The following is a 144,179-nucleotide window of genomic DNA, read 5'->3' on the forward strand; positions in this document are numbered from 1 at the left end:
GATTTCATTTTTTTCCAAAAATTCTAATGAGGACTGGTTTTCAAATGCTTTCCTGGAATCTGAAAAACCTCACATTTCATTTTTAAGTCACTGAAACGGCGTGCAGAAAAAGCCTGAAAGTAGGTCACATTTGACATGTTTCTAGAAAAGCATAATCTTGTGTATCTGAGAGGCAATATCAGAATAAACCCCTTGGTGAATTCCCAAAGAAAAGAAAACAAAGCTGCTTGTAACTGTTACAGTAAAGAATCTGAGAGCTGTCTGGCCTGTGTTGAAGGTAAAAGCTTGAACTGAAATACAGAGTACAGTGTTACATATTTGAGTGAAAGTTAGCAAGAAATCTGCTAAAGGAAAGCTTAAATTGTTAAAACTGGAATCCCAAAGATGGATTTGACATATAAGTACATATGACATGAGAGTGTATTACAACACGTACAGCAGAATTTGAGATGGTCAGAGTCTTGGTAAATAATGAATTTTCATCTCATGCCTTTGCACAGAAAAAGTAATAGCTTTCTCAGTCAACTGTGCACATAAACAAGAATGAGACCACGATGGCTAGAGCGAGTTTAATCAGAAATATATTAGATTGGAGGATAAAAAACAAACAAACCAAAAACTGAGATATGGACTCAAGATTCATATCTCACATGTCCATGAGATAAATAAGGTGACACTATTTAATAACTTTCATACATTTTGATGCATTAATGCTTATAAGATCACTTGTTATTTTAAATCACATTATACATATGAATGTAATATTCAGAACTTTATATATATGCTATAGTTCAGATGTTTGGGTTCAGTAAAAGTTTTTTTTTTTTCTAAATAAAATATTAACAATAAATTAATACCTTTATTCACCAAGGGCGTATTAAATTGGGGACAGCATTTATGATTTTACAAAATATTTATATACAGTATATCTCAGATTCCAGAAATATATGAAGCAGCATAACTGTTTACATCATTGGTAATAATAATAATTAAAAATGATTTCTGAAGGATCATGTGACACTGAAAACTGAAGAAATGGCTGCTGAAAATTCAGCTTTGCCATCACAGAAAAAATAGCATTTTAAAATATATTAAAATAGAAAAGAGAAAGCATTAGAGAAGACTGATCCCAAACCTTTGGACGATAGTATGCAGTATATATGTAAATATTGTTTATGACTTCATTTATGAAAGTTATTATAAAGTGTTACCAAAAAATACATTGTAACAGGCAGTTTAGTCATAATAAATCAAAAATACAGAAATATTCAGATTGTGTTTCTCAAGAGCATGGCTATGCCAGTTTACATAGGGCTGTTGTGATTGATTAGACGCCCTTCACGGTCTTGACAATTTGTTGAAGGGCGAAAACTGATTCCTGTCTTAGACATTAAGATAAACAACTCATATTTACAGACTCCCTGTGATTTCCATCTTCTGAATTTAGCGAGAATGTTTTTCCCCCTTCACAGTAGAGTCACAGATATATCGTGACAGACAATGCGAAGGTCCTACAGCTCTCCATGACAACAGCATAAATTGCACTTTTTTTATTCTAGTTTTTTTTTTTTTTTTATGTAGCGCTGTAAAAGTTGCTCCCCATATATTGAGCGATCCATCTTATCTTGACAGAAAACTGATCGTTTTTTTATGTTGATGCATATACGCAATTTTCACAGACATTTCCACACATTCCAGTTTTATATAAAAAGCAGTAATAAATGCTCTGTGTTGTCAAAGGCTGTAATTCTGTGGCTGTTTGTGTTGACAAATGCTACAACCCAAGTAACTTAATCAAGAACACTTAAGCAGTACATGTACACTTATTAAATGCTGAGTGGAAATAATTGCCTCTAGATGTAGAGATACTAAATGAATTCATGTATTACAGTTATGCCTCGTCACATCATCATATGTCTAATAGAAAAGCAGGGAAATGTTGTGGAAAACAAAGCTATTGAACCAGGTGATGGAAATGGTACTCTGTATTTGCACATAGATAACATGTAATGCACTCCTCATATAATACTTCAATTAAAAACTGACATTTACATATTAGAGGTCACTGTAATTGAAATCTGAATTTAGTATAGAGGAAAAAGAAAGAGAAAAAATCATTTTCTTTTTTTTTTCTTAAAGAGAGAGACATACAGCCAGGTGTGCTTTGATATCAGAACAGAGACTTCACTTCATAAGGCAATTGTTTTGTGTTGAAGTGTGTTTTTTTTGGTCTTTGCACTTTCAAAAAAAGTACAAATATGGGCATTTATCAGTGTATATATCCAAGAAGCAATGTGAAGCTTTTCACGCCTTGAATGAGATGAGCAGTATTTACAAAGCGGCCCACAAACCTGTTCAAAACAATATTGTAAGTATGTACTGTAACTTTAAGGTTGCCTTCTCAAAAGAGATTTCAGTGAGCATAAACAGTGAAAAAACTGTAAAGAAATTTTGCCATTCAATTTGCTTTCATGTTTACCTTTTGGTTTAGCCATATCTCTGAATACAAAGGAATTTCTATCCAACATTCTGGCAATTCAGTTCCACATTAAATACAGATATACAGATCTCACAATACAGGATTTGCGACTCCAGATAAAATAGAAAAACATGGATTTGAATCTTTGCTGATTGTTTTAACCATTGGACCACTGTGCTCCGATACTTTACGTCGGAATAGATTTCTTATTATCGATTCTCCGTATTCGTCTTGAACAATGACATCACCAAGAATAACTACAACTTCAGCACATACGTGCTATGAAATCGTAGCTATATATTCTCACTTGAAATGTTCTTTTTCACGGATCATGTAGATAGTCCACTTAGGTAAAATCCCCATTGGAACCCTTACTCAAAGACACTAAGTAGGTTTGACTGTAGGCTAGATCTAGCAAGGTTTTCCCAGCAAGGGAATATTCTGGGAACTTGCGGTTTCCAAGTGGTATGCTTCTGTATCAGTCACAATCGGAAATTCTGCTTCTTACAATTACTGCCCAAAGGAAGGGGATTCAAAGACAATCTCATCCACAAACATTTACACGCACCCTGACAATATATTTCTTTTCCCTTTCTCTCTCATCCCATTTACAAATACATTCTCACAGGCAGGCAAAAATGAGCGACGAGGCTCATTTGAGCTAGCTGCACAGCTGGCTGAGTTCTGGCTCGGTGGAGTTGGGGAGCTTGGCGTTGAAACTTTGGAGCGCCTCCCGTATGCGCGCCACCTCGCTCGACGAAAGCTTGAGCCGGTGCCTCAGCAGGCAGGAGAAGAGGTCCAGCGGCTGGGCTCCCGGCGGGGAGAGCCGGTTAATGCGGTCCCTCATCTCCAGAAGCATCAGAAAGGCCGCATCCTGCGAGCCCTGCGTGTACGGGTAGTCCAACTGCAGGATGAGGTCTTTTATCCCCTCCGGATCGAAGTGCATGCTGTAGCCAAAGACCTTCAGGCTGTTGATTTTCATGTAGCCCAGGTTGGCCGAGTGGTCATCCAGGTCTAGCGGCTCATAAGCGTCTCGTTGACGGTGGGGTCGTCTGTGAGTATGCGACTGCGCAGGTAAATGTGCACCGTTTCGAAGAAGGACTTCCACTTGCTGCCAAGAGCGAGGGTCCAGTTATAGCACTGGAGTGAGGCGTCCAATTTAGTTCTTTCCCAGTCTGGGAAGTCCTGCTGGTTGACAGGCATAAACCAGCTCTCTCGGAGTGGCTGCCCCCGAAGGGGTTGACATAGATTGCAGGCACGGGTTCCAGCGTGCTGTTCTTGGTGGAACAGATCTGGAAAGAGATCCCCATCAGCATGTGGATGAGGTTGGACTTGTTCTTGTTGCTCTTGAGGGTGAGCAGCATGCGCTTTCTCCACGCCGGGTTGAACCAGCTGCCTAGACGCACGTCGTTGCTGATGTAGATGGCATGGACCTCCATGCGGCTGTCGAGCCTTTGGAGGAGGTAACGCATTTCTGCGTCTGGCATGTCAAAGTCAAAGTTGACGTAGTGGTCCAAAGAGTTGGCAATGTTGGGGCGACAGAATCCCATATGGAGGATGCTGCCTGGGAGGCATGTGCCACAGCGGGTGATGTTGTCTGGGGCGCAGGACGAGCAGAGGGTCCCCTCACCCACCTTGCATGGCACGTTGCCCTGGCAGACTGTGCGCTGCTCTGCGGCGCAGATGCAGCCCTGCATTTCCTCTGAGAAGGTGCCGTACACACCATGCTCGCTGCAGTACAACAGGGACTGGGCTTTGTTGAGCCAAAAACCCAGAGTCCTGCAAGAAAGAAGGTGATAATTACAGACAAGATTAGTTCCTGAAAAAATGACAGGCTTGGCTTTACTAAATGAAGATGAAATCGAAAGAAACCTGGGCTTCGACGACATGAAAAATTGTTCACTAACATGTTAAAATTGTTCAGTCAAGACTTGACATCGGCCTTATTTTTGCTGTGCTAAATGAGGCATTCATTTCCTCTTGCTGATTGATACGAATATTAATCGAGTGCTGATGGCCCGTTCTTTGACAAATGCAAATTGTTCTTAACCAGTAGAGGAAGTGAGTCTTAAAAGCCTTTGGGGATGCGTGTGAGGAGACACGGTGCATTCTTTTTATTCTCTTTCATCCAATTTAGCGAGAGACAAGTCACTTAAATAAATGCTCCAACTCCATGGGCTCTCCATTATCTTCCTACTCACTTCACAACTATTGACGCATACTTAATGCCATGCATACATAAATAAAATGTCTTGCATCGCATGCCCTTTCTGCTGGCTGCCTCCCCTATGGGATTTCATTTCATCAGGCATCCTTTTGTCCTGGACTCTTGAGTTTAATAATAATCTTATAAATCCACTAATGTAACATGTACTTCTTTTTCATGAGAGCCTTTGATGTCAAGATGCCATTCAGGGAGTTAAATAAACCACTAAGCAGTTCTTACACATTAATGTTGACTCTGAGAGATGCATCTTGGTTCAGCTTGGTTCAATAATTAAGTACTGCTTGTCTCTTATGTGAATCTTCTATTTTGCTAAGAAAATCCTCTGAAATCTGTCATCTTTTACAAATGTTTTGCTTGATTGCCATTCAAAGCAAACTGAACAGAACAAGAAGAACTGCATTTCAGGATTTACTTATTGTAACAGAGGATCTCAAATTTGGCCAGATGTTAGTGATGAAATATGTCAACTTTTTTGATATCATCTTGTTTGCATAGCTGGCTGTTTGTAATAAAATTAACTCTAGAATTTATAACTGTATTATGACTTATTTACAGAGTGTCTATTTACACTAAGTGCAAGTAGCCTGCCTTGTTGGCAGAGGCTATTTACACTAACTCCACCCACCAATATTTGGTTAGGCTAGACAGCAATACAAAAGATGGCTGTCAAACAACACCTCAAGTGGCATAGGTGGTAAAGCACACTGTAGTGACATTTTAACACGATTGACCCAAATTCGAATCTGCCGTTTGCCAAACTCGTTCTCTTTTCACATCACAAAGCATATCGGAAAGACATTTATTTTCAATCAGATGAAGAAAAAAAAAAAAAGGTGGAAAATAAAGTACCTCCACAGGTGTTTATTGGTTAGGGTTAGGGGTATGTTTATTCAGGGCTTTATTTTCCCAATAAGGCGGCATTTATTTAAAAAGTTAATAATTTACACTCAATGTGTTATTACTACATACTGTTTTATAATGTACTACAATACTAAAGTGCAAATATCTGCCAGTTGTAGTAAGTAGTATAAGAAGTATCTAACTAATATTTCTGCTATGTTTACATAGTGTAAATAGAATCTATCGCCATTTGCACAGTGTAAATAGCATATCACTAAGAAAATGCTGCTATTTTCAATTAGTGTAAATAAACTCTATTGCTATTTTCACTTAGTGTAAATGGTATCTGTCGCTATTTGCCCTTAGTGTCAATAGCTTCTATCTCTATTTGCACTATCAGCATCTATCGCTAAGAAAATGTTCTATTTTCACTTAGTGTAAATAGCATTTATTGCTAAGAAAATATGCTATTTTCACTTAGTTTAACTAGCATTTATCGCTATTTGTACTTATGCTAAAAAAGTATTTAGTGCACTTAGTGCAAATAGCAGCTGCCTATGATTTATTAAAAAAAAACAAAAACTATGAATGCCTGACCACAGTTGTTTTCTTCAAAGAAGATTCATCCTGTTTTTCATCTTCATTTCAGTATATTGCCATCATTTAAGAATTTCTTGAAACAGACTTTTGTGAAAGTCTTCAAGCTGAAGGGCGCTAACTACAACCTGTCACTCTCTTGGAGCTCTTGATTACAGTGTGCACACACTGACCACTCTTCAGAACCTTTCACTCTATACGGGCACCACAAATCTGAGGCCGCGTTTATATTACATGGTTCTAGTGACCCAATTCTGATTTTTTTCCCTCCCATGTGGCACACAGAATATGACCCACAAGCATGTAAACAGGAAAAAAAAAAAACAGATGGATTCTGATACATGCATTTGTGTCTGCCATGTAAATGGACAAATGGGAAATTCCTGTCAATGAAGTCAACTCAAGTAAACGCTTTTACAGGTCAGAACCTTGGGTTGTGTAAATGCAGATATTGGGTCACTTTTGAAGGAAGATGTAAACTTGTCAAAAAAAACAGGGTTTAGTCAAAAAATTGGAATTGGCAGTGTAAATGTGGCCTAAATATTCAGTCTCTTGAATATTCTTCATCCTCATTTCTCATCTCTCTTCTCAGATATCTGGAAACTTTTTGTTTATAGAATCAAAAACCGAAACCAAGGAAGAAACTCAAATTTGAAGCATCATGAGAGTAAGTAAATGATAAGGTGAAGTTTTTGGATGATTTGTACATTTAATCGAAACTTTCTAAAACTCTCATTGTACATGCTAATCTGCATGTTTGCAATGAAAAAAACCCCAAAAAGATTATATGGCCTCGTACCTTTCTCTAGGCAGGCTGATCTTTGGCTGTGTAGGACAGCGCTTGCTGAGAGCGAAGAGTTTGCGCACAATCTTGATGGCTTTTCCCAGCACCACTTTAGTGCTCGCCTCCAGCAGACCATAACGTCTCTGCAGGACCAGATCTGACGTCCAGAACTTTAAGATGGCAGAGGTGTTTAAAAAATGATCCGTTGGCAATTTCTTGAGAAAGGCCTTGAACTCATCTGGAAAACAGAAGGAGAGTGAGAAAAGTTATTATGGTTATTATTGCTGTGAAACCTTGGAGAAGGTGAATGAATTATATTGAGCCGTTATGAGCTTCAAATCTACTGAGATGAGAGAGCAGGAGATGGTTCATGATATGAATGTGTGAGTTATTGAGCGACTCGGTATGGGTGTTGTAGGAAAAAAACAGCAGAGGCAATAACGTTAATCACATGACATGAGTACGTGTTACCTAACTATATAGCTGCAACATAAAGTGAGGTTTTATTAAAACTTTAGCAATCATTGTGCACTGCTGATTGATCACTGCTTGAAATAGAGACAAGCTGATTTGTCCTCAGCACAGACAGGTTCGTTGAAAAACTCATATTTCGAACAGAATTTCCCAACAACTTCTGTTGTAAAATGTTGTACAAGCTAGACACAGTGACACATTAGAGGAATTATCAAATACGAGTTTTCTAGAAATGCATCTGGGCTACTTAAAAAGACATTAGCATCTCTCAGAAACTGAGAGAGATGAAGACATTTGCGCAACGCTGAGGAGACGAGCACCAATTCCCCATTGTAAGGCCTTGGAGAAAAAGCTCCATTGGTGTCACAGGGCATTACAATGTGCAATGATCCTGTGAGCACTGAGCCCAGAGGCTCCCACACACAAGACTAAATCACAGAGATAACATTAGCATTGGCTCAGACTGTCAGTTAAGCTCAGTTTTAGCTCAGACTCCCTCTTTCTTCTTCTCTTCCCCTGTCATTTTGTCTAAGCATGTGTCTCTGTTTAGCTTTGACAGCAGAAGAAAAGCCTGCAGTGACCAGTGTCACAACAAAATTGTATTACAATTATCAGGGAGGTCTGGCAGTGCATAATCATGTTATTTGCTATTGTGATGTTGGATATATAAAACTAATAATGATAAATGAGTGCATGTTGAACTGACATAATGTAAACATTACCACTACACACATTAATTAAAAAAAATGTACAGAAATACACGGCATATGCATTTTTAGTTATTCAGTGAAAAATATACATTTCTTCCCCCACAGAGTAAAAAAAAATAAAAAGGTAATTGCGAATTTTCTCACATTTATGAGTTTACATCTCACAGTTCTTATCTATCTATCTATCTATCTATCTATCTATCTATCTGTCTATCTATGTGACTCTCCGTCACAAAGGGATGCCAAAACATTCAAAAGCAGCAGGGCTACTTTTACTAAAATGGCTATAGCTATAACTCACAAAAGAGTATGTAAGAGCTGAATCTGAGGTCACATGGAAAAAGTCACGGAGCTTGGCCACTTGGTGGGCAAACATAAAAACTGCCATCATTTAGGTGGTTACAGGCTTGCTAATATGTAATGTCTTTTTTCATATGTGCTTAAATGCGTTAAAGCGCTTGAACCCCAGTGATCGCTGCTTGCAGGTATAGTTAGGGGTTCAAGCACTTAGCGCTGAAACCCTATTGTAATTGTTAGAATGGATCAACAATCTCCACTTAAAACTGATCGTGCAGACCAAACCGTAAGTCGTAGAGACTTGAAACATGGAGGGATGGAGGTACTCACACCGTCTACAGCTTGACCAAGGCTTGCCCCAGTCGGCCTGATGGGGGCGCCACAGTGATCACAGCATCGGACAAAATGCACGCCTTAGATTTGATCGTAAACCGGCGAAATTAGCTATTTCACTTTTTTTTTTGAAAAACCTACTTTTGCGAACTAGTCCTAGGTTTTTCACCCAATCAGAACCAAACCAGTGCAGAAAGATTCTCTGGAAAAAGAATATGAATAATTATTAAAAAAAAAGTTGAACTTTCGACTCAACGTCGCAAAGGGGCGCAAAAAAGGGGCAGGGCCACTTTTAGGAAAAGGCCTACAAGTCCTGAATGGAATGAGATATCTTCGCCAAACTTAGAACACTTATGTAAGAGCTCAAGCTGAGGTCACAGGAAAAAACGTGGAACTTGGCCACTTGGTGCTGCTATTAGAGGAAAAAAAACTTACAAAATGGCTATAACTGTGCAACCATTTGTCCTATCAACATGAAAATCGATGTGCATGGTCTTGGTCCAAAGTGCCACAAGCGTCAATAAAGACATTTGCATATCTCAAAAAGAAAAACATGGCCGCCATAGGCCGATGAATTTTGACCACCTATTTCACACCGTTAATGGAGGCTGATCGGGACGAAACTCAGTGGGCCTGTTTGACTCATGGCCCTAAAGGTCTGTGAGAAATTGAACATCATTCCGAACAACTTTGCCTCTGGAACCACTGCTGTCAATCAAACCATTAGTTAAATGATTGAGAAAAGAGAAAAAAAAAATACTTTTGTGAACTAGTCCTTGGTTTTTCTCTCAATCTGGAAAAAAAAAAAAACACTGCAGTACAATTCTTTGGACTCTCTAGGTCAATTATTATCAAAAAAGGTTGAAATTTACCCTTTGGGAAGCTATAATAGGGTTGTTTAGAAAAGAGGCCTGTCCAAATTTACCTAAAAACCTATAAAGCCTAAACGAAAACTCAAAACTTCACCAAGCTTGGTGAGCACATGCAAGCAAACAAGCATGCACAGTTTTAAGGAAATTGGACCACAGATTAAACACCTTAAAAAATGTTATATTTCTATGGCAAATTACCTTTATTTGCCAAAAATTCTGTTTTAAATCATTGATGGTTACAGGCTTGCTAAATAAGACGTAATGCTTTTTTTTAAATGTAATTAAATGCGTTAAAGGGCCTTTTACACATGATTAAAAGGTTAAAGAGCTTGCAACTATATTTTTATTGTTATTTATTATATTACTATTTTACATTTTTTTTATTTTAACATGTCCGACTCTCTAACCATTAGACCACAACTGCTGGTATTGGTGGTAATCGTGGTAAAAAACATAATATAACATTATTTTGTTCATTAGGGGTGTAGTGATATACCGTTATTGGCGATAACCATGATATTTCAAAATGAAAAGCACACAGCGCTAAAGTCTCACGTGTAATTTATGTTTCATTCATACTGGACACCAGAGGGCACCCTCGTACAGAAAGTTGACAAGGAAGGCATAGGAGTAATAAAACAAATGACTTTCCAGGAAGTAAGAGACTAATAACAACTACTCTTCCTTAATAAATACATAAATAAATAAATAAATATTACTATAATTTTACATATAAACAAATTCCTTCAGGTATTCAGTTTGGTCATTTGTGCTGTTTTATGTACCAGAAAAAAAAATATTTCTGGGGCTCTTATAATGCTTTAAAAAGCAAGAAGGTCTTGCAATCCTTGACTAAATGAGCTCAGTAACATTTCATTTTACACTTATTGTATATTCAGATGATTCTTACATCTGAACAGATGCTTTATCAGTCCATGAATCAGATCTACAGCACATTTACTTTCATTACGTGACAACAAAAGGCATTTTAATATGTACAAGTCTATTCCAAACATAAACCTACAGGGGCTGAGATCAGGGTTGTGGTATGCTAATGTAACCCAATAAAACCATAGCAGTTCATTCTGTACCCGATCATAACCTGCCGTCCTTTTCCCACATACCAGCATAAAATGTAGCCATATGCAGCAGAGCTTTTATGAGATTGTCGCACTCCTCATCTCTCTTTCTCACTCTACCTTCCTTCTTTTGCCTTCTGCTGTTTACAGTCGAATCTTTTCTATCTTTTCCTCATCTTTTTATCTCCTTGCCCACATTCTGCTCGAGATCTCATTATTCACAGCACATTTACAATTTGAACTTTTCTCCCCTTTTATGCTTTATTCTGGCATTTATGACTACATGTTCTAATTTATGGACTATTTAGCCCTTCCTAAAAATGTCAAATGGAATGATGAGGTTATTTTCCTCAAAACACATTCTCATTTTGTACATTAGTACTTTAAATTTCTATGAACAAGGAGAGATGGGAAATTACTGCTGTCTATGCACGTTCAAGAACATAATGGCATTCATGCTCAATATACCGTGCAGTCCAAAAGTCAGAGACCATGTTAACAATATGGGATTTAAGTCAAATTCAAGCCTAAAAGATTTTGAATTTTGAACATTTTTAAACAAATAAATGTTATGTTTGAAATATTAAGAATTATTTCGTTAAATTATCAAATAACTACATTCGTTACATTGTGTGACCTTCTTTGTTCGTGTAAACTTTTCCATTCAACTCAACACTTCAAATGTATTTGAATAGAAATTTCCCTCTATTACAGTTGTATATACATAGTGAGTTCACTCTTACCATAAAACAACAAATCCCCCTTTTTGGGATCATTGTAAAAGAGGAGAACACTGATATTTACACTGTGCCATACAGTTATTTCTCATATTGCATCCTGTGTTGCATCTTCACATGGTATGGACTTTGAAAACTACAAAGACAGCTGGAGGAAAAGGAATCAATAATGTCTGCTGATGTAACTATAGACTCTCAACTACAAAACTATCACAGAGTATCACTGAGACTGGCTATATCCAGTCAAGATAAGAAAGACTTAATTTTACACTATGCCAGAGATAACAAACAAATGAATAAATACACAAATGAACGAACTAGGGCTGTCACTAACGATTATTTTGGAAATTGAGTAATCAGTCGATTATTCTGACAAATAATCGAGTAGTCTCTAAGATGCAAGTTACCTAAACGCATGTAAATAATTAAAGCGCATATACTATGGCTGCATTTACACTCGTGAACCATTGAAAACGGTGACTTATGAAAATGCTACAGACCCCGTTTTAGTTCGAAAACTACGGGGTTGCGTTTCAGTGTAAACGGATCAAAACGGAGACTTTTGAAAATGATGGCATGGCTGCCCACATTCTCTCTGCGTATCCTTGACAACCGTGTAAAAAATAACGTCATGGTTATTGTCGTACCCATAGATATGTGTAACTAGATGCAGCATTCAACCGCTCCAAGCATGTAGACGCGTCCTCCGTCTAAATAATAGGGTATCTACCTATACATATCTATGGTTGTACCTGCATGTATGGTCATGTGACATGCGTTTTCGGTTGTGTAGTGTAGACGGAGATCATTTCTGAAATGAACAGAAAACGCTAGTGTGGACGAGGATCGTTTTCATTTTAAAACGCCGTTTTAAAATGAAAACGCACTAGTGTAAACAAGGCCTAGACCTGCATTGCATATATTTATTTGACTGAATCGTAGCGTTTGTAAATTCACAATAGCATTATGCTTCATTGTGATTTTTAAATGGGTGTAATATATCATGCAGCTGTGGAAAGCGGTTTAACAATGCATTTCATGGATTCTCATTCGTGGAATGTGTCACTTCTGGTATTTTGCAGGTTAGTCAACATGGTCAAATTGCAGTCAAGGAATTTTAAAAATCGAGTACACTGTAAAAAATAAAAAACACAACTTGTTGAGTCAGCTTAAAATAATTTGTTACCCTGCTGCCTTAAAATTTTAAGTTCAGTTAACTAAAATAAGTTTAGTCAACTTGAAATGTTAAGTTGTACTAAGTAACAGCTTAGATATTTGTGTTTGCTAAACTTAACAGATGTGTAAGTAACCCAGCTGCCTTAAAATTTTAAGTTGATTCAACTCAAATATCTAAGCTGTCACTTAGTATAATTTAACATTTAAAGTTGAATAAACTTAAAATTTTAAGGTAGCCAGGTTACAAATTATTTTAAGTTGACTCAACAAATTGTTTTTTACAGTGTACTCAAACTGAATCGAGGAATCATGAACAGAGAAAGTCTATTATTAGTTGTCAAAAAGGGAAGTCAGTATATGGATCAAATAAGGTTTTTAGCCACAAGTCCAGATATTTGCTAATTACAATGGCCCATTTTCCATGGCATATTTTACATGCTTTTTCATACCTGCATACTGTTTTATGCATTTATTTTGAGGTTTAATTGCATGTTTCATTGTGACAACTTGCCCCATTTGACCAAAGGTGAAATTAGCAGATTTTTTTCTTTGACAGCCATATGATTACTTGAAAAGAAAGCTGTTTTCCCTCTAGTTAAAATACACAAACCCCATGCAATTATTTGTGTTCTCATTTATTTCAGATATTCTGTTTCAAAGTGCCTGTTAGACTGCAGCTAAATGTGTTCATTCTGTGCATAAAGCTGCAGTGATCTGGCTTTTTTTGTGCATTAGACAGCTGTCTAACCGAGCCAAGCGTCCCTGCAGGTACGGCCTGATTTAGTTTGTAATTATAAGCAAACCATCAGTGCGATGCAAACTATTCACAAGTAGAGGAACTTTTGATATCAGGCTGAAAGCAGATGCAGGCGATGTTGCTGAAATTACCTATTATAACACAGCCTTATATTTTTTTCATCAGATGCAAATGGGCTCAAATTCATTATACCTGTAATGAACTGTTTTGCATCTAAATAGCAAGAAACACAACTATCAGCCCCAAACTCCACAGAAGTTCCATTTAATGCAAAATAAAAAACAAGATGTGTGGAGTTTTTTTCTTTTCAACTAGTTTACAGTCTTTTGAAATATTCAGACTGTTTGAAATTAAATTAAATTGTTAATCAGGACGGTGAAGATAAAAAAGATCAAGGATGTACCTTATGCCCTTCAGCTTTATTATTGTTGTGATTTTTTTTTTTCTCTCTGAGAAAGCAGGACACCTGTAAAATATATTCAAATGAGCGCATTTCCCTCTTCATGGGAGGAAGCGGTCGTGTTATCTTTACTGGACACCCTGCAGAACACAGTGCTGCCTGGCCTCTATACCTCTTTTATATCTCCAAGTGGAATATGATTTTAAAGCCGGTGAAAATTTGGTTGCTCCCAGAGGACAGGGCATAATTCACAGATTGATCAAAGCACAGGTATCGGCGGGGTGGCTGAATTACGGCTCGTCTGGAGAAGCTGACTGGTGACAGGGTCCTGATTAGACATTTCTCGCAGTGTTAGAATGAAATGAAGGATATTCGCTCTGTTAATCAGTCAACCGGGCACATTTTTTCCCTGAACATTAATGCAGAATTGAGTTTTCCCTGTAATTGTGTGAGAAGACATTTGTGGCATGAACAAGACGCCGTTTCAAGTCTGTGGAAGGAACTGAGGTAGTGAAATAAACCTGGCAATGAGACAATGACAGATTTTTATGGACTCACCGACTTAACACATCTCCAGTGACAACCACGTACGTATGTGTTGTTACATTTCCAGGCGTCGACCCAAGCCTTTGAATCATCCTTCTTTATTACTGACAAACAAAAGTTTGTCTGTTATAAATATACAATGCTAATCTCGTCAACAAAATTACTGCACAATTTTTTCTTTCAAACCAGTTAAATGCAAACCCCGCCCTGCTGAAATGCTAAATAACAGAAGAAAATCTTCAGTAAAGAAAAAAAAATTGTCAACAATGAAGAACAACATAAAAATAAGGCGTCAGGATGACAGTTAATTAATTTTTAAATAAAAAATATGGTTAACAAATACATGACGAGAAAAAAAAAAAAAGATTACTAAGAGTAAAATTAAAATACAATTTTGTATTATTATTATTAGTAGTAGTAGTAATAGTAATAGTAGTAGTATTTAAGTCGTTTGTAATGTTATTTCAGAAGTTCAGGTTTTCACAACACTTTTCATTTATTAGTATGATGACGTTTTAGTGCCATGTTAAAAAAAAAAAAATCTAAAATTACGAGATTAAAGTCATAATATTTTGAAAATAAAGTCAAAATAACGAGAATAAAGTTGAAATATTACGAATAAAGTCTCAAAATATATATATAAAAAAGATGATAAATGTTGGCCATCTTCTTGAAATTTTTTCTGCCAAATTCTCAAAACATTTTGACATTATTTCTGAAATATTTAAACATTATTCTCATAGTATTTCAAATTTATTCTCGTAATATTTCGACTTTATTCTTGAAATATTTTTACTTTATTCTTATAGTATTTTGACTTTATTCTCGTAGTATTTCGACTTTATTCTTGTAATATTTCAACTAAATTTTTGTAATTTCAACTTTATTCTTGAAATATTATGATTTCAATCTCGTAATCTTAGATTTTTTTAAAATGTTTAACATGGCAATAAATGGCATCGTATATTAGGGCCCTATGAAATCGGTTTTATATTTTTCCAAATTCCATTTTTTTCCACTGTAGTTTTTCTGGATTCTGTTTTAATTTTTCTAAACTCTGTTTTATTGGTTAATAAAATGTCATTAATCAAAAAGCATGTCTTATTAATTTAAAACATAAAACTTACACAGTTTAACAGCAATTTATTAAAAACTTAACAAAAAAAATCACTTTTGTATGGCCCTATGAAATGTCTTTTTTCTGTCAAATCTAGTTATTTAAATATTTTTGCCAAATTCAGTGTTTTCCATGAATTTTTTGGATTCTATTTTAATGGTTTCATTAAATTATATTAATCAAAAGCATTTCTAAATAATTGATTTTATAAAAACGTTTTTGTGTGTACATTTGTCTGGTAAATAAATTCTGGAAAAAAATTTTTATGCTAAATATTCCTTAAAAATAATGTTTTAATAATAATGTCATTAGTAATCTATGTAATATTAATGTCATTACATTACATAATAGATTTGTCACAATTTCTTCAACTTAAACCGAACTTTTATTTTGACAGGTTGTTGTCAAGACTAAAGTTTCTCTGTTTATACGATATGACAGTCATTTTGACTCTCAGAGTAGTTCTAGAGATTGTTTATGTATGTATATATTGAGGCGTATATATTGAGGCTAAAAACAGTATACGAAACCATGTATCCGCGGTTGTTTTTGGTTTAATTTAGCACTTTCTGAGTAACCAAAATGTTATATACTAAAACTAGATGCAATTTTAGTCAGACTAAAATTGACTAAAAGATAAAACCTGCTTCAAAAGATGAAACTGTGACTCAAACTGTGAAAAAAATAACTCTGTATATTGATAACAATTTGCCACTGTGTGCGCATTCAACATAAAAACCCCCAAGAAGAAATGTTTTCATGCAGCAAAGAATAGAAATGCAATCCAACATCTTTCTTTAAATGCCAAACAAGAAACGCCCGGCCTGGAACGCCATCATAATGCATAGCTGGTAACCTGTTGAAAGAGTCTGTATCTTTTAGAATAAGAATGAACCGTCGCAGGAGCTTGTCTCTGATAAAATACTGTTTCCTCCATTCCCGCTGTCATCGGAGCTCCAAAGCAGTCACTGAAATATACTCCTCGCTCTCTTTTGCTGTTGCTGGAACCCTGAGCCATAAATATAGGGCCTTTAGCCTCTTTGTCTTGGTGGTGTGCACTGCGATCGCTGCTTATGGTACTCTGGTGGGTGCTTTCAGCAAGGCCAAGCGGTGTTGTTGAGGTCTCAGCCTCCAAAAACTCATAAAGGAGATCAATCCTAACTAAGACAGTAATTTTTGCCTATCAAAGTCTGGAGAGGAGCATAAAACACTTGAAATGCTCGCTCGTAAGTTGTAAAATATTGGCAGCGGGCATTGTGGCGCGACATATCGTAAATTTATAATTATGTCCGTAGTTGCAAAGTACCCTTACAAGAGATTGGAAGAAGAAAAACACATTTACTCTGGGTTCCAAAGAAGAGTACACCATTCCACGAAACATACTAGCATGTTTTTTTTATAGTTGGGTTTTAAACGATTTATTTGCCTTGCTATCAAAAGCGACACAGATTTCTAAAAGCGTACATAACCATATTGCAGCCTGAGTATTTTTGGTTTAAGTAAAATGATGTTCATTTTAATCCCCCCCATGCTTCTAAGTTAGCAGAAATTATAGTGCTGCTTGTTTTTCTTAATAGGCCATTACCATGTAGCATATCAGGCCACCATGTCATTACGAGTTTGAGGTGCACTGAGGCCTGGTCTGAACTTAAATGGGCCAGCAGGATGAATGAAACCCTTAAAACCTAAAACAGGCATCGGTGGGTGGCCACAGCATATGCATCAAAACCGAATGGACTGTGCTGTCATACAAGCCACTGCCTGCATCATTAAAGCATGAGAAATTACAATGTGTGACTTCCTCGAGATGAACACTTGTGAGTTTAGAAAGTAAAGTTAAGTGGTGTTTTTTTTTTCTTTCCCTAGGCTGGAGGATAAGGTTGTTGGTAGTGTAGTTTGCATGATTCTGTTTAGTTGTAAATTATTGAGGCTCAGCAGGGATCTGGCTATACTTGGCATCCTCTATGAATTTGGTAATAAGAAATAACATTATTTGGAGCTTTCCTGCAGCACGGCTGGAAGACAAGTAAATAATCTCATTCCATTTTCCGAGTTCTTAAACAAACTGTACTGTGTTTTCTGCATTCATAAATCCTAACCATTGAACCCTGCTCCCATATTATTGTAAGAGAAATTAACAAGCAAATATTTTTCTTTAATAATAAGCTTAAACAGTAAATATATGTTGATTCAATAACTACTAGCAAATGTTTGAACCCAAATTAGCTATCCCCCTACTGAGAGCTTAATGTTCAGTATATGCTATTCAGCTGTGCACAGCATATGAAAAGGATATAACATTGGACCTCAAACACATAAAGACATTTTAGATTGTATTTATTTCAATGAATTGTCAGTGAAAGGCTGTGCTTTATAAAATAAAATTGTATATTAAGTATATGTAATTGTAAATTATATAATTTGTATTATTTAGATGTATTTTAATGTTTATTTAAAGGGAACCCCGGGTATTAAGAGTTGTATGGCTTAATATAATGTAAATGATGTCTCTTTGTGAAATATGTAGTAGAAATACTTGATTATTAGTAGTGTTGTTATCTGAAACTTGAAACCTTTTTTCTTGTTTATTGATAGTTGTTCATGAGTTCCTTGTTTGTCCTGAGCAGTAAACTGCCCGTGTTCTTCAGAAAAATCCTTCAGGTCCCACAAATTCTTTGGTTTTTCAGCATTTTATTGTGTATTTGAACTCTTTCCAACAATGACTGTATGATTTTGAGATCCATCTTTTCACACTGAGGACAACTGAGGGACCCATATGCAACTATTACAGAAGATTCAAACGCTCACTGATGCTCCAGAGGAAAAAACAAAACAAAAAAAAAAACGATGCTTTAAAAGCCAGGGGGTGAAAACTTTTTGAATTTGAAGATCAGGGTAAATCCAACTTATTCTGTCTTCTGAGGAACATGTAAGTATCTTCTGTAGCTTCTAAAGGGCAGTACTAACTGAAAAAAAAAAAAGATATTTACGCAAAATAAGAAAAATGTACACATCCTCATTCTGTTCAAAAGTTTTCACCCCCTGGCTCTAAATGCATAATTTTCCCTTCTGAAGCATCAGCGAGCGTTTGAACCTTCTTTAATAGCTGAATATGAGTCCCTCAGTTGTCCTCAGTGTGAAAAGATAGATCTCAAAATCATACAGTCATTGTTGGAAAGGGTTCAAACAGACAGAAATGCTGAAAAAACAAAGAATTTGTGGGACCTGAAGGATTTTTTGGAAGAACAGCAGACAGTTTAACTGTTCAGGACAAACAAGGGACTCATGAACAACTATCACTGATGAAAAAAAAAAAAAAAAACAGCTGTGGATCATTCAGGAGTATTCACAGTATTAAAAATCAAGTGTATGTAAACTTTTGAACAGGGTCATTTTTATAAATTCAGCTATTATTTTTTCTTGTAGACTATATGTAAACGTCTTTTATGTGAAATATCTTATTCAGGTCAGCACTAAATAAAAAATAACATGCATTTTGTATGATCCCTCTTATTTTGGTAGAATAATTAACATTTTGCAGATTCTGCAAGGTGTATGTAAACTTTTGACTTGAACTGTATGTTATACTAAGCCATACAAGTCTTACTACTCAGGGTTCCCTTTATGTTTTATTGCTAGACAATTACAAAATCACACAAATCAGCATTTTAAACTGGTTTCATCTTGTCCTAAAGATGGTCAAAATTTAGTCTAAGTAAGATTTCTGAACCTTAAAAAATCCCTAACTGACATTTTGTTTAAAAATTAATAAATAAATAAATAATAATAATAATAATAATAAATAAATAAATAAATAAGAATGTTTGGTATTCCAGCCCAATTTTGTTAATTACTAACTGTTTGTACTATATTCTTGTTTGTATTTTTTTAAAAAAGGCCTTATTGTGCATTATTGCTGCTCAAAAATAAAACGCTAAGAAGAGATGGAAAAAAAAGACAGGTTCTGAAGAAACCAAGGTCTCCTTTAGCTGTATGTGAGCAAAGCAGGTCTCACTCAGTCTTCCATCATTCACAGAGAGTTATAAACTCTCTCTCCGCTCTTAATACGCCTCTGAACTCCATTATAAAATATTATTCTCAGCTTTCATTCAAGGTCAGTAGGATTAAAAAAAACAAAAGCTTTAGGTGGTCTGCAACTTATTTGAAGTAACCGTTTGAAGTTTTCCTCACGCAGAGAGATGAATTAAAATGGGAAGAGCCGCTATTTTCAAATAACTTATCACCTGAGGAGAGTGATTCAAAGTCAGTGCCATATATTAAAAGAGATAACGTTGCACAAATATACAATTTAACTATATTGGAGATCACCAAATGTCTGTTGGTTTTCAGATGGAAGGCATATATGCTTGTTATTTTCCCGATTAGGCTTTAGCTGCCTGTATTTTTTATTTTTTACCTGGTGCTTTTTGAAGTTCAGGGCTGAATGCAGGTCTACATTGTATAAGACCTCACATGTCCCGCCCACATTAGGGTTCTGACAGCAGGGGTTACATCACATGTTTGAGAGAAAGCAGTTTAGTGACCCCGATGCTTTCCAGGAACAGCACTCTGATGGATCTACTCAGTCAGATGGCATCTTCATACAAGAAAATCCTCGCTTTCACTGTTTGTCTACAGTTTTTCTGACAAATAATTACTGAGATATGAACTGTCACACAGGATTTAGAACTGGAAAACAAAACTGTGTGCATGGCTCATTATGAGCTAAATATGCATGTTTTGGATTTACATATTGTTAGCATGTGTAATTTTTCATACATGAGCCACATTTTGATTGTAGAGAGACACTAGAAATAATGCAAACATGTCCAGATGGCTTTATGAATTGAACAGGTGTGTGGTTAAATTTTGCTTCCGTTTCATACGCAAAACAATGAATTGAAGCACATAAACAACAGAACCCAATTAGAGTCATTATGTTGTGTTTATATCTCTGAGAAAGGAAAATATATTATGGCTTTTGCATTTTCTTTCTTTCTTTCTTTCTTTTTTTTTTTTTTTAGGGCCCATGAGGTTATGATGTGGTTGCTAGTCTTTGAGTCAAGCATTTGATGTCAAAGACATAACTTATTTGCTCTGCTTTGTTGCACTGCTATTGCAGCTGAATGAACGCTGTCAAACTGTTTCTTCTACTTACTGAAACAATTAAGATCAAAAGAGAAAAGAAGACAAAAGAAAAGGGAAAAATGTTGGCATGATGACCCCCTGACAAACAACATGAAATAATGAATGTATCGTAGGAGGAGGTATGATTGCCACCCAATAATACATACTAAGCATGCTTTTTGACATTTTAAAAACCATGTATAATAATAAAAATAATAATAATTTTATTATTATTTTATTTATTTGTAATATAAACTGACATTAACTACAGTAAAAAATATAATAATTTAATATAATAATTTAATATAATGATTTAACTTTATTATTATTATTATTATTATTATTATTATTATTATTATTTTAATGTAGTTAATATTTGGCCAGAAATAATATAAAATATTATAATAATATGCATAATAATAATAGTAATCATCATCATCATAATAACCAATCATCTTATTTTGATGTAGTTAACACTAGTAATATCATAAAATATTATAATAATAATTATATATTATATATTTAATATATATTTTAATCTATATTTTAATCTGTATGAAAATATTTGAATAGTAATAATAATAACAAAAATAATAGTGAATCATGATATTTTGATGTAGTTAACACCAGTAATGTTATAAAATATGATAGTAATACATATAATACATATAATTATTAATAATTATTCAATTTGACAATACGTCGTCACTTTCATTATATTTATTTTAATCTATGTAACCATATTTACATAAATAATAATAATAATAATAATAATAACCAATCATTTTTTAATGTAGTTAACACCAGTAATATAAAATATAATAATACTTAAGAGGATAAATAATTATTATATTTATTTTAATCTATATAACAATATTTGCATAAAATAATAATAATAATAATAACCAATCATATTTTGATGTCGTTAACACCAGTAATATTATAAAATATTATAATAATACTTATAATTATAGATAATTATTACATTTATTTAATCTATATAACCATATTTGCATAATAATAATAATAATAGTAATAACCAATTATCAAATTTTGATGTAGTTAACACCAGTAATATTATAAAATATTATACTAATCCACAGAATACAATAAAATGCAATAAAATAAAATAAAATAAAATAAAATACAATAAGAATAATTAAAGAATATCAGCTAGATTTATTATTTCAACCTACAAAACCATTTCTGGAGAAAACATACATTAAGTTGAATAGACTTTTGACATCAAATCTCGCAGCGACTGAGATGCAGCTCTTATATGACAACCTCGTGACAACTAGCCCATCCTCCACTATATTTAACTCCTGCCATTGCTATGTCACACTGAATTGCATCTCTCATTTATAGCAGTCAGTGATGGCAGTGAATGGACTGCTTAGAGTCCCTGGGAAAGTGATGTACGTCTGCTTAAACTCATCATCATGATCATCATCACAGTGCGGATATGACTTCTAATTGTCTGTCTTGCTTTTCTTCCTTTGTGAGATCTGAGGAACCAAATGACCTTGAATTCCCGGCACCGCTAGCTACACGTGTGAATGCTAATATTAGTAGTTTTTATTGATCCAGGCAAATATATAATTCAACAGAGCTGTATAGAGCAGGGGAATACCACCACTGCTCTCTTCTATACCGTTGTACCAGCAATTACATGAAATATCTCAAAGCCAGTATAGAGCTTGTGGCAAACCATAAATCTTAGCAATCACAGTGAGAGGAGTGAGGATACTTTTCAGGGTTTTCTTCTGAAGAATACATTTGTAGCCTTTAGCAACTTAAATAGTGTTGGCCTACCTTTCTCTTTTTTTGCTTGCTTGCGTTTTTTTTAGACTTTATGAAGTAAATCTACTCTTTTTTTCTTTTTTCTTTAAACACTTGCGTGTTACCCTGTTATGCTTCTTTTGTGTTTTAGGTCACATGTGGAACTTAGTTTAGTCACATTAAAGACAATCTGACATGCAGTAAGCGGTTCAACTCTGCCCTAATCTCACTGTTCCACATGTCATTGCGCCAAGGTGACACCATACTGTCATACTGCGACGTTCACATATCCTACTTTTATTTTTCAGGGTTGACATTCGTATTTTGCAAGCTCCTCTAAAAAGGTAGAAAAACATCCTTTGTGTGGGAGTTTGAGTATTTGCTTGTCAATGAAAACCTCTCCAGACTGGATGCTTTACACAAAGACTAGCGTCACATGAGAAGTATGCTGAAAATAGCAGACAGCCACTATTTATTTTCTGCCTGACCAGATTTATTGTATTTACTGGGTTCAGAGTGACTCGTGATCACCCTATATCCGCTGGTTTTGGTTGCTGTCACAATTGTTGGATATTGGAAAGGCCAATATCTGACCCATACAATTACAGTTTTATTGGGTTCACAGATATCGCCTAGAGGACCACAAACTCTGCTGAAGGATGCATATAGTGATCCACAGCAGTATTAGAGGCTCTTTCTCACTGATAACACACAGCAGGGTCGGAAATGAATCAGGCTCTTGAGGCAAAAACTTGTTGAAATTCAAAATGTTGAGGCTGTTTTTTGTATCGTCTGTATATTCTATTTTATGGCCAAGTTATGCATATTATCACATAACTATGCATATTATGACACACACACACACACACACACACACACACACACACACACACACACACACACACACACACACACACACACACACATTTTAATTAATAGGAGCAGTTATAATATGCAGTTAACAGAAAAGGGCACAATTGATTTTATATAATTAGAAAAACTAAAGGTCTTCATAAAGGTTAAAAATCAGTGGTCTGATAAATGGATGATAATTATTATTTTTTTTAATATTATAACACAGTATGACTTAAATATTTTTTACAGTACATAATAATAATATAATATAATATATATTATATTTATTTTAATATATCTATAACCATATTTGCATAATAATAATTATTATTGTTATTTTATTATAATGTACAGAAAAAAAAGAATAAATAAATAATAATAAATAATTTAAGTCATATAGTGTTAGCACATTTTAAAAAAATGTTGATTTTAAACGATTAGGGTCAGTTTTATAAACTGAACCGAAAAGGGCACAATTGATTTTATATAATTAGAAAACCATGTCATAAAGGTTAAAAATATGCTGTGGTCCAATAAATAAATGCTAATCGTGAGTTATATTTTTTGTATAAAAATAAAACAGAAATAACTGCAAATAATAATTTGAAGTGCAATGCGTAAATTTAGGCATCACAATATGTAAAATTAATTATATATTAACCAATTATATATTAACTTCAGTTCCACTCATCATATTTTGATGCAGTTAACATTATTATACGTTATTATACATTATACATAATTATTATACATTGTAATCTATAAAAAACATATTTGCATAATAATAATAATAATATTAATAACTATTATTATTATTATTATTATTATTATTATTATAGTGTACAATAAGACAAAAAGTGTAACAGTCATATAGTTTTAGCAAAAAAAATTATTAAGAGCAGTTCTATATAATTAAAAAAATCATAAAGGTTAAAAAATATGCTGTGGTTATATATATTAATAATGATTATATTTATTTTAATCTATATAACCATATTTGCATTAATAATAGTAATAATAATAATAATAATAACCAATCATATTTTGATGTAGTTAACACCAGTATTAGTATAAAATATTATAATAATACTTATAAATATTAATAAGTATTATATTTATTTTAATCTATATAACCATATTTGCATAATAATAATAATAATAATAATGTGTATGTATTATGTACAGTAAGGAAAAATAATTTAACAGTCATATAGTGTTATTAAATTATATCTGAGGATGAACTTTAACTGAGTGATAATTGACAAAGATAAGACAAATATGCATACATTTAATATTTAATATTTTCAGAAATATCCAATAATGGACTGAATAAGACTCTCTAATATTGTCTGATAATCAATATTGGACTGATATATAGTACTGTGCATCCCTCTTTACTGCTAATTTTAAACGGCTGTCAGACAGACTTTAACCCTTTCATACTTTACCATAATGAAAAAGTTCATTTAGATGGAGCGATGCCAGAGCTTGATTGTAAAGCCTCCTTTCCACAGAACAAAAGAAATGTGAACATGATAAGTAGCTGTTGACTGAGTATCTCTGACATGCAGGAAAGCCTATACTTCTCACCCACCATTAACCACTCAATCTTTTCCCACTACTGCTGGAGTGCCTTTTGATTTTGATGAATTTATGTAACATGCATCAAGGCCTATCCTCCAGTGATGAATGAAGTTATTGATTGTGCCTCTCCGATGACTGTCTCAACCAGCTTTATGCTAATTAGAGCAATTAATTTGGACATGACTGATTCTTACAACACAGCTAGTTGTTAGCTTTGCAGGGTTGAAATGCTTTCAAAACAGCTGCACATGCTTTTGAAATATAATTAGCATGAGATTTGAATATGGGAAGCTATCACAGGTGCAATATGTGCTATTATGAGAACATTTAGACTTGTCATCATAATTTTCACACTGGTACGACTGTAATACCAGTGGTTGGACGCTATGGCCTAGCGAAGGGGTCCTCAACTCTGGACCTCAAGATCCTCTTTCCTGCAGAGTTTAGTTTTGTGTTTAATCCAGGTTGGAGCTAATCCCTACAGGAAAGTGGATCTTGAGGTCCAGAGTTGAGGACCCCAGGTTTAGCGTATGGTCTTATGTTCACTGCACAATAGCCTACTCTCTCTCTCTCTCTCTCTCTCTCTCTCTCTCTCTCTCTCTCTCTCTCTCTCTCTCTATATATATATGTAGGACCACGTGGACGGAATCGCAGGAATCCAGTCATAAAAATAGAATTTACTCTATAACGCAGAATGTCACACAATTTGCCAAATTTGGGTTGAATAAATCAAATAAATCAAAATAAATAAATCAAAAGTCAGTACACTTGAATCAAATTTGCGATATGGACTAGTGTCTATGAATATTAAGCCGCAAAATACTATTTAAATACAAATCCTGCATATTCTGTGTGTTTCTGTGTGAATAAATGGCGCAAAGTTTAGTTTACTACAGACATACTGAAGCATGTGTGATGCTTACAATGTTTTCAGCCTCTGCCGCCTCCTTTTATCTCTAGAACTGCTGAGTCACTTCATGAGCATTTTACTGTTTCTTTTGAGAAAAACTATTGTCATATCATACAGTATACAAACATACAGGCCTTTACAGCTTATTAGGCTAAAATTAGGTTAGGTTTAACTTGAAGAAACTGTGACAAAAATATATTACTTAATGTAATGATAGTACTGCTACTATCAATAAAATTATTATTAAAACATTTATTTTTTTATGAAATTTACCAGAATTACTTTTACCAGAAAAAAAAAAATGTAAATACACGGTATTTCAGAAAAATAAATAAATAAAATAAATAAGTAAATAAATAAATAATTTTCAAACAATAAAATGAGTCACTTATAAAGGTGCTTTTGATTACTAAAATGTAATGAAACCATTAAAATGGAATTTCAGAAAATTAATGGAAGACACAATTTGGTAAAATAAAACTGATTTTTGTTAAACTTTTTTTATTTTTATTGTGCAAGCTTTATGATTTCAATTAATGAGACATACTTTCTGATTTTTTTTTTTTTCATTTAAAATGAAAAAAAATATATATATATATACAAAATAAAATAAAATAAAATAAAAATAAAAAATAAAATGGAACTGGGGAAAAAAAAAAATCTAACTACATCAAATTTCATAGGGTCCTGTATATTCAGCTTGATACCTTTAGTTCACTGTATTAATGCTCTTCAAATTTGAGAGCAAACTCAAGTTGTTCCAGTTGTCAAATAAAAGCTACCGTCTTCTGTTGCAAAAAAAATGTATTCCGTATGAATGGCCTCTTATGCTACCTGTGAACTTTTGCACTTTGCAGTCATGTCTTTTGCAGAGTCTTGCGAATGTCGTTCTAAAAATACAGCGCTGAGGTTAAAAAAGATCAACTTTTAAAAGCGTGTTTTCCATTCTACTGCTTTGACTGTACACTTTTTAAATGTCAGTACAGAACTTCTGGCTTTAAATGCACAAGTTTAGAAAATGTTTAATTGTTGCAAACTTTATGTAGATGACTATATGTTAATGATATTCTGTTTGCTATGCTAATGATACAGGAACTGTTTCCCTCTTTTTTCCAAAATAAAATTCACATTTTGTACTGAGTATAGTCTAATATCCTTGGTACATATTGAAATCTTGCAGCAAACTTAAAACTTTCTCTTTTTTATGTGTGGGTGCTATTTTTAATACAGACAATTTAGTCACAATGAAATTACTACAACGTTATGGATGAGAAAATATGATCTGCTACTTTATCAGAAAAATCATTGTCTCTCTGTATTAAGATATTGCAGGACACAGTGCTTATGGATCCTAGAAGAGCAGATGTTTAGAGCAGAATATTGGATTTCTTCAAAGATAAGATTCATTTCTGTCCTCCATTTATTTCGAGATAATCCAATCTACGACAGCAGTCCTCCTGGTCACAATCTTTGTATCAGTTCCACGGTCTGTTGTCTAAACTGTGTGGTGAATAGTGCCACAGAATAGTAATGTCTTTTTATAGCTGTGTGTGAGCATGTGGGAGTGTGGTCTCTCCAAATGACATTATTTAGAGGTGCTCAGTGGGTGATCTCAGCAAGAAATGTGACCTGAATTGAAGCCCATCTCACCCTACTCGAATTACCCCATGTGGATTTGATCCTTTTCCCTTTACACGAGCACATAGATCAGGCCGCGTACAAGATGAACTGCCATTGTCTCTCACATTTGTCAGGAGAAGGAGAGCCGGGAAGTGCTCGGACTACCTACAAGCCTAAGTGGCAGGCAGTCAGAAAGTGACACTTCTAATACCGTCGCTGATGACAATGACAGTATTTTTTCTCAGAGCCGAAAACTCATTTTGCACACGCCGCACCGCACAAATCTATCCTCATTTTGCCTGGGCCACCTGCCAGATTTAATGACAGCTGCTTATCAAGGCAGAAAATATATGCAGTTGTGCAGAACAAGGTTTCTCAGCAGTCACTCCGAGTGTCACTATGTGATAAAGCTTCTTCGTAGTAGTTTGTACCTGTTTGTTTATCTAAATGCGAGTAGGTTTGTTTACTATATTTCAAGTGTAAAGCTACCAGCACATTCGTTTCATTACTGTAATGGATTAGGTTTTTTTCATAAGCACACAAGGGCCTGAAATCTTGACTGTCTTGACATTTCTATGTTGATTTGGTTTGTTTCTTTTATTGCTACACATTCTTTCTCACTGTTTATAAATGACAAAATTAAGTCATATTTTAGCTGTATTTCACATGTTATGATGCTAACATTACAAATAATTATTAAAGTCAGCATGAAATAAAAATGCACCCTATTTTCTAAATGCATATTATTCATTTGTGTATTTTATTAATTTATTTTTTTGGGCCTTTAATGGACAGGAAAGTACTGGGTGGAGAGAGGGGAGTAGAATCACCAAAGGACCTCGAGACAGGATTCGAACTCGGGTTACCGCAAGCACAGTTGTGCTATATGTTGGTGCGCTAACCACAAGGCTGTTGGCGCCGACATTAATTTATCTTTTTGACATCAAAATGAAAACTCAAATTTACACCACAATACAGAAAAAAACTAAGATTTGACACTACATTCATGTAAAATGTAATGATAATAGTACTACTACTACTAATAAAATTATTATAAAAATATTATTTTTTAAGGAATATTTACCAGAAAAATTATTTATCTGTAATTATTTATCAGAAAAATGTAAATACACGGTATTTCTGAAAAAAAAAAAAAAAAAAAAATAATAAAATAAAATAAAATAAAATAAAATAAAATACAATAAAATAAAATAAAAATATTAATACATTTAGACCATTAAATAGCATTTATACTATTAAAATGAAATCCAGAAAATTAATGGCAAACACAGAATTTGGTAAAAAAAAAATAAAAAAAATAAATAAATAAATAAATTGAATGAATTTGACAAAATAAATAAATAAACAAACAAACAAACAAACAAATTAATTAATTAATCATAATAAAACATATTTCATAGGACTTTTAAAATAAACTTCTTTTTTTTTTAATTGTGTAAGCTGCATATCAATTAATTAGACTAGTTTTTCTTTCTATTTTAGCCACAATACAGAAAAAAAAAATTGACACTGCATCTGTTCCATTGCAACTTTAAATGTCCATTAAAATAAACCTAAAAATAAAATGTAAAATACAAACTGATACCGATTTCACTGATACTAATATAACACTGCCACAGTTATTTGTACTTTACTTTTCATTAGATTTTAATTTTAAAATTTTAATTTTCACTTTAATTTTAATATAAATATTTAGAAGTTGGAGAAATTATGAAACAACTAGCTAAATGAAACTTTGGCTTGACTTTAGCTTTTGTATAGTAGCTTTATATAAAATACTAAAAATAATACAACATAATAATACAACTAACTAACTAGCTAAATGAATAAATGTGTATGAAAGAAAAATGAACTGGTTTAAGCCTACTAGCTAAAATAAATAAATAAATAAATAAATAAATAAATACCTGCTTCCGTAGGAAATATGTATGAATAAAAATGCACTGGGAGAAGTGTTATGGAAAAGAGAGGAAAAAACAAAGCCCTTGTTGGTTCTGTAATAGCACCAGTTTGTACAGTACATGAAAAAAAAAAATAGTTCTTTGAGTAGCTTCAAAAGGTTTTCCTATGGTATTAGGCTGTCAAACCCTGAGTGTGTGTGTGAGTGTGCTTACGGTGTGTAAGTGTGAGTGGGTGTCGAGATGTTGTCAATGTGTTACGGAGCTGTCCTACACGACCAGGAACTGACTGCACACCCACAGAGGCCTTTGGAAACATCTGCAGCGTCCAACATTGGACCTTGCTGAAGATGATGTCCCTAAGCCAGGGCCTATCTGTCAGTCTGGGCCCAGTGGGAACCACAGTGAGATGGAAGGTCAGGAGAGCTCCTGACAGGAGCTTCAAATAATGCCTTTCTCTAGAAATCATCTGCCTGACTGTGCTCTGCACTGTCCATCCTCTTCCCTTGCTCAACAACAACTTCCTGACAGCAACTTCCTGGAGTTTCTAGAAAGCCTTTGCAAAAGTTTCTGGACTTTTCTGAGATGCACAAGAGCGACTGTTCCCTAAAGCCTCTCGTTGAGTGTCTGTGCTATAAGGGGGAACAAGGAAAAGTGTCTGTGTGTGTGACAAATAGTGATGTGTTAGTTAAACTGTGCAGCCCTGAGCAGTGCAAAAAATTCATGGTGAATGTGAATAGGGAATAGTAAATGTATGAATGTAATCACAGAAGAATTCTAAGCATTAGGAATATCACATGACAAGTGTGTTATCTATGGAAGCTTATAATTGCAACTTTTTATCTCACAGTTCTGACATTTTCACAATTCTGAGTTCATATTTCATAATTCTGAGTTATAGCTTGTAATTCTGATGTTTTTCTCTTAATTATGAGTTTACAACTCACAATTTTTTCCACCACAGAATAAAAAAAGTGACTTTTTTTTTTTGCACAATTCAGACTTCTGAGTTCTTGTCTCATAATTCTGCGTTTATAGCTTGCAATTCTGATATTTTTCTCTGAATTCTGAGTTTACATCTCACAAATTTTTTCCACCACAGAATAAAAAAGGGTAAATGTGACTTTTTGTCTCACAATTCTAAGTTCATATCTCATAAGACTTTTTTCTCTGAATTCCGTGTTTAGATCTTGCTATTTTTTTTCCCACCACAGAATAAAAAAAAAAAAGATAAATGTGACTTTTTATCTCACAATTTAGACTTTCTTTTATTGCATTTCTGAGTTCATATCTCATAATTTTGAGTTTATAACTTGCAAGTCTGAATTTTTCCTCTGAATTCTGAGTTTACATCTTGCATTTTTTTTCCACCACAGAATATAAAATAAAAAAGGTAATTGCAACTTTTTATCTCACAATTCAGACTTCTCTTTTTTTTTTTACGAAATTTTGAGTTCATATGTCATAATTATGAGCTTATTGCTTGCAATTCTTACATTTTCCTCTGAATTCTGAGTTTAAATCTTGCATTTTTTTCCCACCACATAAGCAAGTTATTAGTGAGAGTTGGTCTCTAAACTAAAGTGTTATCAGTAGTGTTAATGATCCTCTGTAATTTTCGTTTTTGCACTGTTGTAACATTGTAAAGTAAATACATTGTTTTGAGACACCTGTTTACTGTTTAATTTGTTCTGAGACGCCTGTTTACTGTTTCATTACACTATTGTAGAAAAAAATAGATTTATTTTTATTTAAAATATTTAAATACAAATTAAAAACATCTATAGAATACAAAAATATGGTTTATTTTATGAACTTACAACTATATTTTGTAAACTGAAAAAAAATGAGTTGCCAATTGAAAAAATTGAGTTGCCATTACTTAAGAGTTCAAGTTGGAAACATGTAAAGTCTAATAGAACAAACAAGAATAAGATAATTTCAAAATACGTAAAAGTCTGATGCAAATAGTTGCCTCAGTTTTACTGAGTAAAATGGGAACAGCATTTTTTACAGTGCAGAATAAAAAATAATAATAGAAAACTTTTTATCTCACAATTCTCACAATTGTTTTCCCATGGTGGAACCAAACTTTCATATTAACCATATATTCGTGATAAAAGTTTTTTAACCCCATTGACGAGTATAAATCAAAACCTAATGCAAAAACTAGTGTCAGAAAGCTTTCCAGCTCAGAAAAAGTAGATGTGCGTAGTAGCATTTCATAATAAATAAATAAATATTATTTTTCCAAAATGGTTAGAAGCTCTATTTGCATGGATTTTGCAAGTCAGATTTTTTTTTAGGTAAAAAATGTAAACATTGAAGTAACATTTTGATGATAAAAATAATCAACCTGCTGTTCTGCTAAAAAAAAAAAAAAAAATGGCTTGACATCTTAAACATCCCATTAGAATCTGAACTGTTAAACGTACTTAGTTAATGGCAACAGCAAAACATAAGGGAAGGACATGCTATGCATAATTCATTTTCTAAATCCGCCGCAATTATTCCCCGAAGCAACATGCAAATATTAAATAAGGAACTGGCATTTTCGGCGTTTGCGACTCTGCGATAGGTCGACCTATGCTGAGTTGTTTATTGGCTTCTTTAGCAAAAGTGAAGCACTTGTGGGATTTGGTGGGGAGAAGTATCATGTTTATGACAGTAGTACAGTTTTGTATAATCCCTTCTTAGACTAACCAGCGCTGTTGCTGGGCGAATCCATTCGTTCTGCTAGCTGATTTAACCCGAAGTGAATGGACTCCTAAAATCTTGCACATGCCGGAGAACTCGGCACACGCCGTTCTTTAATCCTAAAAACAGCATCGACCACATGTGCCATGCTAATCTACCTTTGATTTACTCAGTTTATGAGGTAATGGGAAGCATGGTGAAGTCATTTACAACCTGAATGAAGTTAATCAAATGCCAAATGGGAGATGTGTTTATTAAGTGTGCTACATTTGACATGTAATACATAGTCATTAATCAAACAGTTTGAAGCAAATTTTCATTTTCTCTTAAGGAAGGCCTTGTAGGAAATGTACGAAGCCTGTTTAAATGTCGAGTCTTTGTGAGATCGAAGGACGTATCAGAATATGTGTGCTGAGTGTAATCCTCTTTATACAACCCTTAGTGGATGGTAAGTGGGTGCCATTTATTGAACCAAAAATCAATTCACTAAAAAAACACCTTCATTTGTTGTTTATTGCTATCTGTCACATTCAAACCGCAAAAGCACCTTATCTTAGTACAGATGCTGGGAGCTTTAGCAACTAATTGAGCTCATAAATGGACAAAACACTAGTGAAAATTTCTATTGGCAGACCCTGATGAGAATCAATATGTTGCCAGGTTGATGGTTGGTGGTACATGTATTAAATAACACTGTGGAACTTCAAGCCAGTTTCTAATTAGCATAATGGAAGAGTTCAGCTAATCAAGCTGTGAAGGATGAGGAACACAGGAGGTTCATACTGCCAGACCTCTTGACTCTTAAATACTGAATTTGCTGTTGTAAACATGGTCAGTCATGGAAGGTTTAACCTGTTGCTCCAATTAAAATGCTTATGTGAATGCCTAATGTGTGTGTATATATATTTATAAAATCCAGATCAGACAACAACAAGTCCCATCCTACATTTGAGATGTTTCACTCAAATACACCTCACAACAGAGAAGAATCTTGCATGCCGACTTGAAACTGAAGTATTATCTAATATCGCTTTGATCTGAGTGGATTTGACTCCCAAAGGACAAGTGAAATCCACTCTCAAGCTCCGATTCACTTCACTGGCTCTTGTCTGATTTGCTACAAACTGCTCATTCATGATTCTCTCTCCATCCTGCAAACATTGTGTACTTCTCACATATGCCCCAAATTATAAATCAGATTTTACATTTAAATAGCGCAATTTCATTAACCGATATAATGTTAATATACCACCTATTGAAGTACTGAAGTCTGTTTTGTATCTTTGTAATACACTGATAACCACCAAAAGCAGGTGGTGATGAGAAAGTCACATGACAAACCAAAGCCTATCACAAGCAGTTTTTAAATGCTAACATATATAGAAGGTGCACACTGTCATTCACACAAACACTAAACACCATCATGGTAACACACAAATACTGAAATAACGCAATAAATATTCATTTAACAACATTAGATGTAACATACAACCCTAATGCACAAAACTGATAAGAAAAAACTAAGAAGAAGCACAGTTATTTCAACAAAAAAACAAAAAAACATCAAATTTGAAATGTGATGCAGGGAATTCTGTGAATGTCAATTTACGGTTATTCACTGTAAATTATACAGTCTTTTTCCCTTCCAAAAACAGTATACTAGTGCAATGTCCAATACGTATATAGTAGGGGAAATAATTAAACATTTAAGTTTCCTACTGTAGCATTTTTACAGTGTTTTACTGTTAAATTAATGGTACTTTTTACAGTGTAGTTTCCATGTGACGTCACAACCTTTAAGGAACGCCCACATGGAGGGCAAAGCAAGGCTTTCCTCCAATGGCCACCAGTTATTTTTATGAGGTCTGCATTAAGTAGTAATGTATGAAGACAGTATTAATGCATACTTTGTATAAGCAAGCAAATAAACCCAGAATATGAATGCAATGCAAAATTTCACATGAAATGTTTTCCCATAGAAAACCATTATGAAGAAAACACTTTGCGTTCATATTTCAGGCTCATCTGCTTGATTGTATAAAGTTTGCTTAATAAGGTGTGTGCTGAATTTGATCTGTTAATATTACTGTTTTAAGTGTTTTCACATTAAATGTTTTAAAATGTTCCTTTTTTTAGTGATTGAAATATGCAGCGAGTTCTTTATATAGATTGCAAATGGCCAAAACTTGCATTTTGTTTATATATATTCGTTTTAATCTTTTCAGAGGTGATCTAAATAGTTGTGGACTGGAAACGAATAGAAAATTAAAAGGCTTGTGCTGCAGTTATATAGATGTTTTGCCCACCAGGTCTTTGAGCCAGTCATGTGACCGAAAACTTTGAATTGCACCTCATAAAAATGTGCAAGTCAAAATTTTTTTAACGTTTTCAAAGACATTTCTTCTGCTCACCAAGCCTCCGTTTATTTGATCAAAAGTACAGCAAAAACAGCTAAAATTTTGAAATATTTTTACTATTTAAAATAGCTGCTTTGTATTTATTAAATATTTTAAAATGTAATTTATCCCTGTGATTTCAAAGCTGAATTTTTTTGCATTATTACTCCATGATCCTTCAGAAATCATTCTAATATTCTGATTTGCTGAGCTGAGCAGAATTTTTCCGGGCATCTTTTATTAATAGAAAGTACAGAACAGCATTATCAGAAATAGAAATCTTTTGTAACATTAGAAATGTCTTTATCATCACATTTGATCAATTTAAAGCATCCTTCCTAAATAAAAGTATTCAAGTATTAAAAAAATAATAATAATAATTATGCTGAATCCAAGCTTTTGAATGGTATAGTGTATAATGTTACAAAAGCTTTTTGTTTCAGATAAATTCAGATAAATATTTGGATCTTTCTATTCATCAAATCAGCTATTTTAAATAGTAAAAATATTTCACAATATTACTGCTTTTGCTGCATTTATGATCAAATAAATGCAGGCTTGGTGAGCAGAAGAGAAAAACAAAAAAAATCTTATTGTTCAAAAACTTTTGACTGGTAGTGTAAGTGATTAGTGTTAAGCATACAAAGCAAAATGTACACTTGACTTTCTTCAGAACATGATTGAAAATACCACTGAAGCATAGAAATACAGAAAAACAGCTGTGCGTATGGCTATTTGATTCTGGAAAAAAAAAGTCTAAGTCATGGGCTAATCAATATTTGGCTGTCGGATGCTGTTCGACATGCAGAAAAGAGAATGATAATGACAGCAAACCTCATTAACTTCACTAAGTGAAGATAATAGAAAGATAATAATCAGTCATATGCATTCACACACAGCTTTATTTGAATTTTTACCTTTACAATGTCATAATGCAACAACAGCTGCATGCGATCTGAAATAACTTCTTATCATCATCAGTAAATGACCAAGAGGTGAATTAATGGATGCTTCTCAGACGGAAGGACGAATCCATGTAATGCTACACATCTAGGCTACCATGTCATAAAGCTCTGTTGAAGGATGCCTCCATTTGAAGTATTCTTAAGTAGGCAGTCTTCGTTTTGTCTCAGACTCTTTTGAAGGATGCATCAGGTGTCCTTCAATCACACATTCCAGTTTACAAAAATGAATTTGCTGAAAATGAATCAGCACTCAGCTTGTTCAATTTTATTACGTTATGCAAGACAAAATAGATTTTTGAGGTGAAAGCATCATGTTTTTGTTGTAATTGAATCACATAATGATAAACTGTGAGTAATGTTAACCACTGGGAGAACACAGACGGATGACATTAACTGTAATGCATTAATAAAAAAGTCAGTAAATATAAAAACATAAAATATAAAGTATTCTTCAAATTTTTATCTAAATAGTTTTTTCGTTCCGTGACTGCGGGGGTGGAAACTTTTATTATGTAATCATGCACGCTTACTAAACCATCTCATGCAAGCGTCCATTGCTGAGAAAGACTCTAACCTTGAAGCCTCGGAAGGACGAGACTAGGAAAGTGGCATCCTCAGAATGTGTCCTTCCGTTTGAGAAGCACCCAATGATTAGCTCTATTGAACTTAAAAGGCTATCAATAGGAGTTGATTCCCTTTGATGGAGTCAATTCCATCCTTTGAAATCGATTCTCGATTCCTAACGTGTCAGAATGGATTCTTTTTGAACGTAACATGCATCATAAATGAGCAGTTCCACTATAAATGCTCGTCAGCGTAATTTTATGAAATGTGCACCCGAATTATGATTATTTCTCAAAAGTATGTGACGGAAAAATGATAATCCACGTATACACATATAATTATAAATTAAAAGCCTTACTGGAACACTTGACGTGACATGTTTACCAGAGCAAAGGTTTCATTTAGCATGTTTTGATGTGTACGCCAGACTCAAATTGATATATTATATTATCTTAAAACAGTGGTCAGATATTGAAACGGAAGTCTTATAGCCTTGATTTAATGTGTTATTATTTATGACAGTAAAGTTTGCAGTTTATGTTCAAACCGACCTCGGGTCATGAGTGGGGATTATTCTGCACCAACAGGGGCGGTGCTACAGTAATTTCGGAAGTATCAGTTGAGGAAAGGTCATTGCGTGGTACTTTCGAACAAAGTTGAACTAAGTGCACTGAGGCGCATATTGTGAGGGAAGATGAGTTCGCATCCCTGAAGTATCTCTGTTTGTCTTGGTGTGTAGGTGTGATTGTGTTTATCTGCCCTTTTTGAGATGCACAGTGTAGGAGGCTATAAGGCCAAAGGAGGTTATTGTTTTGTTTTGCTTTTTTAGTACTGTTTTGCTTTTTATACCATGTCATTGATTATGTTTTTCCTCATTGAATATGAATGCATATGTATTGTACATTACCAGTCAAAAGTTTGTGAACAGTAAGATTTTTAATGCTTTTTAAAGAAATATCTTCTGCTTACCAAGCCTGCATTAATTTGATTAATGTACAGCATGAACAGTCAAATTTTGTAATATTTTCACTATTTAAAATAACAGTTTTCTATTTGAATATATATATTTTAAAATGTTTTTTTTCCTGTGACCAAAGCACAATTTTCAGCATCATCCAGTCTTCAGTGTCACATGATCCTTCAGAAATCCTTCAAAATGCATTACAAATCTTATTGTTTTTAATAACATAGATATGTGACTGACACATATCTATATACACATAGAAATTTATGTATTACCAATAGTAGATCATATACAATGAGTTTAATAAATCATATACAAAGTATCCTGACACTTAAATCACACTTAAAATGCATTTTATATATATATATATATATATATATATATATTAAAAGTGGCATTTGCTTTTGAGAAATATATATATTGTGGTATAAAAAATGCTTTTTATCTTTTTATCTCACAATTCTGACATTTTTTTTCTTACAATTCTGAGTCTATATCTAACAATTTAGACTTACTTTTCATGCAATTTACGAGATGTTAACTAGTTTATATCTGGGATAAAAAGTATGAATTTTAAGATATAAACATGCAGTTGCAAATAGAAATCACAATTATAATAATAATAATTATTATTATTATTTTATTTTTTTTACATTTTGAATTGTGAGATGTAAAGTCAGGAATAAGTTCAAATTCAGAAATAAAAAGTCTTTTTTTTAATATTTTTGTTCAGTGGTGGATAAAAGCTTTCATAGCTTTCAGCCAAACCATGTGGTTTTTTTTTTCCCCCTTCCTCTATGAATTTAATAAAGATTTTAAAAAGGACTCATATTTAGAGCACAGACCTTTAAAAGAAAGAAAGAAAGAAAGAAAGTATGAATTTAATAAACATTTTAAAATGGACTTATTTAGAGAGCAGACCTTTAAAAGAAAGAAAGAAAGAAAGAAAGAAAGAATGAATTTAATAAACATTTTAAAAATGACTTATTTAGAGTGCAGACCTTTAAAAGAAAGAAAGAAAGTATGAATTTAATAAACATTTTAAAAAAGGACTTATTTAGAGTGCAGACCTTTAAAAGAAAGAAAGAAAGAAAAGAAAAAGAAAGAGTCACAATAATGTGACGTTAATAAAAAAATAATTTTATTAAAGTAACAGCAAAAACAAATTTCTTAGTTTTGAGAAAAGTTCTAGCATAACTTGTTTGTAGATACCTCATGGTTCGATATTTTGTAATCAGGGTATAATGCAATTCATACATTTTAAGTATGATTTAAGTGTCTACATTTTTAGAGGCGTAACTTGTTTTTAGATACCATATGGTTCAATAATTTGTTATCCAGTACATTTGAAATTCATACATTTTAAGTATGATTCATTTTAAGTACTTTTTTAGAGGTGCTATATGTACAAATTTGATATCATGGCACCTGCTTAATGCTTTTGTTTTGGTGCATTTCCCCCATAGATATTTTTAATATTGTTTATCAGAATCCTGCATGAAATCAGTTCTCCATTCTAAATCTGAACGAATGTTCTCTCTCTGCTGTCTGGCCTCTTGACAAAAGGGGCAGGTTCCTGTGAGGCTGCATAAATAAAACCCTTACGCTATAGCTATGCTATGGTCAAAGAGCCCTTTTCCCAAGCCCAGCACTTCACCTGCTGAAAGGAGATATGCGTTCTTATGAGTGCAGCGCCACAGTTAAAGGGATTTGAGCTGCTTTCATTAATGCTCCATCACTGAGCAGGAGAAGCTTTTAGAGCCAGCTAGGGTTTATCTCCCTGATTGAATCATTCTTTGAATGTGGAAACGCTCAGCTAGGAGAAAAACCTGAGGTGCCATCTTTCCAGGCTTCTTTCTCTTCAGCCTTCTTTACCTTGGGTTTTCTCCCCTTTCAAACACACCCCAACATTTTTCAGTCCAAAGATTTTATCAATCTGGTTTTTGCAATAACAGCAATAAAACAGACATTTTTCCTTCTCTCTCGTCGGTTTAGGTTTCTACTCCAAGGTACAATGGATCACAGTCAGTGAACTTTAAAGAACTCAGAATTAAACCCCAAACGTGGCTCCCATTTATCAAAGCAGCCTACATTTGTTATTGACTTGTAGGCCCTTGCAGGCATTTTCTGGGTTTTCAGAAACAAATTGACCAATAACACAAACTAGAAACACATTTCACAGTTTTTGAAAGATGTCTGTTATATTGACCAAAGCTGTTGTTTTTTAATATAGTACAGCAATATTGTAAAATATTATTACAATTTTATTTTTTAAATGTAATTTATCCCATAAGAGCAAAGCTGAATATTCAGCAGCCATTAATCATGATCCTCTAGAAATCATCGTCATATGGGTCATTCTATAATTAGGGGTAGATTTAGAATTTGACAATGTGAAGAAAGAAGTTTTTCTTTTTCCCAAAAACCCAAACATGACCTTACATAGCTGCTTTGAAACAATCTATATTGTATAAAGTGCTATATAAATAAAGGTGATCTGTAGGAATATGTGCGTAAAATACCATCTATGTTTGCTTTACCTTTACTGGGTAACACAGTTGACAGGTAACTTAGTTGACATTTTTAGTGCTTTGGGTCTATACTCAACATGGAAGCCTAGAACTATGGAGCATATGGTATGTTTAGAAATATATTTTCATAAACAAAAGTTTTGGTTAAATTGTCTTGAAAAAAATTGCAGCAATAATGCTTGTGTAACACTGTTGACAGTCAACTAATCCACTCTTAGTTTAACCAAAATAAGGGGAAAGAGAGAGAACTTTTTAGGTCTTTTTTTAAAAAAAAAAAGACCTAAAACTTTAGAATTATGTATTTTACATATATAAAATACATTTAAATTACATTTCAACCAGTTGAGTTGAATAAATGGCTTTAAGTGGTGAATGCATGGCTAAATAATAATAAAAATGGATTTTAGTATCCAATTCTGCTGTTTATTTGTTTTTAATGAAACCCACTGACTGCTTTTCTGATTGTTCCTTTAATGAATACTTTTTATGAATATTAACAGTGGCTTTTTAATATATTTACTCTGTAGGGGTTGTTGTTATTTTTTTCTTGGACTTAACATTTAACAGATGCTTTTCATCCAAAGCGCCATACAGTATACTAATTGCACAGACAATCCCTAAGGTGCACCTTGGGGTTAAGTGCTTTGCCTATGGACACAATGGTAATAGAGTGGGATTGTTTTCTCATTAACGCTCCCATTTCCTCGGACACCTGGGATTGTACCTCCAGCCCTTGTGTTTGCAGTACAGATCCTTAACCATTACGCCGCTGCCCATTTCTACTGCGTTATCAATGTAAGTGTAATTAAAAGCACTTTGCTGGAACTGTGGCGCAGCGGTTGCGCATCAAAGTTAAGTCTGTGCTTTTTCAGTTCCGATGTGCTTTTCATAGTATGTTTATGCACAAAGTGCATGTGTTTACACTGAAGTGAACTCCGAAACCCTGCAATAAAGAGATGCTGGGGGAATATGACAGTATATCAATCATTTGTCACCATCGGGATACACCAGTGAGATTCACCTGTCATTTTCTAAACTGGAGAAGTTTCCCATTCAATCCAGTGTGTGTGGAAAGGAGTCATAACTCTAGAGATTATACAGCAGATTTTAACACTCCTAGCCATCGGATTAACCTACCTGAGTCCATAAACTCATTGTTGAGGTTGACCCACGACTCTTTGCTCTTGCGCAGACTCTCCTCCATGGCTTTGATGTCTGCGAAGGGGCAGTTACAATCAGGAAACTTCGCGGAGCAGCGGCACCAGCAGTCATTGTTGCGGCACAGTAGCTCGCCCTCTGAATTACACGCCACGTAACTGAGGGCCGCCTCCACAAAACGATTCCGCAGGAACTCAGGAAGCACATCCTGTAGACCTGCGCGTGTGGGAAGAGAGAGAAAAATCTGTTTACTGTCATGTTAGACTCTGTGAACTAAACTGAAATTTGATTCCAAGACCAGATAAGAGTTTTTTGTAAGCTACATGGCACTGTTTTTCTGCTGCGAGGTTGGTAAACAAGTTTAGAACGGCGTTTTGAAAGTTTCATATGTTTGGGCAACATCTCAAATCACCAATAGGTCTGGCGTTCCCGTACAGATTCTTGAAAAAAATCAATTCCTGAGTCATATGACACCATTATGAACCCACCCATCATCTGTCCTCTGGCTATTCTCTCCTCTCTCCGCACTGTCTGTCTCTCTACCCACTTAACTCTCAGAGTATTATGTTTTCTATTTTAAGTCTCCATTTAGAACAGTAGAATATGCAGTGGGTGAGGTGGGTCTCTGAAATGACAAGGAAAAATGGGCTTTTTTTAAATTTGCAGTAGTTCTATTCAATTCTATTTTTCACTTTATTTTTCTCTCTTAAACTACTTGACACAAGCTGATTGGTTCATGTTGCATACGCTGCCAATGAGCTTGCTGCTTTATTTTTAAATGGCTGGTTGGCATTCACTACACTGTAAAAAATAAAAAGTTGAGTCAGCTTAAAATAATTTGTTATCCTGCTGCCTTAAAATTTTAAGTTTAGTCAACTTGAAATGTTAAGTTGTATTAAGTAACAACTTAGATATTTGTGTTTGCTAAACTTAACAGATGGGTAAGTAACCCAGCTGCCTTAAAATTTTAAGTTGATTCAACTCAAATATCTAAGTTGTCAGTATAATTTAACATTTCAAGATGAATAAACGTTTTTTGAGTTGACTGAACTTAAAATTTTAAGGCAGCCAGGTTACAAACTATTTTAAGTTGACTCAACAAATAGCGCGCTTACAGAGTTCATATGAAACCCTTCACCTTCCCCAGCTCTACCTGTACCTGTTACAGGTTATTATATATGCTATTTGTGCAGGATTTTTTGACAGAGGTCATTTGTGGTAATGTTTTGCTGTTTTCAATGTTTTTTGGGACAATTTAGGCCCCATTATACTGATATACGATCCCTGCAGCTGTCAGGTATCTGAACATCATTGTGGACCAAGTGCACCCGTTCATGGCAACTGTGTTCCCTGCCGGTGAAGGCCATTACCAACAGGATAATAATGCGCCATGCCACATTACCAGAGTTGTCAAGGAATAGTTTGAGGAACTTGATGGTGAATAATGCCCCGCAATGGAACTGGAGAACCTGCTGTTGACATTATGGTACCAGATAGCCCTAGAGACCTATCACCACCTTGTTGAATCAATACCTTGACGTGTGGCTGTTGTTTTGTGGGCCAAAGGAGGTCCTACAGGTTATTACATAGGTGGCTGTAATGTAATGGCTCATCGGTGTATAATACATCCCCCTTTCAGAATCTGCAAAATGTAAATTATTTTACCAAAACAAGAGGATTCATACAAAATGCATGTTATTGTTTATTTAGTACTGACCTGAATCAGATATTTCACGCAAAAGATGTTTACATGTAGTCCACAAGAGAAAATAATAGTTAAATTTATAAAAATGACCCAGTTCAAAAGTTTACATACACTTGATTCTTAATACTGTGTTGTTACCTGAATGATCCACAGCTGTGTTTTTTGTTTAGTTATAGTTGTTGTCCCTTGTTTGTCCTGAACAATTAAACTGCCTGTAGGTCTCACAAATTCTTTGGTTTCCCAGCATGTTGTGTGTATTTGAACCCTTTCCAACAATGACTGTATGGTTTTGAGAGACATCTTTTCACACTGAGGACAACTGAGGGACTCAGTTCAAACACTCACTGATGTTCCAGAAGGAAACTTAACTTATTTTGTCTTCTGGGAAACATGTAACTATCTTCTGTAGTCTCTGAAGGGCAGTACTAAATGAAAAAATATGATATTTAGACAAAATAAGAAGTTTTCACCCTCTGGCTCTTAATACATTGTTTTTCCTTCTGAAGCATCAGTGAACGTTTGAACCTTCTGAAATAGTTGCATATGAGTCCCTCAGTTGTCCTCAGTGTGAAAAGATGGATCTCAACATCATACAGTCATTATTGGAAAGGGTTCAATACAATACAATACAATAAAATGCTGAAAAACCAAAGAATTTGTCGGACCTGAAGGATTTTTCTGAAGAACAGCAGGCAGTTTAACTGTTCAGGATGAACAAGGGACTCATGAACAACTATCACTAACCAAAACAAAAAAACAACAACAACAACAACACACTGCTGTGGATCATTCAGGTAACAACGCAGTATTAAGAATCAAGGGGACCTTTGAACAGGGTCATTTTTATAAATTCAACTATTATTTTCTCTTGTGGTCTATTATGTGAAATATCTTATTCAGGTCAGTACTAAAACAATAACTTACTTAGGTAAAATAATAAACATTTTTTAGATTATGAAAGGGAGATGTAAACTGTGTGTGTGTATAGCTTTTATGTATTACAACTAACTTATTGTCTAACATTAACCTGAACCACTGGTCGACAAGATCTGTTATTAAGGTCATAGGTACATGGAGGTGCATCTAATACCTGACTCACTCACAAATCATAATTTCAAAGTACAATCTGCAGTGTAATTTTAAATGCATTTTAATTAAGACCTCACTTTAAGTGGTAAACCTCATGCATAGACTGGTTGTGAACATGATACAGTATGTGGGCATTATCACATTCAGGGTTTTTCCTTTATTTTTACCTGTTTGAAAACCTTTCAAATCCTCTGCTTCCCCAGACTGTCAAAACAGCACTGCAATAAAGACATATTACTATTGTTTCACAGCCCTGATTTGGCTCAGCAATACAGGACGGGCTGAGTTGGGAAACAGACAGCATTTAAAGTGGGTCAGAGAGGCAGGCAGCCTGACTGCTCTAACGGCATCAGTGATGGGAGTCCTATTTGGGACGGTGAGGTCTGCTATGTCAGCGCTGTAATGGGGTAATGGGATGAATAAAGACCAACAATCTCCGTGGCAAGGTCATTCGGCCGTAAACCTCTGTCATGAACTGCAGGCACGCTGCAGACAGGGAATCAATGTGGCTACTGCGGAATTCTCCTGCCTGATTAGATATTTTGATAGCAGGCAATGGGAGAATTGACATTTGCCCGGGAAACAAATTATTGATTATTTAAGCAATTGGAATAAAGCAGTAACAAGATGAAATAGTTGTAAACAGGGTAAAAAATAATGTATATATGCTTTTTTTCACCTTTTTTAATAATTATATCTAATGTACCATGCAAAAGATTGGTAAGATTGTTTTTAACACTCTAGTGCGCACCAAGGCTGCATTTATGTGATTAAAATACTGTAAAAGAATAATAAATAAATACTTTGAAATACTATTACAATTTAAAACAGCTATTTTCCATTTTAATGTAAAAATATAATTTCGGGGATGGCAAAGCTTAATTTTCAGCAGCCATTACTCCAGTCTTTAGTGTCACATGATGCTAATATGATTTTAATATGCTGATTTGGTGAAACATTTCTTATTACTATCATCAGTGATGAAACCTGTTTTGCTGCATAATAATTTTGTGGAAACGTGATACTTTTTTTTCAAGAATTATTTCATGAACAGTAATTTTTACAATTTGTTTTTCTAAAAATGTAACATACATTTTCATTACATACATTTTACATACATTTTTGATATCAATTCTTGTCTAAGGCATTCATTTATTTATTTTTTGCCACACTTGCCAATGGCAAGTCATGTTTTTTATTTTTTTAATGAATCCATATTTTGCATTTTTCTTTTTTTTTTTAATATAATTATATCTACCTTATATAATGTACCATGCAAAAATTTGGTAAGATTTTTCAATGTTTTTGTAAAAAAAAAAAAAAAAAAACACTCTAGTGCTCACCAAGGCTGCATTTATATCATTAAAATACTGTAAAAACAGAAATACTTTGAAATATTATTACCATTTAAAATAGCTATTTTTCATTTTAATATAAAAATTAGGGCTGGCAAACGATTAATCGTAATTAATCGCATACAAATTAAAAGTTTGACTTTGCCTAATATATGTGCGTGTACTGTAATTATTATTTTTATATAAATACAAGCACATTCATGTACATATTTAAGAAATATTTACAGGTATATGTATTTAATATATTATTTATAGAATTTATATTATATATAAATAAAAAAAATATTCAGTACATAACATGTTTCTCTTTAATATATACATTAATTTGTGTGTATTTATATAAACATAATAATTATATGCAGTTGGAGAGCAAAACCCCTCTAGATGTGATCTCCTGAGGCCTCCTCATCAATACTCACCTATGAACTACTTATGAAAGCATTCAGTGCTGAAAACATGAATCCAACAGCCTTTCCACCACGTAAGTGAAAGATTCAGATTTCACAGCCCAGCTGTGGGTGCTGAACACCTGCTAATTATATTATCTGAGAAAACGCTCTTCACAGCTTTACCAGGTCTGACATCCTTCAAGAAAGAATCAATGTCGTTTGCCTTCATATTCAGCCTTTTTGAATTCCCTTCGCAGTGTGAATATTTATGATGTGTTCTTGAGTATTTATTCGTCGGATTGTGAAAAACAAGAGACGTAATTAGATGCAGTCTTCGTCTTAAGCTTTGGCTTCTGCTGGGTAGAGAGCCAACAGTGTGGGGAGCCTCACAAAAGAGACTGACTTGGATGGCTTTCATACCGGAGACAGCTAAATAGCTGCTCTTGTGCCCCCTCCTCCACAGTCTCTCTCCTTTTAAAACGAATGAGAGGAACGTGAATTTTTCCTGTGGATTATTTCAGTCCTCTATGGTATTGACGACTTGATGTCCTAATTTCAAAAGGTCTGCATTGTGCTCTCTAAAAGGACATGGCGCTTTGAAAAATATCCAGGGAAGCCCCAAGAAGTGAATGAAAGAATGCAGAAAGTGAACCCATACAAACATGCACAAATATAGGCCAAACGCCTCTCGCTCCAGCCGTTCCCCCACTACATTTCCTTCCCCCAAGTACTCAGCAAAAGATAAGCTTTGGTGCCGAACCCTATGGCTAGCTCATTAAAGTAGTTACACGAATCTGGGCAGCAGGAAACTTGCTTCAGGAGACGGCAGTATTAAGTGGGTTGACAATTTAAATGTCAATGTCAAGAAGGCAGTGGAAATTGGCGCGGGCCACGTGTATAATTAGCAATGGCTACAGGCTTAAAACCTTCCTTTTTGCTCCTTTCAGTTCTGTTTCTTTCTCTCCTCTTTTTGTGTCTCCGACCACCTCTGACTTGTGGTGACACTGCTGTCACGAGAGTGTGAGGTAAATTAATGCAACTCTAAAAGCCAGTCTTCTGATAACTCTCCACTTGCTTGTCGAAAATGTGAAGACAGTATGAGTACTAGCAAGTGACGTGTTTCTGCAAACTGCTGTAGCCAGACGTTTTGATTGGTCCTCACTGCAACTTATTCTGGCCGGGAACCACCAACAGGAAGTTTGATTGACATATAAATATACCTTTAGGGTTTAAGGTAACACTTTACAATAAGGTTCCATTTGTTAACATGAGCAAACTAGATTAGTTAACATGAAATAACAATCAAAACTAATTCTAAAGCATTTATTAATCTTGCTTAAAGTTAATTTCAACATTATATATTATTAAAATCAATATTGTAACGTTTTATATTATTAAACGGACCTGAGCTAACATGGACTAACAATGGACAACTGTCACGTGTACACAAAAAAATTTCAGTCTGGTTCTCATTAAATACGTGACCCTGGACCACAAAACCAGTCTTAAGTAGCACGGGTATATTTGCAGCAATAGCCAACAATACATTGTATGGGTCAAAATGATCATTTTTTCTTTTATGCCAAAAATCAAGTATTAAGTGAAGATCATGTTCCAGGAAGACATTTTATACATTTTCTACCATAAATATTATATAAGAGTCATTTTTTTTGATTAGTAATATGCATTGCTAAGAACTTCATTTGGACAACTTTAAAGGTGATTTTCTCAGTATTTTTTTTTTTTTTTTTTTTTTGCACCCTCAGATTCCAGATTTTCAAATAGTTCAAATACTCGACCAAATATTGTCCTATTCTAACAAGCATACATCAATGGAAAGCTTATTTATGTATATTTATTTATGTATAAATCCCAATTAAAAAAAAAAAAAAAACCTTATGACTGGTTTTGTGGTCCAGTGTCACATATAAAAATAAAATGATTAATAATACTAAAAACAGTATTATTGCACTTAATTTAGTTATTATAAAGTTTGATAATATTATTTTTTAAAAAAGAGTATTAAATTAAAATACAATTATTTTTTCAGTACACTTTTTTTTTTTTTTTTTTTTTTTTTTTAATGAATTTTCAACATTTTTAAACCTAAAACCAGCAAGATTTTATTTTAGTGGTTTAAGCACTACTGAGTGAAGTGCATCAGAGAATGAAATATTGCGTTTTGCACTGAAACAGGCAGAGCATAACAGATTTATGCATTCAGTTTGAATGGAAATATTATATAGTATTACAGTTAGTCAATCTAAAATGGTAATTTTGCATTATCAGCCATGTTGGTGTGGAAATGAGCGGTCTGAACTAATGCGCACCCTTGACATTTGTATTTTTCTTAACTAATGTTTACAAAGATAATTGTTTAATAATAATAACAACAATAATTGTATTTATCATACCTCATTGTTATTTAGTGTTAGTTAATGCATTAACAAATGTTAATGAATTGGACCTTACTGTAAAGTGTTACTTGGTTTGCTTTGCTTTTGTGTATCGTTTAAATTATCCAATATCGTTAAGATTATCAAAAATAGATTATGGCACAATAGTGGTCTAGTATGTAAGAAGAAAAAATAAAAATAATAATAATAATGTGCATTGGTTATCTCTGTAAGCAGTTTGTGTATACTGTATGAACTTTAAGATGAGAATTTCTGTCAGTGTCAAACTAATTAGTGGTTATCGCACCAAAATAACTCCAAAAACAAGGCATAATTAGATTTTTGCTTGTGGATATGTAGTTCTCCTAAGTGATGAACAAACCACTGAAATCTTATTGGCAATTTTTCTCCCTTTAAAAAAAAAAAAATATTAATTTATTAGAATTATTATTTAATTATTATTCATTTATTATGATTAATATTATGTTATGTTAATGTTACTTTATGTTTTGTATGCTTTATTTTACATTTTTCATTTTATTTATTCAGTTCATTCTGAATTAGGATTCATGAAAATAATAAAGAATTTACTGATTCTGTACGTGTCTGCAGTCATTTTCCTCACTGCACTGGAGGTTTAGCATTTATGTGACTTGAAACAGCCTTAGTTAAATATATCTACCCACCCTTAAAAAACAGCAACAAAAATACATCACCAGTGCAGTTGATACAAGTAAGACCAAGCATAGGTGCAATGTTGTTCTTCTGAAGACCACATCAGTTGTCATACCTTTTAGGTGGATTTTATTTTCTGGGCTGTGCACTAAGACGGAGCTGACGGAATCCAGGCTGTCGTAGTTGCTGCATCCAAGAGGCCCCGTTCTGGTCTCCGTTACCTAGGAAACAAGGAGATATTTTAATGCCTTATTATCGTTGAAATCATGCACCTGTTTGTTCCTCTTCAGAAGCGGTAGAGTGCTGAGCATATGCCGTTGTCTAAAACAAACCAGCACGCCTGTGCAATAAGCCAGAGTCAATATCTAAATGTCACCAAAGCCCATTTCAGCATGTCAGAGCTCTCCAAAAATGCTCACTTTGCAGAGCGCCATCGAAATAGTAAATTGACTCCACTGTTAGGTTCCAATGCATTATTAATTTCAAATCTAGAGAGCGGTGAGCTGTGTGCAGTGGCGTAGTTTTGCTAACAGACCGTAGTGTTAAATGTAAGGAGACTTTTATGATTCTAAAATAATGTGTGTATGACCTGACATTTCAGCTGGGACTTGGGATACTGGAGTGATGTTCCAGGACTTTTTTTTTTCATTGAGTGGCTGTATTTGTTAAACAAAATAGATGGACCTAATAGGGATTCGTTCCATTAGTGTGTCTTGACAAATCAATAATCAATTAATTAATGAGTTGAAACACTTGTAAATTGGTGGAAAATACATTAAGCACTAGGTAGTGTCAACAATTAACAAATCAATGGCTATCAAAAAGAATAGGGCTGTCGCGAATCGTCGATTCTGTTTGAGTATTCGATTTTAAAAAAATCCTCAATTTCATTTCGCCCGCATTGACTAACCGGCAAAATACCGGAAATGGCGCATTTCACGGACGAGAATATATGAAAGACATTACTGTTTTCCAAGGCTGCGTGATATATTAAACCCATTTACAAATCATAACTGTGAATTCACAAACGCTATGATTCAGTTAAATAAATGTGTTTTATTATTTTGATGCTTGTAGGTTATGTACGTGCATCTCACAGCGGCTCCATTTACAGTAAATGCCGTTCCACACGAACAGTTATCATTTACATGTATGGAGTCTCAAACTCCATCTTGCATGTTGTGAGTTTGGGTTTATAATAGCGTTCATCTGGAAACGCGTACGCCATTTCATCAGATTTGTAAGGTAAATAATTTATAAACCTACGCAAGCTCAAAAGAATACGTCAATATCATTCTCACCATTCTCATGCAAACTGTTCATCGTAATTTCTAAATAAAAGCTCAAACCCTTAAACGTTCACACGTTTTGATGTCCTCATATTTAACAGAGATTAGAGTGTCTATCATATTCAAGAGATTAGAGTATCTAGAGCATTTCTGTCACAAAGAAATGTACAAATATTAAAGATTAAGTGGACTTTTGAATTAAATGTTGTTGAGTCAATATTAAACAAGGATTAGATCCATAGACTGTAAAAAAAAAATGGACGTAGTGTCCGTGACGTCACCCGTAGGTTTCTGAAGAGCATTTTTGAAGCTCTTAGTGGGCGGGAGTCGGTCGTCGCCATCTTGGAAACGCGTCACTGCACGTCACTCCCGGATAATCGAAAATCAAATAGGCGGGACGTGGGTGGAGCTGGTTGCTGAAACCACGCCCGCCTAGTGCGACGGTGGTGACAGCAGCGGCAATCCACCTGTCACTCAAGTGTCCACGCCCTAAATTATGCAGAACTTTAAGGCTTAATATAATTTAAACGGATGAGTTCTAAAAAAAATTCACCCCCTTCACAGTTGCCATGAAGGGCAAAATTAGCTATATATACACCAAAAGGGATTGACTCCCTTTTGCAGCCAGTCTCTCGGCCAGTTGATGAATTGCAGTTTTAGTCACTTCCGTGTTGGCTTCGAGACCGGGAGGTTGCTGCTTGATTAGATCGTGCAGTTATGTGCAAAAACAATCGTCTATTGTTTATAATACATTATGCATTTTAACATTTTTCTCAATAAAACCATATAATTTCTTCCTTTTAATACTTTATTTGACTTAAAAAATATTGCGTTATCGCTATTATATATGTATTTTAAGTCATTTTTAAGTGGAAATGAAGCAGTCATGATTGTTATATATATATATATATATATATATTTTTTTTTTTTTTTTTTTTAATTAAAGTGGAAATCATGTAAACTTAACTGACTGCTTTACTTTCACTTTAAAGGCTATTGTTCACATGCTCCTGTTTTTATTACCACAAAAAAAAAAAAAAATAATAATAGGGCCTTATGAAGTCCAATTTTTCAGTTTAAATTTCTCTATACTCTGTTTAAAATTATTTAATGGTTAAAATAAATTTATCAGAACATGTGGCTATTGACATTCAGAATATGCTGGCTTTCTCAGACTTTTGTTTTTATTCTTTTTTTTTTTTCCATTTTTATTAGGTTTGTTTACATTTTTACTCTTTTAGGTTTACATTTTGTCAATATATTTAAATAATTTAGACACGCACAAACACATAATGTATACTGTATATACTGTACATGCATTAATCTCTCTCTCTCTCTCTCTCTCTCTCTCTCTCTCTCTCTCTCTCATCTATTAATCTTTTTTGTTAATTTTTCCCTGGTGGTACATGACTGTGATAATGTTTGATTTAGCGAATGAGTTTGACTAGAGTAATTTTAACTCACTAATCACTTCAACACTGTCTTCAACGTGTTTGTTCCAGTCAATTCGTTGAAAAGAAGCTGTTCAACAGAGCTACTTGTTCACAAACCCCTGACAGCTCACAAAAGCAGTGAATGTTGCAAAATGTCACAACAGCATATTCATGATTTCAAATTATGTGAAGAAAGCGTTTGCTGTTACCTTGTTAAATTATAATTTACTGCTCTTCACAAATTTCTGCAAAGCTTTCCGAATTGTGCATAATACAAAGCATGAAACATTGACGCCAATTAATATTTGTGAGCGTAACAAGATATTATATCATAAGCTAAGCTATTTAACACTGAATGTGATCTTTATTATTTTTGGTGTGTACTTTAGACACTTTATGACTAGATGTCTTTTGTCAATAAAAAGCTAGTTGGAAATGCATTGGTAGTGCATTTATTTTTTATTAGTAGCTTTTTTTTTTCAAATTCTGCAGAATTAATTCTGTTTACGAGGTATCAAGGTATTCCATAGCTGTGTGTTCCGAAGACGTCCTTTATAGCTGATAACTCTAAAAAATGCTCTTAAAAATAAAAAGCATGTATTTCCTGCATTTAAAAAATGTTGTCCATGTTTAAAGCCTGTAAAATGCTACACCTGAAACATCTTGCAGATATTTCATCAGCACAAACCAGCTTTTTTTTTTCTATCAAATTTTGCCCCACTGCTTTTGGACGCTTGGTGCTGCCTGCATTTTGACAGCAGTTGTCATAAAATTTCTGATTTTACACATCATTGTCAGGTCTTTGTCTCAAAATGAAATGCTGTAGCTAATCCAACACTAATCCAACAGAAAAATGCAAAGGATTTGGGACCATGTCCTCATAACGCCATAATCATTAGTTTGGATAGCCTATTTCATTTCTCTGTTTCCCCTCAAATGAGTTACTTCTCTTGAGTATCTTGAGTTTTTTTTTCCCTGTTGGATTTTAAATATTCTTCATTTGATGTTATGATGATGAAACATGGAGATTACATGAAGTCTGTATGATGTGAGGGTTTTAGAGAGAGAGCATCTGCATTTATCATAATATGTGCACATACATCCACTTTATCATTAATTTATGAACAACTATCTCTTTTCTGAAGTGTCGCACACATGTCCTCCTCCGCACCCCGTCCCACTGCAGCATCTCATTAGATCACTTGTCATTTATGATTGCTTACTGCAGCTCAATTGCTCTGATCCCAATAGGACTCCAGGCTGTTTACCTCACGCATAAAACCAGACACTAATCCGTATAACAGTCTTCACAAAACCCGCATTCTTCATGAGGAAATCATTCCAGTGATTTTCTGAAGCATGAACAGCTCGTATCGTTGCAGTGATAGCAGTACTGAGCCTACAGTAACATATACATAGAGAGAAAACTACGCTCTAAAATAAATGGATTTTATTAGTTATAGTTTAATTTAATTTGATGTTAAAGTATGTTCTCTAATGTCACTACTGTATTTTTATGGACATGTTTTGGAGTCAAGGTCATTGCACATGGAGTCCAAAATTTTCGTCCGAAATGTTCACATGTTAAAAAATTAATACGAACTCACGTTGTGTCAATCACATTTACACTGCCTCCAAAACTTTCATCTGTCATAAAAAGGTTTGGATCAGGTTCGATTTTCTGCATTTTCGCATCCATAGCAAGCATTTTGATAGTAAAGGATGACAAATACAAAAAAAAAAAAGCGCATACGAAAATTTCAGACTCAAAATCGCGGCATCTTTCAGCAAGTGAAACGCAAGGTCGCGGTCTGAGGTTTGCAGTTACCCCAGCCCTTCACTGGCTCAGATTTCAGCGACACACCGATGTGAATTAGCGCTTTTTCGGTAAAAAGCAATTACAGAGAACTGTTGAATACACTAAAATTAAAATGTTACTTTTAAATTTTACATTTTTTATGTCTAAAATGCTTGTCTAAATGAGTTTAAATGTATGTAATATTGTAAACTATACTGTATTCACCCAAATAAATTCAATTTGCTTAATAATTATTAGTAATTAGTAACTAGTAAATAGTAATAGTAATTCTGTGTTTGTTATAAGTTCTAGTCCATTTTAAGCCAGCAATATAATAATTTTTAAACAATGGTTGACTTAAATAAAATAACCCAGCATGTTTGGTAAAAACAGTTAATCCAACCAGCTGGGTCAAAATAACCCAGCATGTGGTCATATATATATGTACACACACTGTTTTACTGTATGTAGGTTACAAGTGTGAATGAATAAACAAGTAGAAGTTCCGTGCTAAGCGTCTTGTTTACCTGTCACCCTGCTGTTTTTCCTCCCCAATTGTGTGTGTGTTTTATCAGCGGTGCTTAATATTGACATCCATTTAAGGAATGGTATCATACCTGACAAAATAACCGGATAACACTGAAATCCCACATTTTCCACCCTGCCTCCTCAGAGAGTGTCATGTTTTGTTGTTGATCTTATATTTACCGGAGCTGTGTTTCCACAGCTTCCTCTGCATGCTTTTCTTAAGGGCATAACAAAGGAAATGAATGCCTGCGGTACAGTACTCTCCTCTCCATTTCTGTAACATCTCACATCATCCACAGGCCTCGAAAACTCCCACAGACCACAGAGTGTAGCCCATTCTTTGTCAATTGAGATGCTAGAGGATTGCATATCAAGTTGACTCATTTGTCAAAAATGCCTCTGCCTCCGCTGTGGAAGGCACAGTTGGCTAAAGACTGCAGATGCGCTCTGAAAGCAGTTTAGGAGTTCATGACATGTGACAGGATTTTAAGTGCAGATTCTGAGCTTCATTGAATTTGACAGCTGATGTTGATTATATGGCACTGTCAGGTCGCTTGACCAGTGCCAGCTATCTGGTGGCAGCTCTTGACAGAAATGGTGCAGGGTTCTGAGCTCCCACTCTTAAATACTGGTGCTCATTTACATTCTGCACTCAGACAGGGAAAAAAATTATATAGGATCATACAAAAGGCATTTTTTTTATTCAGTACTGACCTGAAAAAGATATTTCACATAAAAGTAATTTACTTGTAGTCCACAAGAGAAAATAATAGGTGAATTTATAAAAATGGACCTGTTCAAAAGTACATACGTTTGATTCTTAATACTTATTAAGAATCAAACGTAACGTTGTTACCTGAATGATCTACAGCTGTGTTTTTTTGTGTATGTGTGTATATTTGAACCCTTTCCAACAATGGCTGTATGATTTTGAGATCCATCTTTTCACAATGAAGACAACTGAAAGACTCATATGCAACTATTACACAAGGTTCAAACATTCACTGATGCTTCAGAAGGAAAAACAATGTATTAAGAGAATTTGAAGATCAGGCTAAATTTAACTTATTTTGTCTTCTGTGGAACATGTAAGTATATGCTGTAGCTTCTGAAGGGCAGTACTAAATGAAAAAAAAATTGATATTTAGGCAAAATATTAAAAATGTACACATCCTCATTCCGTTCAAAAGTTTACACTCCTGGCTCTTAATGCATCGTTTTTCCTTCTGAAGCATCAGTGAGCATTTGAGCCTTCTGTAATAGTTGCATATGAGTCCCTCAGTTGCCCTCAGTGTGAAAAAATGGATCTTAAAATCAGGGTTCAAATACACAAAAATGCTGAAAAACCAAAGAATACAGTAAGAGTCAGTTGTTTAGTAAACTGGTCATATTATGTTATTGATTCACTAAAAAATATGTAAATAAAGAAAAAGCTAGCTCAATAAGAGTCATTTGTTTGGTAATTATAGTAATCTGGTTGTGCCATATGTTTTTCATTTACTAAAAAAGAACTAGTTCGTAAGAGTCATTTGCTTGGCAGTCGTAGTAAACTGGCAATCCTGTTGCAGTGAAAATAATTAACCAGCTCATAAGAGTCATTTGTTTAGGAATGCTAATAAAATAATCACATTACATGTTTTTGATTTACAGTAATATGAGTCATTTGTTTGGTAATTGTAGTAAACTGATCATGCTGTTTTTTTAAAGAATGACTTAAACTAATTTGTTTAACAATCATACAAACTGGTTACACTCAATGTTTTTGATTCACTAAAAAAAAATCGACTCGTAAGAGTCTTTTGTGCACTGGACATTCTTTGATTTTGATACACTAAAAACATTTTTTTTTTTGGAATCAGACTGGTTGCACTGCACTCTTAAAAATAAAGGTGTTTCACGATGCCATAGTAGAACCATTTTTGTCTAAATAGTCCCATAAAGAACCTTAAACATCTGAAGAACCTTTCTTCTTAAGATTATAAAAAAAGTAAGGAAGAGATGGTTCTTTAAAGAACCTTTGACTGAATGGTTCTTTGTGGAACCAAAAATGGTTCTTCTATGGCATCGCTTGAAGAACCTTTTAAAGCACCTTTTTTTAAAAGTGTGTGCTAGTGCATAATAGTCTGTTTTTTATTGTTTGGATTACACTGGTCTTGATGTGTGTTTTGTGCCGTAGATTTGATGTTTATTGTTGCGGTGTTGCTGAATAGTAGTACAGGAAATACTGTAGTGTAGAAATACTGGAAGTATTTTAGCATTGGCACATAGAAGAACACACATTTTAACAAAAAATTGCCACTTCTGCATGGTACATTTTTACATAAAAAAATGGTAAAACTTTACCCCCTGGTTTTACAGACGAGGCTTAAGTCTGAGCTGTTTCAATTGAAAGAAACTTCCACTGGTTGATCTTAAAGCAAGTCTTTGTTTTGTCTTAAGATGCACACCAGTAATGTTTTTCTCTAAGGCATGTTTATAAAAATTATTTATTCTAAGCCCAGGCCTTCGTATATTTTGCATTGCTTCATTCTGTGTAATGTTATAGTGCTGTGTTTGATTGTCACTCAAATACCCTTTGGACAAGTGAGACGTCCTTAGGTGTTTAAAAAAAGTGTCACCTTTAATGACATGTACCTAGTCTTTTAACATGGTCTTTACAATTATATGCGTCTCATGTACTCGGCCGTAGCTTTGGCGGTAACTCTGAGATCCGTGTCCTACACAGAGGTGACTGTTAATAGTATGTCATTATGACAAATGGTTATATTACAGAGAGGGGCGGGAGTCCTTCATGTCTAGTTGTAGATCTAGACTGAATGGTAAACTTTATGAAATGGCGATATTGAATCTCCAAAGCAGTGTAAATGTTACCGTTAAGCCAACAGCCAACCTTGTCGATCCGTGAAGACCAGCTAATCTCGAGACTGTTTGTTCTCGCAAAATCTGATCACTGCTAAACCCGCCTTGGGATCTCAGGCTATTTTTGGCCTTAAGTGGTATCTGATTACACAAAGCCAAAGTGATGTCCCCTCGAAGCTGCTTCCTGGTGTGCTTTAGCTCTTCGTTTTTGAGCGGAGGGTGTAATTGATCATCCTTTATGGCATTATTGATGAGCCCGCTATAACCCACTTCTGCTGTGGTGCCCAATTCATCAGGCTGATTTGCACACAGGGTGCAGGAAGAACGCAGTCAAAGGTGGGCCCTATAGCCCCGTAGTGTCTCATTAGCTCTCCCCTGACAAACACACCTGGCAGGACAGACTGCTCCCTAAAGCGATGCTAGAGGGCTCTCTGAAAGCACTTCAGAGGTGTGAACCAAAACAATTTCACTGATATGATTTGATGAGCTCTGTCCGCCACAAAGTGCCCTTTATTGTTACCATGGACACTTTTCTCATGCGCAAGCAGGATATTTTATAACATGTTTACAAAATAGTACATCTGTGCTAATTTGAATAGCGTGATGTATTTTGTAATCCCGATCCGAAGAGCTTCACATCAAGTGTGTATTTGCTGCATATAAATGCAGATGAGTCTCTATGTCCGTAGTCATATTGAAATGAAATCGTACATGTTCAATTGAACTTCTCCAACAATGTTGTGTAGGAAAAGCTCAGGCTAATGAAAAGCACATTGCGGCTCAAAGAGAAAGTCATTATCTTCCAACAGAGCCACCGTTCCTGTGTCATCTTGCTTTCATTTCACACACATTTTTGAAGCTGAAACTCTTCGTCACAGGAATAAATGTGGTGTGTTGAAAGTTTGGCTTTGACAGAGCTTGAAAATGTCATATTTTATTCTGACTAGCCAGCGTTAGCGCGACTAAGAAAAGACAATCAGAGTGAAGTGCATCAGGAATATTGCATGATCAGCTGCGACGCTGGTGAGTGTGCTTTGGATCGATTGCGGTCAAAATTTGTTTATGCAATTAGTAGTTCATAAATACTAAGCAAAAACTTATAAACAAATTAGCAAAAGATCATTTTGTCATCATTTTTTTTCTTGGCTACTCTAAAGAGGCCATACATTAATATAAAATGTATCAGCATCGTTTAGCAAGTGAGAAATATGCTTTGAAAGAGTTTGAGAAAGCATGGCCTACCCCAATGGAAATATTTCCTATATAAGACTGTAATTGTATGCAAGCAGGTGCATATCTTGATTGAAAGTCAATGATATTTGTCTCAGTTCAGCAGCATAATTTCATGCAGAGCTCCCTCTGAAGGAATCATGATGTTGCAGTCAGCAGCGTTTCTACACCCACTCAGCAGCTGTGAGTAAGACCGAGAGCCACTTGACACATCATGAAAATGGCATTGCGGCCTTAATTGCTGAAGATTTACCATGGCAACAAACATACATCTCAAACGCCTAGAACAGTAAAAGTACGTACCAGTCACATTGATAAACGGTAAACAGCGTGCATAGAGAAACAATAGACAACTGGAAAACATTTAAAATACACCGATTTATATATTAACGTTAAAGCACGTTACTTATCCCTTTCAATTAATAGCTACATCAAACCAAATGGCTCATTAGAAAAAAACATGCCTGTACCTTTATTTTTGTGCGAAAACAAAAAACCTACTTATACATACAAAGCATTGCATATTCAAGTTGATATGACTTCTAGTGGCAGTAAAACACCAACAACATGGGCATTACATGGGCAGATTATCGATATATAAAGACTTGTTTGCAATACATAGCCAGCCCCATATACAGTTGAAGTCAAAAGTTTATATACACCTTTGCAGAATCTGCAAAGCGTTAATTATTTTACCAAAATAAGAAGAATTATACAAAAAGCATGTTATTTATTATTTAGTACCGACCTGAATAAGATATTTCACATATACTAGTTGAAGACAATTACATATACTAGTTGAATTTATAAAAATGACCCCATTCAAAAGTTTACATACACATGATTCTTAATACTCCCTTGTTTGTCCTGAACAGTTAAACTGCTGTTCTTCAAAAAAATCCTTAATTCTGTGGTTTTTCAGCATTTTTGTGTATTTGAACCCTTTCCAACACTGACTGTATGATTTTGAGATCCATCATTTTACGCTGAGGACAACTGAGGGACTCATATGCAACTACTGATGTTCCAGAAGGAAAAACGATGCATTAAAAGCCAGGGGTGTAAACTTTTGAACAGAATGATGTGTACATTTTTCTTATTTTGCCTAAATATCATGGTTTTTTTTTTTTGTTTTTTTTTGTTCATTTAGTTCTGCCCTTCAGAAGCTACAGAAAATACTTACATGTTTCCCAGAAGACAAAATAAATTAAATTTACCCTGATCTTCAAATTCAAAAAGTTTTCACCCCTCGGTTCCTAATGCATTGTGTTTCCTTCTGGAGCATTTGTGAGCATTTGAACCTTCTGTAATAGTTGCATATGAGTCCCTCAGTTGTCTCTCAGTTGTGAAAAGATGGATCTTATAAGCATGCAGTCATTGTTGGAAAGGGTTAAAATACACAAAAATGCTGAAAAAAAAAGCAAAATTTGTGGGACCTGAAAGATTTTTCAGAAGAACAGTGGGCGTTTTAACTGTTCAGGACAAACAAGGGACTCATAAACAACTATCACTACACAAAGAACAAACAACAACAAAAACAGCTGTGGATCATTCAGGCAACAACACAGTATTAAGAACCAAGTGTATGTAACCTTTTGAACGGGGTTGTTTTTATAAATTCAACTATTTTTTCTCTTGTGGACTATATGTAAATATCTTTTTGTGAAATATCTTATTCAGGTCAGTACTAAATAAAAAAATAACATGCATTTTGTATGATCCCTCTTATTTTGGTAAAATAATTAACATTTTGCAGATTCTGCAAGGTGTATGAAAACTTTTGACTTCAACTGTATATAGATTTTTTGATGTAAACTTGCTCATTAGAGCACCTGGTACAGCATTGCATTTGCAATGTGGAGCGCTTAGGTTTGAGTCTTGTGAAACACGAGTCACAAAAATCCATTAAACAGCTCAAATACTTAAAGAAGCAAGCTAAAATGGCATGGCAAATCCATTTTTATATCACATTTGCTTGTAGGTGGTATGTTATTTTCAAGTGTAATAGAGCAGTAACTTGCTAGCCCCTCAGGCATTTTATTTTCAAAATGCTGTGATATATACAACAACCAAAATAATAAAATATTGGCAGATTCACTTTCATGTGCTTTGAAGAAAACTGAATGTACTTTCTGTGCCACCTACTGAACATTTTGGCAAGAAACAACATATCATTTTGCAGAAATGTGGCCACAAACACATTTGTTTTTTAAATGAGTCTAGGTTGGATCAGAAAGGAAGAAGCCGTGTCATCTGTTACCTTGATGGCAGATGTAGCGATCTGCAGGTGGTGGAGTCTTCGCAGGGTGCTTTCTCTATCTGTGAAGTACGACGCCGCCAACTGGTGCAAGATTTCTAGGGAGACCACGGAGCTGTTTCCGTTGCCCTCTGACTTTTTGCTCAGCTTCTGTTTGTCCAAGAAGATCGTGAGTGACTCCTCTCCTTAGGAAAGATGCATGCAAACCAAACCATGAGATAAAATATATCAAGTCTTCACACAGTTGTTTACCATGGACTGTGAGATGAAGCTACGTTTTTCAAGGATTTGTTAAATATGAATCACAGAAGTTAAGGCCAAGAAGCAATAACGATTTTGAAGGAAGGAAAAGGGCACGCACAAAAGGGAGTTTATCCCAAAGGGAGGTTGTTATAACCACAGATTTCTTCTGAAGATCAATTTTAGATTTTTTTTTTTATAGTAAATGCTATTTTTTGATCTGAGACTAAGCCTGAAATCCAGATAAATATTCTTGTCTGGGTTAAGGAGCATCTGCTGTACCTGTGTATGTGTGGAGCTTGAGTGGTGTTATTCGTTTTAGTCTGATTAATATGCACGCAATAGCACAGTCCCCCCATTTCCTTTGCTTTGAGCCGTTAATTACCAGCGTTCATTGTAGCTTTACCACTTCATTCGTCTCCCCTGTCTCTGAAGTTCTGCAGATTCTCTTCATACATCCACCAATAAATGACATCATAATTAGTGTCGGTAACGTGCAACATTTTGCTAGAGACACATTGAAAGATTTGAATCCACCACTGGGACGTGCTGCCCTACTTATTATGTGGGTGCCAGAGGGAGAAGAGAAAAATACTGTCTGATAATGGCTAAACTTATGCCAAGGATGTCAGACTCAGTGTATGGATAGTAAATCCATGTGTTATTTTATTTTATTTTATTTTATTTTAAAAATGCTGGAAAATTTATATCAAGCCTATAATGTTATTATTAAGCCTACATAAAGCCTATAATTCCTAATATATTATCATGACTTTTAGTATACAGTACCTTAGTACGTTCTTGCAAATTGCTGCTATAATACATATTCATGTTTATACATTTAAAGAGTACAATTAATTTAACCGTGACACAAAATGTGATATACTGTGTTTTAATATTATTTAAAGGTGCAACTTCTACACAGTTTTGGGAGCATAAATGGCATTGTGAAATTTAATCACAAAAATGTAATTAAATTACAGTTACTTATGAAAATGTTATTAATTACAAAGGGGGTTACAAAATGCAAAAATGCAAAGCGCAGCAGGCAGTTAATGCGAGGCGCCCGAGGTGCATAAACAGCTCGCGTAACACTCACTGCCAATAGAAAACAATTTTAAAAAGGCGCCTCTCACTGCAAAAATGTGGTTTTTGATTAACCAGCTGCTTGTGATTGCCTACTGATTGTTTAAGAATACTTGTTTGAGCTTATGATGTGTGTCCTGAAGAAGGCTGTGAAGCCGAAATGTGTAGATCTACACTTTTAATTGTTTTAATGATTTAGCCCAGTCTATTAAAGGCTTTTTCACTGAAGAGACCAGTGCAGTGTTCTTGACCTTTGTTGTCTTGTTAATGCGTTTTTGAGGTCTGAAAATGCAAGGCACACCGCACTGCCTTTTTTTGGTGACTTTTAAAAAAGAGCAGTGCGGTGCGGCTTTTTTATGTTGCTAGGCAACCATCAAATCAGCAATCCTGTCAATGGACCCTTTTCACAAACATGTGATGACGCGTTTTAACGGTCATCATCATCATGAATCCTTTAAACTTTTTTATATTTTGATTTTTAAAAATATGTATGTGCATTTATAACACTATACTTTGTATTATACCACCTTTTCGAAGTTACAAAAATTTGATTGATTTTGATTGAATTTGAAGTCGTGAAAACACTATCGTGTAGTTTTTCTTTTGCTATTTGAGCAAATGGGAATGCAAAAAATATGTTTGTGGTACCCATTCACTGCTCTCGGATTTTACCCAACTATGACGACTTCCGCTATGAGAAACCCGGAAATGTGAGAAAGGTCCATCTAATCAAAGGATAATAATTCAAGCTCTCTAAAATCTTTGTTTTTTAGCTGTTAAGTAAACTGTCATATTAGCAAAAACCTTAAAAAATACAGCTCCGGGTAACCCACGATAGACAACAAAAGTTTCCCCTCCATCAGTGCAATCTCTGGACTTTTTAAGCAACTGTAAAACTTTTGTCACAACAACGGAAGGCCCGTCTCTCTATTCATTTGATTGGACAATGGAAAAAAAAACGCGATGACGTCAAGTGCTTTTCTGCTCAGAGTTTTTTTTCAACTTCAGGCGATTTTGAGTATATTTTGAACAAATAGAAATTTTTTGTGGTGGCTGTGCTTTAGAATTATTATAATCTTAAAGGAGAAGTCCACTTCCAGAGCAACAATTTACAGATAATGTACTCACCCCCTTGTCATCCAAGATGTTCATTTCTTTCTTTCTGCAGTCGTAAAGAAATTATGTTTTTTTGAGGAAAACATTTCAGCATTTTGAACTTCCAAAATGCAGTTTAAATTTGGCTTCAAACATTGCCAAATGCGGTTGTAAACGATCCCAGCCGAGGAAGAAGGGTCTTGTCTAGCGAAACGATTGGTTATTTTCATAAAGATAATACAATTTATGTAGTTTTTAATCTCAAATGCTCGTCTTGTCTTGTTCTGCCTGAACTCTGTTTTTTTCTGGCTCATGACAGTTAGGGTATGTTGAAAAACATAACATCTCATGTTCTCCCTCAGCTTCAAAATCACTCTATATCACTGTTTTACCTTTTTTGTTAAGGGTGTTTGATCTTCTTTGCATGTTCACTTTGCAAAGACTGGGTCGGTACCTCTGCAGCGATGTAGGATGATTTTGAAATGATTTCTGAATTTTAGAGAGAAAATACGATTTTTTGACATACCCTAACTGTCTTGAACCAGAATACACAAGAGATCAGGCAGAGCAAGACAGACGAGCATTTCAGATTAAAAAGTATTCAAATTGTATTTTTTTTAATGAAAATAACCGATCGTTTCGCTAGACCTTTCTTCCTCGGCTGGGATCATTTACAACAGCATTTGGGATCGTTTGAAGCCGCATTTAAAATGCATTTTGGAAGTTGAAACTCAGGGCACCATGAGTTTCCTGAAATGTTTTCCTCGAAAAACCTAACTTCTTTACGACTTAAGAAAGAAAGACATGAACATCTTGGATGACAAAGGGGTGAGTAAATTATCTGTAAATTTTTGTTCTGGAAGTGGACTTCTTTAATTCAAGATATGAAAGTTTTTGAAAGTCTGACAGTAATCAGTGTTTACTACTACTGTAATGAACTAATTATTACATTTTAAATAGGGTCATTTGTAATCTGTAATCTGTTACATTTCCACAGTAACCTTTCCACAGTAACACTGCTTCTACATAGGCACTATAATGTAAATGTATTATATTGCTGTAGACAATGAGATGCATTGTATATGGGCAGTTTTTAAACAAACTTTTTAAACAAAGTTTCCTTATTTATCAAAATTTATTACAGTAACTTACTATGCCTGCAGCTTTTACGCAATTGTAAGAAAGTACATGGAAAATTTGTGCTTAGGGAAAAAAAAAGAAAAAGAAAAGAACAAAAAAGTACTAATCCATTGCATTAAGATTCATTTGTCACACTGTAGGACCATTTTAAATGAGTCAGTGAAGGCAAAAAAAAAAGATTAAAAATGTGAAAGACTTCAAAGAAATGATCAGACATACCAGACAACTGTTTAAATTCACCTTTAACATAGATCTCATGAAATATTGGCTTACCTCCCAATGTGGCTGATACCAAGAAATGAGTGCCATATTTCTTGATCAGATTTTCATGGATCTGCTGAAGGCTCGGCCTTCTCCCTAGAAGCCTGAGGTTGCGTAAAAACTCTGGCGCCAAAGGCAGCGGGGCTTTGAAGAAGTCTCTCTTCTCTGTCACCAAGCTGTTCACTTTCCAGTGACTAAACTCCCTGCGAGATAAAACAAACAGAGTAAGTGGTTTAATGCACATAGTGGATTTTAAAACCCATTATGTTTCATCGGTCATCGGTACAACAGAAAACCGCACGTCTATATGTGTGCGCAAGGTGCGGGAGCAAAAGAAAATGCTGATATCAGCAGAAAATAAGGCTAAGCGTGCATAAATATTGCATGGTGCTGAATATTGATGCATCTCATTGTAATGCGGGGCGAACGCGAGTACATAACACAATAGAGCTTACATGATGCAACTCTCGACAACTTTTGTAACTCTGACATCATTGCTGGACATACATCTTTCAAAATGCTCCGTGTATCTACCATATATGCATTTCATGAAACCAATAACAATCTGTCACTGTTTTCCTGGGGTTATGTACATTGAACAAAGCTTGCACTTCTGTAAAGACTCTACCCAAAGGAATGGCCTATTGGGCTTAATACGGTTCGTGAGAATCTCTAAGAGTTAATTAACGAAAGCAGTGGCTGTCCAACCATAAGCTAATGATGATAGATGGTCTTAATTAAAGGGTTTTAGCACCAGCTGATAGCACCTGGAACTCTGCTGGGGAGCGGGACACTATCACCCAAAACGCTCGACTTTTTAATACTCCCTTAACTACGGGGGCATTGCACCTGGGTATCCTTGCATAGGCTTGTTGTATTTTAACTTCTTGTATTTGTTGTTTCTATCGTACCTGTCAGCGGCAACTATAGTCTTTTCAGCTGGTTTCTGCATCAGGTTTTAACTTGCAGGCTGCATCTGTACAGCACACACACATACGCCTGATATAGAGAACTGCTGATCTGCAACACCTCGCTCTGCTGGATTGAAACTGGGTCTTCTGGCCCATTTGTATGAGCCTGCCAATCAAGCGGAGGACAGTAGGTGCGCTCTATGAAAATAGGTCTTCACCTCTCAAACTTTTCACTCATTAAAACAGACACACGCCTTTATCGGATGCATATAATGAACGCTCTGTCCTCTGCTCAATAGTGGACTGCATAGCAAAGTCATTGTTACTGCTTTAGAATTCCTTGTGGATGGTGGTTAGTGCTATGCAGAGTTTGGTGAATGAAGGAGGGGAAATCTGAATAGCAATTAGAGTCTCTTTCTTTTCCCCTGTGAACCTGTGCTGGCGGTGCATTCTGCAGCCGTGTTTGTGCTCAGCACAATAATAAGTGGCTCACAATACTTCCTCGCTAATTTGAGACAGTTAAACATTTCCCTCCAGGAGAACCTTAAATTATTTTCTAGAACAAAATATATATTACTTGTCAAGTAGCCATTAGTGTGCCGTTTTAAACTAGTTTTTTTGCCTTTTTGTTGTAAATTGAGCAATGATGTTAATGGGATGAAGAATTGTGTTGTGCACCGATGGCTTTTTGTTTTCAGAGTCAAGTAGCAGATGCTCTGATTTTACATTGAAATTAGCTTGAATCTTGATTACTCACCAGGAGCGCCATGCTAAATGCTCTAATTAGATTTTTCTAGCTTGGCGCCTGCCTTTAGGTCCTCCGATTTTAATAGAAATTAAAAACGCCAGCTGATGAAATATTGAGGAAGAACTTATTTTGATATATTTAAATGTCATTAGAACACATTGAAAGTTATTCAAATTGCTATGTGATGACAGTTGTGAAGGTTTGTTTTTTTTGAGAATGGTGGTTTAAGGGAGGAAGTTTAAGATGGGTGAAGTTCCAGACAGATCTCATGAATAACTAAACTTGTTTAGGCAAATTGGTGGCAAATTAATAAATTAGTTGGAAAACTTATTAGAAATTTGTTTTAGAAGAAGCTACACAAAAGCCTAACCCTCAGTGGGACTTAAAGGGATAGTTCAACCAAAAATGCAAATTACCCCATGATTTACTCACCCTCAAGCTATCCTAAGTGTATATAACTTTCTTCTCTAAGATGAATACAATTTGAGTTATATTGAAAAATGGCCTGTCTCTTCCAAGCTTTAATAATGTCAGCGAATGACTGTTGATATTCAATAGTCCAGCTGAAGTCCAATAAAGTGCATCCATCTATCATAAAAAGTACTCCAATCAGCTTTGGGGGGTTAATAAATAAAAATTAGAAGTACAAAATAAGGATTTGTAAAGAAAAATGTTGGAGGATTTTGATATAAGCCAAAAATCCTATTGGACTTCTATTGGACTATTGAATTTTAACAGCCATCCACTGCCATTATAAAGCTTGCATGAGTGTGAATCATGGGGTAATTTTTGTTTTAGGGTGAACTATTCTTTTAAGCAGATCAAACAAAAATGAATAAATGAGATGAAACTCAAACTCAAAAAATTAAAATAGTTATGAATTGCCAGGACAGTATGATGGATGGTTCATTGCAAAATGAAAATGTAATAATTTTTGCTCATTCTCATCTTGTTCTAAAATAGTATTTTATTTTAAAGACTTTCTTGAGAATATCATGATGGTTCTTTTTTTTTTTTTTTTTTTTTTTTTTTTCAAATGAAAGTAAATCATTCTTGGGACTGTGAAGCTCCAAAAAAAATGGAGGGAAAAAGCATAATTTAACAACTGCTATCGCTCATGCTTTATATCACAACTCATGTGAAGTCACACAATTGCTTTTTGTGAGGAACAGACTGACATTTTAGTTGTTTTTCACTAATGATCTTCTAGTGGGATCAAATGATCAATCAAGTCGAAATAACTGATTAGTTCATGAATCAGCCATTTTCTTATGAACAAACCAGTGAGAACAGATGTCCAGATTTTCAGTGAATAACGACTAGAATTTCTCACACAAAGCTATCTAATGACTGCAGTAGACTTGGAATATAGCATTGTGGATCACTTTTATGATAGTTTTATGGTTTCTTTGAAATATTGTAGATTTATAGCCTTAGTCCTCATTCACTTTCATTATATGAAAAGATTTTTTTTAGGATATTCAACTAAAGAGTCATGTGGGTTTAGAACAACATTGGTGAGTCAATGACAGAAGCTGTATTTCTAGATTAATTACACTCTGAAAAAGTTCCAAAAGGGTGTTTTTGCAGCAATGCTACAGAAGAACCATTTCTGGGCTCCTCACAAAAAGCTGTATCCGTTTAAGATGTGTTTGCTTCTTTGCCTCCAGTGGCCGGACATTCAATTCCATGGACATCATGTTCACTCTAATGACCTTCACACTTTACTTCAGTATGAAATCAGATCAGAACTGACATGAATTTGATTGGAGTGACAGACTATCAGACTCTCAGGGCTTCTGAGAAATATTTGTACCCAGTGCATCTGGACTTTTGTATCTGTAAAATAAAATAGGAACTTCTTGTCAACTAAAGTACTGTAAGTATGATATATTGCCTCCCTTCTCAACTGCAGACACTGAGACATTTACTGAACCCTATACAGAAATGTCCAATGTTTCACTCTTGTTCACTTCCTCATAAATTGCATTGCAGATTTATATAGTTTTCTGTTGTTTTTATTTTTGCTTCCCTGATAAAAATGTTTTGTCAGGTAATCCAAAATATGCTTCATGTGGTAAAATCAAAGTTTTATTCAAATCAGAAATATTATTTAATATGACTAAATCAGCCTGGCTGAAGTAAATTAGGGTCACGTAAGGTAAAAATAGCTGCTTGAAGTAATAACAACATGTTTTCACTTTTTCAGTGTTCTGTGGAACCAATTTGAAGTTAATTATAGCTCACAGACTTTACAGCAACTAATACACTGTCTATTTCAAAACATTGACTTAAAGTACAAAAGGTCCAGGATGCATTTACGCTTGGTGATAAATCATTGACGTAAAACAAATCAGAAGCAGGCTTTACGTAAGTATGTCCAAAGCCTGTCTCAATTATTTTTGCATTCTGAAAATAAACCTGAAACGAAAAGACTTCATTTTCAACAGATGGCGACTGAATCACTCTAAACAGTTTGTCCACCTATTCAGCCAAAAGCTTAAAATGTCACAATCTGTTTAAATGTCCCATTCTGTCTTTGCTCTCTTTTTAAAATTTTTCTCTAAAAACCCTCTGTTTCATGCAGAACTTCAAAGGCTTCTGTTTAGTGAACTAAAACACTGGCACATGCTGCTTTTTTTTTGAGGGCATCATCTAGAAAATAAGCTTAGGAAACCCTCCCACCAGGGGCTGCATTGTATTGCGAAAGCAGCTTTAACTATAGATTTTTAAAGAAGGATTAGTCGCCAAAGTTAAGCAAATAAGAAATGACAAAATCATGCTTTCAGCAAAAAAACAGAACTACACAATGCAAAAAAAACTAAATGAAACTGCTCAGCAAAACTTTGCACCGGCAAACATCAATATAAAGAGTGAAATTGGACTCAATCTGCGGAAGCTCAGGCAATGTTTATCAAATGCTTCTGAAATATCCTTTGCTGAGTGACTGAAGTAGTAAATTGCATCAAGTCAACAGAACACAAAAGCGATTCTTTTCAAACCCCTGTATGGCTTTTTTCCCCCCATTATAATTCCACACAAGCATCTCTGAGCTTTCCATCCATTTGGCTTATTAATTCTACTTTGTGGACCGGCATCATCTGCATGACATAATTCATCTCTTGTGTTTCCCATGAAAACATTAAATTACATTCTGTCTCAATTGCTTATAGCTTACATGACTTTGTGTTTGATTTCTTTTGCAGATACTCGTTGCCTTTGGAAACCGGCTGCTACCAGGTTGCTAAATCCCTACGGAACGGCTCCCTGCTGGTCGTCACTGCCGTCACCTTGTGCAGCACCAACGGGGTGATTGTCTACAGATAATAGCACGAATGGGAGCTACTACATCATCCCAAGGCTCCACATGGGTAGGATAGTGCGTCATGGTTCTTCCATAATCATAAATATGTTTCTTGTAGTAGTATTCCTTACTCAAAATCCTTTAAAGGTACATTTGATGTTTTTTCTTGTCAGAAAAGGTTTTACAGATAAATAAATAGTACTGAAAAATGATAAATAAATAAAAAATGTAGACTCATATACAGTTTACCTACATCTTACAGAATTTTACCAAAATAAAAGTTTTAATATAAAATGCATGTTATTTTTTATATAGTACTGACCTGAATAAGATGTAAGATATCACATCAAAGATGTTTACATATAGTCCTCAAGAGAAAATAATAGTTGAATTAATAAAAATTACCCTGTTTCAAAGTTTACATACGGTTAATTCTTAATAGTGTGTTGTTACCTGAATGATCCATAGCTGTTTTTTGTTTTGTTTAGTGATTGTTGTTCATGAGTCATTTGTTTGTACTGAACAGTTAAACTGTCTGCTGTTCTTCAGAAAATCTTTCAGCTCCAACAAATTATTTGGTTTTTCAGCATTTTTGTGTATTTGAACTCTTTCCAACAATGACTGTATAATTCTGAGATCCATCTTTTCACACTGAGGACAACTGAAGGACTCATATGCAACTATTACAGAAGATTCAAACACTCGCTGATGCTCCAGAAAGAAAACACAATGCATTAAGAGCTGGGGGGTGAAAACTTTTTAAACTTGAAGATCAGGGAAAATTGAACTTATTCTGTCTTCTGGGAAACATGTAAGTATCTTTTGTAGCTTTTGAAGGGCAGTACTTAATGGGAAAAAAAAGATATTGAGGCAAAATAAGAAAAATGTACACATCTTCATTCTTTCCAAAAGTTTACACCCCCGGTTTTTAATGCATCGCTTTTCCTTCTGGAGCATCAGTGAGCATTTGAACCCTCTGTAATAGTTGCATATGAGTCCCTCAGTTGTCCTCAAAATCATACAGTCATTGTTGGAAAGGGTTCAAATACACAAAGGTGTATGCAAGGTGTATGTAAACTTTTGACTAATTTGCATTACCATCTCATGAACAGCCGAATATTCAGCAATCCACATACCGGACAATAATACTTGTAGAATAAATTAGGTAACAATAGACAATAGGTTCAGTTTGTTAACATTAAGTAGTGCATTGGGTAATATGAACCTTACATCATTCATTAATCTAAATTAATGTTCATTTCTAAACATATATTCCTTATTAGCCATTCATGTTCTTTCATAACACATGAGCTCATGCTAATTTAAATGTATACATAATGCATTAATATATGTAGAAATTGAAATGAACCTAGACTAATAAATGCTGTATTTTTCATTATTAGTTCATGATACATAATGAATGAACAAATGTTAATGAACATAATTGTCAAGTATTACCATAAATTAACCATGCTTAATGAGTAATAAAGCATTTCTATAATGACTGAAACTGAAAAGCTTATTTTTCTATCACTGTAAACTCAAAACAAGTGCCTTGTTGGCTAGTGGAAGATAAGCAAAAAAAAAAAAAAATACACCTTTTAATATATTGATTTGTTATTGCTTGTTTTTGGAAGTGCATTGTGTGGGATGAAACATCAAGCATATTCAAAGACATCTTCTTATGTAAGTTATCTCTTTTAAACATGTCTGTGTTTTGATCGGGTATTTATTTTTATTGAGCTCACAGATGCTTCCGTATTGAATAACTTCTGAATGTAAATGTCAACTGCTGCTAAAGCTTCGGAACAAAGAAAACTAATGCAAGCGCACATATCTCTCCATTCACAACAGAAAAATCCCCATCTGAGCTGGCAGTATGACTAAAGACCATAGAATTCGCTCTGCCGGGGATCCTTTGGTGCAATGTTAACCCCCAGAGGGGAGCTGTGCCCAAGGAAGCAGTAAAAGGTACAGTGCCTGCTGGTGTTCTCCTCTCATGATGTGCAACCCAGTTTCTCTTTTTGGAAATCCCGATCTGTTATCATATCAAAGGGGCGAATGCAGTGACCAGCTGCAGTCCCGTCTTTTCAGCGCGAGGTCAGTGATGCTGTTTACACAATGCTTCTGAACTGTGAGGCACATACAGAAGACTCGCCTACACCCAAACACCCACACAGACTCTTTGGCTTGCAGGACAGCCTTTCAAACAGCGCTGGCAGAGGCTCGTCTCCCCCTCACTGAGTCCATCACAGTTCCATGGGCCTTTCTCTGCCCAGCTGCTGTAGGCATGCTGCGTTCTGAATTCGGCGAGCGGAGAGAGTTGGACAGAGTCGGCTACGCGCCAGCGGGGGACAAAGGAAGCAGGCAAAAAGGCCAAACTCCCCTAGCGGATCTGAGGTCAGCCACAGTAATGCACCGAACACACCTTCCCTTCCCGTTGTACGTGTGTCTTTGACATGGAGTGGAATGAATGTGTGGCGATCGATATGTAAAATGCACTGTACTGAAAGGAAGATGTGAGAACGGCATGCAGAGTGCATGTAATTAAAACCGATCAACAGCTGAATAATCACCACCGTGTTGCACTTTTCAGAATAATGATTAGTGTTTCTGTGCATGACGATGTCATCGCCAAGGACACAGATTTGAATCCGAGGGAGCTTAGAAAATAAGACCACCGTAGATAGTGTAGTGTACTGCAGGGGATTTTTGAACTGTGGAAAATAGTGAAATAGATAAATAAATAGCTAGCTAACTAACTGACTAAATATATACATAAAGACATGAATGAAAAAAAATATTAACACTATACATATATATATATATATATATATATATATATTAGGGGTGTAACAATACATGTATTCGTACCGAACCGTCACGGTACGGGTGTCTCCGTTCGGTGCATGAGGCCTTACAACGAATACAGGCAATTCACCGTCAATCCAGAATGGGCGCCCGCAGTAATGCAACTCTGTTTGATAACTGCTGGCAGAAGAACAGCGAATGCCAGGAGTTGCGTACTTGAAAACAAAGCCCTCTAGACAGTGACCATGTGCTAATTCTGAACGCGTCTCTCACTGACAAAGGGGTTTACTTTAAAGGCTTGCGCACTTAACTGTCTGCGAAATGGAGCTTTGTGCTCTTGTATCCTACATCTCTCATTCGGCACAAATCCAAATATTCCATAATATTTCCATATTTGCGATGCATCCAAATGTTACTATTTATTATGTAAATTATAGACTTTGTACTTAAGTCGTGTTCTAACGGTGACACATTGAGGCAGGTGCGTGGATGTTTGGTTCACTGTGTTTTACTTTACTGATAAAGTAACGTTGCCAACTGCATTGTCAAGTTAGCAATGCTGAAAGCCTGGAACTGATATGTTTTGTGTTTATGTGCGCCGGCGTGATTACTTTCAACTTTCCTCATACCAGTAAAATAAGCAACTTAAAAAACCTGAATGTCGCTTTCTGCCTTTTGAGTTTAATTTCTGTCACAAAACTGAACTGAAACTCAGCAAATATCGACTACGTTAGGTGTCGCAGTTTTTCCCTTGTTTATCAGTTAACTAAATTAAATATATTTCAAGTATTTATTCCTTGTACGTATATATGTACTGCAAATTTTATAGCATATATGTGGCATTAATTTAATATAATATTTAGTATTTTCACATGTAGGTGGAAAAAATTGTAATTTATACTACTGTCTGTGTAAAATAAATGAAAAGAAACCTAGCATAGTAGATTTGTTTTTTTTTGTTTTTTTTTGTACCGAAATCGTATCGTACATACCGAACCTTACATCTATGTACCATTACACCCCTAATATATATATATATATATATAATAGGGCTGTCAAACGATTAATCGTGATTACTCGCATACAAAATAAAAGTTTGAGTTTGCCTAATATATGTGTGTGTGCTGTGTGTAATTATTATGCATATATAAATACAAGCACATCCATGTATATATTTAAGAAATATTTACAAGTATATGTATTTATTATAAGTTTTATAGAATTTATATTATAAATATAAATATTTTGTGCATAAATAACATATTTCTCTTAAATATATACATCAATTTGTGTCTATTTATATATACATAATAATTACACCCAGTAATCCAAATTTTCTATGTGATTAATCGCGATTAATCGTTTGACAGCCATATATATATATATATATATATATATATCAGTAATATCATGTTTTTATTAGATTTTAATATAATTAATATATTTTATATTTGTGATGCCAAAGCTGATTTTTCGGCAGCCATTACTCCTGTCTTTAGTGTCTTTTTTTTTCAGGATCCTTGGATGAATATAAAGGTTAAAAGAACAGTATTATTTAGTATAGTATTTATAGTATTATTTATAGTATTTATATTTTTGTAACATTATAAATGCCTTAACTGTTACTTTTGAGCAATTTGATGCATCATTGTTGAGTAAAAAAATTATTATATTACTAAAATATTAGTAACAAATATTACTCACCACAACCTCTTGAACATTAGTGTATGTTTTTTTTCCAGATAATAATTTTGTGTATGTTATTTCATTTTTTCCACAGTATACATGTGAATAAATATATTACTGTTTTTATATTTTAGGCGGGGGATCCATTCCAAGGGCATCGTTATTTATTGGTCAGAGTAAATGTAAATGTTTTCACTGTAAACATTGTGCCGTTCTGTTGCCTTTGTTGTTTTATTAACTGCATTAGATTAAACAGATCCATGCCTCATCACAACTGAGACGTCAGCATTTTTTCATTTTCTCCTGCTGTGTTGTTGTCAGGACTTCACACTGTGGTTTATTTCATCTGTCACATGGCTGACAAAAGGTCAGTTTGTCTGAAATATGTGCTCACGCTATTTTGCAGAAAAATCCACTCACCTTTCATTCACAAAGTTTTTCTAGTTTTATAAAGTTTTCCCTCTACATATGGAAGCCCGTTTCTGCCACAGAATAAAAAATAAAAAAGGTAATTGCAACTTTTTATCTCACAATTCTGACTTTTTTATTGCAGTTGTGAGTTTATACTCAGAATTGTGATTTTGTGATTGGACTTTATAACTCGCAACTGCGAGTTTATATCACACCTTCCTGAGAAAAATTTTAGAATTCTGAGTTATATCTTGCAATTTAGACATTAGAACTTGCAGTTGTGAGTTTATATCTTACAATTCTAAAAAAAAAAAAAAGTCAGAATTGCAAGTTTGTATCACAATTCTGAGAAAAAAAGTTGCAGTGACCTTTTTTTATTTTTTATTCAGTGGTGAAAACTGGCTTCTAAAACAAAGATAGTAGTCAAGTCAATTTAGTCTCCCCCCCTCCCCTGATTCTGTAAGTTAATATTACTATGACCAATGTCACAGTTTTATATGCTTTTCTCTCCCCACATGCAGAGAAGTAATGGAAAAAATGCATGGAAAATGGAAATCTGTGTCAGAAAGAATCTGGATTCTGAGTAAGTTTCTAGTGCATGATTTATGCACTGCTGCAGTTTACACACACACACTCTCCCCTGCAAATAATTATAATAATTAATAATTATATTAAAAAAAAAAAAAAAAAAAGACATCTTAGTTCTGACAAAACAGCTTCTTTAAATCACAATAATACTTCGTAATATTACTGTTTTTACTGTATTTTTACTGTATTTCATCAAAAAAAAAAATACAACCTGAGTGAGCATAAGAGATATGGAATTTTTATGTGAAATTTCTTTATGTCAGTACTAAATAAAAAATAACATGCATTTTGTATGATCCCTCTTATTTTGTTAAAATGGTTAACATTTTGCAGTTTCTGCAAGGTGTATGTAAACTTTTGACCTCAACTGTATATACATACATAATTAATAAAAAAAAGTATATGAATGATTTAGAAAAATAATGTAGACTCATTTGCATTACCACCTCATGAATATTCACATACCGGACAATAATGCTTGTAGAATAAATTAGGTAACATTGAACAATAGGTTCAGTTTGTTAACATGAAGTAGTGCATTGGGTAATATGAACTTCACATCATTCATTAATTTAAATTAATGGCTATTTCTAAACATATATTCCTTATTAGTCATTCATGTTCTTTCATAACCCAATATTTTTATACAACTAATTTAAATTTATACAAAATGCATTAAAATATGTAGAATTCGAAATGAACCTAGACTAATAAATGCTGTATTTTTCATTATCAGTTCATGATACGTAATAAATGAACAAATGTTAATGAACATAATTCTCAAGTATTACCATAACATGTCACTGCGCTAACCACACGGCTATAGGCACTGACTATAATTTCTAAATTTAAAGAAAAAACAAAATAGTCTGAGCTTAGCTTTGTGAAATTATTCTACATAAAACATATCTGCATGAAACAAAAACAGCAGACAGGCCTTATTGGAACTCAAATTCACTCTCTGACAGCAGGTGGCGCTTATGGAGCAGCAGCAATATAGTGTTTCCTTAGTTAATGCTGTAAACAGAGCAGCACTGCGCTTTAATATGCATTATGTAAAGGTAAGATGAAAAGAAAATACCATCTAAACATTTCAGTTCCCCTAAGATACGTTCATTATTCAGTATTTAGGATTTTCTTCCAATATTTCGCACATCACGAACATTGATCTTTCTCTGCCTAATACAGTATTTTCATCTGCCTAATACAGTGTTTAGCTTCAGCATCTCTGGCTTTTGTTAGCTATTTATAGTTGGTATATTTTCTCACTTAAAGAATTAATTGTGTGTTATTAATAGTTCTCTAACCATTAGTCAGAAGTGTGTGCAGTTAACAGGAATCTCTTCTCAATTCACAATCACTGTCTATGCCGCTTAAAAATGAATACCGTGTGCGTAATTCAAACCAGTTTACCATTTGAACGGAATGCAATATACACCACGTTTCCCTTAGTTTCTGTTGCTGAGCAGATCAAAAATAGCTGTTGATTGAATTTGAGTTAATTTAATATCAATTTTCACACGTTTTCTCTGAATTTCTCATGGGTTTTGTTCACAAGTCTGTTTTGAATATCCAGTATTTTCAGCTAATAATATAATCATCACAGCACAAACCTGTAGATTTTGTAGCGTGTGGAGAAGCCTTGTTGGAAGCGTTCTTTGAATTCTGTGTATTCTGGACAGCGATGGAAGGGCCCTTTATCAGACAGGAGCCAGTCCAGCTGGCCGCTGCTCCGGCCGGAGATAGAAGAGAACGGTGAGGTCTTCTGGTCCAGACGCTCAGCCAGAGCCAGAAACCAGCTCAGTGGGCCCAGAGGTGCCCAGTGCCACAGGAGCATCAAGAGGAACCATCTAACAACCGCAGCTCTCTGCCAACACAACGCCATCCTGCCCCTGGGCACCTGGCGCCAGCATTCTTCTGCCAATCCCTTTGACCTGAGCACACGGGAAAAGAACACGAAGGTAAGGCTTTGATGATGAACATTAACATAACATTGTCTCTTTTGTGTGATTAATTTAGGACAAAGTTTTTTTTTTTTTTTTTTGACAATTGTTGTACACTGAAAAAATGTGGTGTAGAAAAATCTTCACTCAGAAATGGCTAGTGAATTTCAAATAATAACTACAAAGAATTTTCAACTAACACATTAAATAAAATTCAAAATACATGTTTGCCTTAGTTTCCTGTTGTGGAGCAGATAAGCATTTGGTCTGTGAGTCATAACCAATTATTTACAGCAGCATTGGGAAAAAACACAACCTTTAAAGTATGTTTGACATGCATGTCAAAAAACCAAGAGCCACGAAGGACTCTTATATTAATGAGTTCACGTAGATTATGTAAAGCGCAGGTAGACACTGGCTCTCAGAGAGACGATGCCTTCATGCACCAATGCATATAATATCAAATGATTAGTTCCATTCTCTGACATTCCTTTATAATCCTTCTTCAAATGCATGATGGATATGAATTTTCTGAAGGACTAAATGCAGGTTTGGATTCCTAATGATCTATGAACTACCTTGTGCTCATTTCTTACTGCAGCATGGGACTATTGGTAGTGTTTTTAAAAGGCAATTAGAGACAGATAGTGTGAAACCTAAAACAGGTCTCAAAACAGCCAATAACCATATAAAGCGTATCTAGGCCCTTGTGGTATGTACAGTAATAAGTTTCATTTACCCAGCATAGCCTTCATTAAACTGGGAACGGCCATCAGGTCACCCAGAGATGATTTCCCCATGTTTTTTTCCTCCCTATTGCTTCCTAAAAGAACATCTTATTTCCACACTCAGTCGTGTAGTTCTAATATACAAAATGTAATTATCCCCATTCCTCTAGCAAAATATATTTCTTCTACTCTTCACTTTTTTTCTCTCATCTCCTTTGTTTTATACTCAGCAATCCTCTCTTGGCCTCATCTTGATATATATCTAATTCTGTGCTATTACATCTCTTTTTTGTATGTTTTATATCTTTCATCATTTTTATTTCTTTGTTCTTTCCAGCAGTTTATCCCATTGTCTTTTTTTTTGTTTCATTTTCCTCTTAGTCCTATAATAATGTGACCAACTTTCTGTTTCTGTGAAGGAAAATGAATTGTTTTTATTATATTCAGTACTAAAATTACTATCATGCTTTGATTACTTTGAATCAAATTGCAGGAGAGTCTCTTATTTCTGAATTCATTTTTATTTAGTTATTTTTTTGGTACATACAGCCAAAGTCAAAAGTTTACATACACCTTGCAGAATCTGCTAAATATTATGTTACCAAAATAAGAGGAATCATACAAAATGCATGCTATTTTTTTTTTTATTTAGTACTGATCTGAAAAGATATTTCACATAAAGGGTATTTACATGTAGTCCACAAGAGAAAATGATAGTTTATTTTTATAAAAATGACCCTGTTCAAAAGTTTACATACACTTGATTCTAAATACTGTGTTTTTACCTGAATGATCCACAGCAGTTTTTTTTTTTTTTTTTTTTTTATATAGTTGTTTATAAGTCCCTTGTGTGTCCTGAACAGTTAAACTGCCTGCTGTTCTTCAGAAAAATCCTTCAGGTCCCACAAATTCTTGAACCCTTTTCAACAATGACTGTATGATTTTGAGATCCATCTTTTCACACTGAGGACAACTGAGGGACTCATATGCAACTATTACAGAAGGTCCAAACACTCACTAATGCTTCAGAAGGAAAAAAAACAAAACAAAACATGATGCATTAAGAGCCAGGGTTGAAAACTTTTGAGCAGAATGAAGATGTGTACATTTTTCTTGTTTTGCCTAAATATATATATTTTTTTCATTTAGTACAGCCCTTTAGAGGCTACAGAAGATAGTTACATGTTTCCCAGAAGACAAAATAACTTAAATTCACCCTGATCTTCACATTCAAATGTTTTCACCCCCAGCTGTTAATGCATCATGTCTACTTCTGAAGCATCAGTGAACATTTGAACCTTATGTAATAGTTGCAAATGAGCCCTCAGTTGTCCTCAGTGTGAAAAGATGGATCTCAAAATCATAGCCATTGTTGGAGAGAGTTCAAATACACAAAAATCCTGAAAAACCAAAGAATTTTTTGGACCTGAAGGATTTTTCTAAAGAACAGCAGGCAGTTTAACTGTTCAGGATAAACAAAGGATTCATAAACAACTATCACAAAAAAAAAAAAAAAAAAAAAAAAAAAAAAACACACACACACAGCTGTGGATCATTCAGGTAATAACACAGTATTAAGTGAAGTGTATGTAAACTTTTGAACAGGGTCATTTTTATAAATTCACCTATTATTTGCTCTTGTGGACTAAATGTCTTTTATGTGAAATATCTTATTCAGGTCAGTACTAAATAAAAAAATAACATGCATTTTGTACTATCCTTCTTATTTTGGTAAAATAATGAACATTTTGCAGACTTCAATTGTATATTAACATTTAATAGGTAAGTATTTAAAAGTACAATGTACTGGAAGAGCAACAGAATAAAATAAAACTAGGAATACACCCACATTTTACTGTAAATAGAAGGTGTCAAACATGGCAAATGCCAAACCAAGTAGACAAAATGAGACAAATATCATAAATTAACAGAGCAAGCAAATATGAGCAGTATATGATGAATGGCATTTGTACACAGACCACATTCATCACGCCATGCATTTTTACACAGGTCTAGTTTTAACTGCTCCCTGAGAGAGGTAAATGCCATGCTATTTGTCAAATTCAGAGTGCAGCTTTATCTCAAATTTGTTTATTCATAGAACGCTTTGCTCATTTTTGACCGCAACTTCCAAAACATGTTTTGTGCTTGATAATTAGACTCTTTGCACAAATATTGTGGCTGATAAAAGCATTTATGTGATTTTAGCCATTGCATGTCAAGACTAAATTTAGTTTGTTCCATAAAATCAGTTTACTAAATTGGAGTTGAGGTCATCTGTCCATCAATCACATGCTGTCGTTGCCACAGTTGGATCAGCTAGCCGTATTACACCAACCAATTACATGCTGTTTGCCACATTTAAGCAGCAACAGCAGATGGACGCAGGTATGGTCAACCTTTTATTCTAAAAAATACCTTGACTGGCTTCACATTTGAAATTTGCCTTTCAAATAAACCCAGGGTCTGAATAGTGACACCCCAGACAGCTATAGCAATGCGCGGTCTTATTGCTCTCCATTCCCTCTGGAGCTTCTACCTAATTATAAAATGCATAAAACATTGAAATGCCAGGGAGACAATGGAAGAAATACTGAATTTAGCCCTGACATTTTCATGCGCGCCTTGCATAATTTAGGTGTCTTTATATTTACCCTTCCCACTCAGGAGAGAAGGTAGACACTAGCTGCAAGTATTGAGAATTTAGCATAGGGTAATAGGGACACTGAGAACATCACATGTCTACAACACTTGCATGCAAGAGTGTTCATTTGTTCAGAAATCAGCATCACTGGGCCTGAGGTTCACCTGAAGGCTTTGGATCTAATTGATCAAATAATGATTATGTAGTAGTTTTAGGAACTGGCTTGAGGACATGCTGATACCGCAGCTTTTTGTGATTATGAGGGATAAACAAGCTCTGAGAACGGTGAATTGCTCAGGGAGGCTGTAATTTTCTTGCATATTTTGTCCTTAGAAATAGATCACCCAAAAATGAAAAAGTACTTATTCTTATGTTGTTACAAATCTGTGACTTTTTTCTGTAGAACACAAACGCTTTTCTTTTTTGAAGAATCTATCTAATTGTCTAAACAATGTTTGTCTGAATTCTGTTCTAGACTGTCCCAGCTGTTTTTGAACATAATAATCTGTATTATATCAGTGTCCCCTAAGAAATGCTTGATCAGGTTTAGGTGAATCTAAATCCAGCTTAAAGAAATAGTTCACCTAAAAAGGAAAATTCTGTCATTAATTACTAACCCTCATGTCATTCAAAACCTGTAAGAGCTTTGTTCATCTTTAGAACACAAATTAAAGGAGAAGTCCACTTTCAGAACAGCAATTTACAGATAATCTACTCACTCCCTTGTCATCCAAGATGTTCATGTCTTTCTTAAGTAAAGAAATTTAATTTTTTGAGAAAAACATTTCAGGATTTTTCTCCATATAATGGACTGATATGGTGCCCCGAGTTTGAACTTCCAAAATGCAGTTTAAATGCGGCTTCAAACGACCCCAAATGCGGTTGTAAAGCCGAGGAAGAAGGGTCTTATCTAGCGAAACGATCGGTTATTTTCATTAAAAAAATACAATTTAAATACTTTTTAATCTCAAACGCTCATTTTGTCTCGCTCTCCCTGAACTCTGTGTATTTTGGCTCAAGACCGTTAGGGTATGTTGAAAAACTCCAGTCGTATTTTCTCCCTCAACCTTAAAAAATCATTTCGAAATCATCCTACATCGCTCCAGAAGTTCCGACCCAGTCTTTGCAAAGTGAACATGCAAAAAAGATCAAACACCCTTAAAAAAGGGTAAAAAAGCGATATAGGACGATTTTGAAGTTGAGGGAGAACATGAGACGGGAGTTTTTCAACATACCCTAACTGACATGAATCGGAAAAAAAGGTTGGGAGGTCGGGAAGAACAAGGCAAGATGAGCGTTTGACATTAAAAAGTATATAAATTGTATTATTTTTATGAAAATAACCAATCGTTTCACTAGATAAGACCCTTCTTCCTTGGCTGGGATAGTTTACAACCGCATTTGGGATCGTTTGAAGTCGCATTTAAACTGTATTTTGGAAGTTCAAACTCGGGGCGCCATAGCAGTCCCTTATATTGAGAAAAAACCTGAAATGTTTTTCTCAAAAAAACATCTTGGATGACAAGGGGGTGAGTACATTATCTGTAAACTGGTGTTCTGGAAGTGGACTTTTTTGTGATATTTTTGTGACCCTGCATAGACATGCAACTACCACATTCAAGGCCCAGAATGGTAGTAAGGACATTGTTAAAATAGTCCATGTGTTATCAGTAAATAACTTTATTCAACAATTTCTTCTCTTCCCTGTTAGTCTTCAACATGTGCTCATTAGAGTACCACAAAGCATGAGTGTGTTGCTGCTGACGCAGAAGCAGAATGCCGATTTGTCTCTCAGATTCATCAAAAAATATCTTAATTTGTGTTCCAAAGATGAACGAAGGTCTTACGGGTTTGGAACGAAATGAGGGTGAGTAATTAATGTCAGAATTTTTGGATGAACTATGCCTTTAATTATACAGTGCTGATTAGCCGACTTATTTTCAAAGACATCTTGCCTGAAAGACATGTAGTTTTGCACATCACTACTTTAATACTGTTTTACTGATAGGCATTTTTTGTTTCTGTTTAGCAGGTGGAGATTCCAGCTGTATGGTGTGAGTATGTTATTTGTTTGCTAGATATCTGCATAGTGTTCCACATGAAACAACACAACAAAGCTCCAGGAAATTTGGGATAGCTGTTCTTGAATATCACGATAATTGCTTTCCAAATTGCTCTGAATTTTTCAACGTTCTTAACAATGTTTATAAAAGAGCCCATGACTCATGCTGTGCACCTGCTAGTATTTTGGTAACCTGCTATGCTTGTTCATCACACTTCATTATTTTCGTAGAATAACGCACCTGCAGTTCTGTGGTTTTAATGTACTGTACTTTATGAAGCATTTCGGAGGCTCTTCCGAGGCTGCTGCTTTGTTGTATATGGCAGTTATATGCAGGAAAAAACTTGTGTGAAATGTGTGTAAAGTGGATGGTTATTTATTTCACACTTTCATCCAGAGTAGTAGACTTACAGGCACATCCCTTAAATCCCTTGTTTAAAGAGATTGTTCACCTAAAGTGAAAATTCTGTCATTGTTTATTCACCCACATGTTGTGCCAAAACTGTATTACTTTCTTTCTTCTGTGGTTATCAGCATTTTTCAGAATATCTTATTTTGTGTTTAACAGAAAACTGAAAGTCATACGGGTTTTGGAATGACATGAGGGTGAGAAGTGATGACAGCTTTTTTATTTTTGGGTGAACTATCCCTTTAAGGGCACAGTGGTAATGACTTGAAGTTAATGACTTAAAGCAACCTTCTTATTTTCACCCCCTGTAATTTAGTAAGTAGAATTAAAATGAACTGTAATTCAGAGAAATTCAAAGCCCCATTTGAAAATGTAGAATATTTATGGGCTTTACAGACATAGAGAATGATAGAATAATATAAATAGGTGTTTGAAACGGTTAGAAGTTTGTAGAACACTAACACTCAATTTCACTTAGATCCCACAGGTACAGAATCACCCTCTGAGCCTTCAAAGGCAGTTATCCAAAAGTGGTGCAACAGTCAATTCTCAAAAAGCCAACTGAGGCTTAATATCACAGAAATTCGGCTGCTTTTCTACTCTTAACATATAACAAGACCCAGATGAAATCATTCACATAGCCACTCCAAACTCTTCCTGATTTAAAGTTGATTTAACATCTTATTACATGGCAAAGCTCTCAAAAACCCAATATTGTCAATTTTATAGAACAACTGAGAACAAGGAAGACCTGTTGAGGATTTAGGTTGGTTCTCCAGTATTCTGTGTTCTCATCCATTATTCAAAGTAAAGCCAGAAATGTTGTGCAGTCCAGCTGTGGACTTTTACTGAGCCTGAGTGTGCAGAGGAAGCAGGTGCACAGACATAACCATAAGGCCGGCTGTCCTATTGAACTCGGGTACACCTACTCAGCAATCTCCACCACCTGCCTTACTCTTGCCATCATGTGTGCCTGCAGCCCCATCATAGAAATCCAAATGTAAGCAAAAACTGTGAATTTCCTACTGCTGCTGCTGCAAATCATTTTAGTTTAGATGCCTTATTATATGAGAGGAAAACATTCATTATAAGACTAGATACAGTAGGTACACTATCGATCAAAAGTTGAAAAAAAAGTATCTTATGCTCACTAAGGCTGCATTTATTTGACCTGTTTAAATTGACTGTTTGTTATTGGAATATAGTCAAAAATCTAATTTATTTTTGTGATGGCAAAGCTGAATTTTCAGCAGCATCACTCCAGTCTTCATTGTCACACGATCCTTCAGAAATCATTCAAGTATGCTGATTTGGTGCTAAAGAAACATTTCTTCTTTTACTATTTATTATTAATGATGCATCGTGGTTATTAATATTTCTGTGGAAACTGGTACTTTTTTGTAATAGAAAATCTATCGTGATAGAAAAAAAAACAGCTCTTATCAAAAAAGCTCTTGTAATATTTTTGAATGTCTTTGCTCACATTTTTGATCGATTTAATTAAAAATATAGCTGTAAGCAGCAATTACCGGGTTTCAAAAGACAAAAGGACAAAAGACATTACATATTATTTAGCAAGGCTGTACACACCTAAATCAATGATTAAAAAGCATTTATGGCAAATCCAGGTAATTTACCATAGAAATATGTTTTTTAACGTTTATTACTGTTGTAGTGCCAGCTGTGGTCCAATCCCCTTAAAACTTTGCATGCTTGTTTAAAATTACCTGTCTCATGTGCTCAGCAGGTTTTGTGAAGTTTTGAATTTTCCTTTAGGCTTTATAGGATTTCAGGGAAATTTGGACAAATTAAAATTTTAAATTTGGTCCCTTTTCTTAACAACCTTGTTATATCTTCCTAATGGGTAATTTTTATTTATTTATTTATTTATTTTTGATAATTAATGGCTTAGAGAGTCCTGAAAATTGTACTGCTGTGTTTTTTCCAGACTGAGCAAAAAATCTGAGCAAAAGTAGATTTTTCACATCTTCTTAATCACTTAACAAACAATTTGATTGACAGCAGTGGTTCTAGAGGCAAAGGTGTCGGGAATGAGGAGTTCTATTTTATGGTGCGAATATTGCGCAACATACAATCGTTTACGCCGTTGAAAAATTTATCTCAGACCCTTGGGGTCGTGAGTCGAACAGGCTCCAATTGTTCCAGTTAACCTTGTCTAACAGGTGCTCAAAATTTGTCGGCCAATGGTGGCCATGTTTTTTGAGATAGGCAAATGTCCTTGTAGACACTTGTGACACTTTGGACCAAGACTGTGCGTACCATTTTTCATGTTGATAGGACAATTGGTTGTTCAGTTATAGCCATTATTATGTTTTTTCCCTCTTGCCCACCAAGCTCTGCGTTTTTTTTCCTGTGACCTCAGATTGAGCTCTTACATAAGTGCTCTGTTTTTGGCAGAGACATCTCATTCCGTTCAGGAGTTATAGGCATTTTACTAAAAGTGGGCCTGCCACTTTTGAACGTTTTGGTACCCCTTTGTGACAGTGAGTCGAAAGTTCAACTTTTTTTTGATAATCATTGATTTTCACTTTCCAGAGAACCTTCCTGCATTGGTTTAGTTCCGACAGGATGAAAAACCTAGGACTAGTTCGCAAAAGTAAGTTTTTCAAAAAATGCCAAATACCCAAAAACTTCACCAGGCTTTCGATCTAATCTGAGGCATGTGTTTTGTCTGGCGTGAGCCAAGGACTCCAACGACATAAGACACTTGATTCTGCGACTGATGGTTTAGGTGACGTTGGTGACGTTGTAGGTGGTGTGAGTAATACCTGCCAAGTTTCAAGTCTCTACGACCTACAGTTTGGTCTGCATGATCAGTTTTACGTGGAGATCGCTGATCCATGACACATTATGTAAAGAAAGTGGTGCTTGCATGCAAAATTTGCTACCATTTGCATACCATACCTTTCCTCATCAAGTCACATGATTTGTGTAGCATGAATTACTTAACATTTTGCCTGGAACAAGTAGTATGAGGAATAGTAATATGAATGTTTTGCTTCACAGCCACCACTAATAACCCATCATGCATCTGTGCTCATAACAGTCTGATTTCATTCATGCATTTATTGTTTGTTTGGAGGACAGCAGCTTACACCACATTTCAACAGAGTCCATCTGACCCGAACCACACTTCCTATCATTCAAGAGAAATAACCAAAGAGTGAGACCTTAGGGTGTTTCTTCCCACATAAAGAAAGCCAACCTTTGAAACAAGAGCATTTCTATCTTGCAATTCTTGCATCACAGTTATTGCATCTGTCTTGTTTACTGCATTCGATCTGCCAGTTTGAGTGTCATAGACGAAGCAACAAAACTGAAGCATGCAAAAAACTTTTAATAAGGTCAAGCTCCAGTAACCTCCACATGTGAATGTTTATGAGCAATTTCCTCTCGTGAAAATAATTAAACCGCATTTAATTCCACCAAAAAATATGCCCCAGGTGACCATTTTGTAAGATGGGAGATAAATAAATGAAAGGGCATAAATCCTGAAAATGTGTTTAATTAAAACATGCAAGCATGGCAAGTTAATCAGCGAAACAATTATGCAGGCGTGAAAGAGCATTAATGTGAAAGCAATTTCAACAATACCTTGTCGCAGAGGGGTTTAAAATGTCTCTCGGTGTACGTGCGTGTGATGGTCTAACAAACAAACTCATACGCTAATATACATGTACTGTATGTATGTATATTTACATACATGTGTGTAATTTTCAGATTCTAGAAGCTTCTTATACAGCAGATGTTACGACATTATGGCAAATTAATAAGTTGCACTGTCTGTGAAATAATACAAGCAGATGTTCTCTGATGGAAACAGAGGGAAAACATTCACATGAGGAGTCAAAGCAAACAGCCACGAACACTGACATTTATTTCAGAATTACCACAATAACATATGGATAATTAAGACTCATCAATGCCTTATTCACCAAACCTGTGCTACACTCTTAAAAATAAAGGGGCTTTAAAAGGTTCTTCACAGCGATGCCATAGAATAATCAGTTTAGGTTCCACAAACTCTGTTAAAAAAAAACAGCATATGCTGGTTAGGTAGGTTTTGAAGCATGGTTGCTGGTTTGAGCTGATCCTTAGCTGGTTTATGCTGATCCTTTTTGATAATCATTGATTTTCACTCTCCAGAGAACCTTCCTGCACTGGTTTGGTTCTGATCGGGTGAAAAACCTAGGACTAGTTTGCAAAAGTAGGTTTTTTCAAAAAAATTACCCGAAAATTTGACCAGGCTTACAATCGAATCTGAGGTGTGCGGAGTCTACGACTGACGGTTTAGGAGTTTTGAGCAATTTGTGTTTTTGATTGCTGTAGCACCCCGGTCAGACCGATTGGGGTGAGCCTTGGTGACGTTGTAGGTGGTGTGAGTACTACCATCCTTCCAAGTTTCAAGTCTCTGCGACAGGGATCACCAAACTTATTCCTGGAGGGCCGGTGTCCTGCAGAGTTTACCTCTAACTTTCCTCAACACACCTGCCTGGAAGTTTCAAGTATACCTAGTAAAACCTTGATTAGCTGGTTCAGGTGTGTTTTATTAGGGTTGGAGCTAAACTCTGCAGGGACACCGGCCCTCCAGGACCGGGTCTGGTGACCCCTGCTATACGACCTATAGTTTGGTCTTCATGATTAGCTTAAAGTGGAGATTGAAAGGTTCTTCACAGTGATGCCACAGAATAACCAGTTTTGGTTCCACAAACCCTGTTGAAAAACGACAGCATATGCTGGTTAGGTAGGTTTTGAAACATGGATGCTGGGTTTAGCTGGTCATGTGCTGGTCTTAAGCTGGTCCCGAGCAGGATGTCCAACTAAGGACCAGCAAAAACCAGCAAAGGACCAGCTAAAACCAGCATCCATCCTTCAAAACCTACCTAACCAGCATATGCTGGTTTTTTCAACAGGGAAGAACCATTCAGTCAAAGGTTCTTTAAGGAACCATCTCTGTCTTACCTTTTTATAACCTAAGGTTCCATCTTTCACCACAAAATACCTTCTGTGAAACAGAAAGATTCTTCAGATGTTAAATGTCTCTTTAAATGATAATTTAGACAAAAAAGGTTCTTCTATGGCCTTGTGAAGCACCTTTGTTTTTAAGAGTGAAGATAATTAAAAACAGTAACAGTAATTTTTCACTGTCAAAACCAGACTTGAGTTCCACACTTCAACTCTCAAACAGATAGCTTACCCAAAAATGAAAATTCTGTCATCATAAATCTATCCGCCACTTATTCCAAACCTGTACAGGTACTTCTTTCTTTTGGTGAACACAAAAGAAGATATTTTAAACGGGACATCGAATGCCTGTTTTATAAAAGTTGGAATGATTCTTTAGAATCTTAATGAAATGTCTGTAACATACTTTGATAAAAATTCCTCAGTGGAAGTATAAAACAACACCCTTTTTACCTTGTCAAAAACAGCTCAGTTCACACCAACCCGTTTCGGTGCATGTCTCTTTAAATGATAATGAGCTACTGCTCACTCCATCCTTTTCCTCCAGTTTTTGTGTTATGTTCACTTTTACATTCAACTACAAAACACCAGCTATGCTTACGAGACATTGTCACTACAGCTGCTCGAGCGCAGAGAAAAGGCGGATTGTGTACAACTGGCTGAGGGCGGAAATATGCTAATACAGGACAGTCCGTCAGCAGTCGTGGGCGGGGTCTGAGCAGTATGACATCATACTGCTCAGAAAATCAAAAAGACTGGAAAATTGACTGTTTAGCTTTTGGATTAAATGGATTTTTATTATTGTATATTGTATTGGGTAGTTGTATCCACACACTTCTAAGACATGTATATGCTAACACCATGTAAAAGTGACTTTTGCATACGTTTTCCCACTTTTAAGAATGTTTGTAACCGAACAGTTAACAGTAGCCATTGACTTCCATGGTGTCTTTCAAATGTCTTCTTTTGTGCTCAACAGAAGATACTGGTTTGGAACAACTAAAGGATGAGTAAATGATGGTCGAATTTGCGTTTTTGGGTGAACTATCCCTTTAATGCCTGACGGTCCAGCTGTTGTAAACACATTTCAGCCTTCTACTGGGTGTAATTGCTTATACATCACACTTTAAAAAACAGCGTTCACACACGCACACCCCTACTCGCACTCAAGATAATTACCCCGGCTGCTTATTAGATTAACACCGCTCCATAAAAACACATCTGCATATTGCTCTGATACTATTAGCTCCGTGCCTCATCCTTAAATACGTCCTGGCACACTTTCTGCCGGGTCCTCGCAGAGTTTGCAGGAGTTTCTTGCCAGAGCCTGTGCAAACTCATTTGGTAATTGAGGGGAAAGCGTGTCCCTGTGCAAACAGACCTCCCACACACCTATAAAACATTCTCGCTGCTAATGAGAGGATGAGCTTTAGAAACACTGAACGCACAGAGGACAACTCGCACAGGACACATTCCAGCATCGTTGCCATGGTCACCTCATATGGGCAACCAATTAGCACAAGTGCACGAATCGTGATTATATACGCCACAGGTCCTCAAGTGTTCTGAGGAGTGACCGCATTAAGAAAAATGTGTGATCTAAATGTTTTATCTCGGCCTTATTAATATTTGTGCCTGTGTTGGATGTTTCCTGAAAAATAGCGATAATAAACATCTTCCTGAAGGAGAGAAAATTTGTTGTTAATTGAAAAGCAGGCTTGTTGTAGTGGGAAGGCAGGCGCGCAATTTATGTCACAATAGTTTGGACTGTAAAACTCATCTAATTTGAACACGAAACCATGGCAACTGTGTCAATTAAACGGGAAACGCATGAAAAACGTGACACGCTCCAAACCATTTTGTATAGTATACAGTTGGATCCAAAAGTCTGAGACAACAACGAAAATCTGGGATTCAAAATCGGATTCAAATCTGGAGGTAAATTTTGTTGGAAGAGTTGAGGACTGTTTATGACTATAAAGATAACCATAAAGATAATTATATTAGCATCCACACCAATGCATAACAGCCTGTTTATTACAAGCACATGCTGCAGTTTTTTTTTATTGCAGAATTTTATTTTATTTTTAAATCAGTCTGAAAGTGATTCCAACAATATTATTATAGTTGTGGTGTGGAATCTGCTGCTAAATCTTTATTAATATTGTCCTTGGTGTGAATGGGCATTTACACTAAAATATATATTTTTTATGGTTAAAATAGATTTGAAATATATGGTGAATATATGTTGCAAAAAGGGAAGCTAAATGAAATATATTTTTGAAATAGGAAATATATTTAGTTTCAACCTTTGTATACCAAAATATATTTCTAAATATATGGGGCAAGAAAATGCATACTCTTGGACTAAAACATATACAGGTGAAAATATATATATATTTTAATGTTTTTTTAAAAAATATATATTTATATATTTAAAATATATTTAAAATTATGCAAAAAATGGACCCAAGATATATTGGTAGAAAATATATTTACATACATATATTTTAGTAAATATACTTTTTGGACATTTTTTGTGTATTTTTTAAGTTCAAAAATATAAAACAATTGGCAAAAATATATGTAAATGTATTTGAAACACATTTTAAAATATGTATTTAAAAATATGTGTTTTTTGCTGTATGGGTGGAAACAAAAATAATTTAAAAGTGGTATAAACTAACTGGTTTAATTAAGCCAAATATATTATTTAATTTAGCAAAATGAATCTAAATACATTCATTTAAATCAACAAACATTTTGTGTGGTTATCAGATAGAAATAGCTCTTTAAGGTAACAATTCTTTACAGTGTTGAATAACATTTAAATAAATAAATAAATAAATAACAACAACAATAATAATTCATTTTTGACCTTTCTGACCCTTATATAAACTGGTTTGAACAAAAAGTATAATTGACTTTCTGCTCTTCATGGTGTTTTTTGTTGTTGTTGTTGTTGTTTTTACCAAACTTCTCACAAACATACAGTACATTAAATTAGATAAATAAATGCATAAATAAAAATTACCAAAAAGATTTTCACTAGTGGTCTCATGCTTTTAGACCACACTGTATATTATTGCAGATTATGTTGTGCGGTTTTATAACATAAAATGCGGTGCATTGGTTTGACATTTTTTTCATAGTTCAGTGTTTTTTCCAGAAGATGTGTTCTAGTATTCTTAATTTAAGCAACAGTAACTTCCACATACTCTAATCATAAATTCACAGCAGTGCCTCTGACGACGGAGGAATACTAAATTGTGTCCAGCCAACCAGAAAATTGTAGCTGTTTATTAATTGTAACAAATGTAATTAGTATCTTAACACTCTCCAAATGAATCCTCTTTTTTTCAGTCATGGGAACATACAGGTTGGTTTATCACACCCAGATAACACAGCCATAATTTAACCTAATGTGTTAGAAAGTTATGCACATTTAAATAACCACTGCTAAAACAGAGTCAAGTCTTTGGGTAGAGGCTGTCATAACATCAGTGTACTTGTTCTCTCAGTTCAAGAATTATGATTTTACTTTCAGTGTCCTGTTATACACTTGAATAGCTGAAAACAGCGCTTTTCTATTTTGTAGAATGCTGCTTTTTGTTGGAGTGGTCTCTGTAGCATTTGAACTCTTGATGTAGGAAGAGGAGATGGAAAGAGGAAAGGATGAGAGGAAAGAGATGGGATCGATGCGAAACGGTAATACAAACACACCTTCTGACCTTCAGCTATTCTGTTGACACACACGAGACAGTATATGCTACATTTAAGTGTGTGAGCACGCTTATCCCTTATGTATGTCATTGATCATGTGCATATGCGAATTCTCTGTTATCTCGCTAGTGACTGAACCAGAGTACTTGGTTTGTGGGTAATGGACTTTGGCAGACACAGGGTGATTGCAAAGCTCCATATGCATGTGTGATAATGAGTGAAGACAGATGTAGTGTGCAGAGACTGATCAGGGGCATCGAGGTCCTCAGATAGTCAATAAATCTACCACAGAGCCGTAAGAGGTCCATTACCCTCCAGCAGGAGATAAAACCTCCCCTAAAGATTGTTCTGGAAAGAATTTGACCCGTGACCCTGTTTATTGGGCTTTCACTGATTGAATCGGAATCACCGAGGGCTAAAAACCCAAAGTGACTATACTGAACAATCGCTAACGTGAATGTACAGATGTGGGATTTAGAAACTTGGGTATTCTCAAAATATACCACTGTGTAGTAGAAGTATTCTGTGTTTTTTTTTTTTTTTTTTTCAAAGTAGAAGCCACAGCATTTTATTAAACAGATTTTTGTGATTATAATTGAAAATCCTTTATAAAGGAAATTGGTATTCCAGGTTTGTTGGTACACATAATTACTGCATTTAATTTGATTAGAAATTATGTATTAGTATACCTCATATATTATATTGTTCACCAATCCATGGAATATTTAAGAAGGTTAGTAGATCTGAATTATATTTTATCCTAACTCCACAGTACACAGTGTTGTTTCATTGTAAATCAAATGCACAAGATTCTAATCATTTAAAATAGTTAAAATATTAGCAAAGCAATGATTTAAAAAACTACTTTCAAAAAAGTAGTTTCCATTAATTAAAATGGAATAAAATATAATTATTATATTAAAAGCTTAAAACTGAATGAATGAATGAACGAATAAATAAATAAATAAATAAATAATAAATAGATTTTTTTGCATTGGCAGCTTCCTGAAACAAAACTAAAGCTGGAATAAAAATGACAAAAAAAAAAAATTGTAATATTTAATATTTAATATTAGAAAATATTTCTATGTATAAAATCTATCTATGCATCTATGAATAAAAAATAAAAAAAATATTTAATATCTAATAAAAATGACAAAAGCAAATAATCAAATTACATGCAAATAAAAAATGAAAACTGAATATGTATACAAATATGTATTTTTATATGTATATACAATATACAAATATACATTTTTAAAACAAATTAATACTTTTATTTAGTGATGGTAAATTTAATAGATCAAATTTAATAGATGATAGTAAAGACACATTTATAATGAATTTCTTTTTTTTTTTATTAAATATTGTTACTTTAAACTTTGTATTAAAAAAACATGAACTTAAACATTTCATTGCAAGATAACTGAAATAAAATAAGTTTAAGTTGCAGCACAATAATAATAATAATGTCAAAAGCACATAGTCAGATTACTACATTAAAATTAAAGTATAGTAAAACGGAAACTGAAAAAATGTATAGCTCAAAATGTAAAAAAAAGTATAGTATAGAAAAAATACTAAAACTGATTATATTACAAAGCAATTTTTTTTTTTTTTTCTGCCTTTCTTAGCTTTCTATTTATCAGACAATTGTAAAGATCACATTTTTTATAAAATGCCACTTTTTTAGTTACTTTCCAGCACTGGATTGGAAAATTTGAATGCGATTGCATTTATGTAAATACTTTTTAGAAACCTAATTAAATTAAATATAAATTCACTATGCCGTTCTGGTTTTTGGCAGTGATGCATTAGCTCAGGCCAGTGGGGTTTGATTCCAGCATTTGCATTGAGACTTGTGTGGCATCAATCATTTATATATGCATTTATTCATTTAGCAGACACTTTTATCCAAAGCAACTTGCAAATGAGGAATACAACAACAATTTATCCTAAGGAGGCAGTAACATTAGAATTGCTGAAATACAAAGTTCCGACACTGCTCAAAGATGAAAGTGAGAAACCGTTGATGAATCAATCATCTAGAGGAAACAATTTTCCCTTGCCTGTTCTGTTATCAAGTCTTTTTGTCTAAACTTCCCCATGCAACTAATAATGATCTAAGACAACATCTGGACAAGTATAAAAGGTTTTTGTTGTACAAACACTTTTTGTGTCACAATTGGGTGTATGGGGAAATTCAAATATAGGCCATTATGCCATTAAATTTATTTGAAATATCTTTCTCATGTAGTTTTTCTGCAGTTAAAATCCTTGCTTTGAATTAATGAACGTCACTGATCAGTCAGTGATAGACAAAATCTACAGATTGTGTGCAGTACAGTTCAGAAAGCGTCTGATCACTCTGCCAAGTCATCTCTTGATGTATGCATTCTGAAGTTTGTCACGCTTTTAGATTTACTTCAGGACATTTATTGTGTCAAATGTGGATTTACATTCGAAGCTTTAATAAGAGCTGATGTTGTTATCCTAGCTTGAGACTGTGAGGCTATTCCAGTGGCCTGAAGTGGTTGGAACAGCTGCGCTGACTACATCTGTCACCTTGCTTATCAGGGAATGTAACACTAGTGTTGTTAAGAGTCAGTTAATATCCCACAGCTAAACTTTTATTGGCATAAAGCCTGGTCCTGATTGCCTTTAATTCTGACTTTCCCACTTTTCAGACCAATGACCTCAACAAATGATAATTCCATTGCAAGGGAACCAATGGCTAAATTGTAATGTCTCACAAAATATGAATAAAATAAACTGCTAGATAAAAAAAAAAAAAAAAAAAAAAAACTAAAAAACTTGTTCTTGAACTTGAACTTGAAATGAAATTTAGATATGTTGCCTTGCAAGCTCCCTGAAATACAATAAATTAAATTGGTAGCACTAAATTACTAAAACTTTAGCTGAAATAAAATAAATTAAAGCTGCATAGAAATATTTTGAAAATAATAATAATAAAAACGTCAAAAGCACTTGATCATATTGCTTAATTAAAACTAGATGAGTAACGTTTGTGAACAAACTTTGAAGTTGGCTTGAAAAAGCCAACATCTGAAAGTTTGAAGCAGTAAAAGCTTGAAGTTTGAACATTTTGATAGAATAAATCATGTTGATATAGCATGTTGCTAGCCTGATTTAACACATTGCTAACATGATTTAACATGTTAGCATGTTCCTAGTATGATCAACATGTTATTAGCATGTTTTAACAATTGTTAGCATGTTGCTAATCATGATCAGCATGTTTTAGCATGATTAACATGTTTCTAACATGATTTGAATGTTGCTAGCATGTTTTTAGCGCGGTCAACGTGTTGCTGTCATGTTTTAATCATGATTAGCACGTCACTAGCATGTTTTTAGCATGATTAGCATGTTGTTATCATGTTCCTAGAATGTTTTTAGCGTGATTAGCATGTTGTTAGCATTCTTAGCATGATAATAATATGCTCCTAGCATGATTAGCATGTTGTTAACATGTTTTTAGCATTTAACATGATTAGCATGTTGTTGGCATGTTCCTAGATTGTTTATAGCATGATTAACATGTTGCTAACATTTTTAGCATTATGTAAGCATGTTCTTAACATAGCATGCTGTTAACAGGTGTTTACCATAATTAGTATGTTGCTAGCATGATTTAGCACATTGGTAACATGAATTAACATGTTGTTAATATGATTAGAATGTTGTTAGCACATATTTTCCACATGATTAACATGTTGATCAGCATGTTGTTACCATGTTTTAATCTTCATCAGCATGTTGGTAGCATGTTTTTAGCATGATTAACATGTTTCTAGCATGATTTGCATGTTGCTAACATGTTTACGCATGGTCAACATGTTGTTAGAATGTTTCTAGCATTATTACCATGTTGTTAGCATTATTAGCATGATAATAGCATGTTCCTAACATGATTAGCATGCTGTTAACAGGTTTTTGGCATAATTAACATGTTGCTAGCATGTTTTAATCATGATTATGTATGTAGTTAACATGTTTTTAGCATGATCAACATGTTGCTAGCCTGTTCCTAGAATTTCTAGAATGTTTAACATGTTGTTAGCATTGTTAGCATGATAATAGCATGTTTCTAGCAGCATTAGAATGCTGTTAATAGGTTTTTAGCATAATTAACATGTTGCTGGCATGTTTTAGAATGATTAACATGTTTTAACACGATTGGCATGTTGCTAGCATGTTTTACCATGATCAACATTTTGCTAGCATGTTACTAGAATGTTTCTAGCATCATTAGCATGCTGTTAACAGGTTTTTAGCATAATTAACATGTTGTTAGCATGTTTTAGGATGATTAACATGTTGTTAGCATGTTCCTAGAATGTTTCTAGCATGATTAGCATGTTGCTAGCATTTTTAGCACGATGTTAGCATGTTCCCGCCATGATATAAACAGGGTTTTAACCTAATTAGCATGTTGATATCATGATTTAGCACATTGCTAACACAATTTAACATGTTAGCATGATTACAATTTAATCACATTTTTCACATGATTAGCATGTTGTTAACACACAAATGGGAAGTGTTGTTGTGTTGTCGTGCAAGTCAATCAGTGGGGAACTTAAATGTTATTTTTTTCACGTGTTAACTAGAGCGAGTAACACGATGCAAATACTCGCTTTGTGTCTTACTGTACAAAAGTTTTGACCCCCTCAATGAAAGTCTGTGGGATTTTGTGTAGTTGTGATCGTCAGTTTTTTTAACGAAAATTGTAAGTCCGATCAGTTAAAAAAGATAAAGCAACTCAAATCAGACTGGTCTGAAGGTCTGATCCGAGTTTGGTGGTTGTAGCTTGAAAGTTCTAGAAGGAGATATATATCTTTAAAATAATAATAATAATAATTAATAAATAAATAAATAAATAAATAAAAATGTTAATCAATGTCATTAATAAATATTATAGTATAGAAATAATACTAATAAAATAATATTAAAACTGATTGAAGTAATTTTTCTCAGACTTTAAGAGACAATTTCAGCCAGCGCTTCCCATTTGTGTGTCAATATGCATCAGACGGTCAGTGACTGCACTGTGGGCGGTCTGTCTAAGACCAAAGAGTCAGTTTGCCAAGGTACAGCTCAGAGTAAATCGTCGAATGTAATTCTGAGATCATTTGTTGGCACAGCTGCTACAGAGGTGAAATACTTCTATCGAGCAAACTATCATTGGCATTGCTGTGGGAATATGAAATTTGGCAGCGATTCACAGAGTCCGTATTACGTATTAAGTAAGTCGACCTGAACTCTTTTCTGTGTCAGTTCTGTGGTACGTTTCCATACAGCAGCCTAAAGCCACTGTCATCATAAGTTCTATCAGCACAGATCTTATTTCTCACGCAAGCAAGCGCCGGGCGCACCGTAGGCACACTGCGCAAGTCAAAAGTATGAAAGTCAGAGAAGATGATTGACAGGCCTAGATGGATTAGAAAGATTAAACAGGTCAGTTTTGATCACTCTAAGCACAACATCCGCTCTCCACTCATGCTTTCCAGTGAAATCACTATATAACCGCAAGGGAAAGCTGGCAGCGGAAAGCTAATTCCTCTGGAGGTTGTGGCCACTGATATTTATGAGGGCTAGGTGATGCTGTACTTCCATTTCCCTCACAGGCATGCCAGGGTTAACGGCAAAAACGTCAAATAGAAGTCGTTTTTATCAACAGCACTTTGCATCTCCGATATCATCAGTTAATGTGTAAAATGCAGTTAGAGTGTGAGTGAATATTTGAAAATCTGGAAGGGCGGATTTATTCTGCATTTGTTTGTTTTTCTAGTAGACCATGTGAATGCGTTTGGCGAGCTGTCCCGCAGCATAAAACAACAATTGTGCTGGCATAGAAAAATCGTTACGCTGACCAGTGGAATAAAGTGGTTATTTGGCTTCTCGCTCTTGTAATGAGTGGAGGGCGTAGCACTTTTGGCTTTCAGAGGGTTTATGGATAAATGCTTTTTCTGTTGCATGGGGATCGTTCCATCAGGGTCAATGAACATTAATGACCGAAGAAGCTGTGAACCATGCATCATGCAACAGCACTTTAGCTGCTAACACACATTTCAGTATGTGACAGATATTGGTGACTGTAGATCAGAAAATGGGAATGTGTTGTAGATCAACAGGAATCCATTAAAGGGATACTTTAACCAAATATAAACATTTTGTCAATAATTACTCACCCTCATGTCTTTCCAAGCCTGTGAGACTTTATTTCTTTTTAAGAAGACAAATGAAGAAATGTTTGATATAATTCAAGTTTTCTGACCTTGCATGGACAGCAACACAACTGACATGTTAAATTAGTCCATGTAACATCAGTGGTTCAACCGCAATGTTATGAAGCTACAAGAATACTTAATAAAAATAACATAACAGTATTTTAGCAATGTCCTTACTACCTTTCTGGACCTTGAACATGGTAGTTGCATTGCTGTCTATACAGGGTCAGAAACCTCTAAAATTCATTAAAAATATCTTAATTTGTGTTCTAAAGATGAATGAAGGTCTTACGGTTTTGGAATGACATGAGGATGAGTAATTAATTACAGAATTATCATTTTTGGGTGAACTGTCCCTTTAATGTGGACATGTACGCTGTGGTATGTGATTGGTAACAAATCAGGGCTTAAGGTTTCTCTTTTTTGTAAATATTGTGTAAATAAGTAAATATTGAGGTTATGGTGAGGCTTTTATAATGGAAGTGAACAGAGCCAATATCTGGAGTATTTAAAAGGAGATATATAAGCTCATATTTTTTATGAGCTTATATATCTGCACATAATTTCTTCTGATTAAACTTTTGTATTATTTGAGCTCTAAAGCTGATCTCACGTTTTTATCATGACTTCGGGTTTAAGACATTATGTTGTCATGGCAACAAAGTTCTAAAATTGCATATAACTTCATACAGAAATAGTAAGCGTTTTTTTCTTTCAAAAAACGTTAACACAGAATGTTTTTGCCTTGTGGCTATATTTCTAAAACAGTGAGTATTTTAATGTTTACAGTTTTGCCCCATTTATCTCCATTGTAAGTGCCTTACAATAACCCAGAGCTTTCTTTTTTGTGTGTGTGTGTGTGTGTGTCTGTGTGTCTGTGTGTGTGTTTTAAGGCAGAAAAGTAATTACCTTTTGCCAGTATTGGGGAAAGTTACTTTTAAAAGTAATGCATTACTTTTTAAAAAAGTAACTAATTCCGTTACTTAGTATTATACTTTTTATGGAAGGTAATGCGTTACATTACTTTTGCGTCACTTTTAAAATCTGGGCAGTGCTTGCTTGTTATTTTTAATAAAAAATGCTATTTTTGGCGAACGTGAAAGCCCTTTCACAGCAAAAGTCTCAGGCTGAAGGAAAAGGAAATTCACGTCTGTACAATATAACGGAGAAGAAGAAAGTTTAAAAATCTTCAGCAATAAAAAAGAAGAACAAATCATGGCCTTGGAATTATAAGGTTCTATCTGACATTTTTGTCAAAATTAAGCTATTCACATATTCTTATTCTGTGACAACTTATTCACAATGTTTCTTTTGTAAGCTGTATACATATACAAAAAAAAAAAAAAAAAAAAGATTATCTGAGGAAGTCTATGGAACCCAAAAACTTTAAAACTCAATATCTCAAAACTGCTCAGAATGCAGAAAGAACCTTATAATTCCAAGGCAGCGAAATGTTAGTTTATCTTAAATCATTTTTGCTTATTAGTATGGTTGAATTTGATCATCGAAGGTCAGCAGCAAGACACTGGATAATGAAGTGGGATTAAATACATATGTAAATACACTGCCCAGAATTATAAACGCAACACATTTGTCATGAGCTGAACTCAAATGTCTAAGTCCTTTTCTATGTACACAAAGTCTATTTCTTTCCAGTATTGTTCACAAATCTGTCTAAATCTGTGTTAGTGAGCACTTCTCCTTTGCCTAGATAATGCCTGGGATGTCTTCAGCTTCCAGGGGGACAAGATCCTTGCAACATGGGGCCGTGCATTATAATGCTGCAACATGAGGTGATGGTCGTGGATGAATGGCACAGCAATGGGCCTCAGGATCTTGTCACGGTATCTCTGTGCATTCAAAATGCCATTAATAAAATGCACCTGTGTTCGTTGTCCATAACATATGCCTGCCCATACCATAACCCCACCGCCACCATGGGCCACTTGATCCACAACGTTGACATTGACAAACCGCTCACCCACACAACACCATACACACTGTCTGCCATCCGTGAAGAGAACACCTGTCCAAAGTGCCAGACGCCTTTGAATGTGAGCATTTGCCCACTCAAGTTGGTTATGATGATGAACTGCAGTCAGGTCGAGACCCCGATGAGGACGACAAGCATGCAGATGAGCTTCCCTGAGGCGGTTTCTGACAGTTTGTGTAGAAATTCTTTGGTTATGCAAACCGATTGTTGCAGCAGCTGTCTGGGTGGCTGGTCTCAGACAATCTTAGAGGTGAAGATGCTGGATGTGAAGGTCCTGGGCTGGTGCGGTCAGCATGCCAATTGCATGCTCTCTCAAAACTTGCGACATCTGTGGCATTGTGCTGTGTGATAAAACTACACATTTTAGAGTGGTCTTTTATTGTGGCCAGCCTATGGCACACCTGTGCAATATTCATGCTGTCTAATCAGCATCTTGATATGCCACACCTGTGAGGTGGATGGATTATCTCGGCAAAGGAGAAGTGCTCACTAACACAGATTTAGACAATTTTTTTGTGAACAATATTTGAGAGAAATAGGCCTTTTACATAGAAAAATTCTTAGATCTTTGAGTTTATGAAAAATGGGGGCAAAAACAAAATTGTTGAGTTTATAATTTTGGTCAGTGTACATGTGGCTTTATACATAACACGTGTTGTACCGCATGTGTGCATGCACCTTTTCTGAATCCATGCACGTGTCTATGATGTCTTCTAACTCATAATTCACAGGTCTGGAAACCTTTTAACTGCAATATTAGGATGTTGGATCAATACTCGCACGTTGTTATAGTGCATCGGTCCAGAGGGACTGCAGCCAGTGTGCTGGTGCTTAGTTCACAGGATCCACAGACAGCTTCTCATGCCAAGACTGTTCCATTGTGTCTGAAACCCTAAAAAACCTTTCATCAGTCCAAAACGGTGATGCTTAAAAGGATAGTTCACCCAAAAACGAAAATGTCATCATTTACTCCTTTAATCCCCATGTCATTCCATACCCATATGCAGTTATTTTGTTCTTCCTAAAATGCAAAAGGAGAATCTTCATGCACTGGTTTTTCATACAACAATAGTTCATAGTGACCATGTCAAGACAAAAACAGCACAACAGCACTGAATTCAAAAGATTTGTCTTCAGTCTGTTAATGACACGAATTGGAGTACTACTTTTTCCCCTACTTTTTCCTTTTTGAAGCTTGACAGATATGATCACTGCTGTTGTAATGAGTGAAATTTCTCCTTTGGTGTTCCACAGAACAAAAATAACTGCGTATGGAATGACTTGCGAGAGAGTAATAACAGAATTTTAATTTTTGAGTGCACTATTCCTAAGTGTGTATGTAAATGTATCTTTGTAGTTGTGTTTCTACTGTTGTATCTTTTAGTTTTCGCTCCTTCACTTTGCTGATCAGCTAACTCTCAATTACACCCACCAATCGGTGGGTGTTATTTTTCATGCATCCTACCGAATATTTAATTCTCCAGACAGGCGGTAGACTCATCGGAGCTTTGTTTCTATACTCTCTGTTTGCTCGTTGTGCCAAAACAGCGAAGAGGTCCCTGCATGCAAAGGCGAAACCAGCACGCAATGATGTTTGAGGGGGTGGAAGAGCACTCGGCTGAATGATGGACCATTTCCCAGCTCGTACTGGCAGTTCTCACATCACTAGTCCTCAAAAGATAATGACATCCAAGCCATTTTGCATATTGGCAGCTGGCTTTCATGCCTCCATACATTATAAGCCACTTTACCCTCTGCCCCCATGGGCAACCATTGATAACAGCTTTAAAAGTCAAAATGTAAGGGAAATGTAGGCATATCCCTAGTATAAAACAGCCACATCCGCTTTATTTTGGTTATGCAAGAGAAAGCGATATGGAGGTGGATGTTTAACTATGGATCATACTGAAGGCTGGTTAATAGAATTAGATGTTTACTTGGAAATGTCATATTTTTTTTTTTTTTTTTTTTTTTTTTTTTGATATAGCAATGCATTTTCACCTCCTTGAAGCACCTCTTTCCTTTTCCAGAAACATATGTCTTCAAGTCTTGAAAAGTAATGAAATCTGATGTATGTACTCTATTCATATTTCAAACCAAGAGAAATAAGTTAGAAAACTCTTGTGGTGTTCACTTGTCACTGCATTTGTGAAAGTATAATGCTATTCTCTTTGGGGTTTCAAGACTGAATGCTTCACAAAGCTAATATGGATGAAATGTCAAGTTGCTAAGGGAAACAATCAAACTAGACATTCTGTTGTGAAAGGAAGAAAACATTGGAAAGACTTTCCATCTGGAACAATCCAGAGCGATGCGGTGCCAAGGGCCCAAGGTAGTTGATTTTGGCACATAGTTGAGGTGGGCATTTACCCTAATATAGGCAAGCCATTAGGGACCAATTTCAACCCTGCTGACACAGCCCAACTGACTAAAATAGTTCCTGACTTGCACAATACAATGAAGTAGTGGTACCATTACTGTATAATGCATTATGCCTGTAATGGTCTTGTGGTAAGAATATAATGCAAGCCAACTATTCTGGTTTGTGATGCTGCAGATTTTTTTTCAGATTATTTGGCAATTCAGGTTTATTTATTGTATATGCGACAAATCAAGTGTGAATCAAGCATTAGTTCTGGATGCATTTTTTGGATACCATCACCCTACATTAGAAATCTTGTTCATAGCAAGCAGAGAAAATTAATTGCTGGTGAATTTTCTGTTATAATATAGGTAAATTTATTTATTTATTCATTCAAGTTAGCTTGAACTTGGTCTTGTTTTGTGTTGAGAGAACACTCAGAAACTCTGTTGACACCCTCTTCAGTGCATTTCAGTTCACACTTGATGGACCGACTGGCTCTCAGACACACATTTTATCGTCTCTGCCCAGTGTGCCATGGGGGCCTTGTATGGTTCTGACAGACTGCATGCCAAAGTGTGAACTAAGCCAAGGCTAGCAGATGCTAACTGGATGAGCTGAGCACAAATGAAATCCAGACCCCCTGTATGAGTGTCTGTCTCCTATTTCTTACTCTCTCAGTTTTCCAAATTATTCAAGTTGCTCTTCTAAAACATTATGGTGGTCTTTGGTTGTTTTGCGCTGTTTTTGATTGTTTTGTGTTGTTTTTGTTTTGGTTTGGTTGTTTTGTTTTTCATTGTTTTTGTTTTGTTTTGTTTTTTGCATTGTTTTTGATTGTTTTGCGTTGTTTTGTTAAGCTTTTTTTTGTATGTTTTGTAAATTGTTGTGTTGTTTTTGTTTTGTTAAGCATTGTTTTTGTTTGTTTTGTTTTTTGTTGTCCTGCATTGTTTTTCATTGTTTTGCAATGTTTTTTTTTTTTTTTTTTTTTGCATGTATTTGTTTTTTTTGTTTTTGGTTGTTTTGCATTGTTTTTTGTTTGTATTACATTGTTTTGGGATGATTTGCGTTGTTTTGTTTTTGGTTGTTTTGCATTGTTTGTTTTGTTTTGGGTTGTTTTGCATTGTTTATGTTTGTTTAGTTTGAACCTTTAAAACAAAAACAGCACAGACATGCAATGATGGCCAATAGCACAATCATGCAAATAGCTGCTCCGCCTTGTTTAGCAAACTGCTGCAGAAGACTTGAGTGAGTGAATTTATAACCGGTAAATGGTAAATTGAAGTTGGGGTCTTTAATTACAGTATGTGTGCCGAAAGAGCGTGTGGGGTGAGGGAATTGACTAAAGTGCACAAGGAAGGAAGGAGAAGAATAATGCTTCATGACAGTGCACCCTGGATGTTTTTGTTTTGTTTTGTTTGTTTTGTTTGAACCAACCTGTTTTAAAAAATGCACAGAAATGCAATGATGGCTAATAGGACAAGCATGCAAATAGCTACGCCGCCTTGTTTAGCAAATTTCTGCTGGAGACTTTGTGGCCAGTGAGTGAATTTATACCCGGATAAATGGTAGATTGAAGTTCGGTTCTTTAATTATGTGTGGCGGAAGAGCGTGTTCAGCAGTCGGGGTGAGGGAATCGACTAAAGTGCATGAGGAAGGAGGAGAATAATGCTGCTGACAGTGTGCCCTGGAGCAATGGGGAAGTCCATACCTCAATATTGGCCCTCTGCATCATTCCGCCCCACCTCAGCCAGTATTCAGCCTACTGACAGCTAATACACAATTGCCAGTTGGGCTTATGGGACAAGGCAACTATAGAGTAGTATATGAAGAATGAGAAGGCTATTTTTATACACCATAAGGCTGGTTGTAATGGGGGGTATTGCTTTAAATCAGATAAACAAAAAATCTCACTGGAGACTACATTGTGTTTGTGCTACCATGCTGTTCTTGTAGAGAAGGAAAGAGAAAAAAGCGACAGTTTCTCTCAAATGTCAAATAGAAAGTACAGATAACAACCAGCTAAGCAATTTCTGCAATATTTGATGCAGCGACGGGTGTATTTTTTCACAAAGTGATTTCCATTTCAGACAGAATAGAGTACTAGAGGGCTCGCCCTGCTTGCCGCTCGCGAACCTGCGTCTCATAGGAAACACTGCTGATGGAGTGTCCATTTGCATGAGAGAGAAAGAGGTTAGAGCGATGAGAGCGGGTTTAAAGGGACTGAATATTGTTTGTTCGGAGTCAGTATGTTCAGCATTGTACAATCTTCACTATTCCATAACCTTTCGTCTGAACATCACACTCGTCTCTAACTGTACTTTTGGTACCTTTTATTTCAACATGCATGTGTTATGAAACCATCACTGGCAATATGTCTGAGAGCCCCTTTAGAGCACATTTGCCTTGACCCACTTGAACTCTTCTCTCATTAGCATACTTTGTTCCTAGCAATCACTGCATTGGCTTCTCTCCATCGTGTTCTCTCTTGCTCACTCTGCACAATGAAATCTTTAAAAAGCTACATGTCATAAGTATTCTTGGTATGATCTGAAGGAAAAGTAGACTCTCTCTGACCTTTCTCTTTGCTTATCTCACATAATGCCATGACCTTTCCAAAGACTGTCTTTAAAATTTCGTACAGCGTTGTCATTCATCTCCACTGCATGCAGATCTGAGTACATCCTTTGTGGAATAAATGCACCATTATTGTAAGTATGGAGATACAGTCTATTATATTTTTAATGTCACTCATTTTTTTCCACCTACACTACAGTATGTGGTCAATGTACTCAAAAACAATTGTACTCCTTAATATTTTTGTGAAAACCATGATACTTTTTAAATTGTTATTATTTTTATAGAATTGTCTTAATTATTAAATGCTAGTTTTGCTAAGAAATTAATGTAAAGACATAATTTATATTAGTATACAAAGCTAATTTGTAGACAAACATAATGGACTTTTCACCAAAATAAATTAGGTTTGCAATTAAGCATAATAGTTCAGATCAAAAGCTTTGTAATATCATGCAGAACATAAATTCTGTCAAGTGCGTCCAAACTATTGACGGCCTGCGTATATAGATCTTTACGCAACATCTTGAGCTATCCCCCTTACCACATCCATAAGAGAGTCAGCCAGCAGCCTTTTGCAAAGCTCCTGGACCGTGAAAGCAAAGTCGAGTCTGGACCATGCAGAGAGCCATGCGAATTCCAATAAGATGTATGGGGAGACAGTTGCAAGAGCCATTTAATCTTGCTCACATTCAGCTTAATCCTACTGAGGCTGATTTACGCCTGTAGGTATTGTGGGAGAGGAACTGTGAGTCATTTGCCCAAGCGCTGCACTGGCGGAATGGCAGAGACATGAAGACGGCGCACATTCTTTTGAGCCCCACAGATGAAATAAAACATGAAGAAAATGCAGACTTCTGCAAGATGAGTCAATTCTCACATAGGACACTATATGTGACTGTCTGCATGCGATATGGGTAAATATATATACCCCTGTATTTAAAAATCAAATCGCTCAAACTCGCTACAGTCCTTTTTTTCTGTCTCTGAGGTCTGTTTCGCTTGTCCCTGTCCCTTGTTATCATTGGCAGTCTGAGACATGCACACGGTGGGGATATATCCAACCATAAACACACACACACACACACACATTTTTGAAAGACGTTTATTATGCTTACCATGGCTTGATTAAAAATATACTAAAAACAGTAACATTGTGAAATAATAGTATTTTTTATATTCCTATTTTTTTTATGTTATTAATTTGTTTTATTGACAAAGTGTTCAATAGATCTGCATTACTTACACTTTTACTAAATAAATGTAGTAAAACAGGCTACAATAATATATATAAAACACGGACAGTATCACAAAACTAAGTTTATTGTAAACATAATTTACTGTATAACGTGGAGTTTCATGGAATTTGCCAAATTTGCCAGTAAATCAACAATACTCTTAAATCAAAAAGTGATTTGGACTAGTGTCTGTGAATATTAAGCCACAAAATTACTATTTAAGTATTAATCCTGCATGTTGTTTTTGCATGTGAATGAACAACGCAGAAGTATGGTTTCGTTTACTACACACATACTGAAGTGCGCTCATGGTTTTTTTTAGCCACAGATGCCTCAAATATCTGAGTACATACTTTAAAACTGCTCTGAGAGTCACTTCATCAGCATTTTACCATTTCTTTTGAGTAAAACTATCATCATATCATATACTTAAAGTTCTTCACAGCAATATATATATATATATATATATATATGTCAAATCAATTAACTAGAGATGCTTTTGACTACTGATATTTAATAAAACCATTAAAATGGTATCCAGAAAATTGATGGAAACCAGAATTTTGTAAAAATAAAACTTTTTATAAGTTGTTAAATATTGTAAGTTTCATAATTTCAATTAATTAGACATGCTTTTTGATGAATTAAATTTAATTTAACCATTAAAGAGTCGATTAAAATTAAAATTGAATCCAGAAAGAAAAATTTAACAGGAAAAAATGGAATTTGAAAAAAAAAAAAAAAAAAAAAAAAAAAAAGATTCCTTATGCTCACCAAGTCTGCATTTATTTGATCCAAAATACAGTAAACACAGTAATATTGAAATATTTGTACAATTTAACAATAACTATTCAATTGTAGTACATTTTAAAATAGCATTCTGTGATGTAAATTTGTGTGAAATTCTGTGAATTTTAGCATTTAGCATAGCATAGAAATCATTCTAATATGCTGATTTTCTGGTCAAGAAACTTTTAATGTTGTTATTATCAATGCTGAAAACTACTGTGCTGCCTAATATTTTTTGTACATTTTTCCAGGTCTCTTTAATGAATAGAAAGTTCAAAAGAACAGAATTTATTTCAAATAGTCTTTGCAACAATATACAAGTCATTAGTGTCACTTCTGATCAAATTAATGCATCCTTGCTGAATAGAAGTATATCTTTTAAATAAAATTCTTTAATTACTTTGCACTGAGCCCAAAGCTTTAGGCCTGGCTTAACAGACAGGGTTTAGATTAAACCAGGATTAGACCAGCTCAATTAGGACATTTAAGTAATTTTTATAAACGTGCCTTAGAAAATAAAAACTTTACTGGTGTGCTAAAACAAATCAAAGGCACTGATAAATTTTAAGATCAGTCAGTGCAAGTTTCTTTCATTTTAAATAACTCAGATTAACATTTTAGTCTAGGACTAGGCTTAAGCCTATACATATGTATTTACATACGTATTTAATCAAAACATGATTATCCTCACGACACAAGACTCTTTTATCAGACCATAGCTCTTATCATTGAAAACTTCACTCTCGTACAGGAAGAGATGGAATAAGGCAATTGGATTGTGTTCAGATAAGGATCCTCAAAGACCCTTGGGCCTTCATAGAGATTTCAGATGTGGCTGAGTGTAGGCTGAGGTGTCAACAACAGTTACAGAATTTAATGGACGGAGGGATGGCAGACGTCAGGACTAAAGGACATCTAATCAGCAGAGGATTTTCATACCTGCCTACTGCTAATCTCCCTGGTTAGATGAGAAGTGCTGAGGATAAGAAGGAAATTCTGATGACCATCTCAAAAGCACAAAGTGAACTTAAACTGCAGTACCAAGAACTATTGAGGGTCAGACACAGCCGTGAAGTAAAATGGAAGGAAAACATTTCTCAGGGACGAAACAAACAGGCCGCGACTCATATTTCCTGTCAACACATTGAGCAAATAAAGTGGCAAGAAACATCTTAGTCTCATTAAGTCCTTCAAAAGGTCACTGTAGAGGAGCACAGCAGTGCTAAACTCAATTCAATGTCAATAAGGATTACCTTCATTGATTACAGCACAGCATGCATGAAGCATTAAATGAAATATGCATGTAGAAAGGATATGGGTTGAACAATTGCAGCATTTTTGCAGACATCAAATGGTCAGTGTCTGTCTTTGCCATCAGAGATGTAATGTGTGTGTGCGTATTGTATATAAATATGTATAAACCAAGCAAAATTACAACTTGTCACTGATCAATGTGCACTTTCATTGTATTCAAAAGGGCAGTTTTGACATTCTTTAATAACTGCTTTAATCTTTCACGGGAAAAAGGTCACATGAGTGTTGAGCAAAATGAGGATGAGTAGATAATGACAGAATTTTCATTGTAAAGGTGTGACTCAATTAGTTTGGCCAAATGTAGATATGGATGGGTAATTTCAGCTGCAGTATTTAGTCACCCTAAAAATGCTCTGTCCAATGTAATTATGCATTTTATTTATTTAGTTATTTATTTTAAATAGAAGTGCACTGTGCAATGTAATTATGCTTTTTTATTTTTTATTTTTTTTCAAAATAGAAGTGCACTGTGCAATGTAATTATGCTTTTTTATTATTTTATTTTATTTTATTTTAAATAGAAGTGCACTGTGCAATGTAATTATGCTTTTGTTATTTTATTTTATTTAAAAGACTAGTGCACTGTGCAATGTAATAATTTTTTTATTATTTTTTATTTCAAAATAGAAGTGCACTGTGCAATGTAATTATGCTTTTTTTTTTTTTTTTTATTTTATTTTATTTTAAATAGAAGTGCACTGTGCATTGTAATTATGCTTTTGTTATTTTATTTTATTTTATTTAAAATAGAAGTGCACTGTGCAATGTAATAATTTTTTTATTATTTTTTATTTCAAAATAGAAGTGCACTGTGCAATGTAATTATGCTTTTTTATTTTATTTTATTTTATTTGATTTATTTTATTTAAAAATAGAAGTGCACTGTGCAATGTAATTATGTTTTTTTTATTTTGTTTTATTTTATTTAAAATAGAAGTGCACTGTGCAATGTAATTGTTTTTTTTTTTTGTTTGTTTGTTTGTTTTATTTTATTTAAAATAGAAGTGCACTGTGCAATTTAATTAAGCTTTTTTTATTTTATTTTATTTCATTTTATTTATTTTTAATCACTTTGGCAAAACATCCAAGTGTGTAGTCAAGTAATTAGCAATATCCCTCAAAAATATTGCTTTGAGATCTTAATACCAGTGTAAAATAAAACCTGAGATTTTTTTTTTTTTTTTTTTGCAGTTATGCTTATACTTTAATTAAAAAGTAATCCATCACCTTTTTTTTAAAGAAGGCACTTGAGGCAACTGGGAATATAAACGAGGCAAAGTAAAATGTGTGGTGCCAAATATGCATAACGTGACATTTCATCTTCTCCTCTTTGTTATTTAACAAAAATTGAATACAATAGACCATAATGTAGCTGTCATGTCTACCATTTTCAAAAATTAAAGCACGAAACAAAATGGGAAACTTAGCCTATACGTTCAATCAACAACAAGGAACAAGTCTGCGTTCAGTGTGTACAAGAGATAAAAAAGACAAAGGGGGCAAGGACAAGACGGAACACTTTTTTTGTTCCTCTGTTTGATTCTTGAGAAATAATACATTGAACAATTCAAAGTAAAGCCGGTAATGAACTGCATGTAGGTCGCTAATGAGTCTTTCAGCACTGTGTGAATTGCAAATTGTCTATCTGAGGTGATCAATCTCTACAAAGTCTTCTAATCTCCAATCATCCGGTTTAACGAACCGTTATAATTCATAGCACATATATTTACGTAACTCCAAGAATTTGTCTTGGCCATGAGTATAGCACTGATCCCCATATTGCAGATATGAATGAACATAAATAGCACACTGGTACAGTACTTGTCCTCGGAGAGACAGTGGTCATGAGTTGATCGATAGGTTATGTGCATCACATTGCTGCAAGGAAAGGTCAGGGGGGCCTGAGTGAAATGCCAGGAGAGTTGGCCATAACCGTAACCATCCATCTTGCCTTCCAGAGACCAGGGGATGGGGTACAGACAATGACAGGCTTGTGGTGTGTAATACAATGGTTCTTCTATCTCTTCTGCTCTGTCTTCCACTTGCAGAGTTAAGCCAGACACAAAGCCAGAGGTTCTCTGCTTTCCATAATGGCAGTAACGAATGGTTGTAGTGCTGCTGTTGTGCCAAAAAAATTAATTGGTAATATTTGACAATAAGGCGGGTGTGAATCCGGGTGCCTAAATAAACTATGACTGGCCCAAGTCAGAGTTTGATCTAAAACTATATTCAACCTCTTATCCAGAAGTAAGTTTCATATTTTATATCAGTTAGTTTTAAGGTAAACCAAATACCAGACACGATATAGTAGCATAATCATGTTATTTTGCAATGCATGCAATTTTAAATGCATTATACAGAGGCAAATGAAAAGAAAACGCCATGTAAACATTTCTTAAAACAGTCATTTCCCCTCAGAGATACATTCATATAAACCCGTTTCAATATTTAGATAATATTTCCAATATTTTGCGCACTATGAGCCGTGATCTTGCTCTGCCTGTTACAGTATTTTTCCTCTTTGCGTTCATCTTCAGCGCCTCTGGCCTCGGTTAACGGATGTTTAAAGAGTTCGTTATGTTTCCACGCGCATTACATTTTGAAAAATGATTGCTTGCAGTTCGCGTGCAAGCCAGGAACAGAGATCGGTCAGTGCATCTGTACTCCACTGTATAAATTAAATATAGGTTCATCATTGTTAAAGCTACAAAGTTACTCGTCAAGGCGGGTATTTTGACATACTTTTGTAGGCTATTTGCCTGTCAGAGACACGTCTCTCTGTGATCGCTTTAAATTGTAAACGAACAAGGCTTAAAAACACGCACGGATGATAAACTTTCGTGACGACAGATTCGTCAACTGTCCCGACCGTCTTTCAAGCTGGCCCGGGCCGTCGGGCACTTCTTGTCGAGCCCAAAACAAGGAGTTTTGTTTTGATTTGTTTATTGACACATATGGATCTGTCTAGGTAAGTTGTTTCAGCTTTGTAGGTTTAAGAGCATTAGGAGTTTTGTTTTGTGTTTGTGTTTTTTTGTTTGTTTTTGTTTGTCGTTTTTGCCATATGGTTCTAGCTAGGAAGATCATCTCATTTACTGTTAGGCATTAGGCGTTTTGTTTTGTTCATTTTCGTTTATTCATGCATGGTTCTATCTAGGTGGACTGTCTCATAGTATTAGGCATTATAATTTTGTTTAGTTTCTGTATGGTTCTAGCTAGGAAGCGCCTCTTATATTACTTTTAGCAATTGGGAGTTTTGTTTTGTTTTGTTTATTGCCATTTGGATCTATCTAGGTAGGTTGTGTCATATAATTTTTTGGCATTATAATCAGTGGTTTAATTTTGTTTTGTTTTGTTTCTGTATGGTGCAAGCTAGGAAGATCATCTCATATGAATTTAGGCATTAGGCATTTTATTTTGTTTCTTTTGTTTAACCATGGTTCTAGGTAGATTGGCTGCGTCCGAAAGCTCTAAAATGCTGCCTTCGGAGGCAGCATTCCAAGGCAGGAAGGCATCAAGGCACGTCCGAATTCTAATTCTGCTTCACTTCCTGTCTCCAGAGGTACTTTCTTCTGATGGAATTTTGAAGGTAGCATAAATGTATCCTTTGCTGCCTTCGATTTCCCACAATCCTGTGCGTGTGCGTCATATAGGCTATATAAATAAAGATATTCTGGTGAAATTAGACTTGTTACTTTATATAATAGATGAGATCTTGACCATGATATACTTTATGAATCATAATAGTGTAAAAAGCATAATAAGTAATATGTAATAATAGTATTTAATAAAATGTTAAAAGGGTTCAAATGAGTAGTGAATAGGAATAATATTTACAATATACTACCAATAATAACGAAACAGCCACTAATAACGATGATCTGTTCTGCAATATTACTTGCATCAGTGCTTTTATTTTTTTAAGCAAAAAGTAACTGCCAGTCATCTTCTCCGACGCACAGACCTTCGGTGGGTAATGACTTTGAGGTCTTTATGTATTATTAAAGCATTTATATATAACTGTATAAGATCGTTTTTCTACAAATTCTATAACTTAACCGTTAGGTAACCTAGCAACGGCGTCACGTTCTGCTGCCTCTGAAGTCTGTCCAAAACTGTTTCTAGAGTTTCCTTTGCAGCCTTCGAAGTCACTGCCTCATAAGGCAGCGAGGTCGCAAGTCAGCTGACTAGGCTTTTGGACGCAGCCATTGTCTCATATTAAAATTAGACATTATGATCAGTGATATAAATTTGTTTTGTTTTGTTTTGTTTCTGTACGGTTCAAGCTAGGAAGATCATCTCATATTACTTTTAGGCATTAGGCATTTTGTTTTGTTTTGTTTGTTTGTTTTATTCACACATGGTTCTATCTAGGTAGATTGTCTCATTAATTTTAGGCATTATGATCAGTAATATAAATTTGTTTTGTTTTATTTTGTTTCCGTATGGTTTTAGCTAGGAAGGTCATCTCAAATTACTGTTAGGCACTAACCGTTTTGTTTTGTTTTGTTTCTGTATGGTTTTAACTAGGAAGATTATCTCAAATTACTGTTAGAAATTGGGCATTTTGTTTTGTTTTGTTTTGTTTTGTTTTGTGGAGTCATGCCACAGCAAAAAGGTGTCCAAACTTTATCCTCCTGATTTTTAGCAAGACCAGGCTTCAGCTGCTTCCAGTTTCTGTAGATGTCACAAAACAGTTGCTAATTGTTATCATATTTGTTATCATATTATCTTAATTTATTATCTTAATCATAAACACAGTGTTTTGTAGGAGTCATGAACTGAGAAATCAAATTTCCCTCCATCTACATGTCAATGTACTATAAAAACATCCTGTAAGTTTCAAAACTCCAAACTTTCTTGTTTGTTTAAAAAAAGGTTTTATTGAAACCAAGCTCAGAAAATGACTCATTTTGGAATGTGCCACTTTATGACGTAATAGTGCAGCCGCCTCTGCTGGAGAAGATTAACACCTTCTTCTACAGCACTGCCTGTTTAGCCCCGCCCACTGAGACACTTGTAGTAGGAGTAAAGGAAATACAAGATGCAAACACAGGTTTACTCCATCAACAGAACTGTATAGATGTCATTACAAGATTACAAGACATGATGTAGTGTAAGATGTGAAAAAATAGTCTTTGAATTGCCGCATGTCACAACACATAGGTTTGAGAAAAGGTGTTTTTTCCCACTATTGCATTGTCTGTTCTAGACCATTTGATATATACTGAGTATTTATATATTTTTAACCCAAATTACCCATGTTGTTTTCAGAGTATGTCACAGCAGCGTCCATCTGTTATTTTAATACACAAAACTGTTAGCCAATCATAGCAGTGGGCGTTTACTTGCGAGTCTTGAATGTGCCCCGCCTATAAAAACAAACCGTTCTACAGAGAGGCTCAAAAACAGAATAGAAAATAGCCTGTTACTTCTAAGTGATGATGTTTTTTGATATAAAATCAGACTAACATTATAAGTGAACCTCAGAGAACATTATAAAATAATAAAAATGCAACTCATGAGCCCTTTAACATTTATTGCACTTTGTTATTCTTCTAGTCTTTTACCTATAACGCTTAACACATTGGAAATCTTGCACAGATTACTTAATGAGACAGCCTCATTATGAAGTTATGACTGTTTTCACGTTACTCTCTACCACAGAGTGTCTTTGCAGCGAGAGCAGCTAAGGCAGTGCGATAACTGACCCTGCCGCCACACGTAATGTCCTCCAGCTTGACGCCTGTGAAGGCCGGTCGGTACACAGCAACCAATTAAAACTTAGAGAAGAGGTCCTGCTGCTAGGGCTGATTGGTGGAGGCGCCTTCTGTGATCGGCTACAGTAGGAGTTCAGTGCTTACTGGTTAGTCATTGCCTTTGATCTTTGACTCTTTGTCAAATAAATCATTTTCTCCTTGGCCCCTTGACCAGCTGGCAGGGAGTGTTATCATTTTGATGCCTCGCACCATGGTGAAATTCACCATTAACTCGATAACTCGAGAATGTGGCTGTGCATAGCACATAATGCTGGGAATGGCTTATCAAGTAAAGAAATCGGCCCATCAAATCCAAACAAATGAAAATTGTGCACCGCAACTGTATCACCTGCTATTACAGTTCAAAATGTGAAGACCTAATTACTAATTACATATTATATACTAATTACATATTAGTTACTAATTAGAATACCTAATTGCAATCGTAACCAACGATTCATTTTGTTGCTGCAACTAAAGACTTAATTTAAAAATTAAAAGATTTATTTTATATTAAAGTTATTTGTTTTAAACTAAAAATAAAAAAGTAAAGATTTTACAGATGCTGCTGCTACTACTACTACTACTACAACTGTGAATTTCATAACTACCTTAACTGTGAGTTATTCATCTAAAAGAGATGAATCAGAATCCCTATTATCAAAGCAGCCCAGCTTCATATCTGTAAATATATGCTCTTTTATCGTAGTGCCTTTAGTTTGGTCTGGGCAGGGAATTACCCAGTTCATTTAAATTAAATGTCCCTTCTATTAAAAGAGCAGACCTGGGATCCCCTTTGAAATTAGATTTTGAAAACTACTAAAGCTTATCTAACGAGTGACTTAATACACCATATGATAGCCATCATGAAAGACTTCGTTTACTCATCCTGGACGCTAATGAGAATATAGTTAAGGCCTGGAGCTAACTTTTAGTTGTGGTGAACACATTATAAAAGTTATAGACAACACTGTGTATGCATCTGTCTGTCTGTTTTATCTTTTAATGAGTATATTATTTTAGATATTTTATATATGTGAATCTGGACCACAAAACCAGTCGTATCTAGTACAGGTATATTTGTAGCAATAGCCAAAAAATACATTGAATGGGTCAAAATGATAGATTTTTCTTTTATGTCAAAAATCATTAGGATATTAAGTAAAGATCATGTTCCATGAAGATATTTTTTACATTTCCTATCATAAATATATCAAAACTTTTATGGATTAGTAATATACATTGCTAAGAATTTTATTTGGACAACTTCAAAGGCGATTTTCTCAATATTTAGTTTTTTTTCACCCTCAGATTCCAGATTTTCAAATAGTTATATCTTGGCCAAATATTATCTTATCCTAACAAACCAAACATCAGTGGAAAGCTTATTTTATCTTTCAGATGATGTATCTCAATTTTGAAAAATTATGACTGGTTTTGTGGTCCAGGGTCACATATGTATTTTTTATGGGTTTTTTTTTCTTATATTAATTAATCTTGCTTTTAGGCATTATGATAAGATATTACAATTTTTACATTGTGCATGTTTTTCCATTGCAGTTTATTCAGTTGAGTTTTGCATGAAAATAAACTCAATCCTCCCTGCAGTTCTGCACGGTGAACTTCGATTGACATTCGCAATCTCTACATGACACACATAAGTAAGTTCAAAGGAACTCAGGCTATAGAAGTTATTAGGGTGTTTCTTGGTTATTTAGAATTTTGCATGTAATTATGCATGCTAATGAGCCAAGCAAATTACACTTTCAGAGTTGATAGCAACAGAAGTGATGAGCAAGATAACCAGACATCGGAATTCATTTTCATTATGCACTTGTATGAATTTAACATTTTTTAAAGCCAGAGTATTTCCCAAATGATTATCTGCTAATTGCAGTACAACTTTAGTCATCTCTGCTGTGCCCATCGCTCTTTTTGTGTGTGTGCAGTCAACTTAAGGCCTTCATTTTTCCCCATTACAGCAGTTGAATAAAATTAGTTGCTTGCACAAAAAATGTATTTGATAAAAGCAAAGAGAGCGTATTATAAAGCTGGCACATGCTGAAAAATGGCAAGTGGCTTTACAGATAAACTGGGAGATTTTATTTCAGTCTGCTGCAAACCTGTGACCCTAAATCACAAAGCCCGTAGCAGGGGCATATTTGTAGCAGTAGCCTAGCCAATAGCCTAACTGTATGGATCCAAATTATACATTTTTCTTTTATGCCAAAAATCATTTGGATATTAAGTAAAGATCATGTTTCATAAAGATATTTTGTAAAACAATTTTTGATTAGTAATACGCATTTCTAAGAACATCATTTGCACATATTTTATTTTTTTGCACCCTCAGATTCCAGATTTTCAAATAGTTGTATCTCGGCCAAATATTGTCCTATATATAAATCTCATTTTTTAAAAACAAAAAAATTGGTCCAGGGTCACATAAAATCAAATGTACTTCATATGTACTTTTACATCCAGCTGTCTTTGCAAAGTGTCTTTTCTAAGTGTTGCTGCTGTATTTTTATATTTCCATTTCAGTGAACATACACAGTATATTTTGAATCCACTTTACATTAGCTTTTCCTCTGAGATGGTGAATATTGCTTGGGCAGATCGATATTCCTTTTATAACTTCACAGAGCAAATGACGGCCCATATACACACACACACGCACGCACACATCGGCGTCCCCTCCGGGACTGGAAATGGAGTTTTGTGTTCTTCTTCCACTTTAACACTTCAAAAACCTCAGAGGGCTTCTTGGTAAGCAGGAGAGAATGTGCACTGGGGAAACGTCATGGACTTGCATCTCAATAACTTAGGCCTGCATGTCGCAGATGCAGAAATCTTCAGCATCTTCTGCTCACCTTACATAGATTAAAATCTCCCTTGATAGCATCAGTGGAAATCGATCATGTTTGGATGTCAGACTGAATGGATAGACCTCTCCAATAACAAATCGATACTGTAAACTGATAATCAAATGGTCATCTTCTTCTTTTTACCTTTTTTTCTGACTGATTCTGTTGGATGTGGGTGCAGGTTGCTTGTTACAAGAGAACTGCTCCCTCTGTAGGCAAAGTTAAGCATGAAAAGTGCTGCATAAGTGCTGTATATGCTTGTCTCCAAAGAGTTTAATTTCTGTTGAATGGAGGTGGCCTATTGTTTTCTGATTGCTTGTTGTGACGAAATAGTCAATGGCTGACTATCGGGTAGGTGTAAGCTTACAATACAATCGCTGGCACTGCTGAAAAATGTGGATTAAAATGCTATTCTTCCCATAGAAAGATGGCCTGGTGGGTTTGTTGTGTAGACACAGCAAAACCACAACAGGAATCGGCTTTTCCTAAATGATTTGTATTGAAACCTACTGTTAGGACGGTGAGAAAGCAAGGGAGGGCGAAAGATTGAGAGGGAGAGGGAGAAACACCACGGACGGCTTAAATATTTCTGCAACAGATTAAAAAGCAAGCTGCTTTGTATTTTGACAAAAAAGAGCATTAAATATTCTCCTACAGCAGTGGAAATGTCAGCATGCTTTTGGTCTGACTGAGAAAAGAAGATTAATGTACATATGCAAGATTTAACCCCTCGGACCAGTGCAAAATACAGAACCCACAATTCTAAGAAATCAAGGAATTTGGTTCTTCTCCTGGTTCCTTGCGGAGTCCAGGCAGACGTCCAAGCCAAACTGTGAGGAAGCCATCCCGTGAGTCACTCTCGCTGTGGGGCGGTTTTGTTTTAGCTCTCCGCTGCTGTTCATGTTTTTTCTGTATTATGTTCAAAAGCTTCAAACTGAGGAGAAACTTTGGAAAGGAAGTTAAGGACTTCTTGCGTGTTTTGAGAGCGCCCCTCTGGGTTATTGTCGTTGTGCAAGGAGCTGGAAACTCTTGGGGCAAGCTCTAGATTTAGTTTGAGAAAGCATTGTGGGATGAAATTAAATCCAGTTTAATGAGATAGAGGCAATGCCCTGTAGAACCGTCTACACTCGTCAAGTCGGCAATATTTATAGCATGAACTCATCATCACGTATCGTTTTCATTGCATGCATACATAATATAAAGTCAAATAGAACTAATCCTTGCATCTAAATTAGAGCAACCCTATCCTTTTTTTGAGGGATCAAAACAAAGTTACCCGGATTTTATGTTAATCTAAAATTGCTGATTGACACTGCAGCTCTCCATAATCAGATGTAGGAGAATTACCAGATAGACAACACATATAAAAACCTCACAAAAGCTGTAACGTTTAAGTCAGTAGATGATTCCGTCGCTACAAGATGAGCACTGTGAAGTGGTTTAACCCAATATAGATTGAGTGTCCAGTGAACTGTGACAGAGTACTCACCCAGACCGTGAAGGGTGGTTCCACTCCTGTCCCTACAGCGTTTGTATCCGATCGGCTTGAAGCAGCAGTCAGGATGCTCAGGATTCTCAGTTTGGTCTCAAGTGGAGGAATGCAGCTCCCACCCGCTCGGCCCCCCGCCGTACCTCCTCCGCGATGATTTCACACGGGTTCACAAGGCAGTCAAAAGGGTAATCCAGGCATTGTATTGACGCTCCGAAGAGAGTGCGCTAAGTGCGCCCTTTATGGGTGCAATTAACATGTTTGATAGCCATTAGTTTTTTGATTGAAGATTTAAAAACTGGATGGAGAAACTTTAACACCAGTTCTTTTAGAATGCAAAGTCCCAGGAATAGCAGGATAGAAGCAATTCGGATCCTCTTGAGCAGTGTGTGATCTTCCAAAACAAGTAGGATCACATCAGATAAATCCATACGAAGCTGTTTTCTCCTTTCAACTCATTTGCATTATCCAGCTTCTTCCAAGTAGAAAAACTGCACCTGCCACGGTTCATTTGTGACATCCACTGTCTCTCTCTCTCTTTCTCTGTGTTTTTTAGTGTGTGTGTGTGTGTGTGCGTGCCAGATTGCTAGAGCTAGACTTGAGCTGCCCGTGCTGTAGTCATCACTCACTGCCAAGCCCCAAAACGGTGAGCCTCGCGCAGAGGAGAGCTACTCCAAGTCTTTCAGGAAAGCATCTCTTTCTTTTCAACAAGCTCTGTCCAACTGAGACCGGAGGCCACGCCCCTTTCTCTCTGATTGGCTGAGCCGCAGCAGGCAGCGATGTGACAAGGAAAAAGAGAGGGAGAGGGAGAGAACGAGACACGAGAGAACTAGAGAGAGAGTGTTTTAAGGGGGAGGGAGGATAGACCGGGCTCTGTGAGCCCTGGAGGGACAGGGTGGCTAATGAAAGCGAAAATGCTTTTCTCCCAATGCTTTAGCCAAATTTGTCTGCTACAAATTTGTTGTGACTCCTGGCAAGCTGGATTCATACTGACAAATTCTCTAGTTTCTTAAGGGAGATGTATCTTGTTCTTCATACAATAAAGCCAAAAGTCAGTTCTTGTCAGCCTAGTGCCCTGTTGGTGCCAGATGTCTTGGGATATTGAAGGAAATGTTAAAATGCGTACATCTCATTTTGATGTGGAAACAGTTTGAAGTCAGTGCAATTGAAGAAGGGATGACACAATACTGTATTTGATAAAATGCCCTCATATATTCTACGGGAAATTGTATTTTATCTTACACAGTAACAGATGAGGGGGTTTTCCAAAGCTAGATGTTAAACTGGGATGTGGAGACATAGGATTGTGTCCCAAAAAGGCACAGATATGTGGTGTATTAGAAGACTGAAATTAATAGAAGGTTGGTTTTTTTCCCAGCAAAGGAAAAATACCATGCCTTTCTATGGAAGCCTATTTCTACCTCAGTAGTTGTAGTAGTAATATTAGTACTACTACTAATAGAAGGATTGTGATATATTTTATATTGTTACATAATTATAAAGTCTCATTGTGAGATTAAGTTAATTTTGTGTCATATACAACACCACTCAAAAGTTTGGGATCAGTAAAACTTGTAATGTTTTTTTAAAGAAGTCTCTTATGCTCATCAAGACTGCATTAATTTGATCAAAAATACATTTTTGTAAAAATACAATTTTCACCAGCCGTTACTCCAGTCTTCAGTGTCACATGATCTTATCAGAAATCATTCTGATATGCTGATTTATTGTTAAAATTAGCAATGTTGGAAACAACTGTGCTGCCAAATATTTTATTTATTTATTTATTTATTTTTTGGAATCTGTGATTCTTTTTTTTTCAAGGTTCTTGAACTAAATGAATAACAAGTTAAAAAGAACAGCATTTATTCAAAATAACAGTGTAAATCTATGCTATCACTTTTTATTAATTTAACACATCCTTGGTGAATAAAATTATTAATTTATTTCAAAAAAGAAAGAATAAAAAATTTACTGACCCCAAACTTTTGAACAATGGTGTATTGTTAAAAAAATATTTCAGTTTTAAATAAATGCTGTTCTTTTGTACTTTAGATCAAATTAATGCAGGCTTGGTGACCAGAAGAGACTTATTTAAAAAAACATTAAAAATCTTACTGTTTGAAAACTTTTGAATGGTAGTGTAAGTTCACATTCTAAACTTTCAGCTGTGAGAAATCAGGTCATTAAGTCAGGTTGTTATCCTGTTTTATATTTGTTTTTTACTTCATAAATCACTGCATGGCTAAAATATAGCATAACATGAGCATGTTTCACACATAATTACCAGTCCAGTTAATTTTGACCAGTGCTTACATTATGTATGGTTGACAACTATTCTTATCCATCCCAACTGACTGAGCTTTTCCCTGCTTCCAACTGGAACATTTTCTGCATATCATTTGTCTCTTCTGCCTGGGCTTGATAAAAATAAGCTAGGTCTCTGTTTGTGCCGATAGCATTGCATTTCTATTTGCTTTGTAAACCTTGCTAGCTCTCAGTCTAAAGAAATACAGCAATGCTCAAACAAAAGTGTTGAAGCCAGCTAAGCTAGTGGATCAACACCTAAGATGGGTCAAGTTGTGCTTGCCTGGGGTAGGACCTTCATTTTTTTCTCTTGGCCATTTATGTCTTAAAAATCTAATTTTCTGCAAATTTAGCTGCTCATCAACATTGTGAGATTCATTCTACAAGAACAGTTGAGGGTAAGTTCATTTAATTTTTGTCACAAGTTGTCAAATACATTTATATACATGAAACCATTCAAAAGTTTGGGGTTGTCTATTATATGTGACCCTGGACCACAAAACCATTCATAAGAGTCTTTTTTTTTATTATTTGAGATTTATACATCATCTGAAAGTTGAAAAAATAAGTTTTTCATTGATGTATGGTTTGTTGTAGCAGTTATTTGAAAATCTGACATTGAAGGGTGCAAAAAAAAATCAAAATATTGAGAAAATCGCCTTTAAAGTTGTCCAAATGAAGTTCTTGGCAATGCACATTACTGATCAAAAATTATGACTGGTTTTGTTGTCCAAGGTCAAATAATTTCAGGCTGCTTTATTTGATCAAAATACAGTAAAACAGTAAGATTGAGAAATATTACAATTATTACAATTTAAAAAACTGATTTCTATTTTAATATACTTAAAAATGTAATTTAATCCTGTGAAGGCAAAGCTGAAGTTTCAGTAGCCATTACTCCAGTCTTCATTGTCACATTATCCTTAAAAAAAAAAAAAAAAAAACATTCTAATATGAAATAAAAAAGAAAAGAAAATAAAAGTGGATTTTTTTGTAACAATGTACATTATGTAATACTTGTATGTTTCTGAATAAAAGTATTAATTTCTTGACAAAAGCACAAAAAACTTTCTGACCCCAACCTATACACTGTAAAAAATATTTGTTGAGTCAACTTAAAATAATTTGTAACCTGGCTGCCTTAAAATTTTAAATTAAGTCAACTCAAAAATAGTTTAAGCAACTTGAAATGTTAAATTATACTAACTGACAACTTAGATATTTGAGCTGAATCAACTTCAGATTTTAAGGCAGCTGGGTTACGTACCCATCTGTCAAGTTTAGCAAACACAAATATCTAAGTTGTTACTTAGTACAACTTAACATTTCAAGTTGAATGAACTTATTTTAGTTGACTAAACTTAAAATTTTAAGGCAGCAGGGTAACGAATTATTTTAAGCTGACTCAACAAATTGTGTTTTTTATTTTAAAACAAATTTAGTTTTTATATTTATTGTATTATATTTATAGGGAATACATGAGCACAGTAATTCATTTAGATTGAAAATTACATTTTAAGCATCTTAATTATCCACCTAATCATATTTTAACAAGTGTTAGCAATGGAAATACTGGAAGATGCATCATCATCATCATCATCATCCTGTAAATTCTAAACTCTTTTTGAAATACATTACTGTACATCCTATGCACATTTGTTTTTGTAGTAGGTGGGTTGTGTTTCCCCATGTTCCCATGCATCTGTTAAAATACAGAACAGAATGCAGTTTTCTTGCAATAATTACTTTGCCTGACATTAACAACAATAAACAATAAACAAACACTGTTTCTTCTTTCTGAAAATAATACAGTTTGTTTTGTTTGAGCCTTTAAATATGCTAATTGTCAAAAAGTATTTGACATGCATTTTAAAACTTTTCTTTTAAAATCATCAATAAACCAATAAAAGATATAAAAAGCTAGCTTTGAGTGGCAGTTTCAGGCACCAGCGTCTGACAGTTTGAACAAAGCTCTAATTAAGAGATCGTTAACGTGACCAGGCCTTCATAACAACATTCGCAATAATATTCTCTGTGTTAACTCCCTTCTATTTGAAGCGTAATGGTCCGTCTCCACATGCAGGGTTATATTGTCACGTTAACGGCAGCGGCTATGCTTCAAATGTGATACCTGGAATAGAATTGTTTCAGCTTTAGCGGCTTCAATGTCACAGCAGTGAGGCAAAGACAATTAAGGTGTATAAATATGTAAATATGGGAGGACACCTCACCAGGAGTCAGGTAATGACATTTCCAGCCCTGGTTTGGTTTATTCCCTAGTCGTCCCAAATTAGAAACCTTAATGACGACCAATAGGCCACAGATGGTCAAACTCTAGGGTACACGAGTCTCCTGATCTCCTTCTGCTTCTTGCAGCATCACTTTTATGTGCCAACAATGCATTACCTTGCCAGCTGCCGCATGCTCAAGGGGGTAATCATTACCTTGAGTAGAAGGTCAATCCATGGCAGCGTTTGCCAGTGAGATCGTGGCCCGGGCTGCGTTTGGAGACTGGCAAACTGGACAACAAGGGTGATTCATCTTTGGGGGTGAGGGGGCAGATACTCCCCGTCGCTATTTGTCTTGTGACGTTGACATATAAAAAACACTCAGAGGGCACAATCTCAGGAGAGAAACCTGGCGGACGTCCACAGTCAGTCTGGACATGAAAACTCCTGATGTCTTTTCTCTCTTTCTGTGTCTCTGTTTGCTTCAGGACTTGTTCGGTTGAGCGTTACTTCACGGATTCATGAGATAAACGATGTTTGTTGAAAGTCTGGAAGATGAATATGGATTAATCTAATTGTGCTAACGTCATTACAGTGATCTGTAGCATTTTCAGAAAACCTGAATGAATGCGATCAGCATATGTTAGGGTCATCGCTTTGACTCATGAGGAATAAATCAAATTTGAAATCTCTTGTTAACCTATGAACAAATTATTGTTGTTGTTCATAAGAGTATAAACCTAAATTTTAAATTATCCTATGACACAAAATATTAGAATAGCCTAGGTTGTGTATTTGTTCTAAAGTCAGAAAGGTCTGTCTGCTTGTAGTTCATGCCAATCACATGATCTTCTGTGACTGTGAGTCTGGACATGTCACATTATTCCTATATTATTTCCCTTTTATTTCCCAGTGTTCTGTGTGCCAATCATAACTGACTGAACAGACTGGTTATGTATAAAAATGGGTGAGTTGAAGGAAAACAACTTCGTTTACCCCATAAAACCCAGCAGAAAACAGCCTCATTATGTGTCTTCATTGAATATTAACACAAATGACATATTTTCAACTGCCTCAGTTTTTTGTATGTTTCTGTCAGTTCCTCAAACTTGTTTGCTTATTTATTTATTTATGTATTTATTTATTATGCATTCATTTGATTCTTTTCGCATGGAAGTAAAATTGTTGCAAAACTCAAGATCTTATAGATTAAGAATTGTAGTATATACACTATATTGCCAAAAGTATTCGCTCACCCATCCAAATAATCGGAATCAGGTGTTCCAATCACTTCCATGGCCACAGGTGTATAAAATCAAGCACCAAGGCATGCAGACTGTTTTTACAAACATTTGTGAAAGAATGGGTCGCTCTCAGGAGCTCAGCGAATTCCAGCGTGGAACTGTGATAGGATGCCACCTGTGCAACAAGTCCAGTCGTGAAATTTCCTCGCTTCTAAATATTCCACAGTCAACTGTCAGCTGTATTATAAGAATGTGGAAGTGTTTGGGAACGACAGCAACTCAGCCACGCAGTGGTAGGCCACGTAAACTGATGGAGCGGGGTCAGCGAATGCTGAGGCGCAAAGTGCGAAGAGGTCAGCAGAATCAGTCGCTACAGACCTCCAAACTTCATGTGACCTTCAGATTAGCTCAAGAACAGTGCGCAGAGAGCTTCATGGAATGGGTTTCCATGGCCGAGCAGCTGCATCCAAGCCATACATCACCAAGTGCAACCAAAGCGTCGGATGCAGTGGTGTAAAGCATTCCGCCACTGGACTCTAGAGCAGTGGAGACGCATTCTCTGGAGTGACGAATCTCGCTACTCCAATCTGATGGACAAGTCTGGGTTTGGCGGTTGCTAGGAGAACGGTACTTGTCTGACTGCATTGTGCCAAGTGTAAAGTTTGGTGGAGGGGGGATTATGGTGTGGGGTTGTTTTTTTTAGGAGCTGGGCTGGGACCCTTAGTTCCAGTGAAAGGAACTCTCAGTGCTTCAGCATACCAAGACATTTTGGACAATTCCATGCTCCCAACTTTGTGGGAACAGTTTGGAGCTGGCCCCTTCCTCTTCCAACATGACTGTGCACCAGTGCACAAAGCAAGGTCCATAAAGATGGATGACAGAGTCTGGTGTGGATGAACTTGACTGGCCTGTTTCAGCATGGCTGAAGGATTGATTGTTTTTTTCAACTCATGGCACAAAAATTCAAGCAGCTTGGCTTTGTTTGATGGCTTGTGACCATCCATCTTCCTCTCTATCACATTCCAGAGGTTTTCAGTGGGGTTCAGGTCTGGAGATTGGTTTGGCCATGACACACCTGAATGACCTGGCTGTGTGGCATGGAGCATTGTCCTGCTGGAAAATCCAATCCTCAGAGTTGGGGAACATTGTCAGAGCAGAAGTTTCCTTCCAGGACAACCTAGTACATAGCTTAAATCATGCGCCCTTCACAGAGACGAATATGCCTGATTCCAGCCATGCTGAAACACTCCCAGATCATCACCAATACTTTACCAGATTTCACAGTGGGTGTGACGCCTGTAGCTTGTAGGCCTCTCCAGGTCTCTGTCTAACTATTAGACAACCTGGTGTTGGGCAAAGCTAAAAATTGGGCTCATCAGAGAAGATTACCACACTCCAGTCCTCTTCGGTCAATCCTTATGGTCTTGCAAACCTCTGTCAAAGCCTGACTGTTTGTTTTTCATCGATGAAGGTTTTTTTTTTTTTTTTTTTTTTCTAGCTTTGTGCAACTTCAGCCCTGCCCCTAGAAGCTTGTTTCAAACTGTCCTCGCCAAGCACTTCACCAAAGTTGTCATTTGGCATTCTTTTTTTTAGGTCTCTTGATGTCATATAGTTGTTGAGTGACATTCTAAAAAGTTAGCAATCATCCTGGGCAGTGAAGAATTGTTTTCGCCCTCTGTAGCTTGTTGTCCCCAATGTCTGCAGATTGACTTTTTACTTATGAACCTCTGTTTTTGAAATGTTAAGGATGGAAGCAACATTTTATTTCAAGTTGCCAATGCAACATTTTGCATTTTTATATAGTTAACAGAATAAATAATTCATTCAAAAATGAAAAATTCGTCATTAATTACTCACATTCATGCCGTTCCAAACCCATAAGACCTTCGTTCATCCTCGAAACACAAATGAAGGTATTTTTGATTAAATATGAGAGCTTTCTGACCCTGTGTAGACAGCAACAAAGCTACAACATTCAAGTCCCAGAAAGGTAGTAAGGACAACGATAAAACAGTTGATGTGACATCGGTGGTTAAACCTTAATTTTATGAAGCTACGAGAATACTTGTTATTTTATCAAAATACCTTAAGTTGTGTTCCGAAGATGAACGAAGGTCTTACGGGTTTAGCACGAGATGAGGGTGAACTATCCATTTAGTTTGTTGTACTAAAATAACTAAAACCAAAACTGAAATGAAATTATTAAAACAAATATACACTATACAGACATATACCAACATACCATCCAACCAATAAATAAGCAAAACAAATGCCTCACTGATATTAAAATAACACTGTTTTTACTTAACAAACAACTTACAACTTGTCAATTGTGCAACAGCAATTTCAGATCTTCACCTCCTGAATTTTGCAACACCTCCGTAGTTTCTTTTGTGTGTGCTGTCTCAGCTAAATCTTATGCAGAGCTTTGTGTTTTTCTTCAGCTAATTGGTGAAGGGGTAACACCTTGTATGCAAGGGGGGAGGAAGTCTCTCATTTTGTCAAACATCTGGCCCATATTACTGCTTACACATGGCTGAAAGGACACCTACCAGTAAATACATTACCTGCCTACAGAGTATGTGACTGTAGTAAAACATCTTGCAGCAGAAATGTACTAAAAAGAAGATCTTTCATGGAACACAGCTTTATGCTTTAAAGGCTGTTAACCTATCTCTTTATATACTAGTGGTTTTAATATGTGGGAATTATTTTTATGATTCCTAAATCTAACCAAATAGAGGATATTTAATTTTCCAGCAGTACTTGAGCATAATCTTTCATCAAGTGCTATTTTCCAGCACTATTGTCTGTCCTCTAATAAAGTGCAGTCATACTGTTTGAAGATCATTTTGTGAGCTGTTTAACTCGGTGGGAAACATTTTGCTGTAGTAATTGAGCAAAAGCATGCAGGTGTTTATGAAGCTCTAATTGCTTGGCTAAAACCCACTTCCAGTTTCTTCTCTTGTGAACTTTTTAAAGAAATTTAACGATGTGTGAGAGCACATACGTGCCTCGATAACCTACGAGAAGCTTGTATTTGGCATTTTACAAGAATCTGCATAAACATGGACACAGTGTGCTGTTATATCAGAGGCGGCATTGTGCTATATGATTTGTTCTTAGAAAAGAAGCTTACGTCTAAACCCTGCTTCACACCATTTTTAAAATGCATGGACATTTTATTAAGCATAAGAACAATGCTGGAATTTCTAAGGTTGCAAATCCCATTGATAATTTGTCATGTCAAATACAGTCTGCTGTTAAGCCTTACAGGAAACATGTGGAGATATTGTGTGTGGATTTTCTTTTCTAAATCTGACAGCTGACTCGCATGAGGTTGCCATGGCTATCAACAAGGGCCAATGCTGCTTTGAAGGCAAACAAATGCATAACATAGATTTCTGATGTCACAAAGAGGCTCTTATCTTTCGAAGGCTTCATTCATGGCATCCTGTTCTAGAGAAAATTGTGTTTTTTATGCTCCTCGGCACTTTTGGTTTCAGTGATATAATGGTATAATGCGCTATCTTCCCTTCACAATGAACATGATTTTTACAGTACCTTTTCTGGTGCTATCATAAACCAAAGCATATGCAGTTCGAGATTGCTTTTCAATGTAGCATTATCAGTGTCTTGGTTGGCAATTCCTTGTGCAGTTATTTAGGTTTAGGAAAGGAAACAGCTGCTTTAATTGGATTGCAAAAGACTTTACACTATTTGTGTTTTATGTTAATACCTAAAACTATGTAGATGCCGCAACAGACCTTTTGGTCTATTCTGAGTAACAATCTGGACTTTTTTTTTCCTTTTTCTTTTTTTTTAAAGATGGAATTTTTGTTCTGCTTATGGAGGCATTCCAGTCATCTGTGTACACATTTGCCTCCCGGCATTGCCGCTGATTTCGGTAAAGGGACAAGAATTTCTGTCATGTCTGGTTAGATTCCTCAGAACATGCTGAGACGATAGGTGCTCCAGTTTATCAACTAAAATTGGTAACTAGCATCTCTTATCCATTTAATCTGCACAAACAGAGACACTGCATATTTTTCTATGAGATTAATAATAATACTAATAAATAACCCATTTAATAATATAATTGTCGTTTTTTTTTAGTGTAATAACGAGAGTGAAAAAAGAGAAATCCTCAGCACATGTGATTACACTATTTTGACAGTTCACTGTGCCCTAGTTGTCATATTGCCTTTGGATATGTGTAAACCAAAAGCAGTAATAGCTTAGCGAGTGTTACAGAAAGAACCCTAAAAGAGAGCAGGATATCACAGCAACGGGACCACAAGTGTGTCGATACCCCTCTCTCCCACCGCCGCCCTCAAAGTTCAATTATTGAGCAGGTCAAAGCTGAAATGAGTACTGTGCCCTTTCATCACAAAAGTGCTTCACACTTTGCTAAAGCCTTGCTTCAGTGCTGGAATAAGCTCAAGATTACACAGGGAGATCATTCTTTGGGGCAGACTGCACTGCTTCTTTCTTTCCTGCCTTTCTTCCTTTTTTTTTTTTCTTCTTCTTCCCAGAGCTTGCAGCTGCTGTTTGCTTGAAAAGATGCTCTTGGCTTCATTTTTGCTCTTGCTCTTCTTTCTGCAGTGGTCAGTGAACTATAAAACTTTAGCTGTATTCTTCTGCTAGTAACTTTTATTGCATTTATTTTCACTGTAAAAAAAAAAAAAAAAAACAGTCCTGTCAGTTTATGATGAATAAAAAAAGGAAACAGAATTAAAAGTATCCATTTCAGCTAATAAGAAAAATAAATGTTTGTCTATCTATCTGTCTATCTATCTATCTATCTATATATTTATCTATCTGTCTGTCTACACAGTACATTATTGATTATTTATTTCTATTTAAAAACACCTAAATGTTTTACAGCAAAACCACATATAACATACTAAATATATATTTTTCTCACTGTAAAATAACCAGTAGCCCTTCAGGAGAAAATAAATAAATAAACCAGCTAAAAAGTTCCCAAAACTTCTTTAAAACCAGCTAACACCAGACCAGCATATCTTATTTTAACATATTTTAGCTATTTAATGATTTGGCTATTTAATTATTTAAAATGTTTATCAGAGTACATTATACAAAATATGCAAATAAATGTTTTCTATAACTAGCATGAACATGATTAGTTGCATAATTAGAACATAAAGTTCTAAAACAGAACAAAAGAAGAAAAAAGAGTGTGTAAGTACTTGCTAAAACTACAAATTCATGATATAAGGGCATTTAAAGTAGAACTTAAGGCAAACTATGGTATGTTTTAAAGTTACAGGACTATTAAATGTAGCTCTTGCTAATGGTTGCCCACTGCAACAAGAAAAATCGTTTTTAATGACTTGAGGTGGAGAAGCCCAATAACGGGCTCCGATGCTGCGCTGTTCCGCCTCTCTCGCTGTCATCACTAAGCCGAGTCGTGTTATGATGACAACAAGAATATTCAGCTGTGGGACTGAGAATATCTGAGACTTAAACCCAGCGTTTTTTGTTTATTTTCACGCAAATAGCTCGATTCGTGTGTTGACAGTGCATTCGCGGTCCTCTTCCTCGTCCAGCTCCCTGTGTGCCGCTTACCGACTGCCGCAGCCTGACAACCACTACACAGTCTCCGGCAAGATGCTACTACCACACTCCGGTCTGCTTATCGGCGTTTTGTGGATTGTCATCTTCAGTCCCGCTGGTGTGAAATGTCTGAACGGCGAAGAAGATCAGTCTCAAGATATGGAGTGCAAAATGAAAAGCGTTACGGTATCCGCTTTGCCGTTTTTGCGAGAGAACGACCTGAGCATCATGCACAGCCCATCGGCCTCCGAGCCCAAGCTGCTATTCTCCGTCAGGAACGATTTTCCGGGCGAGATAGTCGTTGTTGACGACTTGGAAAATACCGAGCTCCCGTACTTCGTATTGGGTGAGTGCTGTTATTTATTATCAGTTTAGCGTCTTATTAAAGATACAGTATTCTTGATTCTGACAGCTATTGTGATTATTTATAAAATTATCAGTCGCAGGCCTAGTGTAAAACTCAAATAGGTCAGTTCTAGTATGTTCTTTGTCTGAAATAATAGCTGGTAAGCTGCAGATATGTTTTTTTTTACGCTGTAGGAAGCGTGATGCTCGTTTGTCAGGTTGAGAGATATACAGCCAGATGTTTTTATGATGAATATGCGTGATACAGCTGTGAACCCAGAGAGACAATGCGGTCACTGGGTTACAGTCTTGTGAGGATCTCATTTGTAAACTTGTGTGAAGTTTGTGCCATGGCTTCACTTTTTTGAGATGATAAACAAACCTAGCAAACAACCACAACAAAACAACATTTCTGAAAGAGATAGACAGATATAATTAGATAGTCAGATAGACAGACAGTTATATAAATAAATAGGCCTTTAAACAAAGTTGATTAACTTTGATATAATATTCAGTAATTGTCTGCTGTAAATAGTACTTTACCTACAACTTATTGCTAAACTGTGTGACTTAATGGAATTATATATATGGGTCAAAGGCAAAAAAGGGTTTAAGCATAAAAACAATAAGTTTTATATTGTTTTGAATTGTTGTTATTTTTCCAAAAAAAAAAAAAAAAAAAAAAAAAAAAAGTTTTCTATTTAATTTAATTACATTTTTGTTTTTGTTTTTCTGAGCAAAACATAAATATCATGTATTTTTCCCTAAATTACAAAAGAGACCCACTAAAATGTAATTCAGTGTAACAATCTTGTCAGGCATATTTACAAAAAAAAAAAAAGTAAAAAAATTATGACATATTAAAAGACAAATTTATTTTATCCTAAATACTTATTAGTTGTATTTCTATATTTTTTAAAATTTGCCACTATCCTAGGTTTAGCCCATTTGTCAATAAGAATTTTTTATTCATACAATTTAATATGCTCCGTTATTCTTTTATATATTTTAATATGTACAAGTCAGAATAAGCATGTTTGACTTTTTATATAAATGTTGTGTTACAATAAATGACAATGTAACATTTTTTTCAACCAAATTTTGGCATTTTTTATTTTCCAAAAACATTTGAAACCTTAAAAGTAGAAACTGCCATTTAATGTGCTTTCTATGGACATAAAGTCACTAACAAATTTAACAAATAACACTGAATACTGTGTATTAACTTAATACTTTGAAAAACCTACTCTACATTTGTCACCAGCAGCTAGTTTGTATGAGGCAGCACACACTGGCTGCTGTCCATGGTGCTGAACACTGCATCCATGTCTGCCACTCACTCCGAGGTGCAAAAAGAAGCGACTTTAAGGAGTGGACAGTTGTATAAGTCACTGCCAGCCAATCAGATATGTAGTGTGAAGTGTCTGTGGCTGTCATAGAAGATGTGCTGGGGTTGACTGTTTATTTGGCACTGCCGTAGCGTTGTCAAAGATGTCATGTTGTTTTTCACTTAGGCATGTCTGGAAAGAAATGTTAGACAGGAAGTAAACATGGTGAAAAGGCAGATCTTTTAGAGTCTTCTCTCAATTGTGACCTTAAAGGCGATGTGGGCATTTTCTTTTATCATCTTTGTTTTGGGAGAGAAAAACATAAAGGCATAATACACACATATTCTACGTACAATATTTATTGCACTTTATATATAATTAATTCATGATGTAATTTATGCTTGAGTAGTTTAGAAAACTTTTAAAAAGGCTACACATGGGAATAGCACACAGTTTGATCCGCGTACAGTCATATTTGAATGCATGAGAACCTGCATATTTATAACTAGAAATCCTTAGAGCCTAAAAAATAGTGTCAGCAAGCAGAGCTAACCAGGATTTCAGTTTGTTAACAATGTTCGGATGTGACTGCATTTTTCATAGCACAAAGTTCTTAGTAGTCAGGATTTTAATACTTATACTACAGAATTCAAATAAGCTGAGCACTTTAGAATGCATAAAACACTCAAAAATAGCATGCGTAGGCTCTGCAGAAACCTGCTGGTCTTAAAATAGGCCAAAATTGAATTTTCTAGGTTTATGAAAACTGGGAAACTTTTTCTTAAAAAAAAAAAAACTTGATCAGAACTTTTTAATTTTTAAAACCAGTTTCAAGTTTCATTTTCAGTGTCATCTGTTCACATACACTACCAGTCAAAAGTTTTTTAATGTTTTTTAAAGAAGCCTTTTCTGCTCACCAAGCTTGCATTTATTTGATCTAAAGTACGTCAAAAACAGTAACATTCTGAAATATTTTTACAATTTAAAATAACTGTTTTCTATTAGAATATATTTTAAAATGTAATTTATTCCTATGATTTCCAAGCTGAATTTTTAGCATAGTTACTCCAGTCACATGATCCTTCAGAAATCATTCTAATATTCTGATTTGCTGCTCAAAAAGCATTTATTATAATTATTATTATGTTGAAAACAGTAAAATAGAATAGTAGAACAGTAGAATTTTTTTCAGGTTTTTTTGATGAATATAAAGTTCAGAGGAACAGCATTTATCTGAAATGGAAATATTTTGTAACATTGTAAATGTCTTTATCATCGTCTTTTGATCAATTTAAAGCATCCTTGCCAAATAAAAGTATTAACTTCTATGAACTTACTCCAGGCTTTTGAATGTTTTGAATGTTAAAAAGCTTATTGTTTCAGATAAATCCTGATCTTTGGATATTTCTATTCATCAAAGAATCCTGAAAAAAATAAATAAATAAATAAAATTAAAAAATTAATAAAATAAAATAAAAAATATTAATATTAATAATAAATGTTTCTTGAGTAGCAAATCAGCATATTAGAATGTTTTCTGAAGGATCATGTGACATTGAAGGCTGGAGTAATGATGCTGAAAATGTAGCTTTGATCGCAGGAATAAATTACATTTTAAAATATGTTCAAATACAAAACAGTTCATTTAAATAGTAAAAATATCTTACTGTTTTTCTGTACTTTGGATTAAATACATGCAGGCGTTGTGAGCAGAAGAGCCTTCTTTAGAAAACATTAAACATCTTACTGTTCAAAAACTTTTGACTGGTAGTGTATAAACTGACAACTAAAGTCAACATTCATATTCTAACATGTATGAGAGTCCTGGGATACATAGAAGTAGGCATGAATAAGAAATATGCATAGAAATAAGCTATTTTTAATACGATCCAAACTTCGCTAGAGTGAAATTGGTACAGGATTTGTTTCTGACCGATGGAAACCTGTTTGCAAAGCGTAATATATTCCCTCTGCCATCCCTTTAGCTTTAATAATTCACATTGGACTCAGTGCTTTTTAATTTCTTTCAGACAGACTGCACCTTGCCTTACTTCATAAATCTCACTCTTGCTAGATCATCTCCTCGGTTCCTTCAGCCTCTGCCTCCCACAATGGCTCTTTGTTTGCAATAGATTGATTGGAATGATCACGGGGAGTAATTTCAAGTTGGTGTTATAAATGTTGCCTAAGGTGTTTGCACGGCCCTCCCTTCGCTCTGTGGTCTTGTTTCCTGATTATAAATGCAGTCTTTACAGAGCCGCCACTGGTCTTTGAACAAGCTATTTTTAATTGGATACATTAGGGTAATTGGTACAGTCTACAAATGCATTCACAAACACACATGCTCGCTCTTGCACACACACATTTACTTGAGGTAAATAAATGAGAACACACTAAAGACTTCTATTGCTTTTAATAACTTCCAGAGGCAGGCGATGGGTGGGCGAGTGTGGGCGATGCCCACCCAAAAGGGAAAATCTCTAAAATTAGAGTTTTAGTTTTAGATTGGCTTTCATTTTTGGCTTTCACTTTTTGCTTTAATTGATTATTGGCTATGTGTCAAACACAGAAGAGGTGTTGTTGGGAATCTTTTAATTCAGATGAGTGCAGGCAACCCCTTAGATTTGTTTTAAAACCTACTGATATACTGTTATTTGAGTACCTGGGTCAAAACGTTTTGTTTATTAATTTATTTTCTTTATCTGGCTTCTATTTTGTTGTGGTATTGGCAAGTATAGGATATAACTGATTAAAATGAATGCATGACTGCAGCTGATTTGTGATAAACCACAGATTTTTATGAAGGCCTCATTTGTTAAGTTGGCTTAAAAAAGCCAACTTACTGAAATGCTATAAAAGCTGCTTCTTCTTCTTCTTCTTCTTCTTCTTCTGAGACAAAATTTAGTCAGTATCTGCTTCTAAAGCAGGGTTGGCGAACGCCGGTCCTGGAGAGCTGCAGCCCTGCAGAGTTCAGTTCCAACCCTAATTAAAACTCACCTACCTGTTGCTTTCTAGTAACACTTCAGACCTTGATTAGCTTGTTTATGTGCGTTTGATTAGGGTTGAAGCAAAACTATGCAGGGCTGCGGCTATCCAGGACCGACGTTTGCCACCCATGTTCTAGAGCTTTAAAGCTACAGCCACCAAATTCAGCCCAGACCTTCAGACTGGTCTGAAGTTAGTTTCTATATCTTTCCTTACTGATCCGGTTTAAGGTTTTTGAAAACCAGACTATCACATCCACCAAAATCCCATAGACTTTGAAAACTTTTGTACAGTGGGTCTTATGGTGTATTTAAACCATTCATTGCTATAGCAAAGCCTAACAACTGCCTACTGAAAAAACAAAAACAAAACAACAAAAAAACCCTAGTAAAACCAGCCTAAGCTGGTTGGCTGCTTTGGCTGGTCTCCCAGGCTGGTTTTAAACTGGTTTAATGTGGTTTTGACCACTTTTTAGCTAGTCAGGCTGGTCTTAGCTAGTCAAGCTGGAAGACCTGTTAAAAGACCAACCATGCTTAAACCAGTTATTTTCAGGTTAAACCAGCTAAGACTAGACAACCTGCCTAGGCTGGTTTTAGCTGTTTTATAACTTTTTTTTTAAACGAATCAATTAGTTTTAGCTGGTTTAAACATGCAAATCATGCTAGCAACATGCTAATCAGGCTAGCAACATGCTAGTAACATGATAATCATGTTAGAAACATGCTAGCAACATGCTAGTGACATTCTAATCATGTTAGGAAAATTCTAGTAACTTGCTAATCATGTTAGAAAAAAAAAGTTAAAATAATAATAATTTAAATTATTAAAAAAAAACCTTTTTGACAACAAACGTTTCATTTGCAACTGCAATGTGTATATATATATATATTTACAATATCTCACAAATGTGAGTACACCCCTCACATTTCAGCAATCATGTTAGTATATCCTCTTAATGGACAATACTATAGAAATGAAACTTGGATATATTTTAGAGTAGTCAATGTGCAGCTTGTATAGCAGTGTATATTTACTATCCCCTAAAAATTACTCAACATACAGCTGTTATTGTCAAAACAGCTGGCAACAAAACAGTACACCCTAAGTGAACTTGTCAAAACTTGTATCAATATTTTGTGTCAAACCATTGTTATCTAACACTTAATCATTCTGCGCATGGAATTCACCAGAGCTGCACAGGTTGTTGCTGGGATCCTCTTCAAATCCTCTATAATGACATCCTGGAGCTGCTGGATCTTAGACACATGGTGCTACTCCACCTTCCGCTTGAGGATGCCCCATAGGTGCTCAGTAGGGTTCAGGTCAGATCACCTTCACCTGCACCTTCCTCAGCAAGGCAATTGTTATCTTGTTGTTGTGTTTGGGGTCATTATCATGTTGGAAAACTGCCGTTCGTCCCAGTTTCTGAAGGGAAGGCATCATGTTCTGCTTCAGAAATGTACAGTACATAATGGAATCCATGTTTCCCTTAATGAACCGCAGCTCTCCAGTACCAGCAGCACTCATGCAGCCCCAGACCATGATGCTACCACCACCATGCTTGAGTGCAGGAGAGACACAATTTTCTTGGTACTCCTCACCAGGGCATCGCCACACATGCTGGACACCATGTGGTCAGTATAAGAGAACTGTACTCAAATCATCAAATTTAAACTGCTCTAATACAAGATACACAACTTTGTATGGTCCTGTCAAGCAGACAAAAACATAAACATGATGAATAGGACACGTGGCTTTGCATGGTTAATATATATATATTTGCATGGTATATATATATATATATATATATATTTGCATATATATATATATGCAGTGTTTTTTTTATATATATATATATATATATATATATATATATATATCAAAAATACAGAAAAAGCAATATTATGAAGTATTATTGCAATTTAAAATAACAGTTTCTATTTTAATATACTTTAAAATACTTTAAAAGCCTTTAAAAATACTTTAAAAGCTGAAATTTCATCATTCATTACTAATTATGCTAAAAATTCAGCTTTGCATCACAGGAAGAAATTATATTTTAAAGTGTTTTTTCAATAATTTCAAATATATTTTACAATGATACTGTTTTTTCCCCTATATTTTAATCAAATAAATGCAGCCTTGAAGAGCAGAAAAGTCTTCTTTAAAAAACATAAAAAATCCCACTGATCCCAAATTTAATATGATAATTTGTAATCAGTGCTGGAAACAGTTGTGCTGCTTAATCAAAAAACAACAACAACAAAAAAAACAATTTTAAAATAATTTATGTTCTTTTATTGTTTTATTCATCAAAGAATCCTGCTACTGATTAAAAAATAAATAAATAAATAATAATAATAATAAATTAAGCAGCACAACTGTTTTCCACATGATAATAAATCAGCATATTAGAATGATTTCTGAAGGATCATGTGACATTAAAGACATTGACATTGGAGTAATGATGCTGAAACTTCGGCTTTGCATCACAGGATTAAATATTCTTTTAAAGTATATTAAAATAGTAAACCACTATATTAAATCGCAATAATATTTCACAATATTACAGCTTTTTCTGTATTTTTAATCAAATAAACGCAGCCTTGATGAGCCCTTCTTTAAAAAACATTAATAAATGTGCTGATCCCAAACTTTTGAACTGCAGTGTGTGTATTTATTTATTTATTTTTTGAGATTATAATTGATTATGTTGTCTGGCCTCTTCTATAGGGGTGCACTGAAGTAAAGCAAATACAATAAGATGTAATGATCCATGTTTCCACCCTCTCTCTCTGTGAAATCCAGGATTTAGTGGTGAGCTTTACTGTGTGTTTGTCAGGAAGGTTCTGAGAGACAGCACAGGGAGATTGTGTGGCAATGAATGGTTTCCATGGCAACAAGAGCTGGTGCTTAAAGGATGCCTTGAAGAGTTGTGACATTACGCTTCCTCCTCGGGAGAGAAACAGCAATTCTACCCAACTACATCTGGAGAGAATCAAATGCAAATTCTCTTGTAGTTTACAACCACAAGCATTGACTGTGAATCCCATCGCTTTCACAATCAATATATGCAAATTTTTGGTTTCTAACAAACAGCTTCATGCTCTTTGCACAGTGTGATTATAGTTGTCTTAGGAAATGCCTTTGCATTGACTGAATCATAACAAATGGAAAAATTAAATTACTTGGAATCCCTTGATGTGTGTTTGACAATGTGAGACTGACTGAACAAATGTAAGTACAGAAATTCAAGTAGAAACAAGCAAATGGATGATGTCTGAGCACAGATTTTTAATTTTTTTGATTTACACAGTTTCTTGCAATGTTTTTTAGCCCGTGAGTCTTTTCAGTTTGCCTCAACAACAAAAACGGCAGGCTCAGATAATGTGGAACAACACATACTGTAGCTTTCAGGAGAAAATCACCCAGAATGACTTCAAACAACATCCCTTTAAAGAATAAAATCCAGAAGATATGGTGAAGAATGTTGATCTGTCACTTAGTTTTTTATTGTTGTCTCTATGAATTATCCAAAGGATGACACAGTGTTTCTAGTGTCTGTGTATGAGAAAGCAAAGCAAACCTTGAGGTATTCACAAAGGAACCGAAGATATTTATGCACGCTCACGTGTTTTCGGCGGGGCCATGCACAGGACAAGCAAACAGAGTGAGCTTGACTTCTGCAAACTATATTTGAAGGAAAGTGCAGTTGCATTAACAGGCTGCTGGTATAATGTATGACACACCATGTGTCGCTACCTGTAGAGAGTTCTTTCAGCAAGCAAGAAAAAATAGATTAAGTTTAAAAGTTTTTTTTTCAGTGACATAATGACCTCAAGACTCTTATAGTGTTCTGTTGATGCATTTTAATTAGTGTTTATGGCCGTGACAGTTACTTATATTTAACTTTTATTGTTCATAATGATTCATTTAGTACCTGGGGCTACAGTTATTATCATTCTACACAGGTTTTGCTTTCACTTCAATAGTTTTAGCAGGTAAATAGATGCACCCTTTCAGCGGTAATGTGCAGCATAGCTCAAGGGTAGCTAATGATTTGAAACCCTCAAGCATGCAAACACTTGCATGCATAGTTGTTTGCATATAAAATTAAGCACATAGGCAATTAAATTGCCTATATTGCCTAGTTGTAATTCCTGGAGGATTCTACTTTCTGGCATGTTGTTTTATGGTTTTGCAGTGTCGCTGTGAGCATGCATGCACTGCACCACAGCTCTGACACGTCTGACATTATTGTATGAAATAGTACACTTCTATAGCAGTCTCTTTTGTTCACTTAAAATAAACTGAGGTGTCTAGGTGAATCTTGATGGGCTGCTTTTGTTAAAAAGTTCAATGTCAAAGCCCTTGTGTTTCTCAAATCTCTAGCAGATCCTACATAACTTCTGTTAGCCAACCATTCAGAGGGACTGTCTGAAATGACTAGCAAATTAATTCCCTGTCTAGTCAGGATCAGGAGATTGTTCGATCTGTGTACTATCCTCTGTTTTTATTTGATTCCTTGAGTCCTGAAATGACTTTTAAATCAAATGCCATACTTTTTCTGTATCTGTATCTGTTGGAGACTGTTGTTTACTTGAGACTGATATTAAATTCTTGTGGCAAATCATCTGGCCGAAAAAAAAAAAAAAAAAAGCCTTTCTGAATAATTGATGCATAAATCATGGGAATATATACAGGGCATATAAATAGTTAATATTATGAATGAGTGTAGAGTCAAATTCTTTTGACTATATTGTTGTTTTGTTTTAAGTCATGTTTAGAGTCATTAGTTTTGGACAATGTAGAATTCAAGCTATTTCCCTTCATACAAATGCCAGTATTTTACAAAGATTTATGTTCAGTAAGATGTATTGGGTTAATCAGTTATGTTTAATGACTGACTCAGAGTCAAATCCTAATTTCCCTCATGCATGTGTGCTCTATTGTAAGTTTTTAAAAATTATTTTGAGCTAATTTAATTATTGGGATAGTTAGCCAAAAGTGAAAAAATCTTTTAAAAAACGTATTTTGTGTTTCACACAAGAAACATGAGAGACTGAGTAAATTAGGACATTTTCTGTGTTTAAAATTAATTTGGAGTTTTCATTTTCAGTAAAAAACAACATTTTAATTACACATCTGAGTTAAGTTGCACCTTTTTGAGAAAACTACTAATTATGAACTTGCACTTTAAAAATGCTGGGTTAAAAACAATGGACAAACCCAGCGAATGGGTTTTTTTTTACCCAATTGGGTTGTTTTGACCCCTTCTGGGTAGTTTTATTAACTTTTGCTTAAAATGACTATATTTCTTGCTTAAAGGAGAAGTCCACTTCCAAAATGAAGATTCACGTATAATGTACTCACCCCCTTGTCATCCAAGATGTTCATGTCTTTCTTTCTTCAGTCGTAAAGAAATTATGTTTTTTGAGGAAAACATTTATGCATTTTTCTCCATATAATGGGCTGATATGGTGCCCCGATTTTGAACTTCCAAAAGGCAGTTTAAATGCGGATTCGTAGGATTCCAAATGCAGTTGTAAACGATCCGAGGAAGAAGGGTCTTATCTAGCGAAACGATTGGTTATTTTCATTAAAAAAATGCAATTTAAAAACTGTTTAATCTCAAACGCTCATCTTGCATTTTTCTGTCCTGAACTCTGTGTATTCTGGTTCAAGACAGTTAGGGTATGTCGAAAAACTCCAATCGTATTTTCCCACTCAACTTCAAAAATCATTTCAAAATCATCCTACATCGCTGCAGAAGTACCGACCCAGTCTATGCAAAGTGAACATGCAAAGAAGATCAAACACCCTTGACAAAAAAGGTAAAACAGCGATATAGGACGATTTTGAAGTTGAGGGAGAACATGTGATGGGAGTTTTTCGACATACCCTAACTGTCATGAACCGGAACAGAAACAGTCCAGACAGAGTAAGACAAGACGAGCATTTGGCATTAAAAAGTATTTAAATTGTATTATTTTTATTTTCTCGGAAAGAAAGACATGAACATCGTGGATGACAAGGGAGTGAGTAAATTATTTTTAAATTGTTGTTCTGGAAGTGGACGTCTTTAAAATGAACACAGAATAGGTTGGAAATTAACATGTTCAGTAAGTGAACATTTATTAAAAAGTTAAATACATAATTATTAAATAATAAACTTTTTTTTTTTTTTTTAATTTGCTTATTAATAAATGTTCACCTTTTGATTATAGCTAATGCCTCTAGTAATTATGTGTTTGATGATTATTTTCCAACCTATTTTGGGTTCATTTTAAGCCAGTCATATAGTCATTTTTAAACAATAGTTAAGGTAAATAAAACTACATGAAAGGTTGAATTACACACTTTAAAACAACCCAGTTGATGGGTTTGTCTGCTTCACCCAGCACTGGGTTGTATTTAACCCAGAATTTTTGACAATGTTAATCAAATAAGTATGTTTATGTACCGTTCAATAGTTTGGGGTCGAAATTTAAAATGTTTTTAAAGGTTTTTATGTTCACTGGGACTGCCAATTACATTTTGCAATCTATGATTAAGATATGGTCATGTGTGAGGAACTATTAGAGGTAGAGTCTGTCTTTTTTATCTTTTTTTCCTGACTTTCTTGAGCCAAAAATGAAAATTCTGTCATTAATTACTCACCCTCACGTCATTCCAGAACCATAAGACCTTCACTCATCTGAAGGTCAAATTAAAATATTTTGATGAAATCCAAGAGCCCTGTGACTTTGCATAGACAGCAACGCAACTTACACGTTTAAAGCCCAGAAAGGTAATAAGGACATGATTAAAATAGTCCATATGAATGTGGTAATTACATTGGTGTCTGGGTCAGAAAGCTCTCGGATTTCATTAAAATATCTTAATTTGTGTTTTGAAAATGAACATAGGTCTTACGGGTTTGGAGGGCGAGTAATTATGACAGAATTTTTATTTTTAGATGAACTAACCCTTTAATTCACACTAAAAGTAGTCTGAAACACATACTACCCTAGCAGCTTCATTGTCCATGCTTTACTTATGGGACATTAGAACAATGAAAAACTCTGTAAAACATCAAACCGCATAGCCAACCGTCTGTTCTGCTTGTACTAAACTCAAATTTCAGGGGTGGATTTGCTGTGTAAAATGTTGAACAGAGTGTAGAAGAAGGGGAGACTGACCCACACGGGGTAAGGGGGATCTCTAATGGACACTTGTTCCCACCTCCACTCACTGGGTACTTCAGCTGAGTATGTTTTCCTGTTCCTTTACGAGGCACAGTTCATCATCTTCTCAATTTGCCACAATCTTCGCTTGTCGACCTTGACATCCTTCCCTTATTCACGCAAGTTTGAAGAATTCATGAATTCCATTAAAGTCAAAAACCGCGCAAACTTTCCAGATTTCAAGGAGATAATCAAGAAGAATGGGCTGCTTATGTTAGCTCGTTTGCATAAACTTAGACTAAAAGCTTACTAATGAACAGTCTCTCTTATTTTCCTCAAATAAGAGACTGAGACTTCATTATAAATGAAGCTTGAAATTGTAAAGATTAGAAGGTTTTGTTCTTTCTGCTTCTTTCCACATTGAATCTGTAATTTGTATTAACTGATACACCAAACCCAAAGTCTGAAGACGACTCATTAGAACATTTTTAATGTTTTGCAGATAACATTATTTATTTATATACACTACCATTTAAAAGTTTTCGGAACAGCTTTAAAAAAAATCTTTATTTTGCATTTTCAGCTTTGCCATCAGAGGAGTAAATTGCATTTTTAAATATATTAAAACACATATACAGAGACACACATACAGAGATTGCAAGATAAAAATGGAAAAGCCATAAATGAATTGGGCTCTGTGTGCCAAAAGCATTGGTTTAATGATTAGAAACTTCACACAAGATGGAGCAGCATATAAGGACACTTGGGAAAGCACAGCTGTACATCATATTTTTGATGGAACATTTCAATGACTGCACATGATGAGACAAGCTGTATCTGTAATTGAATAGTGTGCGAGTTAGCAAGAACTTTTGAGTGACACTAGCTCTTGGCGCAGTGGGAGTGACCCTATTTAATTCCAGACCAGGAACAGGGTGTCTCCTCAATCACTTTTCCAAGAGAACACCCTCAAATGTGTTCATTTAATACTTTCCTCACAGTGACCCTGTACTCTTAAATAAGGATACAAGTCTGTCTTTCCTTTTCTTGCTTCCATTTCCAACTCTTTTCACTTCAGCTGCATGGATAGCGGACCAAAGAAACTTGCTATATAGGTTTCACTCTTTGTTGCCTCTGCTCTGTGCTGCTGCTTGTGGAGAGCCCAGACTAATGAGATGACACAAATGGCACACTTGTCTGGTCATGACAGCTGCTGAGATAGAATAGAAGGACTTATGGTGCAGGTAATGGGCATTTCAGCCACACAATGGTACGGTGAGGTCATTCACAGCCACCTGATTTACAGCCACAAATGATGTGTTGTGTTGAAGCCTGTTGCGCTGAGTTAGCTTTGCCTCGTATCCAAATCCTTATTTTTGTTTTATGCCCTAAGAGGAATGTTGTTTTAAAAATATATATTGTAAATATTAAACAGGCTACACAGGTGTATCTCAGCACTCCTTGCTCTTTTCAGGACACATTTATGCATTTTGCAGACACCTTTATTCATACTGACCTGCACTCCATTCAAGGTAGACATTTTACTAGTATGCACGTTCCCTGAGAATCAACCTCTGACTTCACCTAGCACCATGATTTTGAACCTCAAAAATTAGACATTTTTTCATTTTTAAAAAAACGCCATTATTTTATTTGAAAAAGTTAATCATTTTATTTTATTGACAAAATATTTTAGTTTGTCGTGTATATTTTTTTTCGTTAGATCAGACAACATTTTAAGCTGTCATATGCTCATGATACAACATGCCCCTCACATGTTACAGTGAACCCCACCTACGGGGCATGTATTCACTTTTCACTTCCTTTCTTTTGAGGTAAATAACGAAAAACGTATACGCTGTAATTATTTAACAAAGCTACATATTTGTACTAGACAAGTGTGAAAACAACGTGGATAAAAAATTATACTCCGAAAAGTTTTAGGTTGTGCCCTGCGCTCCCCTACTTGTTGACTCAGAGAGTATGTTAAAAAATAATAATAAAAAAAAACACCCTCAGAGAAAAAGCAAATTACCAATGTAAAAATAAACTTAATTTAAGAAAATTATTGTTTGTTAATTAAATGATTAATTAATTAATTTATTTAGAAAGATGGTAGCAACATTATTTTATTTTTACACAGAGATTGGTAGATATGTTAGTAGAGGCGGTTGACTTTAGCCATCTTTGTTGATTATATGCCAGTGGTGAGCATTTGAAAATGGGAATAAATGCATTTTTGAAGTATTTTCTCCAAAGTTTGCATGGCTGCAACTCAAGAAGTACTAAAGATATCATAATTTTAGATTTTGGGTCTTAACAAACTTTCCTTTTGGCATCTTCATTTTTAAGGCCCTGTATGGTTCAGGAAATTGTTAAATTGCACGCATTTTCAGTGGTAAAAAAACAAAAGTGGGTCACTTTGCATTACAGATCATACTTTATTTCTTTTAATGAGGAATGTCTAAAGAACAAATAATGCTGAAACTAGAAATTAATCTTGTTTCTCTCTATCAGAACAATTGCATAGAACATACCTAGTTTCGCATAGCCAGACCTTCAGACTGACAGCAGAATGTCTGGGAACCTTGGCTGTTTTGAATGGCCAAGGCCTGCCCAAGAGACCATATGACTGAAAGGAAAAACAACCAGTCCTATTTTTGTGCCTCGGCATGTTTAGGGTGTGGAAATGTCCCCACAATAACAGACTGGTGTTTAAAACTCTTGATGTGTTTTAAAGAGTTTACGTATTTCAGATACTTTTATATTGTCAAATATTTTTATATTTTCAAATCCTGATGCGCCCTCATTGTCATTGTTATAAACACGACAGGCTTCTTCTTTCGTAAGCGGGTTTGGCATCACAGCATCTTTGTTTCTAGGCAGAGTGTTAAAGAATGCGACGCATATGTCTACCGGAAATCCTGTCAACCAGTCCGATGACGACTTCGAAACTCTTGAAGTGTTTCTGATTTTGTCTGCCATATGCATCAGACGTTCAGCCAACAGTCCGTGGGTGTAATGTCTAAGGCTGAGACTAGAACATACCTAGCCAAATGCCATAAATATTCTTTTTTCAAGGTTTGTGTATCTGCAGAGTAAATAATGACCATTATTTTAATAGTAAAAGACTGTAAAAATGCTATAGTAAAATCCTGTTTATTGATTATTGGTAAGTTCCCCTACTATATACGGTGAAAAACTGTATTAGACATTACATGTACTTTTATGGTAGTATACCATTTTTGGAAGTGAAAAAGAACGTACTGTATAATTTACAGTGATTAACCGTAAATTGACATTCTCAGAATTTCCTTACAGTCTACATTTGATGTTTTTTATTGGAATAACTCTGTTTTTTTCTTATCAGTTGTGTACTTTAAGGTTGTATGTTACATCTAATGTTGTTAAATTAATGTTTATTGCATTATTTCAGTTTCATGTGTGTTACCATGATGGTGTCCAGTGTTTATGTGACACTGTGCACCTCCTATATATGTTTTTTAAAAGCTGCTTGTGATAGGCTTTAGCTCACCATGTAACTTTCTCCTCACCACCTGCTTTTGGTGGTTATCAGTGCATTACAAAGGTACTAAACAGATTTCAGTACTTCCATGTGTTAGTATGCTAACATTATATCAGTTAATGAAAAATCAGTAAAACCTAAAATATTGCTGTTGTATTTTTACGGTAAAATTCTGGTAATCACAGCTGCCAGTTTTTAGTGCAAATGTTACAGATTCTTTTTTTTTTTTTTACGGTGTGTACCTCAAGAAGTATTAAAGATATCTTAATATGATTTTACATTTTGTTTCTTAATAAACTTTTCCTGTCATTGTCCATGGTCAAGTTAGCAATCCTGTCCCAGTATGCATTTGTTTGCAACGAATATACCGTAAACAAACCTAATAGAATTGCAAGGTGAAATGTTTTACTAGGGTACAGCTGTATTGGGTAATAAATGTGCTGCCAGATATTCAGAGGAGAATTCAGAGAGCTTATAAGCACACAGTGTACCTTCACCTCAGATGCCTTAGAGCAGCACATTACAACGATTGTGTGGAATAAATTTGATAACTAGATA

The 144,179-nt window shown here is 35.1% G+C and overlaps 2 protein-coding genes across 5 annotated transcripts in view; one reads left to right on the top strand and one right to left on the bottom strand.

Annotated features, from left to right (window-relative positions):
- Positions 1-554: 554 nt before the first annotated feature.
- On the bottom strand, positions 555-117,592 carry brinp2 (bone morphogenetic protein/retinoic acid inducible neural-specific 2). The gene is given in 10 exon segments (XM_051134684.1): positions 555-3,508; positions 3,511-3,694; positions 3,697-4,258; positions 6,943-7,165; positions 40,477-40,713; positions 48,222-48,327; positions 59,504-59,685; positions 63,335-63,525; positions 75,395-75,715; positions 116,913-117,592. Coding segments are annotated over 9 exon segments (2,325 nt in total). The 5' UTR covers positions 75,667-75,715; positions 116,913-117,592; the 3' UTR covers positions 555-3,140.
- Positions 117,593-128,058: 10,466 nt separating this feature from the next.
- Positions 128,059-144,179, top strand: part of astn1 (astrotactin 1) — a 276,262-nt gene continuing 260,141 nt past the window's right edge. For 3 of the 4 annotated variants that reach the window (XM_051137636.1, XM_051137646.1, XM_051137653.1), the window contains exon 1: positions 128,059-128,617. In XM_051137636.1, coding sequence (XP_050993593.1) covers positions 128,326-128,617 — 292 coding nt within the window. In that variant the 5' untranslated portion in view covers positions 128,059-128,325. The remainder of the gene's footprint in view (positions 128,618-144,179) is intronic. The other variant, XM_051137662.1, reaches the window with a different exon arrangement.

The sequence above is a fragment of the Labeo rohita genome, chromosome 2, assembly GCF_022985175.1.
Source record: "Labeo rohita strain BAU-BD-2019 chromosome 2, IGBB_LRoh.1.0, whole genome shotgun sequence".
Taxonomy (NCBI): Eukaryota; Metazoa; Chordata; class Actinopteri; order Cypriniformes; family Cyprinidae; genus Labeo; species Labeo rohita.